This window comes from Centroberyx affinis, unplaced genomic scaffold, assembly GCF_046629955.1.
Source record: "Centroberyx affinis isolate AG114_WGS23_722 - 3 ecotype Tasmania unplaced genomic scaffold, CSIRO-AGI_Caff_v1 ptg001338l_1, whole genome shotgun sequence".
Taxonomy (NCBI): domain Eukaryota; kingdom Metazoa; phylum Chordata; class Actinopteri; order Beryciformes; family Berycidae; genus Centroberyx; species Centroberyx affinis.
In genome coordinates this window covers 1-117,666 of record NW_027279835.1, presented here as the reverse complement: position 1 = coordinate 117,666, position 117,666 = coordinate 1, and the positions used below count along the sequence as shown (strand labels likewise).

The following is a 117,666-nucleotide window of genomic DNA, read 5'->3' as shown; positions in this document are numbered from 1 at the left end:
CGTGTGTGTGTGTGTGTTTGTTGCGTGTGGGGAGGGAAGGGGGGGATATGACGAAGGGGAGTTCCACATTTTTTGGGGTTGATCTCCGGCAACAGCCCTAGCCCAGGGGCAGTTTGCATTATAATCCTCAGCTGTGCGCTCAGCGGAGGCTCAACTGTTAAGCCGGGACCACATGAAGAAAATGGCTTCGCTCGCATGTTATCACTTCATATTACACGCAGGGAAATGGGGGTTCTTCGGCGGTTCTTCGGTTAGGTGGTTTGGTGGTTCTGCAGTGCGAGTCAAACAAAGCCTCTGATGTGTTAAAGTGGTAATCCTCAAGATCCTGCTTTGTTTTGATTTGTTCTCTCTCCGTCTTTGGCGCTCATTGCTGTGGTGTTTCCGCACCTGTCAATCAAACAGTGTGTCCAGCACTGTGACTTTGTCTTTTTCCTTGGATTCTCTGGTGATGCAGTTTGAGTTTCTCTTTTCTTTGTCCGTTCAGCCATGGTGGCTATCGCTGCTCACGCTAACCACCCAGTTCCTTCTGCTGTTTAGTCTAAACAAAGTTGGTAGTTAGGCCTTGGAATTCCCTAAGGAACATAGGCCATCAACGAAAACCCCTCAGCCTTCATCTCCTGTTCTGTGCTTCTTCTCCAGGTGGTTCTAGGTCTTCCTCTATTTCTCCTGCCTTGTGGGTTCCATGTTAGTACCTGTTTAGTGATTGATTTATTGTGTCTTCTGAGCTCCACTTCCTTCTCCTGATTTGTAGTTCTAATGGTTCTTGCTTGGTGAGTTCCCACAGTTCTGGCATTGGTGATGGTGTCTGGCCAGTAGACTCCCAGGAGGTGTCGGAGGCAACGGTTGACGAATGTCTGTAGTTTATTGAGTATGTTGGTGGTAGTTTTCCATGTTTCTGATCCGTACAACAGGATGGATTTGACATTTGAATTAAAGATTTTCAGTTTGGTTTTAAGTGATAGGTTTTTAGTTTTCCAGATTTTGTTTAAACAAACCGGAAACGTAAAGGGCATCACTTCTGGAGGATTTTTCCCAGGAAAGAGCTACTAGACACTGGGTGTTTAGAAGCAGCAGATGGAAAAAGTTTCGTGAACTGGATATAAGTTGAATCACTATTGTGTTGTATCAGTCTGTGACAGAAAGTGGCAAAATTACATTTATTTCTATGAGAATGTCACAGATTATTCATTTAATATAACAATAAAAACTTGTAATAAATCAGAATAAATGCCTCACTGTGGAACATTTTGTGTGTTTTTTGGGTCGTATATAGAACCATGTGAGTATGATACCACGCAGAACCTTTGTAAAAGGGTTCTCTATGGCAGTGATTCTCAACCTTTTTCATATCAAGGACCCCTAAGTTAGTACACATTAGGGCCATGGACCCCCATTTGTCTCTCGGACCTGAATCTGAGAATATTTTTATTGTTAGATATGATTTTGTCCAGAATTCCATGACTATCTGTATTGTAGGTAGAGAGATAACAGTGAAACTATGATCAAAACAGTCATTCTTCTACATTCTGTAACAATTCATCAATTTGCTGGGGACCCCCTGGAACCTCCTTAAAGACCCGTGGTGGTCCCCGTTCCCCACGTTGAGAACCACTGCTCTATGGCACCAAAAAGAGTTCTGCTATTGTACAAATCTAAGGAACCATTTCCTAGTGCTGTATAGCAGTGGTTCTCAATGTGGGGTCCGGGGACCACCAGGGGTCATTGAGGGGGTTCCAGGGGGTCCCGCAGCAATGTGTACTAAATTAGGGTCCTTGATATGAAAAAGGTTGAGAATCACTGCTATACTGTATAGAACTCTTTTTGTTGAAAGTGTATAGGTGACCCAGTTAGTTGGGTATTAGTTGTCCAAGACATTTTATTGTAGTAGTAATTGTTTTTGTTGTTGTTTTATTTTCGCCTATTTATATCATTGGTATAGGCAACAGCAGATTGTTTCTCATACTTGTAGAAAGTATGATACACAGAGTTATAGCGAAAAGTTTATTCCTGCTGGCATGGTGTGATTAAATGATTGATTTTGCAGAGCTGTTTGCACCAGTAAGCCTTTTTCACACATCGACTATGGCTGGCCCAGTATCTGGTTCACAAACTGATTAATGTACAATAGCCTTTAGATCCTAAATTACTCTTACAAGTGACAAGCCGAGCCATCAGCTCATAAAGCATGCGAGCCGAGCCCCGCAGCCCGCACAAAGGAGAACACATCTATCTCTATTTCCGGTGATCTTTGCCGGCGTCTGAAAAATGTATTGCATTTGCATACGTTCGGCTCAGTAGATAATCTATTATTAAACCCCAAGTGAAATTACCTGGTTTTAATAAATGATAAGCCTCGCCACCTGTCATTCACATTCATCATATGAGAAAGATGGAGATCACAAGTCAGATATGAAAGTGTCAATCAAATTCATTATATTTCTATTAATATCTTTTTTTTTTTTTTTTAAAGGTTTTGTCCCAATGTATAAATTAGACAGATGCAGCCATTGGCCATGCACTAGATGCGTTCTCATTATTCTGCTCAGTGCTCTATTGCCATCTAGTGGAGTTTAGCAGTACTGATCTTTACTGGTTTTAAAAAATAAGCATATAAACTGTCTTAGAACACCAAAGTCACAACATTCATATTGTGATGTGATTGCAATCAGTAATTCCCTTCAGCGCAGGGCACCGCTATGAATGTAAATATCACCAATCCATCTTTTTTAAGACTTTAATCACATTCAGAAAAATTGGCATGTGTTTTACAAGGCAAGTCCTCTGTGTCACACTGCAGAAAGTGATTTTATCTTGTTTCCAGACCTATCAAGCTTATTTCATGATATTTTTAGTCAAATTATCTCACTGCACTGGCAGGTAATCTTGCTGGTTTCAATAGATTTCACTAGATTCATGCCAATATGACTTCTTTCAAGAAATCATCATGATAATCTGGAAACAAGAAACTTTCTCCAAGACAATTTCACTTTTACCAAGTAAATATCCTGAAACAAGTTACATTCTCCTGAAAAAAAAAAGTCAAATTTGTTGAAACTGGTAAAATGATCTGCCAGTGCAGTGAGATGATTTCATCTGATTTCATTATACAGCAGTATGTTATACAGTTTGAATAAAAGCTGAAAACATCAAATCGTGGCTCATTTGTTTCCCAGCCTGCCGTGAGAGAGACTCAGTTGCAGAGGTCGGTGCTGCAGCACTGAGCCGCCACGTTAGGCATGTTCATGTAGCCCTGGCACACCGCCATGTTCATGCACTGACGGAAGGAATTGTCTGGAGGAATGAAATACAAAGAACAGGGTAAGACATGTATAAGGCCTGTGGAAACATACAGTGTCTTGAAACTGTTGGCAGCATTGTTTAGATTCTATTTAATTGCTTTTATTGTTTTATTATTTCCATCAACAACCTTATTTCTCCGATGAATAAAGTTTCTTATTTTAAACTTAAAGGTGCAACGTGTAGCATTTTTACACATCAATATATCATTGTCAAATTACTTGTGATGCCTTTGTATAATTACAGTAAACAAATGAAACCATTCTGGAGATGATTGGTAGCCTCTATTTCACACCACTGGTATTGTTAGTGCTGCTATATAAGATAAGACCACATTTCCCATAAACCCTGCTGCTTCCTGTCACAAAGAAGATGTTACTTTCTTTGATTTTTCTGAAGAGGATAAACATGTTGGAAGTGATTTTTCCATCAGTCTTTCTCTCCTTCCACCATCGTTGTAACCAGAAGTTCTGAAAGCTTTAGCTCTGTTTGCTGTGGAAGAACAGAAGCTCTTCCTGTTTTGTGCCGTAAAGCAGTCCAGCAGATTTCCCGCCAAATCTGACCAGGTGGTTCACACTGTAAAAAACAGTGTAGAGGCAGGCAATCTTCTCAGCAATGGTCTTGTTTGTTAATGCTAATTATTCTAATGTCTCCTCATCATCTGATTTATTGATGTTAAAATGCTATACATAGCACCTTTAAATGAATGTAACAGTATATGTTACTGGGTTTAAACTCTGCAACTGTGAGTTAAAATTGTTTGAAAACTCAGTTAAAAACTTCAAACACAGAGCGTGTATAGTGTATTCTCAATTTTTTAAGTGAGCCCAGAACAAGTGATGAATGATGGCATGGTCGCATTAGCATCACATAGTCAATCCAAGTGATCAAAAGAGAAAAACAAACAGAGGGGTTGGGTGAAGTGCTTTAAACATGGCAGCGGGCCACACACACTCGACCTCTGCTCACTGGTTCCCATCCAAATGAAATATTTTTAGATCATAAGCGAACCAACTCCGAAAATCTGTTTAGTATTCATGTCAGCTTGTCGTGAAATTAGCATCTCACATTTTGGGCTGTCACCGCTGTCAGCAGAAAGGGAAATGGTAAGAAAGGCCTGTGTGTATATCCAATTTTATGCACTTTTAGACCAAAATCATTTAATTCAGCCCACGGAAACATCACAGGTCTTATTTTACCGGTTCTGACTTACATCTATATTAATTCATTACCATCACCCCTGCTGAAAAAAACAACACACCACTAAAAATATCAGTCTCCCTCCTCTCACCCACAATAAGAGCGTATTCCCACCTTTTATATGGTTAAAAAAAATGGTACACACCTGGGGCCGGATTCACAAAACCTTAAAACAAAATCTTCTCAAGTGACATTTTTTTCTTAACTAAAAAAAAATAGGAAAAAATGCTATTCTAAAAAACAGTTCTTATATGTATTCTTAACTTTCTTCTTATGTTTCTTCCTAAGAAAAAACCTACGAGTAAATGGTATTCCTGAAATGAAAGTTCTCAAATTTGTTCTTGATTTTTTTCTTAACTTTAAGACGGCCCTTCACCTGTCTTAAAACTCCTACAGTGAAAAGGTAAGCCTCTAATATCATATATTTAAACACATTTTAGACAAGTAGGTTATAGTTCAAAGTCTTCATAGGTTCCCCTACACCTAACATTAAGATGAACATTTATTGTAAAGCTTTATTTGGTGTAGGGACAGGTAGGCCTCTGTCTCATGTTTATTGAAAATAAGCTAGCAAATTTTACAGTTACCAACAGCAACCAATCTTTAAATCTTTGCTCTAGTTGCTCTTAATAGGTTTTTCCCCAATTGTTTTGTAGATGGAAGCAATTTGGGTTGCCTCCTAGCCTTGTCTCCTAGCCTCGTAGCCTTGTCTCCTAGCCTCAATGGTAGTAAGCCTAAAGTTTATTAACCAGAATTAATTCAGGCCCTATTTTGAGAAGTTCTTAAGTAGGAAAATTAAAGAAATTTGTCAGAAATGAGACTGTTACTACGAAAATATTGAGAAATTGCACTTAAGAGCCTTCTTAAGAACTTCCTAAATTTTCCTCTTATGTCATTTCTTAAGATCTATCTTAAGAACACATTGGTGAATCCGGCCCCTGGTCGCCCCCCCCCATACATATACATAGAGACACTGATAGAAAGGCTGATAGACTCACGCAGCGGGTACAGGAACAGGACGCTGGCACAGGCGTTATCGGTCCGCGAGCAGGTCTGGACGCTGGTGGGGCTGCAGAGGTCACCGCTCTTGGAGAAACAGTAGTTGCACTTCAGCGCCTCGCCTGGAAACAACACACACAGTAATATGACAGAGGTTAGATCACACTCCCACACGCGTCGTATGATAGGATAAGGTGAAACTTTAATGATACCCGTGGGATTTGTCTCGCTGCAGCAGCAAGCTGTAATAAGATAGAAAAATAGAGGAATATGGCAAATAGGGGGTAATAAATATAACGCGACTACACTGGAACGTGTTAAGTAGAAACTTTGAGTGTATGGAAAAATTAATGAGCCACGGCATTATGAGGATTTGTAAAACAACAGCGGTAGAATATACTGAGGCAAAGGAAAAAATGAATGAAAAATATGTACAATGTGAAAATATCGCAACGATATATTAGATAAGTGAAAAGTCATACAAAAAAATCAAGGTATATGCAACATATAACAATAATATTAAAATATGAAGAAAACAAATATGGGAATTTACAGACAGTCCTTAGTAACACCAGCAAATCATATCTAACACATAATACAACATATAATTAATCTATATTATAATAGTGTACCTGACTTGATTGATAGCTGTGTAAAATTCACACTGTTAGTACTATTGGGGTCAAATTGTTAAAATCTTGTTTGAGGTTTCTTTGGTGAACAACTTTCAAAGCTCATGTATAAGTTAAGGCACTAAGAGCCATGGTGCAAAAGTATAGTGAATGAAAGTTGGGTTAGGCTGATACAGTATATGGGGCTGATATTGGCATTTTATTAAATAGCAGATATCAGCCAGTCAGTGTTAGGTAAGGTTTATTCATTTGTTTAATTGTTCAATAATGCATTTTTTTGTGTAAATTATGGCTTCATTTACAGGCTTATTGTATCCCAGAGTTCCCCCTACCATTGAATCGGTGGGGTGGGTCACCCTGCTCCAAACAGCTGCTAACAAACCTAGAATTTCATTAGTATGGCTTTCAATGGAGAGTTTTAGTGTCCCATGATGGTCTAAATGCTGTTTCAGAGGCTTTTCCTCCATGACAAGAATACAATTCTGGTGGAAACATGGAATGATTTATGATTTATCTGGAATTTCGAAGCATGGAAATGGTCAAATTTAAATATTTAAAGTTGAATATCAGCACAAAATATTCGTTGTTGTCAGCTTCAATACGAAAATACTGGCTGTGGCCTTCAAAAACCCACATCGGTCAAACCCGAAGTGAAAGGCAGAGAAGCACACCCACCTTGACACAGAGTCAGCAGGACAAGGATGGCACAAGCGGCAGCTCTCATTATTCAGTCTGGAAATTAAACAATACAAGAAAGTGTGAGTTAAAGGAGTACTGTGATTTTTTGGGAGATTGTCCCATTGGTCAACTTAGCCATTAAGTGATGAGAACACTGATACCAAAATCATCCATGTGTTCAAAGTTCAAAGTATTTATCAAATGCACAGTATAACACAAGGTCATTCTGAACAGTGAAATTCTTAGGACAAGGCAAGCAACAACTACGTAGTAGGCATAAAAAAAAAAAAAAAAGCAAATATTAAATTGTTAAAAGAGTCACAAATAAGGGCAAGAATAGCAAAAATATACATAGTAGTAGAACATTAACAGCAGTTCCAGAGCCAATAATCTGGACAGTAAGAATAAGAGTAATAAATATTATGAATATAAAATGTAAGAGTGCCCATGGATATGTACAATAATTTTTGGTGTTGTACATTTAATGTACATAGGAAGTGTCTAGAGCATACATTGAGGTGATCATGTGATCAATGTGATCACTGAGATTAATGTTGCTGGTTGAGAAGCCTGATGGCCTGGGGGAAAAAACTGTTTGTGACTCTGGTAGTCCGTGCCTGGATGCTCCGGTAACCTCTACCAGACGGCAGCTGTTGTCTTTTATGATTTTCCGTGCTTTCCTGAGGCATTGTATATCATATATGCTTTGCACGGAGGGTAGGTGGCAGCCAATGATGTCCCTGGTAGATCATTGGCTCTGGTGCTCCATGCTAGCACTTTAGCATACACTACGTTGCGTGATAGTCGGCTCCATGCTAACACTTTTTAGTGTACACTACGTTGAGTGATAGTAGGCTACTAGCATTATCTCAAAAGTGAGGCTTAACAGGTAAGCACTGAAAAAACTTTTAAAATAGCCAGCCTGTTTCATATGAAGTACTGATAACTGAAAACACATTTCATAAGCTTGAAAACAACTGTAAATGTACAAGCTATACTGAATATTACATTTAAAAACTGCATTGGTAATAACTCATGTTACCTTTCGAGATGGTGTGTCCAAAATGTTTGTCTCTTCTTTCACCAAAGACGTGTTGGTTTTACCCTGCTGCCTCGCCTTTAATACTGTTGCTCCATCACCTCCAAGGACCTGGTTGCTTCAAGTGCTAAACAGTCATTGGTCAGGACCTGTTGCAACATAAGGTGCTTTCCTGCAGCGATTCAATACTGGAATCATTGCCTGCAGGGCCGTGTTGTTGAGAAATTTGCCTCTTTTGATTTTGCTTGATTTACCTATCATTCCATTGTTTTATGTACTATGGTTTTAATGGTGAATAAACAGGACAAAATAACAGCTTTCTCACAGTGTGCCTCGCTGTACAAATAAAGGTTGAAAGAATGCATAAATGTGACATCTCATTTGTTCCTTTTTTTGTTAGGTGTTGCTTCCTTGTTTTGTTCAAACAGTCATAACCGCAGTTCCCGTCTGAGTCTGAGCAGTAAGCTTTGAACGATGCTGACGCTGCTATTGGTGATGTTGCTGAATTTTGCCATGGCAGAAGAGATGTATGTTGTGTTCAGAAGTGTATAATAATCTGCGCCAAGCTAATTCATACAAGCAGTATTTGTGATGTGATGAGAAAGACAACCCTGTTTTCAATTGTAGGCCATGAGAGCAGAAATTGTAATGGCATGGATCAAACAGTATACTAACTCATTTGTTTTAAACTCCATAGAGCAGTGGTTCTCAACGTGGGGTCCGGGGACCACCAGGGGTCCTTGAGGGGGTTCCAGCGGGTCCCCAGCAAAATGATGAGGTGTTAAACTTCTCTGTTACTTCATTTATAAGAAGTGAACACAATTAGAGAATGTAGAAGAATGACTGTTTTGATCATAGTTTCACTGTTATCTCTCTACCTGCAATACAGATAGTCATGAAATTCTGGACAAAATCATATCTAACAGTAAAAATATTCTCAGATTTGGGTCAGAGACAAAATCAAATCAAATTGGGGGGTCCGTGGCTCTAATGTGGACTAAATGAGGGGAAACAAGGGGAAAAAGGTTGAGAATCACTGCCATAGAGTACCAAATGGGTGGGGTTTACTGCATCAGGACAATTCAGACAGTGTCAGAAGTTGTCAAGCACAGAGAGGTATCTCTCATCTCTTCTCTTCCACATCGAATATTAATATTTTTCTATGGATAATTCCATAGAGATCTCTCCTGCAACTTGAGTCAGCAGTAACACAATCTAGCACTGAGACAAGGTAGATGAGTGTAGACGTCTACCTAAAAGTCCAGGTGCAATGTACATGAATCATTCAGATTTTCATCAAAGTGACACACTTGATATACATGTACGGATACTCTAAAGATTTCAGAATTAGAGTCACTGCAAAAATGGCACCAAATGGAAGTGGTGGCCATTTTTATTTCTGCCATTACCAGTAAATGGCAAATTCAATGATATTTTGCAAAGGAACACAACAAACACTGCCATTTTACTATCCATGACAATCAAACAGCAGCAGATGGGGAGGGAACCTCATTTACTGGAAATGGCACAAAGATAAATGGCCGCCATTGAGTTGATCGGTGCCATTTTTGCGATGACTCAAATTCTGAAAATATAAACATTTTGAGGCCTTGTACAGGAGGCTCAGTGGTCACAGTCATTACATTAACACACTGGTGTTCCATACTTCCTCATTCACAGTGTCCAGACACACCACACACAACAAAAGTGAACTACCAAAGTCTACATTACTAGTCAGCACAATCACAACCGACATACTAACGCATACAGTTTCTCCTGTAGTACATATTGCACACCATAGCCTTAATTTCCCCCTCAACAAAAAAATTATGCTATTCTTTCTTCATCCTGTCGCCTGCAGAGATGGCTTGTCTGCTGGGATGTAGTCTCATATTGACAAAATGCTTTTGATGGTTTGTTGAATGACGGTATGGGGTAAATTTAGATGGACTAGATTTGTGTCCATGAGCAATCCCCTCTAAAAGCTAGAATAAAGAGAGTTAAGACTTGATTCTGCGATTCAAGCTAGCAGCACTTAACTATGGCTCTCTATTGACAATGAATAGGTGAGAAATACTGTGAATTAATTTCTTATTTTTGTCTTCAGAACATTTGAAATCTGTGTGGCCAGGCTAAATCTCTCCTCTGTGGATCTACGGTAGTAGATGCTACCTGGAGACTTGAGAGGCATATGCGTCTTGTCTAGAAGAATATGAGAATATATGATGAATAACACAAGGAAACTGAACCAATCAATGACTACTTTAATTGAATTGTTGAAAAGTAGAATGTACGCAAAAAAAGAGGCAGACCACTAGCAAAAATAACTCTGATGAAAGCACTATAGCTGAAACATCGGTTCATAAAATACATTTCCCAAAGGAGGAGTGTGAGACATTTTCTCTTATATACTTTATTTGAATTGCCAACCATGTAAATGAATTTTGATACAATTCACGGCATTATTTCCAAACACATTTTAATCACATTTACTCAGGTTACGGAGCTCCAGATCTTCATCTCAGTTGCAGAGGTCAAAGGAACAAGTGTAGACTTGAATGTTGGAGTTAGCGCGGAGAATGAAGGCATTCGATTCCTTCATACACCTCTTGAAATATGAGATAGCTGCAAAATGGAGGAGAAAAATGGAGGAGAAAAGTTGAAGAGAGATGCTGTGAAATGGATCTGATTAACAGTCTGACACACTCTTATTACTTTGGGTGTGAAATCAGACAGTGACTATGAGGTTAAAGCTCAGCGTGTCTGCTTTCATTTTACAGCATTTTCATTCCATTTGAATGATATGATTCACATATGACAATAGTGATTCAGTTCATGAAAGCTTTTGCATTTGCTTTCTAAACTCTTTCCTGGAAGAAATCCTCACTGTTTGATCACTGTTTGTTCCTAATATTAATCCTAACCCCAAACCCACATCATGACCCTAAACTAATCTTAACCTTAAAGCACTACACTGACTTTTTGGGAGTTTGGCCCATTGGTCACCTTACCCAATATCTGACAAAAGGATTGATACCAATCTCTGAGTCTCTGGTAGATAGTTCTGGTGTGCAGCTAACACTTTAGCATACAGTATGTTAAGTACTCATAGGTATACAGACAGTATGAAGATAAATCTTTTAGTATCCAAGTAATCCAAAGTTGGTATTGGCTTTTATTCTATGGTCTGTAGATTCATAACTTCTGAAAAATCTCAATCTCATTAGAGAAGTCCATTATGAATCAACAGCGCAAAAACTTAAACTGTCTGCTAACTTCACTCAAGTTAGCCAGTCTTGCGGGAATAGAGATCTGCCATTTAAAGTGCATTCTTTTTGTCAAATTTTATGTCTATTTTCCCCTGAACAAGCCTGGAAGGTTTAGACGTGTCAGTAAAATGAACTAACCATCCAGCATTAGAGCTGCTACAAGTTCTCATTTTCTCACTTTTAGCATAATGCTAGTCGCCTACGGTTACTTAACATACTGTATGCTAAACCGTTAGCATGCTCACAGGACTGGAGAATAAAAACCAATACCAACTCTGGATCACTAAAAGGTTTATCTTCATACTGTCTGTACACCTATGACTACTTAACATACTGTATGCTAAAGTGTTAGCTGCGCACCAGAACGATCTACTAGAGACACAGAGATTGGTCTGTTTATTTCGGAGCCACAAATCTTTCTAGCGATGGCATTGGCTCGTTAGAATGTAAACAACAACTTTAAAATGTCATTACAAAGTGTAAACAATATAATTTGGATGGTGAGCTTGTGAAATTGTGATGGACAAGCTGTCTCATTTGTGATTACTACAGCAGAATAAAATGGAGCTAATATCGCGATCCATTTTTCTGCCCCACGATACGTATTGTCACATTTTTTGAAATATATTGAATTGCGATATATCGATATATCTATCTATATATATAGATAGATATATATAAGGTATATATAATAAGGTATATAATACTAAGGTATTAATTTATACATTATTTAATAGTTTATAAAGATGACTATTAAATAATTTATAAATTAATACCTTAGTTAACATGAACACCATTAGTAAATGATTACCAGACACATTAGTTAATTGTTAATTAAGCATTAACTAACCCTTGTTAAGCATTAACTAACCCTTAATTAAAGTACCCTTATTGTAAAGTGTTACCCTATCATCTCTTGAAATCACACAATACCCTCTTGTTTGATAGTAGGCATTAGTAATGTAGGTTATCTTTTTTATACTGTAAATTAGCACTATGGCTTAGGTTTTGTACTGTCATTCTCAGCAGCTTAGGCAAGATATTTTAATTGTTGCATATTAGAGGTCAGTTATGTTATAGAAAATAGGGCTGAAAGGGGAAGAGGCAATGTCCACACATTTCAGACAAATTTCAATGCGTCTGTCAGTGACAAGTGACAGCCAATGATCAGTTGTTTGTGAATGTTTAGGCTAAATAAATAAGCATTTATGGTGAAAAAAACAGCCAGCTGACCAAAACTGGCAACCGTGCCTAAACCTAATCCTAATTCTAATTGTATCCCTAAATCCAAATCTTAACCCTAAACTAGTCCTTAAAAGGTGGTGACTGTGGATGATTTCCTTATCTTTTCCCATCTGTGTGATGGTCCTCACAAGGACAGAAGTACAAAGCCACACACAGACACAGACACACACACACACACACACATAGTTTGTGCTGTACATACGGAGGGGAGGTTTGAAGAGGACACTGGCACAGACTTCGTTGTCATTGCTACAGGTTTCCACAGATTTAGTGCAGCTGCCACCCGGCCTACTGGGAACACAGTTGTAGCACCTCAGAGCCTCTCCTGGAAAAAACCCCAAAAACAAATAAATCTACTGACACAACTACCGTTTGACCAATATGGGTTTTTCAAACTCTGGTATTTTTGGACTGAAGCTGCTGATAGCTGACATTTGGTGATGATATTCAAGATCTTTAAATTTGACCAAAAACTTCAATGTATTCAGTGTTTCCCCCAGAATGTTATTCTTGTGAGGGTGGAAAAGCCTCGGAAACAACATTTAGACAATCATGGAACACTAAAACTCTCCACTGAAACCCAGGAGAAAAAGAATATGAGAAAGAATAACAAGAAACATATTCATGCATACTTGTGGAATCTGATCAAAATGTCTCATTAGAATCAGTTCAGGTTAAGGGCAGCCCATAGACAACGAGTGTAGTATTGATCAATCCTACAATAAATATGTAATCAATCAAACTGCATCATATCAATCATATCAGAATTGATGATGATGAATGGCTGACATCTGATTTTTAAAAAAAGGTCAGTATCAGCCCAATACAGCATTAAGCCAATATATTGAGCTAACCCTAGATGCATCACAGCACCTCTTAAAGCTTTCCTATGCAGTTTTAGATTTCAACCATTAATTTAACTTTTGTCCTTTGAACACAAATCATACACATTCCTATGATCCGAGCCTAATGAATAGTTTTCAACATGAGCATCTCTCTCCCAAAAGCTAGAATGCAGAGAAGCAAGACAATCCTTATGGCAGACTCACCGCTGCTGATGCAGACGATCAGGAGGACAACAGCAAAATGTGAAGCCTTCATGTTTTCCTCTTTTCCTGGAGAACTGATCTGCAGTTTGAGAAATGCTGTGGGAAACTAGACTGGGATTGAGATGAAAAGATGAGTTAGTTAAAGTGCTGTCTGTAGAATACCAAGGTTCATATGAATTGAAAATATTACAATTAACTGTTGATCAGAACTCATCTATTGATTGTATCCACAAAGATCTGATGTTGACAGAGGATCTAGTAAACATTACTTTTTAAAGCTATTGGAAAGCAAAGGCAAAAATTCTATGAAATAGCACAGAAGAAAAAGTATAAAATAAAATAAAAAATAGTACTTAATCACCTGCTTGTGTTTCCTTTAGTACAAGTGAATCTCTGGTGGGTAGCAAGTGCTCTCACAGAATAATTTATAGTCCATTCACTGAAACGATATCCCAAAGTACCAAATAATGGAAATCCCATATTTACCAAAGCCAGCTGGGTCACTACTTCCTTGTGCAAGAGCTACCTCTGGTTGCACAAGAGATTGCACAATAACAAATAGTGATTGTGAAATTGAAGGAACGTTTGGCACTTAACTGCATCTGAATGTTGCCTCCAGGTGCATGACTACACCTTCTGGGTAATACAGATCAAATATAATTCCCCAAACAGTTTGGAAGTTCAGTGGGGCCTGTGGGACAGAGACAATATGAGTTGTCTCTGTTCTGATAAATTCTCCATTTTATGATTTCTTTTCTTGAAATACAGTGGGCTTAACTTCCTGACGTTAACGTAGAAAGGCTTGAACTCCCATGAATTTTAGTACATTGAAGGAAAAATCCACCCTAAAACGCATTAACACTGTTAAGAGCTATTGGTGATGTAGCTTGCATTTCTGAGCCGATTTTGTTGTTTGGTGGTGTATTTTCTATTTCCCGTAGATCAGTGGTTCTCAACGTGGGGTCCGGTGACCACCAGGGGTCCTTGAGGGGGTTCCAGGGAGTCCCCAGCAAATTGATTAATTGTTAAACTTCACCATTATTTAATTTACAAGAAGTTAACACAGTTAGAGAATGTAGGAGAATGACTGTTTTGATCATAGTTTCTCTGTTATCTCTCTACCTACAATACAGTCATGGAATTCTGGACAAAATCATATCTAGCAATAAAAATATTCTCAAATTTGGGTCCAAGAGACAAAATCTCATCAAATGGGGGTTCGTGGCCCTAATGTGAACTACATTAGGGGTCCTTGATATGAAAAAGGTTGAGAATCACTGGTCTAGAAGAATATGAGAATGTATATGATCAATAACACAAGCAAACCAAACCAATCAATGTGTTAAATGACTACTTTAACTGAATTATCAAAAAGTAGTAGAACATATAAAGATGGACAGACCCTGATGAAAGCACTATAGATGAAACGGTAACACTTTACAATAAGGGTACATTAATTAAGGGTTAGTTAATGCTTAATAAGCATTAACTAACCCTTAATTAACAGTTAACTTATGTGTCTGTAATCATTTACTAATGGTGTTCATGTTAACTAAGGTATTAATTTATGCATCATTTAACAGTGATCTTTATAAACTATTAAATAATGTATAAATTAATACCTTAGTTAACATGAACACCATTAGTAAATTACACAGTAGTTAACTAACCCTTACTAAGCATTAACTAACCCTTAACTTAGTGTACCCTTATTGTAAAGTGTTACCGAAGAAACATTGGTTTGTAAAGTAAACATCATGGCAAATGTAAGGAGGAGTGTGAGACATATACTGTGAGACTTTATTTGAATGGCAAACCATGTAAATTAATTTTGATAAGGGATTCATGGCATTATTTCCAAACACCTATTCATCACAGATACACAGATTATGGAGCTCCAGATCTTCATTTGCAGTTGCAGCGGTCAGAGGAACAAGCGTAGACATCAATGTAGGGGCTAGAGTTGAGAATGAGGACTTCTGATCTCGTCATACACCTCTTGAAATATGAAGATCCTGCAGTATTGGGACGAAAAGTATGGAAATACTGTGAAACACTTAACATATACACAATCTGATAAACAGACTCATAGAGCTGTCCACCGGACACACAGAAATGATTTTGGTGCCATTCCTCTCATCACATGTTACATAAGGTGACAAATGGGCCAACCTCTTAAAAAGTTGGTGTACGTTAACCTTTAACCTAATCAAAGCCTACTCCCAATTCTAATTGGGAGTAGGCTTTGATTTTGTAAATATGGATGATGCACAAAGATTGAGTTGGCTGTTCACTAATATGAAACATTTAGATTAGCTAGTTACCTGGAGAAAGCCTGGGAGATGAGAAAAAAAGCTCTTTATCAAGATAAACTGTAAGTTTGTAGCAGTTCTTTTCAGTGTATTGTTCATTTGAAACCTATCATTTCAAATATGTTATTTGAAAGAAAATAGTAGTACTTTATAATTTAGTAATTTATTTTATTTTTTGCTCTTATATGTATCACTGAAGATGTATGTTTTGTAAAATGGTGGTGTCCTGTAATCCCATGTGGGATGGGCCAGATGTTTGGCATGAATAAAATAAACTAACTAACTAACTCTAATATCAACCCTAAACTGCAATTCTAATCCTAAACTAGCGCCTAAAGAAGTGAGGGCCAGCAAGAGGTCCTCACTCTGGATGATTTCTTCATCTTTTGGGTCCTCACAAGGACAGAAGCACTGGAACACAGACAGAGACACACATACAAAGTTTGTGCTGTACATACTGTAGGAAGTTCTGATCACGCCGAAACCACAGACACTGTCGGGCCTATAACAGGTTTCCTCTGTTTCATAGCAGCGGCCGCCATAACGGGTAACACAGCGGCAGCATCTCAGAGCCTCTCCTGGAAAATAAATAAATCTACTGATGATAACAATAATAATAATAATAATAACCTTTATTTATATAGCACTTTTCAAAACAGAGATACAAAGTGCTTCACAAACAAGAGAAATAAAAGCACCTGACATAGATCAGTACAACTGAAAGACAGTGAGGTAAAGCAGTTAAACAGAATATTGACATAAAATAAAATAGCATAAATAAATGGTTCTGAACACAAAGATACAACAAATGGAGTAAATAACAGACTAGACCGATTTAGTCTTAAAACAGGGCCAAGCCATGCAGTCATCAGTAAAATGTTAAAATCAATTGTAAAACGAACAGGCAACCAGTGAAGTGACTAAAGATATGGTCCCATCTCCAGGGGTGTGTCTAGGGGGTGGCCAGGAGTGGCACTGGCCACCCCTGAAATCTGATTGGCCACCCCAGGTGCCACCCCAAAATCCTGAGTTATGACTGGCTGATGGCCATGTTAGAGGCGGGACCATCAAGCCAGTTAATTTCTTTTTCCAAAACTACGCTCCTTGAGTTCCAAGAAACACGCCAAGGGAAACAAAGAGAAGACCAAATTAGGGATCAATGTGAAAAAAACACTGTCTGGCCAAACAGAATGCAGCACACACCTGAAGATAAAGACCAACAAGTAATGTTAGTAGCATACATTTTTTTTTACATGCATACAGTTGACAGTGATGCCTGATAATTCTGGTTGTTTTCAACCTGGGCCTTGTATGGAAGAGGATTAGGGCCACATGTGAAAAATGTATTTAATTTCTGAGAATAAAGTCAGAATTCTGAGTTTAAATTCAGAATTCTGACTCGGAATTCAGAATTCTGACCTGGGACCTGCCTACATCCTTCCTAAATGCCGCATTCAGTGCCACCCTTGCTTGAGTCTGTGCCCCGCCTCAGCCACCCCAGTCAAAGTGGCCTGGACACGCCACTGCCCGTCTCTTAGTTTCAGTTGAAAGCCTTGCTGCATCATTCTGTGCACATTGGAGCCGTTCTAACACTTTTTGGGTTAAGGCGGGTAAACAGCATAGCAGTCAAGGTGAGATGAAATAAAAACATGTATAATCATCTCTGTATCACTGAAATTCAGGATGGATCAAATTTTTTAATGTTCCTGAGATAGAAAAAGCACAAGTGAAAAAGCATCAATATTTAGACTTTGGTCGAATATGACGAATATGAAGAAAGCATGCTCAGGACCTTTTTTGTCTGAGTTTAACTGAAAAAAAAATTGCCATCCAATCCTTTACATTTGACCATTTTCATGCTCAAAAAGTTATTCAGCGTTTCCCCCAGAATGTTATTTTTGTCAGGGTGGAAAAGCCTCTGAAACAACACTTAGACCATCATTGAACACTAAAACTAGACTGCATCACATCCATCATATCAGAGTTGGACAACACTAGCTGACTGGCTGACATCTGATTTTTAATAAAAGGTCAATATCAGCCCAATACAGCATTAAGCCAATATTGATCTAACCCTAGATGCAACACAACACCTCTTGCCACTCTTAAAGCTTTCCTATGCAGGTTTAGATTTCAACCACAGAAACTTTTTTATCCTTTGAACGAAATTCATATACATTCCTATGACCTGAACCAATTTAATGAATCATTTTCAACATGAGCAACACTCCCACAAAAAGCTAGAATGCAGAGAAGCAAGACAATCCTTATGGCAGACTCACCGCTGCTGATGCAGACGATCAGGAGGACAACAGCAAAATGTGAAGCCTTCATGTTTTCCTCTTTTCCTGGAGAACTGATCTGCAGTTTGAGAAACGCTGTGGGGAAACTAGACTGGGATTGAGATGAAAAGATGAGTTAGTTAAAGTGCTGTCTGCAGAATACCAATACCATCTAGTAAAGATATTGGAAATCAAAAGGCAAAAATGTTATGAAATAGCACTGAAAAACAAAAACAAAAGAAGTAGTACTTAAACTAACAATAATACTTGTGTTTCCTTTAGTAAAAGTGAAGCTCTGGTGCTTAGCGAGTGGTTTCAGAACAATTTATAGCCAGTTTATTGTAACTGTATTCCAGTTTGATTGTTAAGTATCAAACAATGGAAACCACAGCCAGATAGGTCACTACTTCCTTGTGCAAGTGCTACCTCTGGTTGCACATAAGAGTGCACAAAAATAAATATTCACGTTGAAATTGAAGTAACGTTTGGCACTGAACTGCATCCAAACCCTCTTTCCTGGTACAGCTTCAGGCTAACACCCTGGGAGATTTGGGATTTTGGAATATAATTACCCAAAAAAGTTCAGTGGGGTCTTTGGGACAGAGCAGGCAATTTCAGTTGTCCCTGTTCTGATAAATTGTCCACTTTAAGATTTCTTTTCTTATAATACAGTGGTCTTAACTAAAAAATCGTGGTTGGTGTGTAGGTGTCATGGGACCAGAACGCACTGGAACGGCAATCCGGGATCTGAAAAAATAAATACAGAGCAGTACCGGTTGTTATACAAGTTTTGGTGGCTTAAACAACCGGTTTGGTTAGTTTTTACACCAAGTTTGCCGGCTGGGCGGGGTTTGGACCTTCGGGCCAATCACAGTGCTTTAAAAAACGTAAACTCCACCCAACCCGGAAGCTGGGCCACGTTAAACAAACTCACATCAAATGACAGGCACAGTTAAATCTGAGCCGCGGAGCTGACAGGTTGTCTTGTGAAATCACCAGCAAGGACGGTTGGTAGTCCAGGTCCATCCCATTGTCTCAGTGTGCTGCTGCTTTCACCTTCTGCAGGTCCCACTGTCACATCACCTCACCTGAAGTGACTGCTTGCTACAGTCACTGGGCTTGCTTTATTTGGTGGTATGTGGGGCCTTGTCCGTGGTGCTGAAGTTGCATTAGATGTCTGTAATGATTTTTTTTTTTTTTTTTTATGATTTTTTTAGTCATGCTCTGTAATGGTTTGACATTTATTCTTCATTCAGGCCTTTGAAAATGTATGTTGGAAACAATGATTTTTAGCATGATGTCTTTGATGTGAGTTGTGTTCAAATACAAAAAGCCTAAAATGGCATTTGTAGTCAATCTATGATGTAAAGAAATTTGTTGGTTAGTACATTATCTTATATTTGTCTGTAGTATGTGTGTTGAGCCTGTATAGTTTAAAATAATGTAAATTTATGATCTTTATTGCCATAGTAGTGTGCACCCCTGGGCGCACACTACTATGGTATTAAAGATAAACACTTCCAACTAGGTAAACACTAGATAGACTTCCAACTAGATAAACACTTCCAACTAGGCCCCTTCTTTGACCTGTACTTTAAGAAACCAGGATGTAGACGTTTTCCCTATGGGACAGTACACTAGAATCTGTATTAGTCTAAGTCACCTACAGTACAGTCCTCATTCTACCAATCCCGGACCCTCAGGAGGAAAAATTAATAGCCAGGCTGGTGAGATGGCTTGTCTGCTGGGATGTAGTCTCAAATTGACAAATGATGATTTTGATGGTTTGTTCTTAATATTTAGAGCTAGTGCAGACAAACTCCACATTTCCCTGCTGGGGGAATAGTATATTCATCTTAGATAACATCTTGAAGGATCCTTGATTTCAGCTTCGGCTGCCAAAGCTGCAAAATATGTTTTGTAAATTAATTAAAGTCACGGGCAGTGGGATCATTTTCTGGTACAATAAAAAAAAAAAACAGTGAACCTTAAAATATAATTTTGTCATTGTGCTTTTGTTTCTCTTTCTTTTGTCACAGTCATGGCAACAAATGTTTTACTAAACATTAGCAAATGTTTAATGAATGTTATTTGCTGCAGATTCTTTAGATTGTGGGCTGCAAAACGTCTACAACTGTTTAACAGATTGTTAATAAATATACTAACAAATATTTTAAAATAAATGAATAAAACCTGTGTAAATTTGTCAAGCATGTGTTAATGATCAACAAATGATTTGTTCATCATTAATTAAGAATAATGAAGATATGATTGATAAATTATTGATAATAATGAATTGATCGTTAACTCAGCATTAATTCATCAATGATTCATTGTTTATTAAGGGCTTATAAACATTATTTTAAAGTGTTACCAAAAATGGTAGAATGTACACCCAAAGAGGCACAGACTACCAGCAAAAATAACCCTGATGAAAGCACTACAGCTGAAACATCAGTTTGTAAAATAAACGTCACAGAAGTGTGCATGCATGTATACTTTATTTGAATTGCCAACCATGTAAATTAATTTTGATATGGCATTATTGGCATTGGCATCATTTCCAAACACCTTTTCATCTCAGATACTCAGATCACGGAGTTCCAGATCTTCAGCTGCAGTTGCAGTAGCTATAGGTACAAAGGCGGTAGAGGTAAATGTAGGGGTGAGCGTTGATTTGGCGGACGTCTGTTGCCGTCATACACCTCTTGAAAAATGTGATAGCTGCAGAATAGAGAAGAAAAGTATGGAAATGCTGTGAAACACTTAATACATACAGAATGTGATAAACAGTCTGGTGTGAAATGAGACAATATTGTCTGCTTTCATTTTACAGCGTTCTCCTTCCATTTGAATGATATGATTCATATAACACAACAGTGATTCGACCTGTATCCAGTTCATAAAAGCTTTTCCATTTGCTGTTCTAAACACCCGGTGTCTGGTAGCTCTTTCCTGGGAAAAACACTTCCTGTATGATCACTGTTTGTTCTTAATATTAATCTTAACCCTAAACCCAAATCATGACCCTAAGCTAACCTTAACCTTAAAGCACCACACTGACCTTTTCAGAGTTTGGCCCAGGACTACATTTTTAAATGTTTTCTAACTCTTAGTGGGCCACTCACGCAATTCGTCTTGTTCACTTTTTTTTTACATTGCTACTTTTATTTAGATAAAATTTGCATATATAATAATAAAGTCACAAAAAGGATCTCTGGTGTCTGCAGGCTAAAGAAAATTAGAAGAGTAATGACCATTTGCACAAGGCACAATCTGTGAGGAAAGCAAGTTCTGCTCTACAAAGTTGATCTGTACGCTACCATGGAACTAACTAGGTAATGAGAATTATTCTTAATAATTCATGCATGTAACCTATGGTAGGCTGTACATCAGCAGCCTCATCAAGGTTAAATGGAAACACCTTGCTTTTGGAAATTCTAGGCTTGAACACTCTTTAGTCTACAGAGCAAACTATGGCTGCTATACAGTGTGTTGTTCAGATGCGCCAGAGACAGCGTTGTTTGCACAGTCCTCTGGTTCAGCTAAACCGCTTCATAAGGGAAAACCATGACCCCTTAGATATATTCAATGATGAAGCAATAGTGGACCGTTACAAGCTTCCCCGGGGTGAAATACATCGGTTACCGGACCTCATACCAAAACTAACCCGTGCAACAAGGTGACATTTTGCGTGAACACCTCAAGTCCAGCTACCGGCAGCGTTGAGGTTCTATGCGGCCGGGAGCTTCCTCCGAGTTCTAGGTGTTTCCTTGGTGCCAGCGGCTACCCACTCCGGTCAGACCTGTTGACCCCCAGTGGCAAATCCCTCAACCGACAGTGAGCTGGCTTACGATGTAGCTCACGCTCTTGCCAGGAGCTTTGTGGAACGCACCATGGGGAGGTGGAAGTTGCGTTTCAGATGTGTGCACAAGCCTAACGGTGGTCTACGCTTCATTCCATCGAAGTGCTGTGCAGTAGGGATGGGATGATATATCGAAATTCAATATATCGCAGTACAAAAATGTGATGATACGTATCGTGGGGCAGCAAAATTAATCATGATACAAGATCCATTTTATTCTGCTGTAGAAATCACCAATCAGATGGCTTCACAATTTCACAAGCTCTCCATCCAAATTATATCATTTGCACTTTCTAATTACATTTTTAAATTGTTTACATTCTAACCAACCAATGCCATCGCTAGAAAGATTTGTGGCTCAGAAATAAACATAATTCTGCACAGTCAGTCAATCGTATCGTGGTTGTATCGAATCGTGAACCGCATATCGCGTATTGAATCATCACTGTCAGGGTGAGGGCAACACCATGTGACAGAGAGGAGGAGGAGGAGGAGGAGGAGGAGGGAGAACATCATCCATTAGCCAAGGGATGCACAACACATGACTGGTTTCACTGCCAACAAGTTGTTGAATATTTCTTTTGAAAATTAATTATTCCCCTTTTTTTTCGTATAATTCAGTGTTGTCCTCTCCTGGGGCACATCACTCCATTTCATAAAGAGATCGTTATTGGGAAAAAATATAGGCCTAATAAAGAAATAAAATATGTGAGATGAAAATAAATTAGATAATATACGTCAATACGTCACAGTGCTGGACACACTGTTTGATTGAGCTGAGCACCAAAGATGGAGACAAAAAATAAAAAAAGAAATCAAGGATAACCATTTTAAGAACCATGTCTGTTCATTGCCTTCCCATATCAGTGTGCTGAAAATATAGTAGGTGGACAGAATGAGGTTGTTTTTAGTCATTTGTATTATGTAGTCAAAAAAAATAATACATAATGACTTGATTTAATTGATCTGCATTAGAGTGTAACTCGTCTTGACTCTAAACTACTCTGAAGTAATATGGATTACATGGATTACAGCTAAATGAGCCTGAGTAAACTGGGGTTTGAGTAATCAAACCAGTTTTGAATTCTCATGCTCCTGCTACTGAGCTCAGAGATAGTCATGAATAACAGACAAAATCTCAATTTTCATCATTCGTAAGGCATATTACGATACACAAATTACAGGGTAATGACTGTAATTACATAGAAATTATCAGAAAGTAATGACGCATTATAATTACAAATAATTACTCGTTATTAGGAATTACCAGCATTTAACTGAGAAATTACACATAATTACAAATAGTTACTTGTTATTACCAGAAATTACTCGTTACTTTCTGATAATTTCTATGTGATTACATACTTATTAGCCTGTAATTTGTGTACCATAATGTAAAGTGCTACTGTGAAATCTGTTATTATACAACAGCACAAAAACTTTAGCTGTCTGGCTAACTTCACTCACTTCCTGTGTAAACAAAACTTGTTACAAGTATCAAAACTATCTCTCCACTTCGTTGCATATTCCATATTACCTTGCAAGGTAGCTGGATTCGCAAGATCACGATCACAATCACGCGAGAATCCATCTTGCCAGGCTTCAAGTTATGCATTTGTGGCCGAACCACAGTGGTTCAGACCAATCAGCGTCCTATGAGGAACTACTGGCAGCTATGGGCGTGGTTTAGGTGTGACGATTGGTTGAAGTTCGCCCGTGATAGACGGTGATAGACAGATGGTTCATCCAATCACCTGCCAAGTATTTTTTGAAAGTGCCTGCCCTTTTCCAAACGGTTTCCAAGGACGACTTCCCAGATGGTTCTAACAAGCCATCTGGCGCGTCAGGTTATATTCCATATGTACAGGGATGAACCTAGGGTCGCTTGCCTCACTGAGTCCACCCCAGGCCCCTCCAGGGCTAGGGCAGGGCAAACTGAGCTTTGTAGCCTCCTCTCTGAAGAGGAGGAGGAGGCGGAGGTGGTAATGTTGTTTCCCCCCCGAGGAGGATGATGAGCTAACAGCAAGGCAGCAAGAAGAGGGCTTGGAACAGACAGGCCTGGTGGGGCCCGGGGGCCAGCGTGGAAAGAGGGAAAGATCTTGGGGGCCCCCTCTCCCAGTTTTGAGGATGACACCCAGCCACAACCCAAACCCACAGTGGTTCTCGTTTGTTGTTGTTATCAGCTGCACAGCACTGGTCTGGAATAGGCAGGCGACTGTTAATGTGCACAGCTGCGAGAACATGGTTTGTGGGCTGTATTGGTTTAGGCCATGACAGCGCTGGTCTCCCCCTCAAAGTCAGTTCCTGGGAGGGCCAGCTTTCTATTACTGAACATATTGTATGCTGAAGCATTAGCATGCGCAGGACAGAGCTATCTACCAGAGAAAAAGACATGATTTTGGTGCCATTCCTCTCATCACATGTTGCATAAGGGGACCAATGGGCCAAACTCCCAAAAAGTCGGTGTAGTTCTTTAATCTTTAACCTAACCTAAATCTAATCCTAATTCTAATCTTAGCCCTAAACCCAAATCCTCACCCTAAACTAGTCCTTAACAGAAGTGAGGGCCAGCAAAATGTCCTCACTGGATGATTTTGTCATCTTTTAGAAGTACAAGGACACACACACACACACACACACACACACATATAGTTTGTACTGTACATACGTAAGGGAGGTGTGACCACGCCACTGCCACAGTAATTGTAGCCATGTGAACAGTATTCGTATTGTCTGATGCAGCCGCGGCCCAGCGCAGCGGGAACACAGCGACAGCAAACCAGAGCCTCTCCTGGAAAACAACAATAATAATAATAATTATGATAATAATAATAACCCTTATTTATATAGCAAAAAGAGATACAAAGTGCTTCACAAACAAGTGAAATAGACTTGGCAGCTGACAGATCAGTACAACTGAAGGACAGTGAGGTATGGCAGTTATAATAAATATTGAAATAAAATGAAAAAGCATAAATAAATGGTTGTGGCCACAAAGATACAACAAATGGAGTAAATAACAGAGTAGGCTGATAGAATAGAATAAAATAACAGACAAGACAACAAGAATAAAAATTAATCAATAGATTCATTCAAAAGATTATATAAAGGCCTTATGATAAAAGTCTTTTTTAAGAAGAGATTAAAAAGATTATACGGACTCTGCAAAGCCTTAAAAGTAATCAGTAAAATCAATTCTACAACGAACAGGCAACCAATGAAGAGACACTAAAACGGGGGAGATATGGTCCCGTCCCTTAGTTTCAGTTGAAAGCCCTGCTGCATCATTCTGTGCACACTGGAGCCGTTGGAGCGAATTTTTCGTATTACATACAAAGTCAATGCAAAGACGCGAACAGACGCAATTTCGCGGCGGGCGATGCGTATGACGAGATGCGAATGACGCGAAATTCGAGCGGAAAATTTGTGTCGCGAAAGCCTATCGGCGTTGAGATTCTCCCAACGTCACTGACGTCCTGATGTTGAATCACAAAATGGACGATAAGCTAATAGTAGCCGTCTGTGGGCTGGAGCTGTATGACACAAGTCTCCTGGCATACAGAGACCGTAACAAAAAGGAGAGAGCTTGGAGAAAAGTCAGCGAGGAAGTTGGACTACCTGGTAAGTTCTGAAAATATGTGTCTGTTTATTCCAGCTATCGGTTGTACTTTACTATGAACCAAGTTAGCACAAGCATTAGCCCCAGTTAGCACAACCGTTACAGCTGGCGTTGAATATTCGCGGGTTGTGTACTGGCGATACTCGCGCGAGTACACACAAATGATCCCGCGGTCAAACTCGCGTGAGTACGCACGGTAACACTTTTTGGGTCAAGGCGGGTAAACAGGGCATAGCAGAAGTCAAAGTGAGTTGAAATAAAAGCATGTATCCTCTCTGTACCACTGAAATTTGGGCTGGATCAATGTTCCTGAGATGGAAAAAGCAAGACTAAAGCTTTTCAGCATGTTGCTCAAAACATTTAGGCTTCCTAAGTTCTTGGAGGCAGGTTTAATATGCTGATTCAGAGGACCAAGGACAGGTCGAATTTGGATGGAAACATGCTCAGGGCTGATAACGAGGACTTCATTTTTGTCTGAGTTTAATAGTAAAAAAGTTCTTGTTTATTCAATTCACATGGCTTGACTGAGAGGTACAGCTGGGTATCATCACTGTAACAACAGAAGGAGATACTATGCTGCCTAATTAAGTGACCCAGAGGAAGCATATACAAGTGATACTCGACCAATATGGGTCTTCCAAAGTCAGTTCCAAATACTGGTATATTTGGACTGAAGCTGCTGATAGCTGACATTTAGTGATAGTGTTCAAGATCTTTATATTTGACCAAAAACTTCAATGTATTCAGTGTTTCCCCCAGAATGTCATTCTTGTCAGGGTGGAAAAGCCTCTGAAACAACATTTAGACCATCATGGAACACTAAAACTCTCCACTGAAACCCAGGATAAAAAGAATATGAGAAAGAATAATATAACATATTCATGTGCACTTGTACTTGTACAAGTAGTAGAATTGATCAGAATTGAATTCTGAAGTATGTAATCAATCAAACTGCACCATATCCATCATATCAGAATTGATGATGATGACTGGCTGACATCTGATTTTTAATAAAAGGTCAGTATCAGTGCAATATAGCTTGCGAATATATTGATCTAACCCTAGATGCAACACAACACCTCTTGCCTCTCTTAAAGCTTTCCTATGCAGTTTTAGATTCAAACCATAGAGAATTTGTGTCCTTTGAACACAAATCATATTTCGTTCTTATGATCCGAGCCTAATGAATAGTTTTCAACATGAGCATCTCTCTCCCAAAAGCTAGAATGCAGAGAAGCAAGACAATCCTTATGGCAGACTCACCGCTGCTGATGCAGACGATCAGGAGGACAACAGCAAAATGTGAAGCCTTCATGTTTTCCTCTTTTCCTGGAGAACTGATCTGCAGTTTGAGAAACGCTGTGGGAAACTAGACTGGGATTGAGATGAAAAGATGAGTTAGTTAAAGTGCTGTCTGCAGAATACCAAGGTTCATATGAATTGAAAATATTACAATTAACTGTTGATCAGAACTCATCTATTGATTGTATCCACAAAGATCTGATGTTGAATCTGGCAGAGGATTTAATAAATATTACTTTTTAAAGCAATTGGAAAGCAAAGGCAAAAATTCTATGAAATAGCACTGAAAAATAAAAAGTATACAGAAAAAGGAAGAAGTAAAATAAGATAATAATACTTGTGTTTTCTTTAGTTTAAGTGAAGCTCTGGTGCTTAGCGCGTGGTCTCAGAACAATTTATAGCCAGTTTATTGTAACTGTATTCCAGTTTGATTGTTAAGTATCAAACAATGGAAACCACAGCCAGATAGGTCACTACTTCCTTGTGCAAGTGCTACCTCTGGTTGCACAAGAGATTGCACAAAATTAAATCATCACTTTGAAACTGAAGCAACGTTTGGCACCGAACTGCATCCGAACGCTCTTTCTTGATGCATGACTACACCTTCTGGCTAATATCCTGGGAGATTTTGATTCAGATCTAGTTCTCCAAAAAGTGTGAAAGTTCAATGGGGCCTTTGGGACAGAACCAGAAATATCAGTTGTCCCTGTTCTGGTAAATTCTCCATTTTAAGATTTCGTTTCCCGTAATACAGCGGTCTTAAGTTCCAGATGCTAACATAGACAGGCTTGAATTCACATGAACTTTCTCGGCTTGAAGGAAAAATCCACCCTAAAACACTAAAACACACAATAGCTGTTAAAAAGCTGTTAAAAAGCTATTTAACGATGTGATGTACGTACCTTGCATTTCTGGGTCCACTTTGTTGTTTGGTGGTGTATTTTTCTTATTCTATCTCGACATCATGTCGAGATATTTGCAGCACAGCTACAATGCAGTTTGATGATGAAATGTTTTGGCTATCTAAAACATAAATGGCAAACGTCAGGTTTTGGTATCAGAGCGTCTTTCTAGAACCACCATTTTTGCACAATAATCATACAGGGAGAAATCCATCGCAGAAGAGGCAGAGAGACCAATTTCAATGCAGTGCAATGCAGCCACAAGACATGTAGCTGCATTGCACTGCACTGAGCATCTGACATTGCTATGTCCCATGCAAGATGTTTCTAACCATGGCCGGTGTAGGAGTTTTCATTTTACATTCATTACTTTATAGGTAATTGTCAATTAATCATTTGCAATTTGCAATTCACTTTGTTTGCGTTTCTGTCTAAACAGCATTATTAAGCTAAAGTGAAAAAAAAAAATGTTGATGAATAATGTTTAATACGCCTAGGTATATGTTTTGCAACATTGCAAAGTTTATATACTATGCTAATGGATACAGAAAATACTGTTGACAAATGGTCATCGGCTCACTTCATTCTACTAGAGGTTAGCTTCATTACATACATACATTACATACTTCATTACAAAGAAACAATAGGAGGCACCTTGAAAGCAAAAGATATTTTTGATAAAACTTGATGAGTGCAAAAAAAATAAGTAAAGGCTATATTACATGCAGCTATGATTTTTTTTTACACTTTTTATTCGCGCTCATTAAGCTAAAAGTATTTTTTTGCTTTCGAGGTGGCACCTACTGTTTCTTTTTCCCACATCATGGAAACATCATCCCCTTACAAGGGAAATTCAGGTCAGGCAGTCAGTCATCTGTCGCTTCGTGAGATGATGCACTTTGTGAGAGGCAAAAATCCAAAGTTGGTCAATGTATAGAAATTGATCTAAATCGATCTCTGATGCGCACAACACATCATGTTGATGTCAATGTGATGTCAGATAGAAAAAAACTGACAAACAATTGTACGCCAAAGTGCTAGCTTTGAATCACCACTAGCAATATGTTTGTACTTACATGTACACTTCCTCTTCCTGGCTCCCACCATGTGTGGTTTGTTTACTTTTATTTAGACACTTCTGGCTTCCCCTATGCTAAGAACTAATTCCCTTAAGCAAACTCTGCAGGATTGTGGACTTGAGATTGGGCCGTTGCCTAGCTAGCTCTGTTTATTTGCCCATGCGCCCACCTTTGATTGAAAGCAATAAGTTCACGACCCTTCTCTGGACGCTATCGAAGGCATTCTGGGAAACATAGGAAGTCACTAACTGAAGTGGAAATAGATGAGGTAGGTTGAGGGAAAGTGCGTACACCAAACAAGCACAGATTCTGTACAAGCCCATGGCCCATTGACCAACTTCTGATTTTGCCTATGTATGGGAAACACAACCAAAGACACTCTCTAGAGGCCATCTCATTAAGTGTTGAGTGCCTGCCTGCCTGACCTGATAAGGGCTTGTGATGCCCTTGGCTGCGCAGTGGGAAAGTACAACACTTCACATCACACCATCATCACATAACTCCTGGGATGCACTGAACATCACAGATTGATTATATATAACAGTGTAGAAGTATCAGTGTTTTTTTTCCTTTAATGAAGCCACGTCGTTCACTAACCATTTCATCTCTGGTTTCTCAGGTCTTATGACAAGGGTTAGTATTCCCGGAGGTAACAATATCCAAGTATTTTACCCCAACAATACATTGGGTCAAGAGTCAGAGAAACTCTGCAGCAAAATTTTTCTGAGGAATGAGATGTAACCACAAGTTTTAGTTTAATTGCTGTGTAAAGTCCTGAGTCCTGAGCTACAACTGAAATTATCAAACATTCCAATAACATTTCAATTTCTTCAATCAGGATAAATAATGTTGAGTTGGCTTTGTTAGAGCGGATTTAGTCTTATTAACAAAGAAAAATAATGGCCTACTCTCCCATGACATGCAATAGCCTCTTGTTTCGTAACTGTATCTCAATGTGATTGTTAAAGTACCAAACAGTGGCGTTTCTAGATTTAACACAGCCAACAAAGTCACTGATCCTTGTCTATATTAACCTGAAATGCTACACTGGATTGAATGAGAGTTTGCACAAAACTCGGACGTTATTGAACCTTTTATCTGATGATACAGAGTATTATTACCTATGAATGTTTGTTGTTGTGTTAACACTAGAAAGGCCAAGGGATTTTGGGGTTTAAAGAGAAGACCAACAAGTTATCAACTGAAGAGGGTAAATATAATTATAACTAGATGGCACTCAGTAGAGTTCATATCTCTGCCAACACTATGCAATTGTCAAGATATGCCACTTTCACCAAAAGTTAATTTCTTCCATGGTCCATTACCAACTTGTTTCACATTAGGAGATGCACACATTTTCATGACTGGACCTGAAATGGGACGAGATATGCCTGTTCAAATTATTGCCACTTGTAAGCATTTGAGATAATTATTGCAATAGGGGGTCCTTCTACCACTGTACCAAGGTTTGGAAAAATTAGCATGGTTATGTCTAAACTGGAAAAGAGCTCTCCAGTTCCCCCATGGTGTTTGATTGGGCCAATAATTGATGGTTTGCCTCTGCTTAATTCTGCTGACAGGCCACAAAGTTTGATGGTGTTACAGTATGTGAATCCGTTCATACCTTATATGCCTTTTGGTGAGAAACCACGCCAACTGTTATGACAAGTTAAACACTTCTTCCTTGCCCTATGACCAATCTTTCCACAAAGTTTCGTGCAAATCCATTGAAAACTTTTTCAGATATCCTGCGAAAAGTCAAAGAAACATACAAACAGATGGAAGGGGGCGAAAACAAAACTAATTTATGTGATTTTGAAAATCTAACAACCCTGGTTTGCACAGGAATTAGGTGTAGGAAAATTCATGGAGGGACATTTTGAAAGCTGAGATGTTAAAGGATAACGCTGGTGTTTTTTACTGCATTTCTTATCGTCAACAAATCCCATGAAAATAACAAAATCAGCAATGATTTTGTTTTGCCAACAAGTCTCGTCGCTGATGCCCAATAAAGCAGCCATAGAACTCCATTGTATTAAAAAAACGGTTAAAAACACGTCAAAGACCCATGCTGCTGCTCTGCAACATATTTCATCATCACGATGCACCGGGCCGGACAACGTTTTCCTCAAACAACTTAATAAGCCGGCTGTAAACACATTTGCGTATTTCAAGGTTTTTAGCTTACAATTGGAGCCAATGACTTCCGGGTTGAAGGCTAAAAACGGTACATGGAAAGTCGGAAAGTAACGGAAGTAGAGCAAACGCATTGTTGATTTTGTTATTTTAACAAGATTTGTTGACGATAAGAAATGCATTAAAAAACACCAGCGTTATCCTTTAACTGATGTCAGCTTGGCCTTTCTACCGTTAAAATGTCCCTCCTTAATATTTAAGTTCAGCATTTGTAGTTTCTTGCACACATCTCTCTCTCTGTGTTTAGAGTTGTTACATTTGTTACATGGTCATATTTCTAACACGTGTATACCAAACTGTAATCGCTCTCAGAGCCTAGATAATATATCAAGGGTCTGGTAGCAGCGTATCCAGATCCTGTGCGGAGGGGGCATTGACATTGAAAACCACTGACATTGAAAAGCACGAATCATGGTCATCTCAGCGTGTACGCCGCCGTGCAGCTTGTAAATAGAAACATTCCACGAAGCATGTTTTGCGGAACTTTAAATAGGCCCTTTTCACACTGTCATGGTAACAGCTTCTGCATTGAGAAACAGGTGCATTCCAACTTCCTGTTGCCAGCTCTGGCCTTCACTAAATCGCTCCACAACATGGCCAAAATTAACACTGGTGAAGTACAAAGACTATTTTTGTTGACTCCTGGATCTAAACTGCAAGTTCTTTGCCTAAAGTTACCTCTTCTCAAAAATAAAATTGCCACAGGAAGTTGGAATGCACTGGTTTCTCACAATGTGAAAAGGGCCTATTAGTCAACATGGTTCATTTCCCTCCATGTTATGACCCAGTGGGGGTCATGTATGCTGGCATGTTCTGTAGTATGCATGTACAGTGTGTCGGCATATTCTGTTTTCTCTCTCTCTCTCTGTGCCCTCTCTGGAGTGTGGGTAATTGCTTGCAGGTGGGGGTTTTACTATTGGATGAACCTGGTGATTGGAGGGGTGTGTCCTGGGTGCTGATTGACCTGTGGATGACAGTTCCAAGGATATAAGGCCAGAGGACAACTGATAACGTGGGCTCTCTCTTCTTCCCTGCTCCCAACCAGCCAGACCATGTTGTGATGCAGCTGCTGACTTTGTAACTAAGCTCCAGTAACTTGTATGCGGTTGCAGTATTTAAGTTATCTGTAAATACCTATTCCAGTAGCAGCTCCAGGCCTGTAGGGGTGGGTAGCCTTTTTGGTACTCTGTTTGCTCATGTTTTGTTTAGGGAGTTAGGTTAGCTACCTATGTTCTTTTGTTTCCCTTTATTTTTGATTTGAAGTTAGACCGGGGGCCTATACTACGAAGCAAGTTCAACATACCCAGGATATCTTTTCGCTAGCTGGCTTCACTAAGCCTAACAACCGCAATCACGCATAAGCGGTGTCACAACGGTGGTTATCAACTCTTAAACCAACCCAGGTTTTCCCAATCTAGCTATGAGCGTGTTCGCGTAAAAGGGGCGGTGTTTGCACCACATGACCAATCGCAAACATGGACAAGTCTACCAGAGCTGCATATTTTACACAAGATGAGCAAACTATAATATTAAACAAATATGAAGAATTTGAAAATATAATCCAGGCTAAAAGCAACACAGTTGCTGCTGCCAAAGGCGGGAAGGAAAGCTGGCAAAAAATTGCTGACTGTGTGAATGCGTAAGTTAATAGGCTTATCAATATCACTGCCCCATCATTAAGGCACAAGTAGATCTGACTATAATTACAATTGTGTATTCCATTAAATTAAAGTGTTACTTTAGATTGTTACTTTTAATCTTATGGCGTGTAAGACAATTTTAGCCTTATTCTTTCAGCTGCAACCCCGGCAGTGTTAAACGGACTTGGGAGCAAATAAAGAACAAATATAAAAACACAATTCAAACCGGTAAGTAGGCTTACTTGCAAATCTTATAAGGTCAACAAGTACAAGGCTTTAGTGCTTTAATCAGTCTCTGTTTTAGGATGATATCTGTATACAAAGGCCTATAGAACAATGAAATGGCTTTGAAATTGCTTGCAGCCAACAGGAAATAAAAAATGAAGCGAGGAAGACTGGAGGGGGCCCTCCTCCACAGGACTACACTCCTGCTGAGGAGCGGGCCCTCTCCAATAATCAGGGTCGCCCCTTGATGGAAGGGGTGGAAGGGGGTGTATCATCAGACCCTGGTGGAACTGGCAGCTCCCAACAAGGAAAATTTGTACAGGGTATGTTTCAATGAGTCAATGTTAAAATAATGGGTTGCTATTAAAACATTATTATATAATATATGAATTATTGTGGGAGTAAGTAGTAAAATGTATTTACTTTCTCTACAGTTGATGGGGAGACATTGGTGTTGCTGCCACCACCCACTTACATACCACTGTCCCATACAGAGGTAACAGTGAAAGCAACCTGTCATATACACTGGCATGTCATCTGTGGTTGCTGATCATGGATTAAATAGACCATTTACATTTCTTATTTTCTCAGGTGGACCTAGATCAGTGGTTCTCAACCGTTTTCATATCAAGGACCCCTAATTTAGTCCACATTAGAGCCACGGACCCCCATTTGATGCGATTTTGTCCCTCGGACCCAAATCGGAGAATATTTTTATTGTAAGATATGATTTTGTCCAGAAATCCATGACTATCTGTATTGTAGGGAGAGAGATAACAGAGAAACTATGATCAATAGTAAGTCTCCTACATTCTATAACTGTTCTTGTAAATGAAATAATGAAGTTTAACGATTCATCAATTTGCTGGGGACCCCCTGGGATGCCCCCAAGGACCCCTGGTGGTCCCCGGACCCCACGTTGAGAACCACTGACCTAGATGACCAAGAGACAGTGTCTGTATGCTCAGAGAGAGCTTTGGGGGTACACTTTAGTCTTTTGTTACCAATTTTATCCAGTTTTCAATTTGCCCATCTTAACACAGATGGAGAGAGTGTGGACACTTGGCTGTAATTGATTTATCTTTAATTACTTGCTAATCGTGGTGGTCTGCACATGGGACAAATAACTGCTTCAAGTGCTCTCTATCCAAAAATGAATCAATTGCTTCCATTGCTATGATGTTAATTTTGCAGGAAGAGGGAAATCTTCCTCCCCCTGAGCCTATGGCCTCCACTTCTAGGCCAAGAGGATCACAAGTGGTAAAGAATGAACCTTAATTTAAACAGAGTAGTCAAAAATTTGTACCTTTCTTCAAGTGAGCCTTGCATAGGGACAATGCTTAAATGTTAAAGCAACTGTATAATTTGTTTTATTTGTTTCAGGTTGGAGCAGACAATGTGAGGTCTCTATTAAAGAGGACATCAGAACTCGAGATTGAGTACAAATTTTAATCAAAAAAGTGAAGCTTGAGGTGGAGAAACTAGAGTACGAAAAGAAGGTATTTGAGTAACGTAATTTATTTCCAGGCATGGGTAACAATTAAACTAAAATGTATTTTTCTTTGTTCCTAGGAACGGGAGAACAAAAGATAATTGAAAAATAAAGACTTGTAAATGGAAAAAAAAGGCCTGTTCTTTGTTTTTTTTATTTAGCCCCTCTCACAGCCCTGCCAGTAGGACGGTCTAGGGTGATGGGGTCCACAACATCAGGGGGTTGTTGGCTGACAGGAGGGGCTCTCTCCTTTTGTATGGTGGCTATATTGTGAAGGTCTTTAAAAAGGGCTGGCATGCGTACCCCCTGTCTCCTAGCAGCAATCCACTGAAAAGCCCTGAAGATAAAAAGCAATACTGCCATGATCAGTATCACACAATGCATTTTAAAAAACAAAACAAAAAAATTATATGTAACGTACAGTTGCCATACCTTGCTCAAATCTGTGGCACAGTGCAGACTCCCTAAAGATCCGGGAGTCATGGACTGACCCAGGCCACTTTGCCTCAAAGCTGGTGACCATGCAGTGATGGTCACAAGTCATCTGCAAAAGCATTTGGGGTTAACAATACTTCCACAAGATAACAGCATTAAAGTAAATGTAGCATCAAGGTGCATTTGAAAGGACTCCATGGTGGAGAGAAAGATAGTCCAACTGTGACACCTGTGCTGTGTGACTATTTCCATTTTTTTAATTATCCAGCCTACTGCATTTTCTGCAAACCCTTAGTGTCCATGCAGGCAATGTGCCAGTATGACCAAACAATGAGTATCCTTATTTATCCTTTACCTGAACGCTGATGCTGTGGAATGACTTGCGATTGACAAAATCACCTTCATTCTCACCTAGACATGCTGTGATGGGAATATGGGTGCAATCTATGGCACCGATCACTCTGGGGAACCCTATGAAAGGAGTAGGCTGCATTTAATATACAACAGTAAACGTCATAGGGTCTACATTATTTATAGATCAAGTAGTCAACTTAAGTTATTGTTTACCTGCTATTTCATAAAAGCCCTCTTTTATAGATTGTGTGGGCAAGTGGCCTGGGAACACAACAAACGCATCAAGTAGCTCTGTTAGAGCAAGAACCACCCAGGGGCGGTCTTACCACTAGGCAAAGATAGGCGACTGCCTTGGGCCCCACAGAAGACAAGAATAGAATTAATGTAAACCTATTTTTAATCAATTTGTTATTGAAAAACACTCTTCTTTTCGTTACAATAAATAATTTCAATCCTACTCCCTACTCTGTCAGATTATTGTAGGTTATACAACTTCTAGTGAGATTTTGCTACTTGACTTTAAGCTCATTTTCATTGACACTGCATAGTTGAGCTACTACTAAGTTAAAAATTTTTTTTATCAAAACTACCCAAGATTATATATAGAAAGGATGGATTAAAAAGCGAGAGAGTTGGGAGTCAGGGGGGGCCCATACTTGCCTTTGCCTAGAGCCCCCAAAACACTAAGTCCGCCCCTGGAACCACCTTGCGAATTGCGTGGCTGACCGTGTTTTTGCTTAGGTTCTCCGCATCACCCACAGCATACATAAAAGTACCTGTCGCAAAAAAAAAGGTCTATATCTTTCACATAGATACTCGTCAGGGAAAGCCAAAGGGTTTTGTCGGTCTCTAAAAACTCTTGCCTTCCTAAGAGACCCTCTCACTCTTCGCGCACAGAGGTCCACGGGATCTTCTAGGCATGGTGATGCCATTTTCCAAGAGAATTGATTGGTCAGTAGGCGGTGCTTTTATACGTGTTGATCTGTTATCTCGAACATAACCTGCTCCGGAGCAGGTTGGGTGTGCAGCATAAGTTACCATGGCGATGTACCCCGGTAAAAAGTGAACCACCGTCGTGACACTGAAAACCCAGGGTTAAACCTGAAGTTACCTCGCTAACCCCAAATCCTGCTTCGTAGTATAAATCTCTGGTTTTGTATTCCTTTTGATTATTGTTTTGGCTATGAAGCAAAAGGTGAACCGGAGAATAAACCTGCTACTTCTGACTGTTATCCCGTTTTTCTGGTCTTCCTTGGGAGTGGGGAAAAGTGGGGAGTCACACTCATTTCAGTTGTGTCCAGTTCCCCTAGGCTGGGCAAAACACTCCAACAAAAAAAAAGTTTACACACTGCAACAAAATAAAAAGTTGGTCAATGTATAGAGACTGATCTAAATCGTCTTCTGCTGCCCTACAAACTTACCTATAGGTAATGTTATTACCTTGTGGCATTTAAATAACGTTAGTGGAATTATGTAATTTAATCAATAAGCGTGTCACAGTGCTTCAATGCATTGCACTGAATTGAATTGAATAGCCTGTACGCACCGTTGGCCTGTACAGGATCTGTGCTTGTTACAATCCTCCTCACTTAGCTCTATCTCAACCTTGTTTAGTGGGTTTCTTGTTAGCGACTATTCACTGCAACAACAGCAGAAACATAGGGGCTTTTACTCTAAAACCTCCTCTTAGCCTCATTCTATTTCTTGTACAGGATTTCTATCCATTCCACCCAGAAGCTTGTTTGACGCTCTCGCTCTGCATCGTGAGAGCTTCTGGGGTTTCTCAGATTAAACAAAGTGTGGCAGCCGTTGTTTTTTTTTTTCCTCTTGGCAACTACAGATGAAGAGAGTCTCAGGGATCAGTCCTGTCCACTTTAACAGAGTATCTGGAGGTTTCAGAGAGCCAAATGTAACACTTTGTTAACCCTCATCCTACCAACATATTTAACATACAAGGACTACTGACTGGGGTCCCTGGGGACCCCGAGAATAGACTACTGTAAGAAACAACCATCATAGCAAAATGTTAACTTATTTCTTCTCAAAACATTATTAGTTATGTAATTAATGTCATCTGAAAAAAAAAAACAGATTATTATTTTAGGAAAGTTACAGTTAATTAAATGATGTATTGTATTTGTGACTTTGAACATCATCTGACCTTAGGAAGAGCAGTATTTAGGGTCGTGGACAGGGCACATGAGGAAATCTGTGTCTGCTGCATCTGTGTCTGTCTCCTTCAAAATGACTGACAGAGTGCCCCCCCCCTCCCCCAATAGTGTATGATACTTTAAATTAGGACCCATGGCAAACATGAACTCAATAAATAGTTCCATCTATTAAAACTGCATAGGCGGAATTGGGTGCTTTTGACTGGGGTTAGGGTTAGCCCCAATACATTGGTATTTTTAAAAAGCACTTATTAAAACAGAAACAGAAAACAATGATATGAATTCATTAGGAACAAATTGTTTGACAAAGTCATGAAAAATTGGAATCATAGGATAAAGCACCTGTGAGATATGACAAAAAGTATACCTCTGGGGTCTGCGGGTACCCCAGTCGGTAGGATGAGGGTTAATGCTACCTGAAATTGAATTTAAATACAATTGTGTTTGGTAAAGCAGATAGGATGCAGATTGTACTACTAACCCTGTTGTGTACTAATCTAAGAGAGGACATGCAGCATGCATCTGAGCAGAAACTGCACACAATTTAGCCTCCAACAAGGGAAGTAAAAGGTCCCTCATTTCTAGTGTTGCCAGCTGGAGAAATTGTGTTTTTTCTCTCTGTCCTGGTTCTGGGAAGCATCAGGCATCTGGGTCACAGCATCAAGCACTGTTAGGATCCAGATACTTCTGCAACCTACAACTTCAACAGAAAAGCATGCACTCTAGCTGTAGAATAACACAGAAAAAAGCTTTTATTCCAATTGCCCAAGATAGATAATCCCCCACAGTATTCATGAAGCCTTAATTTGGTTTTGGCAAAGTTTCTGTTTTATCCTTTTTTTTTTTACTACTGTGCCAGAGTTGAGTGTTGTCATATCAGTGCAGTATTACATTACACTCTGTTTACCGTCAGTCACCTGGCACTGAAGAAATGGAAGTCTCTGCCAGGAAATAATCCCTCAAAAACGTGTCGCCGTACAAACTTCACGGTCTCATCCATGTCTTTTTTTTTTTATCTTTGTTATCCTGGACCACAGTTCATCACAAGCTAGGTTTGACACTGTAAAGTTTATATTTTTAAAAATGCAAAAAACAAGTAAATGTTAAATCGAATTACATACGGCATGCACTGCAAAAAGGATTGGGGGAATGTAAACTAGACGAAGACAGTAGTAAATGGGCTAACTCTAATTGTCACTGGTCTTCTTTAAGTGGTCAGATACTGTTTGCTGGAACTCGGAATGGAGTGGAATGGAAAAAAAAGGATAGAAAAATGTGGAAAAATGATGACAGCCCCCCTCACTCTACTGGGAGTTCTTCTGTCTTGCCCTGTGCTGTCTTTTCCTCTGCGGTGTTTCTTTTTTGCACGATACAACACTCCTACAGCATGTTCTCCACCCAGCCATACACTTCATACACCACCTGCTTCCACTCATTTGGTTTAAAATAAATGTTTAATGCTGAAATCTTTTAACTAAAACAAAGAGACGGAAACATACTCCTATTTTACTCCTTACTCCTGTTTTAATAGCCCTACACTGGTTGCCTGTCTGTTTCAGGATTGATTTTAAGATTTTACTGATTACTTTTAAAGCTCTACATAGCCTGGCTCCTGATCACATTTTAGAGTTACTATCCCCGTACAGGCAGGAACCTGCTGGCTGTCCCTGACTCGAGTTTGAGGACAAAGGGTGACCGTGCATTTGCTGTCAGGGCCCCTCAGCTATGGCATGACCTGCCTGAGGAGCTCAGGCTTGCGAAATCAGTATCTTCTTTTAAATCGCTTCTTAAAACATTTCTTAGCCCTATTGAAATTGAAGGAATTATTATTATTATTATTACGATTTTTATTTTTATTGTTTGCTCGCATTTTTGAGGGGCTAAAGGTGCTCGAAAACTCACCAAACTGTGCACACACGTCAGAAGTGGTGAAAAAATATATTTATAGATATATTTTATGGGTCTTGGACATGGGCGTGGCAAAATGGCTCAATAGCGCCCCCTACAAAATTTCAAAACAAAAGCCCCCACCTTTCTGTTTCACCTAGACGTACGAAATTTGGTAGGCACATGTATCATGTCCAGACTTTTAAAAAAAGTCTCTTGGCGCCATGCCCTAAACCCAACAGGAAGTCGGCCATTTTGAATTTATTGTGTCATTTTTTGGCATATTTTGCCATTTGCAGGGGTCGTACTTTAACAAACTAGTTCATTTTAGTTTTCTTAAAGCTACACTAAGCGATTTTTTCTGACCACCAGAGGGTGACAGCAACCGCAACACATTTTGTAAACACACACAGCAAAGCTATTGGGCGACAGAAGCCCTTAAGGCAGTGTTTCTCAAAGTGTGTGGTATGACAGGGAGGGGTGAGTGTGACCGGGGGGGGGAAATGTAGTGCGGAATTAATGTTTTGATGTCGGAATCTTTTTCACGGTGGAACAATAAACAAACCGTGCTTTCACGTTAGCAATGGTGTTCATTCAGACAGAGAGTCTGTAGGTTTACAGAATGGAGAGATATTTGACAGGGATGAAAAAAAAAAAAAAACAAGACAAAGTGCGATGGTAATCAACCAAAAACCAAGACAAGAAAATAAAAAAGATATAAAGATATGCAGTGCAAAACAGGCTCATTGCAGCCACTAATGCAGTGATAAGACTTGAGCTCTCACAAACTGACTTGCTCATCTTTCTTGCCAAATATCTGCATTTGTTCTTTTTTTTTTTTTTTTTTGCACAGATTGAACTTTATTGTTATCGTTCTAGCAAAGCGATTGCAAATTTTATTCGATTTTTCTCTATTTTTGAAAAAGCACACAGACTGATGGAGCAATCTAGTGACAAAAAGTGGAAGTTGCTTTTTTTTTATTTGCACATAAATTACTGAAAGAAAGGTGAAAGGAATGTTCATGATCTTGATGTTATTGTAATTATTCTTCCTCCAAAGGGGGGCATGACAGAAAAAGTTTGAGAGCCACTGCCTTAAGGACAAACCGTGCATAAAGGCTAATAGCTAAAATAAACATACCTATGGAGAAATATCACTCGTTACCAGTTTCACTTTGCCAGATTTTTCTCCCGCTGAAGGTCACATGTCCGACAATGACAAATGAAGAGGCAGGTAGCAAGTTTACTAGTTGAAAACGTTTACTCACTCACTTCATCGATTCGCTATTACTCTAGCCGACTTTGACAACAAGCTTTAGGAAAGAGGTGAAAACAACAAGACAGCCGGTCCACGTGTGTGGCTGTTTGTTTATATCATCACGTCTCCACGTGGCACACGTTTCAGGATTGGTTACAGGGTCTGTAATCGCTTATTATTGTTTTATTCCCATATTGTTTTATTTTTCATTGCACTCATTTAAATTCATGTATACTGATTTTACTTTTGCTTTTTATGTGAAGCACTTTGTAACTCTGTTTTTGATAAGTGCTATACAAATAAACGTTATTATTATATCATTGTGTGGTCTCCATTTTTGTCCTTCCTCCATTTTTTTTCCAGCACTAATTGCCCTCAATCGAGTATAAGCTAATGGCATTGCAACATTAGCAGAATATTATATTTCCGATTATCAAGGCTATGTTTCAAACGGTCTCTCCATTCAGTTTGAGTTGGCTCAGACAAACCGGCAACTCCAAGTAGCACAGATGCGCTTTGTCAAAGATGCAATGAATGATGGTCATTGTGGTTCACTAATCGGCACTTGGCAGCATTACAGCTTGTTTGAAAACTACATCTGCACTACCAGCTTCATGCATCACAGCGCCCGAAATGAATCCAAAACACATTAACTCATGATGACTCAAGCCCTAGTTGTTCCCTTACTCATAGACTTGGATCAATATTGTTCTCTGTATAGCTACATTACTACGGAAGAGGATTAGGGCCACATGTGAAAAATGTATTTGAGTTCTGAGTTTGCATTACTAAGAGGGTAATGTACGGAAGAGGATTAGGGCCACATGTGAAACTCAGAATTCTGACTGAAGAACTGGATTCTGAAGAACTGAATTTGAATTGCAAGAACTGAATTTGAATTGTGAGAATTGAATACAGTTTCAGAGCAAATGAATTCAATTTCATAATATTACATTCAGTTTCAAGTTTATTGGAATTCAGTTTCAAACTAATAAATTCAATTTCAAATTATGCTATTCAGATTCATTTTTTAATGCAATTATTCAAGTTGAGCAATTCAAATTCAAGTATAAATAATTCAATTTCAGTTTCTAGTGACACATATTTCTGCCCATAGACTTGGCGGTTAACGTGGTTTACGTTAGCCATGAAGTTAAAGGGATTACTGAGATTTTTTTTAAAACTATCTGAGTCACTTAATCCAGAAACTCCTGAGTTTCCTAACAGTTGCACAAAACATTTAACTACAGAATACAGAGGGACTTTTGGTCCCATTGACTTTCATTAGCATCCCTAACAAATGATAAGTTCTGCTGGATCAGAGAGGTGTTATAGTTACTAATGTGTTATCTAGTAGTTAGATAACAGTAGCCCTCAGACAAAACATTACCTAATTCTATTCCTTCGGAGAGTATGGAGTTCCTGCCCTGTCCCACTCTATTTAACACTACCCAGTGCCCACACAGTGTCCCACTACAGTCAATTGGGTAATACTGCCTTGACCCTACGTGAACTGTAGCTGTTGTCCCTATGTCATGTGAGTCAGTATGAGCTGTGCTACGATGACTTCATTTCCACCTGGTGTTAAAAGTTGCAGATCAATATCTTGATCTACAACGGTCTGGTATTTATATGCATTCTCATTGTCTGCATTCTGTCCGCTGTGATCAGATCTCATTTTTGGCAAAGATGAACAGAAACTAAGACAGAGGCTGTTACTGTACAGCCTGGACTTCAAAAATGTGAAGTGTAAACGTGATCATGTCTAAATCTGCAATGTTATCACATAACTGCAAAGATACCGCTGAAATGGATGTTAATGAAAATTGTATCATATTTAAAATGTTTTGTGTTTCTAATGGCCATACTCTGACTGCCTGCCAGGAACTAGACTCTAAACCAAATAACCCTACTTGGCTTCATCACAATGTTAACTTTCTCTTGGATGTAATGCTCATCATTCCTACATTGACACTCAGTCTGGACCTAACCCCAGCTGGCAGTTGAAGTGGCTATTTACACCTAAAAATGACAAAAAAGGAAGTAATCTAAGTGAAGTTATGCTAATGGAGTATGTTATGGTTTATTACAGCAGTTTTTCCTTTGTTTTCCTTTCCTACATGACACGAGGTGAATGAGTAACAGAAAAACCAACTCTCTTTGGCATTAGATCAATATAAATAATGAGCAATGACAACAACTTGAACATGACTGAATAAGTCAGTGGAGGTTAGGGAGAGTAACATGTTGATCATGTCTTAAAGAAGATTTCAGGTTCTCAAATCCGTTTTGTTTGTTCTAGGGTTTGACCGTTAGATTTTTTTTAAGGCTGATAGCGATATTTTTCAGATTGAAGCTGCCAATAGCAGATACAGTATATTCTAGATCAGTGGTTCTCAACCTTTTTCATATCAAGGACCCCTAATTTAGTCCACATTAGGGCCACGGACCCCCATTTGATGCGATTTTGACCCTCGGACCCAAATCTGAGAATATTTTTGTCAGATATGATTTTGTCCAGAACTCCATGACTATCTGTATCGTAGGGAGAGAGATAACAGTGAAGGTATGATGAAAATAGTCAGTCTCCTACATTCTAGAATTGTTCTTGTAAATGAAATAATGAAGTTTAACGATTCATCAATTTGCTGGGGACCCCCTGGGATGCCCTCAAGGACCCCTGGTGGTCCCCGGACCCCACGTTGAGAACCAATGTTCTAGACTGTATTCTTGCCAGGGTGGAAAAGCCTCTGAAACAGCATGTAGACCATCATGGGACACTAAAACTCTTCACTGAACCCCAGGATAATAATTAAAAAAACAAGCATAATGCATATGTTATTTTTGTGGAATCCGATCAAAATGTTGCATTAGAATCAATTCAAGTTAAGGAGCTTCCCATAGACAACCAGAATTGATCAATTATATATCAGAGGTGGACGACACTGACTGGGCCATATCCCATTTTAATAAAAGACCCATATTGGCCTCATATGTCAGCAAACCGGTACACTGCTCTAACCCTAGTTTGTTTCTTCCTCTCTAATAGGAACTTGGTTAATTTTTCTTTATTCTTGCTTTCTTATTCTAAACTTATCTAAGTTTTGCTTGGACAAAATAACGGACAAACGAAAATCCATGCTTAAAGTTTTTTTATTGTGCTTTTGACTGGGCTCTAGCCACATCCATATTGTAGTACAAGTAGTAGAGGCAAAGTCTTATTTGTTGCAGCCGTCCCAGGTGCAGCAGCTGACCTTCAGACCCTGAGTAACTCCCAGCTTCAGGCACTCAATCATCTTGAAGCAGGACTTGTGGAAGGTGTTTTCTGCAGAGAGACAGATTACGGGGGTTCACAAAAGTGTTAACTGCATTTCATTCTTGCGTGAGTGTGTTTGTGTGTGTGTGTGTGTGTGTGTGTGCGCGCAATGACCTATAGAAGGGCAGCTTCTCAGCCCGAAAAAAACTCCTCCAGGCGCTTAAACAAAGACATCTCATATGGGGATAAAATAGGAATGGGCAACTTTGTTAGAGGGGACCCCAAAAAATGATTTTGGCACTGAGAACAGGGCAGAGTGTGTCTGCATTCTAGTCTGAAAAACACTTCTGAAATAGTACTAGTCTAGTAGTGCTGCCTATGAAATAATATGCCTGCAAAAGGGAGAATGAACTGAAGTTGGGACAAAATGGATATGTTTGGGAGACGAGTCACAAGATTTGGAAGATTCTCAACATCTTCTGTGTTAAAATGTCTGTCACATACTGTCGATCGCCATAATTTTATCATTCATGAGTAGCAAATGGTCGATTATTGGGCCAAATGAAGCATTATAACTGTGGAGGAGCTTCTGTACTTTTGGGTTGGCAAAGAAGGCCAGAAATATATCAATGCCACTTTTTGAATCCTTCAAATGAGGCTCCTAATTGTCCAAATCTTCAGTAATTGTTCAGCAAATCATCCTGAGCTGGGTAATAAGGAATGATTTGTGACTTTGGAAAACCCCCCAAAAAAAGAAATGTCCATGGGTTTTAAGGCTCGAACACGTGAATTGACGGACCCACTTCAACTTTCATCCCCTGGTTGATTATTTTTTTGCCTCTGATGCCAAGAATGGCCACAATAGACTCAAAAGAAGGACTAGAACTATTATCTAATACCAAACACATGCATACCTGTTCAGTAGGGAACCTGAAATCTTGAATTCTTGTTAGGATGGAAAAGCCTCTGAAACAGCATTTAAGCCATTGGACACTAAAATCCTCCATTGAAACCCATACTACTATTACTATTACTACTACTACTACTACTACTACTACTAATACAAATTCAAGATCTTTAAATATAAATATATTTTTGTGCCAAAAAAAATCCAAAAATGTGCAAGTATTCAGAGTATCCCCCCAGAATTGTATTCTTGGCAGGGTGGAAAAATATAAATATTCATGCGTACTTGTGTGGAATCCAATCAAAATGTTTCATTAGAATCAATTCGGGTTAAGGTCTTCCCATAGACAACCAGTGTAGTATTGATCGATTCTACAATTAATATGTAATCAGTCAAACTACATCATATCCATTATATCAGAGGTGGACCAGATTTGATCAGTATTGGCAAACTGATATATCGGTCTAACCCTACCATGCACTACCCTTTAAGGATGAGATGGTGTGTGTGTGTGTGTGTGTGTTGCACAGTTGGACAGGACTCACCATAAGGGGCAGGATAGCTGATCTTGGCACAGGCGTCCATCTCTGGAGGACAGGTCTCCGCAGTCTCTACACAATCTGCGCTATCGGGCGCCTCACGGACACAGTTCTGGCACTGCAGGGCCTCACCTAATGATGAGAGAGAAACAGAGTGTGTGTGAGAGAGGGAGAGAGATAAAGGAAGAAAGAAAAAGAGCGGCATGTAAAGCAGGTTGTGTATTGCAGACATGTTTGTCGCACTGATACCAAATATCAGGGAATAACCAACAGGAAGTTTCTAAAAGTTAAATTAATACATCACAGTATTTGGTAGATTGTCCCATTGGTCAAGTTATTAAGTGATGAGAACACAGACCTCAAAATCATCCATGTGTCCCTGGTAGATCATTGGTGTTGGATCGCAGGAGGCGCAATATTTGTTAAAGGTGAAATGTGTCAAAATAGCATTTTAAATGAAATATTGTGGTGCTGCAGAGATGTCCTGGCCTACACATCATATTCTACAGACTTAAGAAAACATCTTTGTTTGGTACAGATCCCCGCAAAAATCACACCATAATCATTTGAATACGTTTTTCAATGAAAATGAGAATAATGATGTAAAAATGATCATTCACCTCTAATATCGCAAATCATATCGCAATTGCAATATCAGTCAAAATAATCGCAATTAGATATTTTTTCAAAATCGTTCAGGCCTAAGTGATAGTAGGCGAAGCCAATGATCTACCAGGGACACATGGATGATTTTAGTGTCTATGTTCTCACAACTTAACGGGTAAGTTGACCACCAATCTCCCAAAATCTTGGTATATTCCTTTAATAATTTAATACTCACCATAGGTGACGGCCACCAGGAGCAGGAGAGCAAAAGCAAAGACCTTCATTTTCGTTTCCTTCTGACGTCTGCAGGGAAAATACATAAACACAAACACATCAGTCAGTTTTCCATACATTAATACAGTCCAATCATAGACTGAAAACTTCACATGGAAAAAACACAGCCTACATTAGGAAAGCAATAATGACAGCTACTGGAAAAAAAAACAGATTACACATAAGAATGGGAAACTGCTTGTCATATAATTCAAGAAGTTTGAAAGCAAAGGATTTTAGCGGTTTTGGAGATGGCATTTGGAAAGTAGCCTTCCCAAGCCTGTCAGTTGTCTTCTATTTGCTGTAAATTCAGCTGTTTCTGGTCAGGCTTTGAACGTTCAAAAAAGGAGAAGAAGGACTTAAGGCCCCGAAGAGCAGCCTTTATAGTCCATATCTAACTATAAATGTTACCTACCTTCTGACCCTGTGCAGGTTGCTGTGTGCCCGTCCTCTCCCTCCTCTCTCCTTTTATACCACTTCATCGGCCTGGCGGATTACTGATAATGGGCATGAGTGTGGGAGAAGGTCCAGATTGCAGAACTTTTTGTACCCATCGTGGATAAAGTAGGGGTGTACGTGGGAAAAAAATACGCTTCCCTGCAGCTCTTCAACATGTTGGAATTATTTCAAGTAGTTTGTGTCTACTGAATGGTGACCTTAGTGTAGGACGATTAAATTAAAGCAACAAACTGTAATTCTTCTTCTAAGTCTCAGCTGAAAACTTGATATTGCTCTCATTTGTGCTGTTATACTGTATTTTTTTTATGTAAATGTATATTGATAATACTGATGATAATATTGCTACATTGCCTTGTGTTTCTTTTCTGTGTCATGTATTTCTATTCTGCTGAGCAGGCCTTAATAGAGCCAGCCAGTCTTATTATAGACTTTATTATAGCTGATTGTTTATAGTAATGGTGGTGGTAGAAGTATTATTATTAGTAGTAGTAGTAGTAGTAATAGCAGTAGTAGTGGTAGTAGTAGTAAATAATCAATCTATTAACTGAATAAACTACTAATAATGATAATAATGATAATAGAGTTTTATAGTATTTTCCTGAGACTCAAAGATGAGTCACTGGGCCATTTGTACAAAACTGTAATGTAATTATGCTGATTATGCCTTATTAATATTAACATAATATGAACATAACCACCATATTCAAGGTTCCTACCATGGTCCTGATGCAAAATGCCATGACTTTTCCCATGACTTCTACATAACCACACTACATAATTAGGTTGGAATGCTTCCACGACCTCAAAATGTTCCTGTTTTGTTAATGTTTTTCTAAATGGGTGAACACCCTGGTTTCCACTACAGTTGGGCTGAAACCCACCAGCTAATGTAATGAAGTTGTAAAATACATTCTGCTATATTCCTGTAAAATGACCCAGGTGTAAAATTCCCTGACTTCCCTTGAGATTTGATCAAATTACTTGGTTTTCCCCTGTCTCAAAATTCCATGATTTTACAAGAATTCCATTACCAGTGGGAACCAGTGGGATTGTATTTGTGATAAGGTGGGATGGGAAAGTATTAAGACACCAGGTTGCAAGCCGCATTACTATGGCCTGTCTGCTATTTCAGCTAGAAGTCAAAACCACGGATGGCTGGAGGAAATGATGCAACCGCTAATAAGACGGAGGCTGTCAAGGGGCCCGAGCAAATGATCGAACCCTCACAGTGCGATCACTTCTCAGCAAGTATATAGTAGCAGTATAGCAGCAATACAGGGACGCGATACTGTGGGCAAGAACGCTGTCTCAGCAGCTCTCGCCAAGGCTGTGAATGGCAGCAGGTGCTGTCGGCGCGTGGCGTTGGCAGGTTCACCGCCAAAAAAAACTCATGGATTACTCATTAAATATGATCTGAACATCAAACTTCATTCATATCGCAACATTTCTCTCTCGAGATACAACTAAGGTGACAGGCATCGTCTGAAGGCCGAGCAAACTGTCAGTGTCACAGCATACTCGGTAATCAGTGGTAAGTGAAGGTGGCAGGCTGTACACTGACGCCTGAGGCTTGCCAGACTGCTGTCTCAGCAGGTTCTGCCAAGCCTGTGAGTGGCAGCAGCTGCTCTGACTAGGTGACAGCATTGGCATTGGGGCAGTTACTTTGAAACACTGATAATTACTTGTTACACTCTGCCTGGAAATCAAAGGATTATGGTTTTACAGCAAGGTGCTATTTTTGATTTTGTATTATTTTGATTTATTTTGATTTTACTTTTTAATTTGATATACTGCATTGATTCCACGAGGCCATTTTGCCACCACAATATTACCAGCTATATCAGTTTTGAGCTACTTTTAGATCACCATCAATATGGAGAGCTGAGTGATGTAATAGTTGCCATTTGCAGGGTTCCTACACATTTTCAATTAAAAAATTCCATACTTTTTCCAGACCTTGATTTGTTTTGAAGATTTTGTCTGGTGTTCAATATGATTTACGCAGATAGACATCTTGCCCCTAGGTCATATCACTGTATAGATAAAATATCAGAATATGTGAGATGATTGGCAGAGTTCCTACATGGTTTCCATTTTAAAATTCCATATTTTTCCCAGACCCTATGTTCTTGACTGGATTTGATTTTGGTCTGTATTTGATATAATGCATGCTGACAGCGGCTGGGTAATAAGAGCGTCCCTCTATCTGAACATTATTCTTCACATCAACAAAAACTGTGGACTCAAAGTGGCTCTACAACAACATAAAAGCTAGAATTATGTGTGTATCGGACCTGAACCACAACATTATCCATAATTTTCCAGACATTTTTTCAAATTCCCAAACTATTCAAGACCTGGAAATGATCAAATTCATTTTTAATACTTTTCCAGACTTTCCAGACCTGCGTAGGACCCCTGCATTTCCTATAATTTGCACTTTCAGGCAAATAATTAGGCTTAGTTACAGCATAAAATGTGTGTGTATTTAAGTAAACTCAATCTTAATACAGGGATTGATGTTACTCTTGGTGCAAAATGTTTTAAAGGGCAAAAGTACCAATTTCCCCCCTAACAAACGGGTCTAATGTCTCTACCACCTCAGACGGGTCAGAAGACTCCTGGCAAGAGGAAGTGCTAGCAAACAGTTAATTCCAAAAATGAAATGTCTTCACAAAGATAAAAATAGTTTCTGATAATCCAAACGCACAGCCTGGAAGAGATGCGAAGAGAGAGCACAGGACTGGACTGGCATATGCCGATGGGGACGTGAACACGGTAGGTCGGGTTCAGGAATAGCAAGTGTAAGTCATACTAATGACCACAAGGTGGCAGGCTATACATTTACTTGGGATACTTTTCAACCCTACAAATTCCATTTCTTCAGACTAGTGTTTGGATATATTGTATTAAAAGTATCAGTCTGCCAACTTAAAGTAGCTGATGAAAACTTTTCACTTCTTGCTCTCTTTATTTCATTTATAGAACACCATGCCATGAGTACTCTGACTCTGCTTAAATTAATTACAGCTGCTGGGGAAGATTCTCTGAGCCGTTATCTCGTTCTTCAAGTGGACCCCCTCCATTTTATTTCATAGGCATGCATTTTATTTCATAGCAGTCCGATTAACATGAACTACATGTTTACCTCTAGCTCTTGGCTGGAGGTAACCAGAAAATTGCATTTACCCTAAGATAATACCTGTCATTCAAAATGTGCAGATGAATTATCCAGTGCAATGTTCATCTCACTGTAAACTTTCTTTCACCTGATTAGATAGATGCAACGTATCACAGCAATATCGGCAACTTTTTTTTTGTGCCGATATTCAATATCTCTACATTGACCATTTTCATGCCCAAAAATTCCCCCCAAAAATTACTATTCAATGCTTTCCCCAACATTTTCTTCTTGCCAGGTCGAAAAGCCTCTGAGACAGCATTTAGACCAATAATACTGATCATAATAATCATACTAATAATGATCTATTCATGCGTACGTGTGTGGAATCGGATCAAAATGTCAAATCAAATAAACAAAATACTGTAGTATAGATCAATTCTTTCAATAAATATGTAGCCTAATCAATCAAACTGCATATATCCATCATTTCAGAAGTGGACAACACTGACGATTACACAATTTTTAATAAAAGGCCAACATAGGCCCAATATGTTGGCAAACTGATATATCATTCTAACCCTAAATAAACATTTCCTGCCATCTACAGGTTTGTACGATTTAAAAAACTAATTTTAGAGTTACCAGCCTGGGGAGATTTTCTTCAAAAATGACCTCATTCACCACTTTCCTGATTCTTCATAACTTTTGACAACTGAAATATATTTGTACATCTTAGGAAATGATGAAGGATTGGAAGTTGATCATGTGCTTTGGCATTATGGGATATCCCTGTACAAGTCAACGTCACTACTACTATGCTTTTATCCAACACTGACATATGATATGTCAGTTTCACCTAAAGGAATAGTTCACCCAAAAATCTAATCAATTGTTATCTATTCACTCATGTCAGACGAAACACTGGTGAAGATTGTATCTCCATATGAGACACAGAGTCATTTTGAGAGTGAGTAGCAAGAGTGAACATTCATTTTGGGGTGAACTGTTCCATAAGTAAATAAGTACTTTATATTTTGAGATATTTTGATTCTTTCTACTTATTAACTGTCACTGCCTGAACATATCAGCTGATACGAATGTCAACTGTAGGGGTATTTCACAAAGCAGCATTAGCAAGTTAGCCAGATAACTTTAAAAACGTTATGTGTAATATCATCTGAAATTGTATTATCAGCAACCATCAACATGCATGACTGAATCATATTGTTAAACCTAATATTCAGGTTTTGTTTTACAGATTCAAATCGGTATCACCAGGATAAAGCGTAATTCTTTTTTCAGTTATCTGGCTAACTTTCTAATCCTGCTTTGTGAAATGCCCCTTTGGAGTACAAGTGTAACAACAAAGTATATCTTACCCAATGGTTAAGTAACTGGCCTATGCTGAGGCTGATCTCGTTTAGTTGTGTGATGAACAGTGCTGCCACGCCTTCATAAAGGGCCGTTCCATCCATGTTGATCATGACGCCCATTGGCAACATGAAGCGGGTGATTCTCCGGTCTATCTTGTTGACCATCTCACAACACTGGAAGGTCAACGGCAGCATTGCAGAGCTTCAAGAGAGATTGTTTGGTTTGTTAGCTCACACAATAAAAGTAAATTCTAGTTATATTGCATGGAGCTGAGGTGGCATTAACAAGGGTATTTACCTGGATGAGACGAAAATAGCAGTCTCCAAGGCAGGAGCCATTCCCCATATGTAGTGATATGGGTTAGTTTTTAGAAAAAAAATAATAGATTCCTGGGAGGACCATTGTGGCATGAATGAATAGCCTAAAATTTAAGGAAAAATTTCTAGATTAGGTTATTTTTAGAAATTGCAATCATACTGCATAGTGTGAAAAAATAAATAACTTTAGGACTTTATAAGACTAAGATCAAGAACACTGAGTAAGGAAATGAAGAATTTACCCAATCAGAACCGTCAGCATAAACAGCCCAAGTTTTTCAATAATATGCCAGTCACCAATCTCTATGACCTTTCCAGCGATCAGGAATAATATTCCCAATGGCATGTAGCTGGAAAATAAACATTAGAAGGATATTTTTGATTGTACCAAAAGATTATTAGAGCAAGGTTATTCCAAAACAAAGCGCATGTTAAATTGTCCATGGTCCATGGTTTCATCTTACGCCAGAACAAGGTCAACCAATCTCTTAGTAGCTTTGTTGAGAGAGATGAACACGTCCAGAAGGGCTTTCCCTTCCTCTCCTAGCTCTCCAAGGATCACACCAAATATGATACAGAAGTTGATCAGGCCCACGATATTCATTCCTGCGACAGTCTCTCCCACAACTCGGATATCGTAGGTGACGTTCTGAAAAAACAAATCATGTGAATTGTGCATTTGCACAATTCGGTGCACAATTTGGTGACCAGAAATGTATCCTGAAACTGTAAACTTACCTACTAATAATCGTGCTGTAAAAAATAGACAATTTCTTATGTGATTTATGTTTGAATAGAGAAAGGGGCATTTTCTTTTATGTGATTTATGTGTGAAAAGAGATCATACACATGGTAATATCCCTCTGCAAGTAACTTAAAAGGTGGAATAATAAGATTTGCCTATATATCACCTCTTCACTATATTTTTCTGTTGGATCTCTGCTCTAATTGGCTAGTTTACTCCTCTCTATTGTGAAAATGACTTGACTGTTTGTGTCAATTACAGGCCACCGTAATGCCAGAGTACTTGTGTAGGAGGAGAGAAGTTATATGATGTTGTTGCATTGAAATGGCCCTTTGAATAATGGTTAATCATAGCTGAAGAGAAAACTGCTTTTTTCCCCATTAATCTTCCTTGCCACATGCACAGGTACATTAATATAAATTCATAAAATTCACTAAATCCTAGGATATGGCAAAGTTCTTGCATCTAAAACCATTTCCCAAACTAATATATTACAGACTGTGTTTTTGGGGGACAAAGTGGCGCCATAACTGATAACAGACAAGAAAATTAGCACTTTTTGGAATACAGGCTAATTCCCATAAATTCCATTGTTTCCGTTATTGAATATGCTAAGGTGTAATTGCTAATTGGTTACTTTTGATAGAAACATTGTTTTTCAATTAGACCCTCTATCATTTAACGTGTTTTACTGACATTTGAATGAAATAAGGAATATGTAACTTAGTTAGCTAACGTTAAGTGGACACTAGCTAGGTTAACGTTAGCTAACATACATTTGCTGTGAATTTAAGACTTCCCTCCTGAAGTTTTTGAGTAAGTTAGCACTTATCGACAATTACAGCCACAACAACGGCAATAAGGAATTTGTTTTGTAACAGTTGTTTTTTTCAGAGATGTCCTAACTAGGGCTGCAACTAGCGATTATTTTCATTGTTGATTAATCTGTCGATTATTTTCTCGATTGATCGATTAGTTGTTCGGTCTATAAAATGTCAGAAAATGGTGAAAAATGTGGATCAGTGTTTCCCAAAGCTCAAGATGACGTCCTCAAATGTCTTATTTTGTCCACAACCCAAAGATATTCAGTTTACTGTCATAGAGGAGTAAAGAAACCAGAAAATATTCACATTTAAGAAGCTGGAATCAGAGAATTTTGCCTTATTTTTCTTAAAAAATTACTCAAACCGATGAATCGATTATCAAAATAGTTGGCGATTAATTTAATAGTTGACAACTAATCGATTAATCGATTAATCGATTAATCATTGCAGCTCTAGTCCTAACGATGACCGTGGATGAAGCGACCGGAATCTTGAAGGTTTGGCGAACGGCGTCCATGTTGTCACTTGGCAAATTGACTGTTCGCCAACCTAGTAATTACGATTAAGCATTAATAATTATGAACTGGAAATCTAGGTTGAGGTTTGCATGAGCATTTGAAAAACTTGAAGAAACTTTATATTGAAATACTAATGAGAAACATCACTTTACTATTTGAAAAACTACTGGCTTGCTGGTTGCTAAGAGACTGTGCGTGCGACCTTTCTTGCTTCACCGCTGCCGCCGCATTCAGGTCCCATGGGAAACATGGTACATACAAGTCTTGGGATATATTCACGTCGAATAAACAAAATGAATGGTTTTCATCATGTCATTTTGTTATTGCATCTCATAATACCATGGCCACTGGTTGCTGGATTTTCAAGTGCATATGTGTTAAGTGTTAGAATATAAGTAACATGCCAAATGACATTAAACACGGCAAGAGAAAGATGAAGATAAAGATCAAGACTGCAAATCTTAATTCTGTAATCTTGATCCCAGATACCAGATTTTATTGGACTTGAATATGCGTAACCCACAGAAGTGCACAAAACACACCACGATCCACAAAGTTCCACATATTCCACTATCCACAAACATATACTTTTTCACTTGTGTTTTGGATGATTTGCGACAATGCATAACTATCCCTGAATAAATGTATTGTCATTAAATAATCGTAAATTTATCCAGAAAGCTGAACCAACCAAGAAGCTCTATCCATGGTGCTGAAATGTAACTGAATAGCAATTGTGTCCCTTTGATATACTGAACATGTAAGGTCTCTAACTAATCTCAGTGAAGGCTGTGTAGTATTGATCAATTCTACAATAAATGGACTGGATCTGATTTTTAATAAAAGGCCGTTGACCCCATATATTGGTCTAACCCTAGTTCAAACAGTCTTATTTTGACCCCTATCAATCCATAAAATAATAACACTATAGCTTTGAAAGGCAGTAGTCGCAGCAGTGCAGCGACTGCTCAGTACACCGTGGAATTGAAGCCAAAAGCACAGCTGATATTTCTGGCAAACAGATCAGTTTTTGAACTTTAATTTAAACTTGAAGCCAAAAGAGTTCAGTTAATGTTTTTCTGACCAAAGGTGAAATGATATTTGGTTCGTAAACAGAAGTTTGACCGTCATTTCCAGCTGGCTGATGCACTAAAATCCACTAGATGGCCACCTTGCTGCTCAGCAGAGGGAAAGAAGAGCCTGAATAATCATTGTGATTAGTGTGAGACTGTAAAAGAAAGTAAATCTGCTCAGCTCTTCATATCAACCAGCAGGTGGCAGTCTGTCCACACAAATTCAAATGAGCTATACCAGACAGACCCATACATGGTATTACTATAAAGGGAGGTATATGCCACACACCTTTCTCCAAATACACACACTTGAGTCCATTTCTTCTATTTATTCTATCATTATCATAGACTGACTTAACCTGACTTAAAGTAACAGTTGTGATGAACAAGGAATGCACTCGTGTTTACATTATGTAGAAGCCTTTGGGTCAGGATAGGAGGCATGCCGACCTCTAAAAATTGTATTTAAGAAATTTCAGTACTTTTCAAGGCCTTGAATTTTCCAAGGACCCGTGGATACCCAGTATTTAGTCCAAGAGAAGTATATGATATTAATGCTGAGTATGGATTAGATTTTAGATGATGGATTATTAGATTTCTTGATATTAAGAGATCATTTATTAAACTGGAACCAAGTACAATGATCAAGCAGGCCACGGTTTGCTATGTGGAACTGCATATTGGTGCTTACATATGGCTGAATAAGAGCTTACTCCGTGGTCAAATAGTCTTTCTCTTCTACAATAGTGTGTTGGTTGACCTAAATTAGGCCTTAGGAACAAGTAACTTGACAGGATGTACCTCCTCAGGGCAATTGGTCTCTGGGTTATTAGTCTTAAGGTCAATCATTCAGTCATGTTGTGTCATGGAGACACAACATCTGCCATGACGTAAAAGTTGTTTATTGTTAAACTTCTGTACCAGCTGATCAGATCGACTCCTGTCTGTTCCTGTGCTCCGGTATTACCGTACAACAATTCGTGACCTGGATTCATCACCCTGCATGCTGGCTTGGCGACCCAAACAGAGACCTGAAGTGTTCGCTAAAGGCTGTGTGCAATTAGGTTCTATAGGATTTAGGGATATACAAGAGAGATGCAAAAAATGGTTTAAGATTGTGTAGGTTTGGGAGAGAGAGAGTTATTGGTGTTTATTAGTGTACAAGATTGAGACAGTCTAGCAGAGGATGTGTAGGTTGGCTGTGGAGCTGTGTTGACATTCCAGAGATTCCAACGGACTCCTGCTGGAGTTGTGACAGACACAGACTCGCTGTAATGTATGCTTGATTTGACAATTACATCATGTTTAAGCGAAAGAATAATCAAAGCAAGAGGGTAGAGCTAATTAGTAGAGCCAAACGACATACTCCAAGAACTGGAGTGTGAGAAAAGTTTCAACATGGACGAAGTTTCTAGGCAGATGACAGAGACATGGGGTGAAGACATTTGGCCTAATCGGGGAACCGCGGGTCCCAACCAGATTCAAAAAGCAATGCAGAAATGTTCAGGGAAGTTCACGTCGAAAGCTAGCAGAATCTTACAGTTGGCTAGAGACAAAATTGTCTTGTAGTGATTGTAGAGGCAACAGTTGAAGTCAAAGCCGCATCCCAAAACAAGATGATTGCTACAAGACCTAAATCTGTGATTGAAAATGGGGCAAATGCCTCCCAATTGCCATTCTACAATGATGAGGAAGATTTTGATTTAGAATATAACCTAAATTACAGATTAAGAAGGCAAGATCAGGAGCAGGTAGAACAAGCAGCCGCCTCTCACATAGTGTCCTTAGGTCACAGTGTTAAGACAGAGCATGTGCAGCCGGGACCCAAAACATCTACAGCGCAGTACGAATTGGAATTTTTGACTACTGGGCTAAGTCTGCATTATCAGATTCTAGATGGAGTGTGACAAAGACGAAAGAAGAAAGATTTACAAACAGTGCTTTCTCTGTCACTTGTCAGAACCAAATTCAAGAAGTGGGAACATGATGCTGATCTTGATTATAGTGTTGGGGAAGACAAACGCCTTGAAGAGTTTGAGAAAGTTATAGCTGCCAGAAGCTTTACCAACCAGAAGCAAATTGGTCCAAAATTCGTGGCAACAGTGCTCAAAAAAACATGAAACGTGCTGAGTTTGTGTCTCGATTTCACGATGTATGGGTAACAGGGGCTGACATATCTGAAGTGGCTGCAGAGGGTTGGAATAAATTTAAAGTCCAACAATGCCTGGAAGGCCTGGATTCACACTTTGTCATGTTCTGTAAATTGCAACACAAAGATCTGCCAAAAAAGAAATGGGAATGAGTTTGTGTTGTGATGGTTCTGGCTTCAGGTAAACAAAAAAAAAAAAGGAAGCATAGACTGGACAAGCCAGGACAGTTTAGAAACTCGCCACGTTCAGGCAACTGCTGCAGGTGTGGGACACCGGGGCACTGGGCTAGGGTGTGTACGAAGTGACCACAGGGCAGCTTCAATCAGGGTTATCCTCAATACCCACAGCAGGGATATGCTCCAAACCCAAACCCCACGTTCCAGGCCAGGGGGACTGTTCCAGACTCTCCCTGCACCTAAGGATGCATGTTAGGGGGTGCCCTAGGGGGAAAGCTGCTGGGATTCGAGACATGTTATCTGTTGCGTGTGCTGCTGTTACTTTTAACTGGGAGGACAGACTTTACGTTATCGGGGAGATATCGGGGGTCCGAGTTGAGTTTTCAGTAGACATTGGTGTGTTTCACGTTACTGTTAAAGAGTTCTTGCAATCTTGGTATGTCTACGCTTGGAACCAGTCCTGCTCAGTGGTGTGTACATGGAAACCCTGAACAAGCTGTGTATATGCCAGATATACATACATGCCAGAATAAGGATCCACAATGCTAGAAACAGGATTTGTCCTGTTTCTATCGTTGTGGGTCCTTATTCTAGCATTCACACCGTTTGGGTAGGAAATTCAATCCCTCTTTGTCTATTGGGCCTAGATGTCCTTTCTGCTATGAATGCTCAGATTGTTTTTTCACCTACTCTGTACATTCCCGATTTAGCAGAATTTAAAGGAAAGGTTAGAGCTTTGCTGCCTGCTGATGACGCTGTGCTGAACCCTCTTCATGTTCCTGCTTGTGGGCTACTCATTCAAAGGATGTAGGGCATATGGATGTACATCACCTAAGAATTCGGCTGGTAATTCAATCTTTTCTCAGTCGGGGAGTGCTGGTAAAAACCCAGAGCCCTTGCAACACGCCTATCTGGCCAGTGAGGAAGGAAGATAAACATAGTTGGCGCTTTACGCAGGATTTCTGCAGCGCCAATCGCTGTGTTATCGCTTCTGCCGCTGTTGTGGCTAACCTCGCTACGATCTGCTCCTGCATTCTTGCCTAAGGGCTGCTGGTTCAGCTCATTTTTGTGGTCACATATGAGGGAGAATGGTACAAGTGGACTAGATTGCTTCAGGGATTAGCCCCCCCCCCCCCTCTTTCACATGTGTGTGAAGCGTGATTTGATTTTTCATGTTCCTCATTCCGTGCGCACTGTTGTAACGCAGGGGAAGTCCCAGCAGGTTATAGGAGCACGTTGGGACTTGGTGGGATGCAGTGCTGATGGCTAGTGGGATTGAAATTCTCCAATGCAATGTGTTAAACCCAGCCACACTTCTGCCTCTGATAAAGGTGAACCTCATGAACATGGTTATTTAGCAGTAATTGAACACTCCTCTATTCTATTGCTTGATTCTATACACCGATGGCTCTTCCTTTGTGAACCACAAAACACAGATTAGACACTCTGGTTATCATGTTCTTCAGAGTGTTGCTTTGCCTTCCTATTATTCTGCACAAATTACTGAATTGCTTTGGTACATGCCTGTGAATTAGCTTCTGGGCGCTCTGCCAATATTTAGATAGTTGTTATTCTTATGGGGCAGTGCATGATTTTGGTATGCTGTGGGGAAAAAAAGGATTTTTCTCTGCTGCTGGCTCTCTTAAACATTCTGCGTTTACTGATGAATTGTTGCATTTTTGTCTCCTACCCACCTCCCTTGCCATCATGACACGTAAGGCTCACACTTCTGCTAAGGAAACTGCACTGCGGCCTCTTCCCCAGGGTATCTCTACCGGAGCTGTTGCTTTGTACTCAGCTACAGACAAATATGTACTGGTGGTAACTGATCATTTCTCTAGATGGGTTGAAGCATATCCATGTAGGGCCAAAACAGCAAAAGACTGTGGTGAAGCATTTGCTCCAGGATGTCATTCCTCATTGGGGAGTAGAGCAACGAGTTCATTCTGAGCAGGGGGAAGAATTCACTGGGAAGGAAGTCTGCAGAGTATTTTGGCATTGAGTGGTGTTATCACTGTGCTTATCATCCGCAGCCATCTGGAAAGGTAGAAACTGACTGAAAAACGGACCGGTTAAAACTTGTGTACAGACAGGACTCAAGTGGGTGGATGCACTGCCTATTGATGAATAGTACTGGATCACAGGACGGCACTATGCACTCTTTTGCCTCTCCATGCATTGACTTGAAAGCTGCTGATGTGCTGTCAGAGTAACTATGGCCGTGAGTTCTACGCACTCACAGGTTAAGGCCCACCAGAGAACTCCTGGGACTGAGACACAACACAGGCCTACAGCCTGTGCAAGTCGGACGGACCTTTTCCTGTGCTGCTTGTGCTGTCAAGGTGAAGGGGAAGGATTCCTGGATACACATCAACCATGTATGCCGTGTTTCTGCTCCGACTGATGGTGTTCATCCACCTCCATGCGGGACAGACAGGGGAAAAACGACCGTGGAAACTAAGGCCTCTCAGAAGAACAACGGACCTTCAACCCTTTTGGGAAAGACCCGTCCGCAGATAAGTACAATGATAAGAGTAGTCATATATCACCATTGTATGAACATTACTTTGAAATGTCCTGTGAAGGATAGTAACTGTGGCCTTGTTATATGGTTTTTCTCCAGGCAATGCCGGGGCTTCACCACCATTGACGGTTCAGGACATTATGAAGGGTCCAGTTGCCTACTCTGCAGAAATCTCCCCCCACAGCAATGGTTCCACCCAGGCTGTCTTCAACCTCACCCAAGGCTCCTCCACTCCTCTGTGCTACTTCAATTCCACCTCACAGGAATTGACCATTACTGCCAATAAGCACAATCTGCAGGAGGGAACACTATGACGTGCGAAACCCAATTACTACCCTAGGTTGGAGTGCTTGCCTAAGGTGTCGGCATGTGCTGTGATCCGTTCCCCACACGAGAGCAGACACTAAGGTCATTTAACAATTTCCGTGTAAATTTGACTTGACTACACACTATATCATATCATGGGGTGCAGACTGTAGGTTTTACTGGTCCTGGTGGTGGGACGCGCCCTATGTAATGCCTGTTATTACAACACATCACACATGCAACGTCTTTTTGTGAGGCAACCGGTGTCGCATAGATGTCCGAAACTCTCGCCTCCGCCTGCCCTGGGTCTGGTCCAACAGGCCAACGTAAAACGCTCTCTACACATTTTATCAAGGTTCCTGTCCAGGTGATTGCCCAGCTGAACATGACCGACTGGGTGGGCATTCAAAGTTACTTATTTTGGGTGAAATTTCTACTGAGTCGACTGAGCATGAGTAAATTGGCTCTACCTGATTCACAATGCAGGGCTAAGAAGGTTAGGAGTAATGTTAGACCTAAAAGAAGTTTCAGTCTATCTGAAACACTGAACTCATTAGGGAACACTGTATCTTTTGCGGGTTAAATGGTACTCAAGGCAAACACAAGTTCAAGACCTAGGTAAGGCTGTTTACAAAAATGGTGTAGGTGGGTCAGCACTTTCTGATTCTATGTTAATCAATCATTCATGAAAATATGATCAAAGCTAACCTGGATTTGACAACCAAAGTCATGCAGACCCTATTATGCGGTCTGAACAAATCTAGAATGTTTTTTATTCTAAATTGCAGATATGTTTAACTTTGTGGATAATGGGTAAACCATGTCCTCATGTTTCTGTTACAGTCACAGCTGTATCTTTGTTGAAAGACGCATTTCCTGATGTTGATGAGGTTGATTTCCAATCCTGTCATAACAGGACTATTTCTCTGAATTTGTTAGTGCCTAAGGGGATCAATAGAGGTAATGGTTGGCATAGTGTTCTGCCTGTGTCGGTTGACAATGTCACTCTGGTCTCAACTGTCAGCTACTCTAATGGTATGCACTCTTTGAATGTCTCCAGCGCTGACACACTTAATTCTGTCTACTGTTCTGTTAATGAGAGTGGGATATTATTGCTTGACAATTTGGATTTTTCAACACCATACTACTATAAATCAGAGTCCAGAGCTATTGTTTCATTCCTTTGGTCGGTCAGGCAAAAGGTAATTTTCCTGAAGCTGAAGTGAATGGGGGAAAAGGTTACTGGTATTGCTAGGGAGAGTTGATGGGATTCCTCATTCTGTCGGGGCGATGGTGCTTTTGTAAATGGGTTCAAAATTGGTGTGAGGTTACCTGTTCGATACCAATCCTCTGGCTGATGAGTGTTTTCATGTGCTGTCAGCTGAAATGGAAGGTGAAGTACCTTTTGTCACCACACAGTGTTAGTCCTACAGCTCCCCCTTTTGCCCTCTTGTTGCCTGGCACTGATAGCATTGGTCTCAGGACCAAAGGGGGATCTGAACTTCATCCACCCTCTTATCATTCTGTGGAACTAGATGAAGCGGCTAATAGGCTGTTTGACTTTGACTAATCTAATAAGTCTACTCTACTGATTGTTTATTTTAACTAATCCAATAATGACAGAAATTTGCTCCATTCCCTCTGGGTGTGTTGGTCACAAGTTCTGGGTCACATCGGATGACCTGTACGGTGGGGAGCATAGTTTGTCCTTTACAGCAGTGGTTCTCAACGTGGGGTCCGGGGACCACCAGGGGTTCTTGAGGGCGTTCCAGGGGGTCCCCAGCAAACTGATGAATTGTTAAACTTCACCATTATTTCATTTACAAGAAGTTAACACAATTAGAGCATGCAGAAGAATGACTGTTTTGATCATAGTTTCACTGTTATCTTTCTACCTACAGTACAGAATACATAATTCTGGACAAAATCATATCTAACAGTAAAAATGTTATCAGATTTGGGTCTGAGAGAAAACATGTCACCAAATGGGGGTCCGTGGCTCTAATGTGGACTAAATTAAGGGTCCTTGATATGAAAAAGGTTGAGAATCACTGCTTTACAGGACAATAGGGAGGAATGGGGGATGTGAAGGCATTGAGTGATTGTATTCCTTTTATTCATTGATTCTGTACTCTAACCATCAATTTAAAATGACTATTCATCTTATCATTGATTATTCATTTCGTCATACTGAATTACTATTGAAGGTGATCATTTATGTTGTCTTTATTTGCGATTCTGTTTTTTTTTTACATAATAAGGTCAAGTACTGTAGGGGGTGATTCTTTATTGTGTTTGTTTGATTGCTTGTAGATTGTATTGCCTCATTTAGGATTTTGGTTTGATTATACTAACCATACACTACAGTTGTGTCTTTTACTCAACTGTGACCTCCGCCTGAGCAGGCATGAGACTTTTTTTTTTTTTTTTTTTTAATTTGAGCAACCAGTCTTTTGACTGATGGATGGAACTCACAGGACATACTGGGTAGCTTAGTCAAATGGTATTCCCTCCTACTGTACGCAATGGGTATAATACTAATACTCTTGTGTGTTGTTATATTGTTATGCATGTGTATATCTATTCACCACATCGACCACTTGTGTATGACTGAATGAATTAACATATTTGTGTTGAAAATTTTGAATTAGCGGGGATTGTGGAATTGTATATGGGTACTTACATGTGGTGGAATAAGAGTTCACACATTGGTCAAATGTGTAGAACTATGTTGTTGTTCCTCTCCAATGATGCATCATTAAACTTCTACTCTACCAATTGATCAGATCAACTCCTGTCTGTTCCTGTCCTGTATATAGTATCACCATGCAACAGCTATAGGAACAGGTTGGTATCATCTGCAAATAAAAGGAGAACGGTAGAGAATTGGTTAATATGTAATGTGATGCTTTCCTGCGTGTATTCATGGAAAATCATGGAGTGTGGTGTGAAGTTCAGTAAAAACCCAAGCTTTTATTCACCATTTGTTTATTGGTTGCACACATTGATATTATTTCACCATTATATCATACAGATAAGACTAATATCCACAACATATCAAAAGTAAAAGATGAAAACCAGTTAAGAAAATAAGATCACTACATGTTGCAATAAAACAGCTTGGAAACCAAATCGTTTCTCCCACAGAGAAACGATGTTCACTGTCACCATGGAAACAGTTACAGTATAAAGATCCATAGATTATAACGGGCTGTAATCGATCACCAGAGTTGAGGAGCAACAGGATTACAGTAATCGGATTGGCAAAAATGGAAACTTATTAGTTCAAATGAGTGTAAAAACTGTAAATGTAAGATACATTTGAACAAAATGACTGACTGAAATGGCTTGTCGGATTCCAAAGTATATGAAGGTAAAAGAGCATTTACATTGTGAGATAATGGCTGACACTGGTTGTATATGATGATAATAATTCAAATAAGTCTGTAAAACTGGAAAAATTGTTTAAGTGGATATTGTAAGAATTTTGAAAGCAAAAGTAACCTAAAAATTAACTGTGACATTACTGCGATTCAGTGTCTCAGTCAATTACATTACTGATCAGGTGATCAGTAATCTGTAATGGATTCCATGTGGAGGTTCAATTTCCCAACCCTGTCGATCGCCGATTACAGCTGAGCTGCGTTCAACAGCGGAACCGCTTTGTTGAACGCACCTCGGGTTGATTTTAATCTATGGCAGAATGGGCACACTGGCACTTTTGATAGCTACTCACACGATCACTTAGGGGACACAATAAGGCACGCGCACACACGCACGCACACACACACACACACACCTCAACTACTTTGACTCATTTTCAGTTCAAAAGCCAAAGTCAGCCCTTTTTGTGAACCTAAATCATTTTTTTTTACTTTATATTCGAACCCCAACAATTAGACAAATTTGGTCCAATTCAAATCTGCTGGGTCCAACTGAGTTAAGCTCTAACACACACACACACTCGCACACACCAATAGCATGTCAATGGCAACGGCATTGACATGACTGGGAGTTACAACAGTAAACATTACATGATGTTTCTTTTTTTTGTTTTTGTTGCTTTCAGCTTCAGTCAAACGTTTAAACTCTGTGATCTTTTGGTGCATTTCAGTCACATCATATCGATAATCAGAACAATAACACAACGATTTTGGCCATCAACGGTACACAATACAACTGATTCTACAGCACTGTTTGGCCAGGAGTCGTTTAGCAAAAGGCTGCATGACCACAGGAAGGCAGGAATCTGACGCTGAAACCCCCTTACGCTCCAGATCTGTTCCTGTGGGGATCCAGCTTAAAAGTCACGCCGACAGATTTGGATAACAACTTTGGGTGAAAAATATACTGCTGGGATGAATTATTTCACTTTCAAATACAACACAACTCTTTGGATGGGTTGGATTTGGAACTGGATGACAGGGGGAAAAAAAAGAAAGAAGAGAAAATTAAGTTGATCAAATTAAGGCTTCGGATGCTGAGCGACAACGGAAAGTAAAGCTTTACGGATTCACAACAGAGAAATGACAATGGCTTAACAATGAGAACAGAACAGCGGAAATGCTAGCATTTGGCCTTGGAGTTACAATGATCATATTGAACAGTAAATGAATGAAAAAAAACAGCATTCCTCTGATAGCTGATGACATAAAAAGACAAATCAAAGACAAATCACACTGCACCGGTTTAGACCTGTGATCGAATCCTCAACCCAGATCAACGCTGATTATTTACTGCACTGTCCTGCCATAAAAATCATAACCCAGAATACACTAAACAAGTATGGTATAAGCTGCTTCTGTTCATACAGCGCTTCCAACTTCATTTAAACCCCAGTTCAACACATTTAAACGCAAGCGTAAATAAGGATTACAGGCTGATTTTCCTAAACCAGTCACGGGCGGGAGTTTGGAAAATCGGATTCCAATCTTTCCTCTGAGTTACAGTAACTTGAAAGTTGTCGAACTAGTAGAAATATATTCGCCAGACTGGTACAGCATCATCAAACAAGGCCCTTCAGACCTTCACACAACTTGGGCAAACTCCATCAGTGGCACCGCATCAGCCCAAAATTCAAGGCAACCAAAGGAATACAACGGAATGAGAGTCACATATCACTACAGCGTCACTACTGGCTGCGGACTTAAAGGGATATTCTGTAGTCTATTTAGAGGAGTAAACATAAATTACAAAAAACAAAACAAAAAAAAAAACAAAAAAATGGGTTGCTTTCACCCGCACCATTTTGCATCCCAAACGGAGTAATCCAGGAAAGAGGAAAGCGAGGCAAAACGGCCACATATGGGGGGCTATAACATCGAATGACAACAAAAGGATAAAAGGCGTTATGAACAACCAACCAACAATTACATAGAAATTCAAAACAACAATAACGCTTAGTATCATATTAGTGCTTTCAGGTCGACAGGCCCTGCGAGCCTTTCTTAAGTCTCTTCATACAAATGCACACCCGGGACTGTTAAAGCTGCACTAGGCAACCGTGCACGCTGGCAGCTCCAAAATAGCAGCAACAGGTAAGAAGGATTTGAACTTCAATACCCAGAAATCCTGTAATGTGACGTCATGCTTTATACCAAAGATAACCAAAGAGACGAGAGAGGAAAAGATCCAACATTTAGGAGACAGTTTGGATTTCACTATTAAGTTCTGATTTCCCACCAGTGACCATACAGACACCGGAATTTCATTTGGTCAAATAGAGCAAATCTACAAGGTCTCACTTTGTGATTTAGGCTGATAAGACGGATGCCTTTTTTCATAAAAACCTTACCTAGTGCAGCTTTAAATAAGGTGCATGTCACTAAACCCACATACCATATTCATTCTGAAGTGGCGCACCGAATTATTTTTTGCGTTTACTAAAATCTAGAGCGATTTCTCCCTATAACATAACCATGTATTAGTATTCCAAATAACGTTTTAGTGCTACAACCTGTATTAAACCCAAACTGGGGTGGATGTGGAATCGAAACCAAAAATCGCCCCCCCCCAAACCACAGCTGCTACAAAAAAGTCAAACTAGTCGATTATGAGTAAGACGACTGATATTCTACTCAGTATCATTAGGAGTAATATGAGGTCTCCTGCACACAGCTAATTTCGAGCTACAGCGGAGCTAACATGGCCAATAGACACGTACAGTGAGGCTAGGTAAAGTGGGAGAAAGGTCAGCTATAGGCCTACTTTTAGTTTTCAGCTGGTATATCACTGGGCTTTGTCTTAACGCTCATACTGCCTACTATTTTCAAGTTTGATATCGGTGAAAAACGAAAAGGTTTTTGTTCTCCGTTCGATTTTCCAGACCAAATTCAATGTAGAAAAATGCCGCTTTTTCACAGCACTGTATCTTAATTGCTACCATTTAATAGGCAGCATTGGGTATGAACAGCGAAGACATAGCTAGTATGTTCACGATGTTGACCAATGCTGAATATTGACAGAAGCATATGACACATGAGTCAGTCTTACTAGCTGTTAGCAATCAAAAATGACCAATTTTTCATATTTTATGGTCAGTATACAGCAAAATCGACCAGCTACAGTGATACCAGTGGACAAACTGAAACACTAAGCCACTGTTTAGTTCAAGTGTAACACACCAATGATCTAAAAATTCAAGTATGTTGGCCCTCTACCTGACTTTCCCCCTGCTTGAATATCACACTTCACTGTATGCGGCTATACGCTATGTCAGCTGTTTTTCCCGTACCATAAAAAAAAAAAAAAAAAATGAACCAGCTACTTGGATGAGATGGACTGATACATGCCAAAATCACAGCTACAATAACAACAAGAACAATAATGACAATGGAGTTTGGTCAATATAACGTTTTTAGGGATGGGACGATATATCGAAATTCCAATATATCGCGATACAAAAATGTGACGATACGTATCGTGAGGCAGAAAAATTAGCCAATGCCACCGCTAGAAACATCTGTGGCTCAGAAATTCTGCACAGTTAGACTTTGCTGCTAATGAACTTTCATTTATCACATCCTATCGTGGTTGTATTGAATCGTGAATATCGATGTGAGTATCGCGTATCGAATCGTATCGCGAGATAAGCGTACCGTCCCATCCCGGAGACATAAATTATGCTGACCAAATACAGAAATCCCAAGATAACAGTAATACTAAAAATGAGGATGAAGCCAAATAGAGGAAGGGGAGGAGCCATATAGAATCGTAGTTAAACTGATATAAGGTAGTAGAGTATATTAGAGCTGATATTATCTAGACCAGCGGTAATCAGCCTGTGACCCAAACAGGAGTCCATTAAAACAGACTAGTACTCATTTCATGGGAGACCCACGACCAATTCTGGGTTCCGACACATCGTTTAAGAACCACTGGTATAATCAAACGGCTAATATTCTAACTAGCTGGTTGAATTACAGCATTTTTCAAAGATTGTCCTGGACGTTTGGTACCAAGTTTATCCTGTTTAAGTTAACCTGAGTCTTTCATGGAGATGCCAACATACACCTCTACTTTTCTGTTCTCTCCTCCATTTAGATCAGAGGAAATAATCTAAACTACCCTATCTGTATCGATGACTTTCACCCGTCCGTCTCTAGCAATCTTTATCGATATTTGTTACCCATCACCGCCCTTCTCTCTCCTTGTCTGTCTGTGAAAGCTGGAGGCCAGTTATGTATTTGGCACTACATAGACAACACCAGAGAGACAGATTAACAACAGCACACCACAGATATACAGAGAAAGACTTGGGGGGTGGGGTGGGGGGGGATGGAGGGTCTAGACCACGATTCCAACTGCTGCGAAACTCCCAATATAGTTACAAGATGTAAGCCAGATTGTGTCCAGACAGGGCCCCCGAGACACATTTCGATACAGGACTGGAATCAGATAACTCTTCAGTTACTTGGGTAATAGAGATAGGGGTCGGGTTAAGGGTCATGGGGGTTAAAGAGGAAGGGTAGGAGATGTTTTGGCAGGGCTCCAGGTCGCCTACACTGCAGCCAGGCAGCCTATGTGTGTGTGTGAAACTAACCGTGCGCTCAGACTGCGAGCAACGCCATCACAAAGTCACCAGAAGTCCATTCATTTCCTATAAAGCTGAGCCACCGGGGAAACTTGGCCGAAGTCTGTCCAAGTTGGCCACAGCTGAACTTTTTGCGGCAATCAGGCAATCAGATTTACGCGCTTCTTCGTTTCCGTAGCGATTTTGTAGCACAAAATGGACGCGAAGTTGATTCCAGCCATTCAAAGCTTCCCAGTTCTCTACAACTTTTATTTGAAAGAAGATAGGAAAAAAAGTTTCAGTAAGGATGGTTGGAGAACGGCTGCATCCATGATCATCTTATTGATTTTTTTTTCTGTTTATTTTTTCATCACATCATTTTGATGATGATTAGCTAGCTAACAAGTGCTAATTACCTAGCTTTGATTTAAATAAGTGTTTTTCTTTCAATCCTCGTCATTAGGACCCAGAGGACTGCTGGTTTTCTATCCTACCAGCTAGTTAATTGCAGTTAATTGCATTCACCTGGTGTCCCAGGTGTGAAATAGCCCCTGATTAGATGGCTAGAATGAGAACCAGCAGGACTCTGGGTCCCGCGGACCAGGACTGAAAACCACTGATTTTATTGACTGCTAGGTCATTAGTGTTTGCTAGCTAGCTATTTTAACTCAAAATGATGCAACGTTGTGAGAGGCAAAACCAAAGCAGCAAAAAATGCCTGTTCAAATCATTGTAGCGGCAGACTACTACATAGATGCAATCGGAGTCTCTTGCACCGCCCACAATCAACCAAGTTGCTCGAAGTCTGAACTCACAGTAAGTCAACAACTGAGTAGCTTTTGGATTTGGGGCTGTAGGCCATTGGCATGGGGTTATTTGGCTGCAGTTTATATACCATTTCCATCAATCCCCATTCAAAACCTGGCAAGAGGGGGTAATTTGGCACTAACCTGGACTGAAAATGGCTAGCCACAGGGAAGTGAGGTCTGGAATCTGGCTGCAGTCAAAACCACTTGGAACCACAAACTAATGCTCCAATCAGAATACAAGACTAGGGGAAAAACTGAATGATACTGGACCAGAGGGTCTTCTGAAGTGGTCGATATGGTAATAGGTAGGGCAAGGAGAGGGGGTAGGTATAGTCTAAGCGCTGTTGGTCGACAAGTACCCTGATGAGGCTCCCGATTGGTTAAGAGCCGGGGGTTTAGGTAAAGACTAAATGCTATTGGAAGAGAGGTTCTCCATGGTAGGTGCTGATTGGAAGAGAAAATGCAGGGCGAGGAGGCGGGGCTTAGGTGAAGACCAGATGCTGTTGGTCCAACAAGGTTCTGGTGAAGTTGTTGATTGGCCCGATGGCGCTGAGCGACATGGCGTTGTCCCGCCCCCACAGCAGATTAGGACCGAACACCACGGCCAGGTTACTGTTGGTCATCTTGTTCACTTCACTGTAGGAAGACACCTAAAAACACACACACAGCTTACTGTTGGTCCACTTACTACACAGACAGACAGATTTTTACTTCATGAAACCCCAGAAAGTGGACAAAAAGAGAAAAGGGATGAATACTTTAACAAACCAGATTTTTAGATTTTTAATGTTGTGTGAAATTTACGCTGAATCACTGATAAATGCATTTCAAAAACATTATCTTAAAATATTCAACAAGATGAATCCTAAACATGATGAAGCCATTAAGTGTATTATGCATTCATTAATATATTCAAATACATATTTGTCTTCATATAACAGATGGGTGGTATTAATATAAACTCATTAATATGCAAATTTACGCAGCAAGGTCCTCCAAAATCTAATCGGATCATCTACTCTATAGGGGGAACCTGTGGTGTTATGATGAAGTTTCTAGCATGTATTGTTCTTGAGTTATTGTGTTGAAAAGAAAGTGCTGACATCATGTCCTGCATACCATGGACCAATAGAATAAAGGCTTTTTAACAGATTTTTGGAGTGCCGTGGAATTGTATACTGTACTTACACAATGGTCTAGCGAGAGTTCACTCAGTGGTCAAGCGTGTAAAAATAGATACTGTACATGGACTCCTTGGGACCAATCTGATGATCCAGGGCGACAATGGTACATGTGTCAGCTGACCTAAGTCTCTGGATGTGCCTGATGTTCCTGCTACAAGGCTATTTGTCTCGGGGCAGCAGCTATCAGGCATGTGGAGTCATGTGAAAGCCATATCTTGTCATGTGAAGGACATACTAGCTGTCATGACATAACTGACCACTGTATACAGTAGACAGCAAGTCTCCCTCATAAGAGCGAGACTAACGGTAATATCATTAAACAATTATTTTAACATGAAACTGCGCTAGCAAGTGAAGCCTACTGTGTGTTTGTATCTCAGGGAGAGGCTATGTGTGTTCATGTTATGTGAGTACTGTATGTTCCAGTAGTTGTGTGTTAGCTGTACCTGTGCCAGGAATGTGATGAGGTATCTTATGGAGGCGTAGTTTTCCTCTGGAAGCGACTCTAACAGCGTCTTCATAGCCATCACCTGGCTGTCACTGGACACAGCTAGAGCACAAAAAACACACATTTTGTATAGAAACACATGGTTCAGGTTGTAGTAATACTACTACTACTGCTACTACTACTAGGGCTGGGCGATATGGTTGAAATCAATATCATGCTAATCATAAGGATTTTTCTCGATATCAACATATATATCCCGATATGGTTCATGTATGCAAAATCACGTTAAATAATCAAATGAATGTTCATCTCATTGAACCGAATGGTAATGTTAGGTGTGATGTCAAACAAAACTGAAATTTTCAAATAATATTCCTACCATACCTCCTTTTATCAAGTAAAATTTTAAGTAAAATTTGCTTGTCATCATCAATTTAGACAGCAGAAATGTGTGTCACGATATCAAAATTTCTTCATATCAAATGATAATATTGAATTATCGCCCAGCCCTAACTACTACTACTACTAATAAGAATAAGAATAATAATAGCTTACAGCTGAAGTTGACTATGTCGTTGTAGAGCTGGTAGGTCAGCAGAGGCTCAGGTAATTCCCTCAGGAATGTCTTCAGAATCACTGCAGCCAAGTGGATGTCTTCCATCTCTTTGAAACTCACCGTCTCACCTACAACACACACACACACACACGAGATTAGAAAAAAATAATTGGATTTTGCCTAGTTTGTCTAATTCCACAGCAACCACCAGTCCAAAGAAGAGGCCTTTAAAGAACCTAGAAGATGCAAGCTGCAATGTCAAAAACTGCCATATCATATGTTGTTTCTTTGTTCCATCTCTACTGAAGGGAAGGTTTAAGCATGTTAACTCCTCCACTGAGGTTAAAGTTAGGCTGACTGCCACATTTGAGGTGAAAAGCATGACAAGCTCCACCTTTGCAGCTTGGTTAGAAACCAGCAGGCGGGTTGATCCTACCTGAGTTGTATCTGAGCTGGACCTCTTTCACCAGGGTGACATTGGCAGAACGTCTGAAGATGCCCTCTATCTCCATACCTGACACACACACACACACACACACACACACACACACACACACACACAATTTTGACCATTTAAAAAATAAAATACTGTTTTAATTGACTGTTTTCCCCTGAATTTTATTCTTGGAAAAGCATGTAGACCAAGCAGCACTAAAACTCAAACCCAGGCTACTATTACAACTACTACTTATATTAATAATAATAATGATAACAATAATAATGATAATCAAATTATCACATCAGAATCAATTCAGGTTAAAGGCTTCCCATAGACAACCACTGTATTGATCAATCAAACTGCATCCAGAGATGGACAACACAGACTGGCTGATATCTGATATTTAATAAAATATCTGTCCATATATTGACAAACCAATATATCGGTCTAACCTTTGTGTCTTATAATAATAGAAATGCCAATAACAATTCTAGTTTTCTGAAGAATTTGGTTAATGACGATAATAACAACGCAATTAGTCACCTTGCTCTGACAGGAAGCCAATGGTGTCTCTCATCACCACAGGAACTAGATCACCATCTGGACTCCTCTGTCTCAGCCTGACACACACACACACGCACACACACACACACACACACACACAGCAAGGGGTTAGAGAAGCAAGCCAGGAGCTAGCAAGGCTCCAAATCTAGGCGTTGATTGCAGAAATATCTTGTCAGTACCATTAAAGGAACACACCCAGTTCTTGGGGAATTGTCCACTTGGTCAACTTAACCGTTAAGTGATGAGAGCATAGACACTGTCACTGCATATCATTTCATATCATATCATATCATAGCATTTAGCTTTACAGCTGCTACAAGTTCTCATTTTCTCACTTTTGAGATAACGCTAGTGGACTATCACTCAGCATAGTGTATGCTAATGTGTTAGCATGGAGCCTACTATCACTCAACATAGTGTATGCCAAGTGTTTGCATGGAGCCTACTGTCACTCAACATAGTGTATGCTAAAGTGTTAGCATGGAGCCTATGTTCACTCAACATAGTGTATGCCAAGAGTTAGCATGGAGCCTACTGTCACTCAACATAGAGTATACTAAAGTGTTAGCATGAAGCCGCTATCACTCAACATAGTGTATGCTAAAGTGTTAGCATGGAGCCGCTATCAATCAACATAGTGTATGCTAAGAGTTAGCATGGAGCATCAGAGCCAATGACAACATTTCTATTAGCGCTGGTTTGTGGAATCTGTGGAGGGCAGCAGCTGACAGACAGAAAGACCCACAGACAGACAGACAGGTCAGTAGACTGGTAGAGACTTACAGTGTGAGTGGAACCCCAAAGACCTGGTTGGGGAGGGGGGGGCTGCGAGGAGGAGACATGGGAGGCTGGGCTGTCGGTTTCAGGGAGGCTCTCAGCTTATTATCATACCTGGACATAGAGATTTAGTTAGATGATGATAAACAGCCATAAGTCATAAGTTGCCTGTATATCACAAGTTATTAACAAGCTTGTTGTGCACTAGCTATGACTGAAAATAGTGAAATTGAGTGGTTGTAGCAGCAAATAGTAATAGTAAATAATAAAGAAAAAAAAGACCATGTGCAGTGTGCAAAATGACAGCAGTTCAACATACTGAGACAAAGAAAATGAATACAAAATCTGGAAAAAAAATATGCACAATATGGAAATATATGGAAATCTATGCCGTTTGAAACCGAAGGAAAATATAATTAGACTATAATTTGTGCAGAATTTATCAATAGAATCAAATCACGTGTCAGTTCTTACTCTCTAACGCGGGCAGGGATGACCAGCTGCTCACACTTGACCACATCTTCCAACTCGCTGAGATAGCTCACGTAGTTGAGCTTCCTGCCAAACTTGAAACTGCACACACACACACACACACACACACACACACAATCTGGTTTACAACCTACAGTGGGGATATTTTTTTTTAAATGCAAAATATGACCTATTCTGAAATGAAATACTGACTAACAGTCACACAACACTGTTTTTACTGTTATCAGTGCATTGAATGGCTGAACCTCAATGAGTAGGAAGTTTGTTTTTGTGGTTGACTGACATTCTGTGACCCAGACAGTCTGGCTTTTTGCACGACACAATGTGAACGCAGCATTTCTTTTTTCTTTCCCAGGAAGAGTGTATTTGCTGGGTGTTGCTCCTAAGCTATGGTGAAACCAGCCTGTTGGTAGCATTCCTCACTGAACACACAGCATACTGCTTGCTTCAAGGCTAAAAGCTACCGTGTGGCTAATGGTACTAGGGCTGAACAATTAATCAAAATTTTATCAAAATCGCAATATGGCCTACTGCAATTTTCAAATCGCAGGAGGCGCAATATTTGGGCAAAATATGTGTCAAAATAGCATTTTAAATTAAATATTGTGGTGCTGCAGAGATGTCCTGGCCTACACATCATATTCTACAGACTTAAGAAAACATCTTTGTTTGGTACAGATCCCGGCAAAAATCACACCATAATCATTTTAATACGTTTGTAAAAATGATCATTCCCTTCAATATCGCAAATCATATCGCAATTGCAATATCAGTCAAAATAATCGCAATTAGATATTTTTTCAAAATTGCTCAGCCCTAAATGGTACCTATTAATCGCTTTAAAGTGTTAAATGTTGAAGTGCCAATAAAAAACAGTTTTACCACAATGTGTTTGGTAAAGAAAAATGGACTACAATTAAAAATGAGACGAAAAAAGTCAATTGCTAGTATTGCACTTGTATGTATAGTTAGTATCAGACAGTATAATTCATTCATTTTTCCTTTGAAACCACAGAACTACTGAGCTTACAGTCAGCAGTCCTGTTGCTTTCCATGAGGAATGCTGACAAGGCAAACTGCCATTTATTGCTGTGCAGAAGGATTTGTTTTTTCAACAATGTAAGCATGTGGCATAGAAAATAACTAGACTACAGAGAAAAATGTCTATGCATTTCTTAATGTTGCATCTGTTACCACAACAGGAACAGGAGGTGGTTACAAATTGCATTCTATGTCATTTAGCATCCCAACAACAGGAAGTAACAAAAAAACATATGATGCTAACAAGACTGTTAATAAATATACTGATGATAACTGAAATCATAACTCTATTACTACTAATAGCAAATAATATAAAGTTATATAGTGCTTTTTTTTGCTTTGTAAAACATAAAACAATAATAAATGAAAGCCTATAAGTAATCAGTAAATTCTGCAATTGTGTGTAGAGAAGCTGCATTAGGGGTAACATGATCCTGCAACATGGATTTAGTAATAATACTCATAATAATAATAACCTGATGAGTGGTTTGAAGAGGATCAGCAGAGTCTTAATGAACATGGTGGGATGGACGATATACAGAGCCTTGATGTTCTTCTTGTACCTGAAAACAGACAGAGACATCTAAAAAAAACACATAATATAAGACTGCTGACATGTGCGGGAGAACCTGACAACACACCAACTGACAAACAGAACATAGGAAAAAAAACGAATCCTCCGAAAAGGGAATCTCAGGCCAGACTGAGGCTTAGATCAGTGCCTGTGTGTGAACTTACTTCCTGTCAAACTCCCTGTACGCATCTCGGAGCCAGCTGAGAGACGGTTTGTTGTCACTGGTCAGCCCGTGATGGAAATAGATCAGCGTGTAGTCACTTTCAACATACTGATCCAATGTCCCTTTGAGATACCTGCAAAACGACAACAACATGCAGAACATAAACATTGAATTTTACTTGGACATGGGTCTCAAATGTAAGGGACATTAGATCAGTGCTTGGTTCTAGTCATGGCTATAATATAAGAGAGAGACAGCTGAAAGAGATATTTTGTGCAAGGAGACTTTATCAATGTACTTGGATGAGCAAATGACAAACTGCAGTACTCAATGCAAAGTACTTCATGGATACAGATGGATGTGTCTATGAACTATAATTGATCACCATTGTTTCCCCCTCACTATGTGTCAAAAGGGCTTCCATAATACACTAACACAGTGATTCTCAACCTTTCTCATATCAAGGCCCCCAAATTTAGCGCCATGGACCCCCATTTGATGAGATTTTGTCTCCCGGACCCAAATCTGACAATATTGTATGATTTTGTCCAGAATTCCATGACTATCTGTATTGTAGGTAGAGAGATAACAGTGAAACTATGATAATAGTCATTCTTTCACACTCTCTAATTGTGTTAACCTCTTATAAATGAGATAATGGTGAAGTTTAACATTTCATCAATTTGCTGGGGACCCTCCCCTATCCCCTCAAGGACCCCTGGTGGTCCCCGGACCCCACGTTGAGAACCGCTACATTAACATACAGGGTTAATAAAACAATCTAAGTTTAATAGTCTCTCTCCAAGGTCTTTTCTGGTATAAAAGTAGCCTTTGGAGGCCTCAGCTCTCCCATTGGCTCCTAATTAGACCATCGGTTTTCTATGGAAAACTGCTTGTACCGCACAAGAATAACAAAGTCATGGAATCATCATCTAAAAAATGCTTTGCAGTTACACTAACCGCCTCCACATGCCTCTAAAGGACCAGCTTCAGTTCCCAGCAGATCGCTTTTTATCTAATTAGGGACATTTCTACAGCATATAGAGCCAAAACCAATGAGTATGATTATTAAATTTACTCCTTCACCCTGAGATCTGAGTATACATTGCTCTGGATTATGAATGCACTCAGTGTTATGAGTTATTACACAGAGAGAGAGCTGAGTGTGGCAGTGGATAAGAGGCTATTGAGTTGCATGTGAGCCAGCGCTGGGCCCGGACTGGCACTTACATCAACAGTTTATGGTGGTCCAGCTCGTGGTGCGGGGGCATCCTGCAGGCGTTGAACACTATCACCTTTCTGCCAAAGTTATCATCGCCTAGAGACACCAGACAGACAGAGAGAGAGAGAGAGAGAGAGAGAGAGAGAGAGAGAGAGAGAGAGAGAGAGAGAGAGAGAGAGAGAGAGAGAGAGACAGGCATTAAACACTACCAACATTAAACTAATTAGTATTAAGCCACACCAATTTCTACAAATGAAGAGTTTTTGTTCCAAAGTGATTGAAAAAACAGATGCATACTCTTACAAAAATTGCCTAGCATGAATTTAAAGTCCAATATGGGTTACTATTACATCTTCATCTTCACACATTCACCTAGAAAACAGTTATGTGTATTTTTGGAAACTTGATTGATGGATTTCGCATAGACAGATTTTTTAGAAAATGGATGGATAGTGTTTTGGACTGGATCTAGGGCTGGGCGATGTGGTTGAAATCAATATCATGATAATCATAAGGATTTTTCTCGATATCAATATATATCATGATATGGTTCATGTATGCAAAATCACATTAAATAATCAAATGAATGTTCATCTCATTGAACCGAATGGTAATGTTAGGTGTGATGTCAAACAAAACAGAAATTTTCAAATAATATTCCTACCATACCTCATTTTATCAAGTAAAATTTTAAGTAAAATTTGCTTTTTAAGTAAAATTTGCTTGTCATCATCAATTTAGACAGCAGCAATGTGTGTCACGATATTAAAATATCTTCATATCATCACGATATGATTCCACTGAAAGACGATAAACGATAATATTGAATTGATCACCCAGCCCTAACTTGAACCCTTTAAATCGTCACAATTTTATCCCTGATCAAAGCAGCATTCAACAAGCACATCTTCACAACTGGGAATCCAAGTCAACCATATACTTTTACCAGAAATAACACTACAAAAGTATTTCTTTTTAAAGAAATCCCTCAGAGAAGCCACAAAATCAAGAGTTTTGCTTGCAATAATTACAGCAAAACTCCCAAAAAAGAAATCCTGCAAAATCCTGGAGAGAAGAACCAACAAAACAAGAAAATAAAAATCAAATACCATGGTAGCTGTTCCTCCTAACTCATAAGGTCTCAAAACTCAAAAAATTTGGGGGAAACTGTATTAGTTAATTTGGGGTTTTTACCTTGAAAATCTATTATAATCTATACACACACACACAGGATAAAATCAAAGAGATAGGGGCGGTCCCAGGAGAGAAACATGAGAAAATCATCACAAGGCTTTCGATTGGTGGACTGACCTGCCACTTCGATGATCTGGTGCCTGGCTATGTCATAGAAGGGATGGTCCCAGGACAGATGGGGGGAGCCGGCAGCTAGACGCTGGGAGATGTCCGTCTCTGGAACACACACACACACACACACACACACACACAGATTCAGAAATACATCCACACAGGAATAACACGATATATCATAGTGCTGCACTGCTAGGAAATGATGGAATTTCATAAAACACATATTCACGGCTTCCTTTCAGCAAAGTGGGGGTGATGATGACTTACTTCCGTGAGTCATTAGCCGGCTTTCATCCAGCTGTCAAGTGAGTTTCACGCAAACGTTTGAAGTGACGCGAAAAATAAAATGGTAATTAGGTTGGTTCCATCAGCTGGGTTGAATTAATTAATAAACCGGCTTCCTGAATGTCAGAAAACACATCCAGACTCCAAGAATTGATCAGTATTGGTCAAGTCTGAAGATGAAAACAAAGACATACACTTGGCAAAACTCTCATATATGGAGCTTCTAGTGTGCCAACCTTATTATTTATCGTAATTATACATCATATTACCATCATTATGGATGTTAATTAGCCTAATGTTAGCTGAAACAATGCTATTTAATGTAGAGGGTCACTTCATGATGAATTACAAACTTGATCCATTTTATAAATGATTGAGAAAGTTTGAAATTAAAACTGCTCTTGTCTCATTGGCTTGCTAGAATGTAAACAACAATTTAAAAATGTCATTAAAAAGTGTAAATAGATAAATTTTTGTATTACGATATACTGAATTTCAATACATTTTTCCATCCCTATTCTGTATAGGAGCTAGCATTGAAAATGGGTAGGGTGGTATATTTCAATGAAAAATGTATAGTATATAGTAATTATTTTGGCCGGTAATAATGGTAAATATTAGTTTACCAGCCCTTAGTGTCTATTACAATGTATTGAAATGAATCGAATCAAGCTATAGTCAATATGTTGGATTTTATGATGCATGTAATCTTTGCCTTAAACATCTTGAATTTGTCTTGGTCCTGTGTGTGTGTGTGTGTGTGTGTGTGTGTGTGTGTGTGTGTGTGTGTGTGTGTGTGTGTGAATCCTTCTTACCCGACTTGCTGATGGTAGACAGGTCAGGAGGCCACTGCTGGTCCTCTAGCGGGGACAGTTTGAGGTGGTCTAACTGCGGGGTGGGAGGGTCCTCGCCCAAATCCACTAACAGGTCGGAAGACATCACACACGCTGCACAGCGATGCTACAGGAGCGCGCGCACACACACACACACACACGCACTCTGCCACACACACAGAGATGAGGTCTCCACAGAGTAGCAGCCAGAGTCCTGTAAGAGACAGAGATTTGGGAATCAAACAAAGAGCAAAATCAAGAGACAGAAAGAAAATCAACTACTTGCAACTGATGGAAAAGCTCTTGAGGAAATTAAATATGACTGATAAGCATAAACACAGCTCATTGCTTTTGCTGACATATTGCGGTTTTCAAAAATTGTGCAAAAAAAACCCATCTATGACTTTTCCCAGACCCACTTTCTGTAGAAACCGGTGTTGAAGTGAAGCACTCTGTGTCTGACTCATTCTAGTCAGAAATGAGTATGTGTGACCTGTCAGTGTTTAGTCACGGTTCAAAATAGCAAATTAATCCAATGAAGCAAACACTCTCAAAAGGCTCGGTTAAGAAAGGAGTGAAATGAAATCACTCTCTCTGAAATTAAAAACAGCAAAGACACAGGCAACTAAAGAGCGGATGGGCTCTCTATTAAAAAAAAAAAAAAAAAGTATCAAGTGGCACGCAAGCATAAATAACCAGTTAGGGCTGGACCCGAATATTCGACTATTCGGATATTCGTTCGTTGGGTAGGTATTCGGTTTTCAATTTTGGGATTCGGATATTCGTTTTTTTAAATTTAATTGTATATGTAATCCGTAAACCGGTTGCCATTGACGCTACGAAGCAGTTTCTTTTTTTTTTACTTTCATTCAAACATCAGTCACATTTGCTGATCGCCATGGTGGCACAGAGAAAAAAGTACGACCTGAAATTCAAGCGATCAGTTTCAAATTTGCTGAACAAAACTCAGGAGAAGCAGCAGCAAGACGTTTCTCCATTGATCTTTTTTTTTTTTTAATCTTTTTTCTAAGGTAGGCTACCGGTATTTTGATACGGGGCTCTCTCTCTCTCTCTCTCTCTCTGCGCTTTAGAACGTAACCGCTGTGAAACAATCACAAAATAACGTTTTAATTCTCTGATTCAACGGCTTTCTCGCCATTACCGCTCCCTCTCTTCATTCACTTTCTAGCTCGCTCGACCATCTCTCTCTCTCTCTCTCTCTCTCTCTCTAGCTCGCTCGACCATCTCTCTCTCTCTCTCTCTAGCTCGCTCGACCATCTCTCTCTCTCTCTCTAGCTCGCTCGACCATCTCTCTCTCTCTAGCTCGCTCGACCATCTCTCTCTCTCTCAACCATTGTTGACCTGTGTAGAATGTCTACTGGCCTATTATAATTAGCCCCCCCCGATTGATCGGCGCATGCCTCGTTTTACATGAACACAGAAGATCGCCCAGTGTGACTCCTTCCCGCCGCTCCATGAGAAGCTGCATGCACACTACATGACGGTCAGGGCGGCTCCATGCCCTCCAGACTCCACACCAACTGCTGAGAAAGCCGACTTCTGACACCGAAAACGTATCGGTGTCTAATTTCCTGGCATTTGAAAACGGAACATTTTTCAGTTATTTCAGCACAAACGAGAATACTTACTCTTTTATTTCCTTGCATATTTAATATAAAATGATCATAAATGCTCAAATTCAGCTCTGTTATTGCCATTTCTTTTTCATTTAGCCTAAGTAGAGGCAGTCTGGCCATGGCACAATTCGCCCTTTTCAACCTTCTTTTTTAATTGGTAAAAAATGGAAATCTACAAAGACGACAAATTCGTTTATGCAGGCTATTTGCACCATTAGTTATAAAAGCATCATTTATATATTTACTTTATGCGGAGAGTGAACAATAAATGTTTGCACAGCTGTTGCCAGCTGTCGCCAAGAGTAAACTGGCGGCTTGTTGACCTTCGGTTACATCCTCCTTATCCATTGACCTTTCTAACTCACACACACACAGTCCCATTTCCCATTTAAATTATGCTAACATTTTTCAAAGATTTCAAATCCATCTACAAGGGATGTACAGTCATGCTATGTTGTCATTGAACTTTTATTTTTACTTTTATTACATTGTATAGTTGTTGTATTAAATCCTGAATGTATTGAATTGTATTGTGAGATAAGCATATCGTCCCATCCCTACCATCTACCTGATGTGATCACTAATGAAGCAGAGCCTCATGGTTTTCAATCTAGATGATTATTTGCTGTGTTGTCTGCTTATACCAAGCTGGCTTTCTGCTTTATCTCCCTATTGGGGGTAGGAACTGGGCCCTAATGTGACAATCTTGCCTTTCTGCCATAAAACATTATGTAGGAAAGAATTACAATATTCTCCCTCCCTCCCAGGGCTGCAGCATCAAACAGAGCAGGGAAAAAAAGCACAACAGCTGCAAAACATGACTCATAGAGCCAGAGAGAAACAAGGAGGTTAAATTCCTTCATTTCGCAGATGATTTCATTCCCCTCTTGACTTCTAAAGACGGTTCTCAGGAGAGCTTAAACATCCTGCACAACTTCAGTCAGACCCCAAGCTCTATCGTTACCTTTGGCAAGAAAGAAAAGAAGACAAAAAGGTAGTAATACTCCAAAAAAGGTCTAAATCTCAGGGACAGGGGACAGAATTCTTCAGCACGATAACAGCTCAACATTTAGTTAAGGATGTGAAAGAGCTGAAAGACGTCACTAGAGGAGATTTTATTGAATAGAAAAACTAGATTCCAAACACCAAAACACACCTGGCTCAGCATTCCCATCTCACTCATGAAAGGATTACATTATATAGCAGTGAAGTCACTAACAAGATCTTCTAAGTTGGGACAAACACGCACACAAACATCCATACATGCATTCTTGGGGTACTAACAGATATTCCAAATAATGCATATCCATTAATACTAAATATCCACAAATGCAGCATCAAATTTCACCTCAATAATGTGTTGTAAATACGTGAGAACTCTAATGCAACAGCAGGGCAAACCAAGCACAACTTGAGGAAGAGGAGCGCAAAGAAAACATCAAGTAAGAGAAAGAAGGAGGTGAACAGAACAGCTGGAATTATGCTAAATTGGACTATGCTGAATAAGCGGGTTAAAAGCTAATCATTACCATATTTGGTCATAAACAGGCATGACACAAAGGCAGTGCCCATAGTGAGTGATCCTAATCTGAGGAGATCCTTGCAGTTAGAGTCAGCAGCTGGGTTTCCATCCAAAGCATTTTTTGTTTGTGAATTATGATGAATCGAATGAGAAATGCTGAATGGAAACTGGAAATGGAAACAACAAAATGTCACAACGGGTCAGTTTTTTTTAACAATAAGTGAGCACTATGCATTGGTTGTAGTCTTTTCTTAGGAGTAGCTGTGTTCCTACCATGTGGGATTTTGAATGCAACTATTTTCAAAGGCAAAGGTATCTGCTGTCCCACCAAAAGCTGTTTCTGTTGCACTGGCACAGCATTTGTTCAAATTTACTCTGTTTTTTGCTGATAAAGAAGCGACAAATAGCAATGGAAACACATTTGTCAAGTAAATAATGAGGCACTGACATTTGCCGCCAAGGACTATCTGTACAATATCTGTCTGCGTCTTTCGTCTTTCTATTTACGCTTGGTAGAAGTGCCAGTATCTCTGCTGATGTGTCTAAGAGGCTGTAGGATTTTCATTAGGTCCTTGTTGAAGTGCCATATCTGAAATGCCTGTGGTAGTAACCGTTATAGTAAGTTCACTGCAGTTGATTTTTCCATTTATCATTTCTCTACAATTCAGATTGCTTATGGAAGCGTTTGGCTAGCTAGAAGTAGTTCATTTCAAGTTCCCCGATTTTCCTGAGAAGTCGTGTCAACATTACATTGTTTGATTGTATTGTTTGTTGGATTTATCTGTTGTTAGTAGGCTTAACCCTTTGTTGATCGTATGTTAGCAGGAACATTACTTGTTAAGTTGTAGGCTAGTAGTGAGCTATTATTGATTCGTTTTTACATTTAAGCTAGCTTTCACTTGTCTTCTGATGGAAGTGTTTTTCTTGACGTAGCTAAGTTTTACGAATCGGAAGCCTGTTTATTCACTTCAAGCCAGCTGATGGAAGCATCGCATTTCATTTTTTCAGACGTTTTCATCATTTTTTATAAGACGAGCTTGTTCACTCTGCTTCCTGGTGGAGGTGGAGACAGAGCTACACTTCCTCCTGAACTGCACTAATAGTAAAAACATCACAACAATTTTTTGAGTCATTTTCAGAAACAAAATTAGATTATATCCTGGCGAAAAAGTAATTGTTCTTGACCTACCATACATGTTGTAGTTTTTGATACATGCTTCATCTTGTGATTAATGCATTGTTTGGTTTATTCATTGCCTATTGTTCACTTATCTCTACTTGTTAATGTTGTACTATTTATTGGGAAGACTTTGACACCACTTGCTTTGGCAACAGATGCTGAATTATTACATAACGACAAAGCTGAGAGAGACACAGTCAGAGAGAGAGAGAGAGAGAGAGAGAGAGAGAGAGAGAGAGAGAGAGAGAGAGAGAGAGAGAGAGAGAGAGAGAGAGAGAAGCTGACATTAAAAGCACCAGGATGCAACCACAAGGTCATTGCATATTTATGAGGTTAATGAGCTGAATGGATAAGTGCAGTGAAGAAAGCAATACTCTCTCACCCACACAGAAAAACTAACATACAGGATGTACACATACTACAATTCCATATACAACCCATAAAACCATGTTAAAGCTGCACTAGGCAACTCTGCACCTTTTTTTCCCCCGCAAAAATGTTTTAAACAAGAATCTCAAGGATTACCACTTTTTAGGGCTGAACGATTTTGAAAAAAATATCGAATTGCGATTATTTTGACTGATATTGCAATTGCGATATGATTTGCGATATTAGAGGGAATGATCATTTTTACATCATTATTCTCATTTTCATTGAAAAACGCATTAAAATGATTACGGTGTGATTTTTGCGGGGATCTGTACCAAACAAAGATGTTTTCTTAAGTCTGTAGAATACGATGTGTAGGCCAGGACATCTCTGCAGCACCACAATATTTCATTTAAAATGGTATTTCCCCTTTAACAAATATTGCGCCTCCTGCGATTTTGAAAATTGCAGTAGGCCATATTGCGATTTCGATAAAATTGCGATTAATTGTTCAGCCCTACCACTTTTAATTCCCCGTTTCGATTCGTCACTTCCTGTGCACCGAGAATATTTCCCACCAGTGTCTGCACCCGACACCGGAATATAATTTGGGCGAACGGGGGTGAAGCTCCAGCATGTAAATGAGGGAGGATGGGCAGCCCTACTTTGCGGTGTGGGCTGTGAAGACGGGTGTGTTTTACATAAAAAAATATTGCCTAGAGAGGCTTCAAGAATAGCAAAACGTAGAGTGCAGCGAGCCGGTGGCGTAATCTAATTGCTTCAAGTTAATGATTCCCCCCCCCCCCCGTGCCTCGCTTCCTCTTCTCTCGCCTCTCTCACACATTAACTTTCTCCCCCGCCCCTCCTTCCCTGCTCTCGCACTTCCTCTTTTTCCTTCTACTCTCTCTCTCTCTCTCGTATACCCCCACCCCCACTGTGTCTCTGCGCTCTCCCCACTATGTGATGTTATGCTGGGTGACAGCATGTTGCTTTAAATAAATATCGCTACTAACCAACAGACACAGTCGGCCTATTGCTGCTGCCCAGCCGAACGCACAGATACTGGGAAACAACTGTTAGCGCACAGTCAGCAACCACAACGCTATCAAGAATGTCATTTTACAGGATTCTGGATGTTGTGGACACATGACTCCCACTCATCCCTAATGGGGGATTCCTATTTCCTAGCTTCTTGTGTTCCTGGTCACATCCCTGCTTTGTTCACACAGCAGGTTAGTCGGTTTAGGTCGATGTGGAGGTAAAGCAGAGGGACACACTACATGACTTTTAGGCCATGGTGTAGCCTAATGATGACAGATAGAGCTGCAACGATTAATCGGTTAGTTGTCAACTATTAAATTAATCGGCAACTATTTTGATAATCGATTAATCGGTTTGAGTAATTTTTTTAAAGAAAAATAAGTCAAAATTCTCTGATTCCAGCTTCTTAAATGTGAATATTTTCTGGTTTCTTTCCTCCTCTATGACAGTAAACTGAATATCTTTGGGTTGTGGACAAAACAAGACATTTGAGGACGTCATCTTGGGCTTTGGGAAACACTGATCCACATTTTTCACCATTTTCTGACATTTTATAGACCAAACAACTAATCAATTAATCGAGAAAATAATCGACAGATTCATCGACAATGAAAATAATCGTTAGTTGCAGCCCTAATGACAGATGATCTTGTAGTGTGTGTGAGAGTGTTCCGGAGTTTGATCTCTTGCCTCCTGATTCAGTCAGGACCATCACCGTTATTTCAAACATGTTTAATCTTTTCAAACTCGATTCTGGACAAGTCTTGACGTTGTCCTGTAGTGTGAGCTGGTCAACCGCTCAAGTCTGTCTGAATGGAGGCAAGGCAACAGCCAATGAGAGTTGAGCACCAGGGAGGAAGTGCAGAAAGCAAAATGCTCCGGTTGTGTGTTGAGAGGTCGGTGTTCTCGCGAGATTTGGATGTCGCGTGGCGTTCGAACTCGGGTAGTGTGTGTTCCCCAAATCCTACTTGTCGTCGAGTGTGTGATCCTCAAATCAAACTGGTCGTCAAGTGTGTGTGTGTGTGTGTGTGTGTTCCTCAAATCCAACTGTCTGTCAAATGTGCATGCTGCCCAACTGTGACTGCCAGTCTCTCAGTGTGTGATGTCCAATTCTTTCACAGTCTCTTCAGTAGCGCAGTGTGTGCCCAGGCTTAGCCATCTGTGTTCCAACTAGGGGCTTGGTATGAGGAGACACTCTTCTTCTACATTAAAAACCACAAGGCTGCCATTCATTAACAATCAATCCATCCAAGCCATTTCTGAAACTTTTAAAATCGGAATTTGTGATGGAAGTCGGAGAATTCTGCTGAATGTGACTTCAGTTAACTGGAACCAAGATCAGCGTTTCTCATACGCAGCGTTATTTATAGCAGCCCGACACAAATGGACGCCTTATGGGTCTTTCACACAGGACATGGTATGCTCAGCTCTCGACTAGATGCTTGGGGAAGTTGGAGTAGCATGAAAAAAACGGGCAGAATTTATATAGAAGCAGGTAGAGGAGCGACTCTTAGCTTGTTATCTTGTTAGTGTTGTGTATATATATCTGATATAACATCTAAAATATCACATCCAAAGGTCATATATCACTGATCTCCACTGTATTTTTAAACACACATACTTGGTTAGAAACATATGGTGTGAGCAGAACCATCTGCAGCTCAACGTGACAAAGACTAAGGAGCTGGTTGTGGATCTGAGGAGGGCCAAGACACCGGTGACCCCTGTTTCCATCGAGGGGGTCAGTGTGGACATTGTGGAGGACTACAAGTACCTGGGAGTGTACATTGACCATAAACTGAACTGGGCTAAGAACACTGAAGCTCTCTACAAGAAGGGCCAGAGCCGTCTCTACTTTCTGAGGAGGCTGAGGTCCTTCAACATCTGCCGGACAATGCTGAGGATGTTTTATGAGTCTGTGGTGGCCAGTGCTCTCCTGTTTGCTGTGGTGTGCTGGGGCAGCAGGTTGAGGGCAGCAGACGCCAACAGACTCAACAAACTGATCCGAAAGGCCAGTGACGTTGTGGGGGTGGAGCTGGACTCTCTGGTGGCAGTGTCACAGAGGAGGATGCTGTCCAAGTTACATGGCATCTTGGACAATGTCTCCCACCCGCTCCATGACTTGCTGGTCAAGCACAGGAGCACATTCAGTGCAAGACTCATTCCACCGAGATGCACCACAGAGCGCCACAGGAACTCATTCCTGCCTGTGGCCATCAAACTTTTCAACTCCTCCCTCAGAGTGTCAGACACTCTGAGTCAGTAGACTAGCTCTTGAACTTATTTCACCCGGTCAGCAGTTATAACCCATAACTTATAACTTATATCTAACTGTGCAATACCAATTTTTTGTGCAATAATTCAACTGCAATAATTCAACTGTGCAATACTTACTAATTATTTAATTATTAACACTGGTGTATGTATATATTGGAGTATGATGCATATTGTACAGAATTCTTATTTCTCTTATTTCTATATTATTATTATTATTTTTATTCTCATTGTTATATATTGTAGTATAATGCACATATTTTACATATTTCTTACTTTCGTATTTCTATTTTTCTTATAATTTCTTATAATTTCTCTACGCTTGTATATATTCACTTCTACAATGTGAGCAGCTGCAATGTAACCCAATTTCCCCTCGGGGATCAATAAAGTATTTCTGATTCTGATTCTGATTCTGATTCTGAAGCCAATTTCTGCCAGTGTGAGGAAAAAAACCCGTAAGTCAGTAAGTAATGACTTAGTATACTAAGTCATTATTTTGAGATACCAAGTCATTATTTTGAGATACTAAGTCATTATTTTGAGAAAGTTTCTCATTATTTTGAGATACTAAGTCATTATTTTGAGATACTAAGTCATTATTTTGAGAAAATTTCTCATTATTTTGAGATACAAAGTCATTATTTTGAGATACTAAGTCATTATTTTGAGATACTAAGTCATTATTTTGAGATACTAAGTCATTATTTTGAGAAAGTTTCTCATTATTTTGAGAAAGTTTCTCATTATAATGACTTACAGGATCTTTTTTTTTTCATCACACTGGAGGAAATGGGCTTCCATAGAAACATGCTTCCAGGAGAGAGCTTTTCTACCAAGGTTCCTGTACAACTTCAGAATTGTGTTGAATAATTTGGAAAATTCTGACACTGTCCCTATCAACTTTTCCTCCATTTTCTTTTCCTTCCTGGCTGGCTACTTCTCTTGTTTCTATTGGATGGATGAGTGTTCCATCACAGCATTTGGCGCACGAGTTCAACTAGGCTGAACTTTGGGCTCAAAGGCGACGCAACACCTTGGAAGTCTGTTGACATGCGGTGCCGGCCAATGGAAACAATGGGTTTTAGAGCGCAGGGGTAGAGTTATCATGCTACATGTTACAGCATTTCTTGTCATGTGTGAACAGTCCTTTTCACTGTTCAGCTGTGTTATGTCGGCCCTGGCCTGCCACCACCACAAATAACTTCCAAACCTGAGGGAAACATCACTGACGTTATTCGGTCAGTCAGCCGGTACAGCAGTCAGAAAGTCAGTCAGTCAGTCAGCATATTGCTGCTGCCCAAGGAAATGCAGAGCTGTAGCCTGTACAAAAGAAACACCGATTCACATCTAGAGACACTCGGCCAGTTAGCCAGACAGTCAGATAGTCTGCAGATGCCCCATATCTCCAATTTGACATTTTTCCAACTATAATTTACAGCTAAGATTGTCTTGTGTCCCTGAAACCAAACCACATGACTGAAGATACAATTCAAATTTTCCAGCAAGTACCGATTGTGTACCGTTTCCGTGCCGGTCCACGTGTCCTGGAAGATTTCAATGTCCCGGACAAATGGGAGAAATTCCGGTCAAATATTATCTGTGTTTATTGAGCTTAAAAACAATTGATAGGCAGGCTATATAAAGAATTACATCATCAAGGCATGTAGATTTATAATATTTTTTATTGAAAAGTAGGCTACTTTTGCTTATACATTATATTCCAAATAAAATAAGTCCCGTCAATAGACTCACGTGCATAACGCTATCTCTCTCAAACACACACACATTACCATGCAAAATAGAAAAATTGCACCATCTACTATGAAGATTTGCACTTTACTTCGTTCCTGACATGTATTTTGTTGCCAAATAGCCATATGCTTTCACCATTACGCAATGCCAAATGCGGAACGTGCATGTCCCGATAACCATCATCACACATTGGCAATTGCTAAATATGCAACCGACAACCAAGAAAAACAAGACAGTAAATATGTAAAAAGCACAGCCCAGCAAAAAGTCATGAAAATAAACTGCAAAGGCATCTGACCTTCACCTGACGCACAACATAGGCCTACCACACACACACACATCGCCCTTGATTGGTTAATACATTACGCTACATTCAAAACAATTTAGTAAATCCTCCCCAGTTTTGTCTCATGTCACTTAAATCAACTCATGTGGAGTAATTTTTAGTATTACTTTACTGAAAGAGACTTAAAGCTACTCAAAGCTACTCGTCGGAGCAGGTCAGGAGATAGACTGGGAGTAGAACTCAACCTGCTGCTGTAACTCAGTCTCAGTAAAACAAGGAGCACAATGTTCCAATAATTGTGCTTGGAGGGAATTATTTTCACCAGACGGATTTAAATATTTCAGACGTCAACAGATTTTCCCGGTAAAAAAAAAACGGTAATTACCGGATAATGGAAACCCAGGTCCCATGGCACATTTGTGGCAATGACAGATACAAATAATTAATGATCAGTTTATTAGAATGTGATCTCAGCTCTCTAGCTCCCTAGTTGATCAGCTGCCTTCATCTCTTCTACAGAATACAGTAACAAACAGTTAGCAAACATCGCTTATAGCTCACTACACACGTCACAGTATGGCAGCAGTCCATGTAAACTAACTGATGAAGAACCCAGAAGTACTGTATATTCTCCAGCTGCGTGTGATGTCATCTACAAGAAAAGGATTCTGGAAGTTGTGAGAAAAATCGTAGCTAAGATGCGAAGGTTTATAGTTACAGTACTACAACTTTTACTTGATTTTAATAAGCAAAGATTGGTGTATGGTGTATGTGTATTGGTGTACTGTGGTATGTGTATTGTGGTATGTGTATTTTATTGTATTTCCATATCTGTAGTGTATTGTGGTTTTATGATACTGAAAGCTGAATATTTTAATTACACTGAACATGTAAAAGCCCAACTAGGGACAAGAGTTGACAATTAGCAATAGCTATAAACTCTCTGTGCAGCACATCAGTTTCATGCTCTGTATTGGAACTATGTTAAATTGCATCGTCCCTATCAAATAAAATTCAAAAAAAATAAATAAATAAAGGCTGCTCATTAAAAAAACCCACTTAATTTGTTGAAAATTAATGTCAACACACCACAATGATGATTTTGTCAGCCAGTCATTCACTTAGCCTGCCAGCCAGTCAGAAGTCTGCTAGCTAACCATGCAGTCACTCTGTCAGCCATCTATCCCTGTAGTCAATGAGCCAATCAGTCAACTCACCAGCCGGGCCAATAAGCCAGTTCCAGATTACTTTTACAGCAGTGGTGCAGTGCAGCATCCGCCCACCCTGCCCGACCCCACCCGGCCACAGCACCTGTCTATAGGTGTGTATGTTTGAGTATTGTCAATAAAACACGCTGTGCTGCTTTTGGACGCGGTGCGGCCCCGCTACTGTGTCTGCATAATGTGTGGGGGGGGAAACGCTTTACTGCGGAATCCAGTGGTATAACACCCTGCCCCCCCCCCCCCCTTCCTCCCCTCTATCAGAGCAGAGCAGACAGAGGAGAAAAGAAGCTTAGTGATTTTTTTTTTTCCTCCAGGGGGTTGGGCATCGGCTCCTCAGAAAACTACACTGCAGAAAAACCCTGGAAATCATTCTAATCCTGTTACCACAGAGCTAAACAAGCAGGGGTGAAGGCTGGCCATGGACAACACACACTATGATCACTAGCTTTTCCATAACATCATACATACTGCTACGCACATTTCACTTCCCCACTATTCTCTTTATGGCATTTCTGCTTTAATAGACAGTATGCCACTGGATGCTGTAGGGTTCAAACTGAAGGTCACGAGTCCACACTCTGTGCCATAGCCCAGTGAGCTACCTGGACACACCAGATGTAACACCATGTTTTGTCTATAACTTCACATCCAGCCTTCTAAAAAATAACCCACGTTTGATATATCCGTGTGTGAAGTGGCTGTTGTTAAAGGTCAAGCAAGTCTTATGAATCCTTCATAAACAAGGCAACAGTAAACATGTCATCCCAGAAGAATGATGCAATCCCCCTCTGGGCCAGTCCATGACAAATATGTCACCTTGTTTTGACCTGTAACTGTAGCACCACCCTTGGGCCAATCAGTGTAATCTTGAAAATGCTGGAACGCAGGGGTGGGATGCATCATTCACCTAAGTTTTATCAAAAATAGATCAGTGCTGTATAAGATACAGTGTGTGACAAAAGGGAACAATCCAAAGATCTCATAATCAATGAGACATATCACAGCATACCATTTTGTTTTGCACTTAGGCCTAAGTAGCTTTGATTCAGTGCAGGAGCATATTGACTATTCATTTATAAAACATGAACTAGTATCATGTACAATAAGCTGAGCTCTAGTTCAAAATTGGTGCCACCAACTGAAAATGTTAAAGCCACACTGATAGTTCCGGTTGAAACAGGATGTTAGGGCAGGACGTAATGCGGGGAGGGACTGTTCCAAAGTGGGCAGGTTCAGCCATAATAAACATTAGGACTGTGGTGAACCATGGTGTCTTTGGAAAAGGAAACAGGGTGTTTGGGTGTGAACACCCCAAAATACACCGGCTCTCCTCTGGAACTTACACAGAGTGTCTTTTTGTTCTCCACCAGCAAGTTAGGATCTTGTCAACAGCTTGTCTGTAACGGACCTTTCATACAGTTCAGTGGTTACTATAGTCTACAGGGAAATTTTATGCAAAGCAGTGAGATTGATACCAAATAGCAACAAGGCACAGAACTACTGTTCAGCAGCATGAGTGGTATTAGCCATTATCAATGCCAATAACATCAGCATACCCTGATCTGATGCCTTTTTCTCTGCATTTAGTGGTAGCCCTAAATTTGACTCTTCAGAAACAAAATAAACTAACTGTATTGAGTGCATATTAAACATAAATGGCGGAGATATACGGATTAGTTGTGCACGTTATTTACTTAGGTAAGCTTATTCCTCTGCTGTATAACCATTATTTCACAAGACATGAGGGTCTTTTGATAAATTCGGCATACATCTCATTCACTAAGCAGATATTATTTCAATTAAATTTCCACTTTTAAAATTACTTCATACTGTGCGCCACCACCCACCACGGTGTGTTTTGGTGGAAAAATATTTACAAAAAAAAATATATACCAACTGCTCGGTGGGTGCCGATTTTATCAGTTGAACCTACTGAGTGTAAAAATGCATTACAACATGTTTTACAACGTATACATGTTTGACGATAAGCAAGGACACATTAATCTGTTGGATTTTTGAATGGAGTTCGCGTGACATTCTCTCCATACAAGAGGGAACGTCACGGTTTGTGGCTAACAAGTGGCTAGCTACAGTTACAAACTAACATTACATTAGTTGAGCAACAGCAACAAGTGAGCAGCTTGCCAACTAGTTTACAGTTAGCTATCAGCAGACCAAACTGAGACAAAACAGTTAAGCTAGTTGATAAAATCCAAAGAGGCCACCTGAACTGACAAACTGTTGCAAAGCTATGCGTTAGCAAGCTGGATCAGCCAACTGGGTATGGTTCACTTGGCGTTATGCCTGGGTGCAATTACCAACACTAGTCTTAAATGTAATTTTAAACGTGTTTTTGCTATTCTGCGTTGAAATTCACCCTTGAACCATATCGCCGCAGTATAACTAATCAATGTTAGCACCGAAAATTAGCCTCATGACACCGTGCGATAAAAGTGCAATTCTCGCTCGAACGCCGCGCTTCAGAGTTGATTGTGCGTTCCATATTATAGTAGTAAAGTTATAGTATAGATATGGTTATTTACCGTGGTGCAATATCTTTGAAATCAGCCGAGGACGTTTTGGGTGTCTGTTACCGTCGTTGACTTGATCAGTGTTGTTGACAGCAACATGAATCTGCGTCAAATACCACTTCCGGTTATTGCTTTTCAAAATAAAAGCATGCATTATGCCGTACACATGTATCTGTCAAAATAAGGGCACTATTAAAGGAAAAATCCACCTAAAACACTGTAACACTATTTAAAAACAGCTATTGGAGATGCCTTGCATTTCTGGCTCCTTTTTGGTGTTTGGTGGCGTATTGTTCTTATTCATGTGTAGATAAATGACCAAATATAGACAATGTGACGTCAAGATGTTTCCAGCACAGCTAAACCTTTGCTAGCAGAAAAATTGTCAGCTATCTAAAATATCAATGGTAATATCAGTCCCTCAGAATCAAAGAGCAAGGTTTCTAGAGCCACCATTTCACACGGAGGTTCAATAATCACACATAGAGAGAAGGTGCTATTTTTCTCTTTTTTATGCTCGTAAGGGGAAAAACCTGTCTATTTTGGCTTTTATATTCCCTTGTTTCGCCCTTTCCCCTTGTACACTGTGGACGCCAGGAAGTGAGTACAAAAAAACTACACTGACGGCACACCCCGAGGGACTATATAATCGGAATGCGGAAGTGCACCTGGCCTACGACCTTAACGTCAAAATAGTTACGCTGGCTATTGCCAGTGGTCAACACTGAAGTTGTACTGTGCAGAGATTAGCGCACGAGAACCTACGTATTTGAAGTGAGGAACCGGCCGAAAGTAACTTTCCCGTGAGTTAAACTGCAGCGGAATGCCAAGGAGTGCAGTGACAGATACGGACGTTTTCGGTGAAAGTGTCGGTCGGTTATCGTCGACAGAGGGCGTGGAGCATGCGGCGACTGTTTCTTTGAGAACGGGGATCAATGTCGCTTCAGGAGAGGGACCCGGTATGACTCGCGGGCAGCGGTTTGACCACCGCAACGGCTCCAAACCGTGGCCCGTCCTCGTGCTGTCAACACTCGGCTCCGCGCTCGCTCTGGCCGCCGTTGGTGCTTTCTGCGCCCTCCTCTACCCGCTCCTGAAAGGTGTGTGTGTGTGTGTGTGTGTGTGTGTGTGTGTGTGTGTGTGCACGCGCGTGTGGCGCATGCAGTGTTGTCTTGTGGAAACTACTCTGAACAAGTTTAGCTACTGTACTTAAAGTTGTCATTGAGGTGCTAACTAAAAATACATGATTTAAAAATAAATTGCGTACAAATAAGATAAGATGGAAGTTTAATGCTCATCTGGGTAATTTGGGTCGTTGCAGCAGCCGGTAACAGGATACAACAAGGAAAATATAGAGTATAAATAAGAGTAGAGCGCGTGGGTGCTATTAAACATAACGCACCATTAGAATGTATTGGGTAGAAGTATGGAATATTTGAATTACAGCATATGCAGGGCTGCAAAATAACAGGAATATGCCATACTCATAGAGAGAAAAACTGAATATGTATGATGTGAAAATATACCATGAATATGAACTATATTCAGTATGAAAATAGATGAAATATAAAAATGTTAAGATAAGTGCAATAACAGATGAGAAAACTATGGGTTAAGAATGTGTTTGGCTCCATTGTTAACTATCCTAAAAAAATTACATTGCCTTGAAGTACAAATAATCAATCATTTATGGTTGCCACGTTTATTTATGTGGCAACCATATAGCAACCAGAAACAAGCCTGCAATATTTTGGGGCACCGGCTGATAGCTTGAAAAATGCTGATCTGCATGATTTTTGCATTTACCAGTACACAGGATGTGATGTTGCCATCCTTTGTGCCAAATGCCAATATTAGTATTGATTAATGATGAGATGATAATCGCTGTCCTTCAGAACTGCGGGCTGAGAGAGTGAGAGCAGAGGATGGGACTGAAGTCAGGATGCTTGGTGAGTATCATATGTACTTAATTTTGTCCCTATTCCAACCTTTTTCATATCAAGGACCCCTAATGTAGTCTATTGCTAGATATGATTTTGTCCAGAATTCCATGTATATCTGTATTATAGGTAGAGAGATAACAGTGAAACTATGATCAAAACAGTCATTTTTCTACATTCTCTAATTGTGTTAACTTCCTGTAGATTAAATAATGCTGAAGTTTAACAATTCATCAATTTTCTGGGGACCCCTGGAAGCCCCTCGAGGACCCCGGTGGTCCCCGGACCCCACGTTGAGAACCACTGTTCTATACAACCTAGTTGAAAATTACTGTTTATTTTTAGAGTAAGTAAGTAATAATACCTCTCTCATGGTTAAAGAGTAACTAAACCCCAAACCCAAATCTGTGTAAAGCCTGCCAGGCGGTGACATCACCTGGCACCAAAGATCAGCCAATAACAGATGGCAATTTCAGTAGCATGGTTTGTACCATTAAATGTAAGGCTTTACACAGATCTGGGTTGGGGGTTTAGTTACTCTTCAAGAACTTTCTTCAACAAAAAAATCCAAACGACTATGAGTCCGTCAGCCTTGGATTAAAAAGACTAGAGTGTGAGAAGGACTTGACTGTGTCTGTCTGTCTGTGAGCAGGTTTCTGGAGTATCCTGGTGTTGTCAGTGTCAGCTGGATTCATCTGCTGCGCCTTCTCATGGACGCTCACCTACCTCGACTCATACAAACCCGGCATGGTGTTCCCAACACCCCTGGCACTGTCCCAGCTCAGGTAATGCACACATTTGCCCTTTAGTAAAAATCTGATATATTGGCCAGTCAGTGACGTCCACCTCTGACATGATGGACGTGCCTCCCTGACCACAGCTAGTCAATATGTTTGTATGTCCCTCCACCATGGTACATATGTCATCCGAAATTATTAGTATCTGTATTGGACCTCAAAAATCCATAACTATCGAACCTTTATTTCAATGTATGATGATAACTGTAACGTAGGGCTGGGCGATAATTCAATATTATCGTTTATCGTCTTTCAGTGGAATCATATCGTGATGATATGAAGATATTTTAATATCATGACACATTTCTGCTGTCTGAATTGATGATGACAAGCAAATTTTACTTAAAAACTCTCATAAAATGAGGTATGGTAGGAATATTATTTGAATATTTCTGTTTTGTTTGACATCACGCCTAACATTATCATTTGGTTCAATGAGATGAACATTAATTTGATTATTTAACATGATTTTGCATACAAGAACCATATCGTGATATATACTGATATCGAGAAAAATCCTTATGATTATCATGATATTGATTTCAACCATATTGCCCAGCCCTACTGTAACATTGTTTTTGCCATCATATTCTTGGTGAATGATTGAATCTGAATAACACTGACAAAAGTGTGTGTGTGTATTTACTACTTGTAAGGTTAAAGTTAAAGTTCTCACAAGCCTATTTGTCATAATCACATAGTACGATTTTGGCAGTCCTTACATGGAAAACCTTTTTCTTGAGGCCAAACAGAGTGCCGGGCTGTGATGAAGACAACACAGTAAAAACAGGAAATCATGTCTCTTTACATGTGTGTGTGTGTGTGTGTGTTTATCCAGACATGCACCAGGCCAGGGCTTCCATGTGGGCTACACTGTTGCTGTCCTGAACGGCATCATGGCAACGCTCACCGTCATCTGGAGCCTCATCTGACACACACACAAACAGTCGGGACGCTCTGATAGCTACACTGGTATCTGATGCTGGGTAGGTACCAGGCTCAAACAGGGTAATGGGATCCGAGAATTTCTCCAGTTCCTCTAAAGAAACAGCTCACCCCAAAATGAAAATTCTGTCATCTACTCACCACCATGTCATCGGAAACTCCAGTGAAATGAAACATTGAAAACACAGCGAGTTAGCTACTGCAGGTCTATCTCAGCCTTAGTCTAAACAGTTGAAGTGAATGGGGTCTGGCTGTTTAGAGGTCAGCAGCATAAAATGTCCATTCCATTTCTCTAAATAGCTCATGCAGCATAATCCAAGTGTTTTGCATCCAAAAAATTGCACTTTCCAACAGGCCTATATTTGGATTATTATGTAGTATTATTGTAGGTAGAGGAAATGGTAACTTTTTAGAAGCAAGGAAATGGCTGATCCTGTTTACAGGCTTTGGTGGTCATCCAAACTTCAATGGAGTTATGAGGGTGAGTTGATCATGACAGGATTTTCATTTTGGGGTGACCGTTCCTTTAAAATCCATTAAAGAACCACTAAGAACCACATACAACATGCCTGATTAAATCAAAGCAACGCCACTTGATTTTCTGCCTTCTTTCACAAGTAGAAGTATATCCGATTTCTCAAATGGTGGGAAATTATATTTCAATCATTCTTGTCCAGTGACCCCAAAATATGTATATATTGTTCAGTTAAAGTAAAAGATTGGATTGGTACTTGGTACCGATACTTTAAATTTAGCACTCAGTTTTGGGATTAGCTGTCAAAAAAGGTATTGGTTCATCCCTAATGTTCTGCATTACTGGGCTGATGAGTAAACCTGACAAAGCAGCATTGTGAAATGTGTTTATTTTTTCATGCATTTTGAAAAATTAGAGCGATAAATCATTGAAACAAGTTTGTCTGTGAGCACTTAAGTGTGTGGCAAACCTACAGTTTTTATGGATATTGTTTGCCTGAACTTTGCCAGCATCTCTACCTTAGTTGAACAATATACACTCATTTTCTCACTGGACATAAATGATTGAGATGTACATTCACATGCTGTATTCCTGTAATATGGGGCAGTTCAGTATATAGTCCACAGATTAAAGCCTTTCTCTGGTTCCCTGGTTTCTGGCTTTGGGAATAATTTTTTACCTTCACAAATACCGAACTTCCCAATATCACAGGAATAATGAATAACATAAATTCTGGTTAAGGATGAATTTTTACCTTACCTTTTACCTGAAACTTTGATTCATCATAAAACACTGATTTTTCTCTGGGGTCTGCGATGTACTGTCTGCCTCTACTGGTAGTGAAAGCTGGGAATGTCTGGTACACTGTCTTATAATGAGTTGAAACAATTTTGGGTCTTCACAACTCCTTAGTTATGTTTTAAATGGTGATTATCAGTAGCCTGCTACTTGTTGGAAGAACTAACTTTGTAAAAAAAAGGATCACACTGTAAATATTACTTAAAATTTTTTCCATGGGTTTATGTGAAATTAAATAGATAGAAGCCATATCGCCTACTGAACAGTTTGTATTGTTTGTGTTGTTTGTATTGTCATTGTATTTAACTGTAATATTTCAAGAGAACAGTATTCTTAGAAGAATTTACAGGTATAGTGCTCTGGATAACAGCTCATATCCTTACTATGGTCTTACTCAACATAAGCTGTTTAGTGTCTATATATCACATGGACAAAGAGCCCTATAAAAACGAATAAACAGAATATACTGAATCTTGCCATGGAGATTAAACTTGCATGAAAACCAACAATAAACAGAGTAACTTCTACACATACAGCAGTGTTTCTCCTATGTTTGTTTTTTCTAACTGTAGTGGTAGGAAGCACAAAAGCAGATCATGTAGTGGGGTCTGGGGTTATCCACCCCCGGGAAGAACATTTTCATTAAATAGAAAAGATTTCACCTTGAAACCAGTGTTATGAAATCAGAAAATAACTGCTGGGAAATATGACTCAGACTCAATCAGGGGTGTTGTTAGGATTTCAGAACATTCGGGGCTCAGCAGAGACAGTTAACAGAAACATAGCGGGGGAGGTCCGGGGGAAGATTTTTAAAAATTTCAAAAGCAAAATGCATAAATCTGGTGCACATTGACATGAACATTGTAGCCCAAGGTTGATCATTTGTTAATTCGGTTATAAATCTTTGAAATCATATGATGAACAAAGGGAGACAAAGGGTTAATATTTTCATTTTTAATAAGCTTGATAAAGAGCCAATTAACCTAGATTGCACAATAGTTTAACCAATCAGATGGTTCAGCCTCCTCTGGCTGTCCAACGATTGCATAGTGCCATTGTAGAGGCTGCATTCTTGGCAAGAGCAGAGCTTTGTTGCCTAAATTGTAAGAAATGTAACCAAACTTTGAAATCAAATCAAATGCATTCAAAGTTATATTCTTTAATATCACTGACTCATACTTTGTGATAACTCAAAGAACAGCATGGATAGAGGCCAAACACCACTTCTTTTCAGAGAGCACCGAGGCCAAACACCGTTATTCAAGCAAGAGAACCCTGAATTCCCTGCATTGGTGAGTTGAAGCTTCCAGAAGCTACACCGACGGAAAAAGAGCCGTTAATTCCCGCAATGTTAAATTCCACTTACTTATGCTAAGTATTAGCTAGTATTAGCTAGTATTAGCGCTCCAAAAACTTGATATATTGGGTTTGAGATATAATGCTTATGTATAGACATGTTCTGTGATGTTAGTGTATTTAATGTCCCTTGTTTTGTTGCACTTATTTCTATGTTTTTTTAATAATTGTTGCTCTTATCGCCATGCTGCTAGCAAAAATGCTTTGCCTAGTGTTTAGTGCATTATCTTGCTAGCCACCTAAGCCAAGAGGGTGCAAAGAGGTAAGCATGGTTTACAAGCTACAACCTGAGTTTATTAAGACCTTCCAATGTGTTAATACTTATGCGCACATTATTATAATTAGATTACTAATGTAACCAAGGTTATATGAATCTAAATTACATTTAGGTTACTAATGTAACCATTATTTTGGTTTCCTGAAGGTTATGAATGTAACAACGGTTATTTGAAAACTGAATTGAGATATATATGTTGTACAAGAGAGAATATGATATTGATTGCAGTCAAACTTTAACTTATGGTCAGCAGAGTTCATAGTGGTAGCATGTCATTTCTGGCCTTATCCATAGGTCAGTTTTTTTCCTTAGATTTGGAATCCGTTTAGAAGATCAAGAGCCCATCAGAGGAGTTCAGCTTATTAACAGTAACTGGATGGAGAGCCACACCCAAAGGATACAGAACCTATTGCTTACAGATGGAAGACCGACACTTAGAAGACACACATTCACCTATTCCTCTCCAAGTGCGGTAGGACTGAACTGTACACTTCACAGCCCAGTGCAGCAAAGGTTCCAGGCCGATTTTGAATCGATTTTGAATCGGCCTGGAACGTCATAAAAAGACGTTGTATGTATGTTGTAGGTGCCTCAGCCAGCTGAACCACAGGACAGTCCATTAGTTGACCTTTTTTGAGAATTTTGCCCCTGCTCCTTTCTGTGCACACTGGTTGACGTAGTAGACAATATTATAATACCCCATGTGGACATATTGTTAGCAGCAAGAGGCCTAGTAATGGAGCTCGCCTTTTCAGCTGACAGCCAACTCGGGAGTCAGTATTGTCTTCGGGTCCTACAGGTATGCAAGAGACAAATTAGGTATAGGTCCAAAATCGCCCAACTTATCCTTTAAAGAGTAATTCTGCACCCAGTTTGAGCTTCTCTCGGCCTACTGCATGATTTGAAAAAATGCAAGACACTGAGTGTGAAGAGTGGGGGAAGGAGGGGGGTTTGGGGTTGGTGACAAGAGGAACAGAGTGGAGTGTTCATGGTAATGTGCACACCAAACTCCATTCGATCCGCAGAGTCCCTCTCAATCTTTAAGAAAAGGCTAAAGACCCAGCTTAGTGAACACCTTCTCACCTGATGGACTGTGTAATCTATTAAAAAAAAAATCTTTATCTGCCTCTATGCTCTGCCTTGTAGCACCTATGTCCTGTTGGACCAGAACTTAGCTTTATGGCACTTACTCTCGTTATTCTCTCCTGGGAAATTGTAATTGTAACATGGCTGAATCTCCAACTGAACTGCAACTGCTCATTTTAACCACTGGAGGGCAAACTAAGCCAGGTTTAATGAGACAAATACTGAGTCAGGTTCAGTGAGATAAATATGGCACCAGCACATTGGTGCTCAAATATTGACAGAATGACTGCCGTTGTTGTATTTAATAACTAGATAGTAGGCTACTAAATACCAGTTTACAACTCAAAAAAAGTTTTTTAATGTGGAAGCCGTTTCCCTAACTTCATGAAAATGCAGTGCCCAGTGCATTAACATTTTGTTGGTCTACTGACCTGTCAGTCATTCTCTGAAGGTGGGACTTTGAGAAGAAGAAAAGAAATTCTCCAAAATGATTGGACAGTGAAAGGATTCAGTATGGTATATATATACAATATGCAAGCAGTTTTCTTCACCCAGTTGCTACACTGCTACTGTTACTACAGGAAGACCTTTTTTCAGACCTTTGGAAGTTCAAGATCTCTACTTTCTGTAGCAAACCAACTTTCTCTACCCCTTGCAGCAAGGGGTGGAGAAAGTACCACTTTTTGTCCACTATTTGCCACTCTTCCTTCATTTACCGGTAAGTAATGACAATTTTGTGATAATTTTCTTCTTTTTAGCAGAGCAACTTGTATTTAAAGCAATATTCCACTTAGTTTTAACATGGGGGTTATTCGGCACAGATCCTACTACTGTGATTTTCAATTCACATTTGGTCTTGGTTTGGGAGACCGGATCTAGTTTTATTTTTAAATACTACTTTTAGTGTAAAGCAAGGATAGAAATGCAAAATGAGGAAGGACCCACTGTTTTGTTGTCTTAAAAGCAGGATCTGTTGTTGAATCTGTTCACAAATGTGTTAAATGACAGTTTTCAGGATATTTCCGTGGCCTCATTCAAATGAATGGGAAGTAAAAATCTGAACACTACAAACTCCATTGAATACATTATTGAGGTATCCTGATTTTGGTGAGTTGGGCAAGCAGCTAGCTGGATATCTAAAACGTTTTTCAAACAGTTATCAATAATTTGGGTAAATTTACATTAAAAATGTCTTCTGTTAACCAATATCATGTGATTGAGAAATGTGACTCTCTTTGTACTGGACCTTTAAGAATTTATTGGAGAACTTTAACAGCTAGTGTTGTAGCTTTTGAGATCACCTGACTAACTCATCTGTATATCTGCTTTTTCATTTCCTCCTCCATAGATCACTAAATTCTTCATCAAAATGCTTGCTGGATGATCATTATAAATTATTATATTATAAAATGGTAATGTTTTTTGTTTTTTTTTAAACCTATATGCTAGTCTTGTCATAAAATAACACCATTAGTGAGACTCACAGGGTGAAAAAAGAACTGAGAGAAAAGATAATGGTTAGGCGCGTTGAAATAGGGTGGAGCAGGAAATGTAATGTCTGCTTTAGTCGTGGTCTTTGTTCCCCAACCTTAGTTATAATAATAATAACTTCATTTATAAATATCACACTGTTTTTAGAATATTGTTTTACATATGAATTAAATAAATTCTCATATTTCTATTTTTCAAGGAAACGGAGAAGCTGAAGGAGGATCAACTATTTGGCCCTATAATTTTGAAACAGATGCGACATGAATTTTGGCACATTTTCAATATCCGTCGGAATATTAAACAATTTAAAGATTATTGGGAAACAATAAACTCTATTAACAAAGTAGAACTTTATAATGATATAATGAATGTGTCTTCAAATGGAGTAGTGGACGGTGATGCAGTTCACTCAGATATTTGCCAATTCTACATGATTCATCAGCCTGTGAAAGAACTGGAGAGGGACAAGCAATATGCATATGCTAGTGTAGTCATGGAAAACAATCATGAAGCGTTTTTTCCAATCGTTTGCCCAGATTTTGATAACAAAAAACATAGTGAAGAAATTTTAATTGAAAAAATTGAAGCATATTTACATCACGCCAAAAAGGGCAAAGTAAATACCCCAAAATATGTCTTGATTTTTACAAATAATAGCCCATGTTTAAAAAGAAAAGCAAACATTGTCCCTTGTATGTTTAAACTTTTAGATAGTGCCCATGAATGGAACATTAATTATGGGCTTCGCACGTGTGTATTTTACAAAAAGTTTTGGGGATTTACTGGCCCAAAATGTTTTAACAGTCTAACTTTTGATAGTGTTTCCAGCCCCAGCAGTGGTTTTTATCCATATTTTGAAGAATGCATGAAGATCCCTTTCAAATTAGACGGTACCAAATTAAAAGAAATTTTTAAGAAGAGTACTGTATTTCACACACACAGAGATATGTCAGAAAGTAGTAAACAAAATAAACAAGAATTACATGAAAATATAACAACTGCTCGCAGGAACCTTGTGTCTTTGGCAGAGAGTTCAGACGGACTGTATGAAGAACATTTAGATTTGGCAAAGCAGATCATCGCTACTTTTAATTTTTTCCCAGAAGTGCATGATAAAATCTGTAGAATATTGCAAAAGGAGTGGATTGAAATGTTAAAGAACAGTTTGATGATACCCATTCGAGAAAAAATAACTTCAGAATTCAACAGAGAATCAGTTATACATTTTGAAAATTCCCATATGTCATTTCTAGGAAACAGCAGCCCCCTCTCGCTTTACTATATTCCTCATGCCCGATGAAGACAGAATCATCGTTTAATTATAAGCACCATTTTCCAGGGGCATGCCTGATCGTCTTTTTTAATAAAGAGGTCGGGGAAGAATTTTCCTGCACTCCTATATTGGCCTAGGATGCAGGTTTTTTGCTTCCCTCTGGAAAACTACTACTATTAATAAAACTATTAATAAAAAAATTGATATATTTTAAATCATAAGTATTGTTTGTCGTCATTGCTTGAGCTTTTGTGCTGGTCTACTCCATATCAATGTTTTTTTTTCTTTTTTCTTTTTTTATCTTATGGGCTTAGTCGTCCAAACAAAAATAGAAAAATAGAAAAAAGTCTGTCAAACCAAAAGCCAGACAGGTGCATTCTTCAGTGGCAGTCCTCTGTTAGGTGTTTGAGGCTTAACCACACATGGAAAGATGTGAACAATCATCAGCTCCCCAAAACTTAATAATTTTATGCCCCATCACCTCTATTAATTTAGCAAAAAGTGCTTGAAAAGCTATAAAGGCAGCAACTTAAATTGGCAGCATGCAGCAGCCTTTTTCATCATTATTTGGTTTAATTTGTGCAATAGGCAACAAATTACAGTTTTATTTTCCTTTATTAGTAGCTAGTATCCATTACTGGTACATGACCACGTTATATAGGCCTACCACTATCCCAGTACACAAACTTGTTCTCCTTTATTTCAGTGGAGTGTTGATAACTGGCACAACTCTGTCTGACTAAAGGCCTACCAGCCTTGTGGCTGGTTTATGGTCTCAACCCTGTCTACCTTTAATCCAACTGATTAAAGGTAGAGACTCAGGCAAAAAATACAAGTTTTATATTTTTATAAATAAGACAAATATGTAAAACTTGTATCTTATGTTTTATATAAAAAAATTGTATTATGTGATACAAATGGTGTCTAAGGTAAATGTCATTGTCATATAAAGCAAAGTATGACCTTATTCACGTGGTGGCCATTTTGAATAATCTCTTATCGCTAGCTACCAGAGACTAGCGTAGGTGGCTAGCTAGTAGCTTACTAACCAGCTAGTAAGCTAACTATCTTCCCTGCTGAATTCAAAAAGTAGTTCTCAAGATTGCTAGCTAATTTGGTAACTGTAGGTTTATCTGTATTTTGTACTCACTTGTGTTGAAGTAATGCTACATTTATATAGGCTACTGTATATATTCCAGTCTTCTGGATGGAGTTTCCCACCACAAGTGTTCAAAATGGCAGATGAGGGGATGAATCGAGGGGTCGGATGAGTTCGAGTCGATGTCAGCTCAAGGAACCCAGGGAATTGCGACTCCGGGTGGGGGCACTGTCTCGCCGACTTCATCATTGCCATCATCTTCCGGCTCCATCATTGCCCCTGTGGTTCCTGTAGTGAGAGAAGAGTGCAAAAGACAGAGAAAAAAAGGGGTTTGTGTGGGAGGGGTGCGAGAACTGAGACCTACAAAAGAGGAAGGGTAAATGGTTAGGCACGTTTAAATAGGGTGGAACAGAAATCTTAGACATAATTATATGACATAATAATATGTCTAAGAAAAAACAAAAGATTCACCAGCCATTTAAAGTTGATTAGAAGGCATTTATGGAATGGCATAATGAAGCTGTGGCCAGGGACAGAAAAAGTGAGGCAGGGAAAGGTCAGACTAAACGGTCTCAGTGTCTGAAGTATGCAGATCCCGACCTCGACCCAGCTCCACCGCGGACCCAGCCACCACTGCCACCGCCTGAGGAACCAGAGCCAGAAGAAAACCAAGGGGCGACAGGAGGTGTTGAACCAACTCCGAAGAAGGTGTATCCAAACCTGAACCCTTTCCACAGTGACCAAGGAAAGATTCAACCCCCTCCATATAACTCTCCCCCAGGAGAGTTCCATAGAGTTCCCCTGGGGCCCTGACGATGGACCCAGCAGACCTAACCTGCCTCCCCCCATCTCGGATGGAGCAGCCATGTTGGTCTACAGGCCATGGACAATGTCAGAAATGAAGGTCGAGACCATGTTCGCACACATTGTGTGAACTGTGACACCGGGCGACTGAAAACCATGCAGTCCATGCTGAAAAACACAAAAGATCAACAACGTCTCCAAATGGCCCAAATAGCACTCCTGGAGGGAGCAGCAGACAGAGGCTATGGAAGAGGCAGAGGAAAGCCTGGCAACGATGGAATCTACTTCCAAAGAAAAAAAGTCAGTTCCCGCACACACTTATCACCTCTGCATTGATTTATTTAAAAAGAGTCAACGTTTTGGTCACAAGGACCTTTTTCAAGACATATCAATTGTAAAGTGACATTAGTGCTTAAATACAGCCCATGATTGCATAACAGTCCACAGCTGTGTTGGAGGCGTGTCCATGATCCCATACAACACCTCACTCATTTAAGATTCCCTGTCAAAACACACAACATCCACAATCGTACACATCCAAAATCCTTCTGACACTGCTAAAGAGCAAAACATCCTTTTCTCTGGTTAGTAGTATATATATATATATATAAAACATAGCCCAAGTTCACGTATACAAAAAAATCCCATGGGGTCCTACAACTTGAAAATCAATCATGTACAAATGTGCAAAACATGTACTCCAAAACAACGATGGAACGATGGAATCTACTTCATCTGTGGTTCCAAGCACCATTGGGCCAAGAACTGGCCAAAGAAAAAGGGAAGAAAGAAGGGCAATGGTGGAGATTGACGGGACGTGGAGTCGGGGACGGGTCGGGAGGAATCTGCAGAAACCGAGACACATGAGAACACCCAAACACAAACAGAATGTGACTTAATTCAATTGGCAATTGAACATTTAGAACAAAAACAAAATAGTGAGGCTGGTCAGGGAACGTTCACTTATTTGACAAACACAGTTTACGAGGTTATGCCCAAAGTGACACTAATGGTCTCAGGTCAAATGGTATCATTTCTGGTGGACTCAGGCACCACCGAATCTGTAATTCAAGAAAATCAATTGTTTCCAAAACCCAAACTCAGTGGACAAACCATGAGAACAATTGGGGCTAATGGGGACGGGGTAACAGAAAAATACACCACACCACTAACTGTGGAAGATGAATTTGTGGGACGCTTAAAGCATTCCTTTTTGCTGTCCACAAGTTGCCCCATCAATTTGATGGGATGAGACTTAATGTGTCAGTTGGGAATAGTCTTGATAGCAACTGAATCAGGGATTCAAATTTCTAGAGTAGGACAAACTTGGTCAAACTTGGACAAATGGTAAAATACGACTCCAGACCGTTATTGCACGCCTATGAGTGGCAGCTGATAGATAACGCACACTTGCACTGTTACAACACCTAGCCAAAACAGGAAACAAAGCAAGCTTGAGTAAATCACAGTGGGTGCAACCCAAGGTAAAGTTCCTGGGACATGACATAAGCGGGGAGGGCAAATCCTTATCCCCTGATCGAGTCCAGGCCAGAGTTTCTTGGGAATGACATCATACTGCAGACAGTGGGTTCCAAATTATGCTGAAATAGAAGCACCATTAGCAGGAATAGCCCACGGTAAAGGACTGACCCCGACTCAGACAGTGACTTGGACACTGGAGGCGGGAAAAAGCCTTTGTAGACCTTAAAGTGGCGTTGCAAATGACGCCCACCCTAGGTTTACCTGACATGACTAGACTGTTCATACAGACTGTGGATGAAAGACAAGGGTTTATGACATCAGTACTGTTACAAGAGCGTGGGGGTAAAATGAGACCAGTAGCGTACTTCTCATCCAAACTTGATACTGTAGCTGCAGGGCTACCAAAATGCCTTAGAGCAGTAGCTGCAGCAGAGACAGCAGTCACAGCATCCAGGGATCTGGTGGGTTATAATGATCTTACTCTTCTAGTTCCTCACGCTGTGTCCATCATACTGCTTGAACAAAGGCCGCACATCTGTCTGCTGCCAGGTGGTTGAAGTATAACACAATACTGCTTGAGATGCCTAACATAACTGTTAAAAGATGTACTGTGCTTAACCCTGCTACTCTTCTCCCAACTTCAGAGGATGGCGAGCCTCACGACTCACACTAACCGAACAGACTCTGATTCACAGGGAAACACAAGGGCAGATGCAGCTGCCAAGGCAGCGGCCACACAGAAGATAACAAACATTTGCTTATCTGAGTCAGAGCTGCCTGTAACACCAGCCGCTGACTTACAGGAACTGCAAAGCAAAGCATCAAAAGAGGAAGTCGCTCTGTAGAAGAAGAATGGGTGTGCACAGAGAGAAAGGGTATGGTACAGCACTGATGAAAAACCATGTCTGCCTAAATACTTATTCCCCTTCTATGCTAAGTTGACACATGGAAAGGATCATGTGTCAAAAGCGGGGATGTATCAGGAAATAAGTAAATACTGGTACACAAAAGGCTTCACAAATTACTCACAAAAATTTTGTAAACAATGACGATGGGGAATTCCAGTAAAAATAAGTAGCGACAACGGGACACATTTTGTGAACAGGGCCTTAAGGGAGGTGGGAGAGTATTTGGGCATTGACATGAAACAACACTGTGCATACGACCCACAGAGTGGTGGCACAGTAGAACGAGAGAATGATACCCTCAAAAACAAATTGGCAAAATGTTGCGAGGAAACAGGTTTGAATTGGACAAAGGCACTACCCCTAGTGTTAATGCAAATGAGAGCTAGACAGCGCATCAGGAGTGGGCTAAGTCCCTTCGAAATCCTGTTCGCTCGACCTCTCAACACGGGGATAGGGCCCCAGGGAAGACAACTGCCCACAACTGACCTATGTGAAGATGAAATGTTACGTTATTGTGCAAACCTCTCCTCTATGCTTTCTACTATCCATAGACAGGTCAAGGACGCCCTACCACAGCACACCACTACACCTCTACATGACCTGAAGCCAGGAGACTGGGTCGTGATGAAGACCTCCAAGCGGAAGAATTGGAGGGCCCCGAGGTGGAACGGACCATTCCAGGTGTTGCTCACTCAGTGGGACCACTGAAGTGTGAAAGGATTTCTTATCTATTAAGAGGGCAATATTGTTTATTTTTAATCATTCTAATACTGTTTGTTTATTAATATGTCTGTATCTATATGTATATATCATGTATATTATTATTTATTAATTGTTATTATTATTTTTTATAATATTTGATATTTGTAGGTATGCCTACATAATGTTTTATTATGTTATATTTATTTTTGTTTTGTGTTGTTTTTTACCTTTTAAAATGTTGAAAACTCAATAAACATATTGTTGAAAAGAAAAAAAAAAAGAGGGCAATATTGTTTGTGCTCCAAGGGAAATATTTTTTATTGGAATCATGTGTTCATGCACTCTGGGAAAATTTTAACCATACGTTTAAATGATGATGTGTTATGGTGCTCTCATACAGAGCTAAGAAGAGCTGGAGTCACACTTCCGCCATTGAAGCACTTGCTCAAACTCAGTTAACAACAAAAACAGCATTTATGCATTATTGTGTGTGTTAACATACCAGACACTAGTCTGAGGAGGGTTTCTTAACACCCAGATATTTTAATGCCAGATTTTTATATATCTGAGGAGGTTTCTTAGAACCTGAGGTTTCTTAACACCCTGTTACTTTTATATAATACATTTGTATTTTTATAATTGTGTGAGCATTTATATGCTCAAAGCAGGGAGTTGTGCTGGAAAAATACAACTTAGACTGTGTATTGTACTGTAAGAGTGGAAAACTACTAAGTGTCTGTATAATCACTTGTGTGACAAGGCCACAACAAGGCCAAGACAGGTCACATCGTGTCCGCATGAGCAGGACCAGTTTGAACGAGATCACCGCTCCCCAAGTGTCAGCGTGTCTGCTGTCTACTCATTTGCAAATGCTAAAATAAAAGCCAGAAAAACAAGTTTGTTGTCGCTCTCCTGCCCCATTACTCAAACTTGTGGTTTTTGTATTTAGTATTTTGTATTTCCGGTGATTGCCCACAGCAGGGGATTTTCAGTGCACATTAGGGCGCCCTTAACCACCCACATATGTTGTTTCCTGTTGCAGTTATAACTGCAGTTAGTACTGTATTACTGTAAACATGTATAGTTTGGAGTTTGAAACACTGTGTGAAGTTTATTTTATGTTAAGAGTGATTTGATTTTCAATACATTACAAATATTGGTAACACTACAATAAGGGTCACTAAGTTAAGGGTTAGTTAATGCTTAATAAGCATTAACTAACCCTTAATTAACAGTTAACTAATGTGTCTGGTAATCATTTACTAATGGTGTTCATGTTAACTAAGGTATTAATTTATACATTATTTAATAGTCATCTTTATAAACTATTAAATAATGTATAAATGTATTATATATAATAATGTAATATAATGTAATATAATAAATATAATGTGTTATTAAGCATTAACTAACCCTTAACTTAGTACCCCTTATTGTAAAGTGTTACCCAAATATTTTAATTCTATAAACCTGTGTGGTCCATAATTGCTTCTATGTACAATTTAAAATATATGCTTATGCGTGTCATTTATATGAGACAGTAAAGACTAACCTTTACACAATACTTATTTTCATTACGTGGTTCAACGCTCTCATAACAAATCAAAGCATTTAAAATGTTCAAATTTCCCAGGTATGACAGAGACAGTGGTGGTTTACATCATTTAATTATAAAAACGTATAACAGTCTTTAATTACAAAATGGTAAGTTATTACGATGCATAGCTTACATTGGAAAGTTTTATTTTTCTGTCATCTTGGCAAATCCCCCTTCACCGTTTGGGAAGACTGGACTGTGGACTCCTGAATGTGATGAATTGTGGGATAAGTGTTGTGCTCACTGTCTTCTAATGCAAGTCCAACAGCAGCAGCTCCCTCTAGTGGCAATAAGCAAGTCTGGCCGTGCAGTCTCTCACCCACCAGCCTGAAACATTCCACACATGCCAGATACTCAACTCCAGGTGTTAAGAGCCAGTTCAAATGTTCAGCAATTACCATGGGCCAATCAGTGTCATTTTGAGAATATAGGAACGCAGTGGTGAGATGCATCATTCCCCCAAGTTTCATCAAAATCCAGTCACTGGTGTCTGAGATCTCACATGTGATGGACAGACTGAAGGAATCTTAGCGATAGTCGTATCCAATCCAAAGACATCAACTTTATTTAAATACAAGAAACAACATAAAAATACAAGAACAAAAGGTATAAGATGGTTGCATTTTGTTTGTCATTCCTCTAAACAGGCTTTCGAGGGAGGAAGTTCAGCATCTTCAGTTTCCACTTTCCACCCTGGCTTTGTCTTTCTTCCTCCTCTGTGGTGGAGGTTGTCGTCTCTTTCTCCTCCATCCCTCCTTCTCAGCACATCCCTAGGTGAAAAGTTAGATGAGACTACATGAAACTTTATCGAAATTGAACCTGAAGTATGAAAGTCCTAAATTATCTAAATTTAAGGTCTGAAAAAGTCTTAAACTGTCTCAGATTCTATTTTTGGATGTCTATGAACCACTAATCCCTTAAAATAACCTCACATTTCCATTATTTCACCCCTTAATTCATGCAAAATCCCCTTAAAATCAGCAAGTAATTATTTGAGGATACCCCATCAAAACCTCCTTAAACACCCCTTAAGCTTGACTGCTTACTTTCTAATTTAATGTAAATTCAGGGAGACAGGAACTTTCCCTTAATAACTCATTAATAACCCGTAAACCTGCACAAAAGGCATAAAAAATACCTTAATTTCTAGTGTCTCCGTGAATGAACCCATAAATCCCTTATAAACCCATGATACTAACCTTACTTTTTTAAAGCTATGTTAATTTTAGTTGATAATGAATGTTTATGTAATGAGAAATTAAGGACATTTCAGGGATAAAATTGAGGGGTTTACTTTTTGTAGTGATAAAAGGTGTATTTAATCAAGTTTCATTTTGATGCACAGGATTATAAAATCTAAAATTTCAATCTTTTACAGCACATATCTGATCTTTCCATAGCTGTCATAACCAGTGGTGGAAAGTAACTAAGTACATTTACTTAAGTACAATTTTGAGATACTTGTACTTTACTTGAGTATTTCCATTTGATGCTACTTTATACTTCCACTCCACTACATTTCAGAGGGAAATATTGTACTTTCTACTCCACTACATTTATTTGACAGCTTTAGTTACTTTTCAGATGGAGATTTGACACAATGGATAATATAACAAGCTTTTAAAATACAACACATTGTTAAAGATGAAACCAGTGGTTTCCAACCTCTTTGGCTTTTGACGTCTTACAAAAAGCAGTGTGTAGTCGGGTCACATTTCAGATGTCTATGAGTTGTTAACAGCTCCACCAAATAGTGATTTTTCCCTCTAAACCTCACATGGTTTCATTTCAATAAATGTTCAAATGATCCAATATTTCAGCAAAAATCAAAGATTAGAGAAAAAGTCCAAAAACTGAAAACAGATTTGTGTATCAGAACTTTGTTTTTTCTTCTTTCCTCTCCCATTAATCATCTCACGACCCCTCAGATTTATCCGGGGACCCTTTGGAGGGGCCCGACCCCTAGGTTGGGAACCACTGGACTAAACTAGCTAACTGTATATAAACTAGTTCAAACTAGCTCCACCTCCAGCAGCTACAACAGTAACATGCTGCTTACACACTGATGCTTCAGTATTAATAATCTAATGATGTCATATATAATAAAATATCAGTCAGAGGGACCAAACCACTACTTTTACTTTAATACTTTAACTACATTTTGCTGCTAATACTTATGTACTTTTACTTTTTAGGATTTTTCATGCAGGACTTTTACCTGTAATGGAGTATTTTTACATTGCTGTATTGGTACTTTAGGATCAGAGTACTTCTTCCACCACTGGTCATAACAGGAAAAAAGTCAGATTACATCCCTGTTTAAACAATGAGATTCATACAGAAGCAGAAAATGGGTTTATGTATCCAAATGTTATGAAGTGCTGTTTGAAACCACTGACCTCCAAAAATGTTCAGCCGTCATGTTTCTTATCTCCGCTCAGCAGGCCATGAGCAGCTTTAGACTACACCGCTTTCAGACTGGAGAGGGACTTTTCTACTGCAAACTCAACTCTAATGCAAAAGGATTTAATCCAGCATGCCCATCTACTGTTTCAGTGATGCAGTGTTCAATAAAAAGGTGAGTAAACTGTGATCTCCAGTGATCAGCATAAGGCAAACAACCACAAATATTAATAAAAATTCTACTTTCATAAAAGCATTAGGTTATGCTGCCTTTCCCCCTTAAACGCCCCTATCTTTATATCATTTACATAAGTTTGATAGTATTTATTATGATGTTTACTATGAATTTACATCATAAAGATTTATATCAGGTGGGTACATTTAGTTGAGAAGGGTTTAACACCCACTGCAGCTATGATACAATATATAATTTATAAACAAATGATTTTATATTACACAAACAAATGATAAAATAACATAAGTTATAGCATTACTAATAATTAGTAAACATTATTAATGATCATTTCATTGTTTAACAGTAAAATAACTATTAACTAAAGTTTAATTAACTATCAATTTACCATTTATTAATGATGGTTATTATAAAGTGTTACCAGAACAATTAAGAGGAACAAGTTATCAGTTCATTCATGTGATGTTTTGTCTTGTGAAAACTGTGGTTATCATTTGTCCAGTAATGTAAGGAGCAAAGATGATCTTAGGCCTGGATTTACAGACACACAAAAAACAGATTTTTAACCCCCCCTACCCAAATCCTATAGTTTTTAATATGATGCTGGGCATTTCTGCTTTAGTAAAACAGGAGAAAGAACCCACAACGTGAGAATATGGTAAGTGGTTTGGTCCACTGAATCACAATGAAGGTTTTCCAAGTGAAATCGCAATTAAAGCTCAATTAGTTAAGTTAAAAATCAGATATTCAGCTCCAATGTTTCTTTTGGGAAATAATACAGATGACTTGTGACACTTTTCCGTATGCAAAAACAAACAATATACAATGCTTTAAGAATTCAACACAACAAATACAGAAAACTCACACTGGAGTAAAGACATAATTTTGTAGGATTTTATTCATATTTCATAAGTTTCTCAGCTTTTTTCAACAAAGCTTGTTCTCTCCCTCGCACTCGGGAGTGAAAAAGATTAACTGTGTACAACAAGCAGCAAGGACAACTTTAAATTAAGGAGAGACACCACTGTGTGTGTGTGTGTGTGTATGTGTGTGTGTAGGTGTACTTTGTATATGTTCACAGAAATGTGTGTGTCAGTTGGTGATGGAGTTGTCGGGTGTTCAGCAAATGGAGGGCTCGTCGATGGCGTCGGCTCCCTCTGTGATGGCCTTGACGCATTTGGCCATGGTCTGGGAAGCCCTGCTGATAGAGTCTAGAGACAGAAAGAGAGAAAGAAAGAGGCAGGAGGGGAGAAACATATAGGAAGATGGTCAATTTAGGGCAAAAACTGACAAAATTGTGTGCCATCTTACACGCCTTCTCCTTCTCTCTATCACACACTTAGAACAGAGACAGAGACTTTACACTCACCTGTCATGTAGAAGTCCTTTGCTGTGAGTTGAGGTGGCACTAGAGGAGCTGCTAGGAGCGTCTGATCCACTGCCTGAGACACAAACAGAGAGAGAGAGAGAGAGAGAGAGAGAGAGAGCCAGGTGAGATTCTCCTGAGAAAAAAGACGATCTCTTGGTTCAACAGCATATTATGGATGGTATGCAACTCGCATTTCTAACAATTTAAGAACATATTAAGTGGCAATGTATGATGACAAGTACAAGTTGCACCATTATGAGAATGTGTAAAGTAACAGCAGTACAACATACTGAAACAAAGAAAAAAGAATGAAAAATATATGCAATACAAAAATATGCCAAAATATTGAGAATATTTGCAGTATTAATTAAGTGAAAAATTTTAAGATTATCACAATATCTTATAGTTAGAAAGAATACAGGAATATGAAGAAAATAAATCTGTGAATTTACACCTTATATACTGTACATGACGTGCAGAATGTGCATTGCATTTGCATTACAGGTCTACAGAAGACCACAATAGTACAGCAAGTGCCTAGGTGTGCAGATTGTAATTTGTGTTTTTGCAACTTTTGGAGTTAAAACCAGAACTTAGTTCTATAGCACTTACTCTCGTTGTTCTCTCCTATCTAGAAACTTGCTTGTGTTGTATCCAAATCTCATGTGTAAGTCGCTTTGGATAAAAGCGTCTGCCAAATGTGAAATTGTAAATTGTAAATTAAAATCCCATCTCATGCTTTACTGTTGTACTTTGTTAACTGTATATGTGTGTGTGTGTGTGTGTGTGTGTGTTTGAGTGTGTGTGTGTACGTACCATGGCGAGCTCGTTGGCCTGTTTGAAGTAGTTTGCCTCCTCCACATCGTCGTAGCGGACCAGGTTAGGAGAGACCTCCGCTAGTCTGGATCGCACCTCGTCCACGGAGTCATAGGGCAGCGTCACACCAGCCAGCTACACACACACACACACACACACACACACACACACACACACACACACACACACACGAGCATTTGTGTTAACTACAATTTTACTGGACATTCCTTTAATTAACCTGTACAAGTCTTACAGTTATACACCGAGGTTTTGGGAGATCAGTCAACTTGAGAACATAGACACTAAGATCATCCATGTGTCCTAGATCATTGGCTTCAGTGCTTCTTGCTTCTCACTTTTGAGGTAATGTTAGTGGTCTACTATCACTCAACATAGTGTATGCTAACGTGAGTGAGGAGGGGACTTCCTCTTCACCTCAGATACAGCCCTGATGATCTTCCAGTCGTCCCTGGCCAGTCCGGGAGGAGTGACGGCCACCCGGGTCTGCTGGCTCCTCCCCTCTGTGTTCACGTAGGTGGCGTTCTTCTCCGTGTACGCCGCGCTGGGCAGGATGATGTCCGCCATCGGTGCTCCCACGTCGCCGTGGTGACCTGGAGAAACCGGGAAGACAAGATTGAAGGCACACATGCAAACAAAACAAGTCATTTGACTGGGTTTCTCATTTTAGGCCTCGGGGCAACAACTAGAAAATCTGAAAGGGTGTGTAGAGTGTTTTGGTATCCACGGTACTGTATGTGTGTATTCTGCATCTGCGTGTGTGTGTGTGTGTGTGTGTGTGTGTGTGTGTGTGTGTACCCTGGTAGATGATGAGGCTGCCTTTGGGCAGGTCAGCTCTGGTGATGCACCCGGCGTCGGCTCCCAGCAGGAACAGGACTTTGGGCGGGTTCTTCCGGATGGCCTCCACCCCGGCCTTGTAGCCCAGGTCCAGCGCTGCCACCTGACTGGCCACCCTGGTGACGGACACACACACACGTTGACCAATCAGAGCGGGAGACGTCAGCATATAGGAATAATCGATTATTCCTATATGACATAACTATATCCCTCCGACTGTACCTGTGCAGGACGTTGAGGACTTTCCACCCCTCCTCCACTCCGCTGCTGGTCCTGGCGTTCTGGGCGATGGAGGAGACGGCGCTCATAATGGCCGCTCTGTCTTCCCTCTGCAGGGCGCTGCTGCCCACCACCACTACTGGACGCTTGGCAGATGAAAGGGTCTAGAGACAGGAACAAGGATTGGGGGACAGCTTATATAAAAAGAGACGCTGAAGGTAGGATCCCCTCAGGATTTTTAGGAGAGCAAAGATCAAGCACAAATTGCCAGAAAGTCATTTGGAAACGAACAAAAAAAATCACATCAGTGGAGCATTTAACACCAATGTTCCCTCTAAGCTGATAGTTTGATGTTAGTGTGTGTGTGTGTGTGTGTGTGTGTGTGTCCATTACCTGACAGAAGGGGTGTGTGCCATTAGCCAGCTCCTGCAGTACGGAGGCCTCCTCTCCCAGATGGTCGTATGTGTAGCTCAGGTCAACGCTGCGACCCACCAAGGCGACACGCAGCTCATTATGGAGCCAGCTGATGGAGAGGGGATAGAGGAGAGGAAGGAGGGGGGAGGAGGAGGAGAGAGAGATGGAAGTGGAGGTAGGTTAAACACACCAAAAATGACTGAGTGACAAAGGAAGACTGTGCCTGTGTGGGGTTCTAACGCGTTCAAGTAATATTATCATTTTCCCATTAATGAGTAATGTAATTTCTAACTTTTGTTGTCACCACCTCTAAATATCAGATCGAAGATGAATTATCCACAAACTAGATCTATCCATTTGTTTTCCTTGTAAACAATGTCCTCACACACTGAGCTAGCTTACATGAGAAATGGAAGAAAAGTTGAGGTAACACTTTATAATAACCATCATTAATAAATGGTAAATTAATAGTTAATTAAACTTTAGTTAATAGTTATTTTACTGTTAACAAACAATGAAATGATCATTAATAATGTTTACTAATTATTAGTAATGCTATAATTTGTTATTTTATCATTCGTTTGTGTAATATAAAATCATTTGTTTATAAATTATATATTGTATCATAGCTTTTTACCCTTTTTACCATCTCTTATCAGCTATGATACAATATATAATTTATAAACAAATGATTTTACAAACTAATGATAAAAAAACATAAATTATAGCATTACTAATAATTAGTAAACATTATTAATGATTATTTCATTGTTTGTTAACAGTAAAATAACTATTAACTAAAGTTTAATTAACTATCAATTTACCATTTATTAATGATGGTTATTATAAAGTGTTACCAAAGTTGACTTTCTCTGGGTGGAAGTATTCCCACTACTTTGATTTTTATCCAATAAGAAGACAACAAAAACATTGGATATGGACATCGTTTGGGTTCCTGATCATACAGATTAGGATAAGTAACTGACATCCTACTTTTTGAAGGTGAGAGAAAATGTAATAACCGACTTTAGGAGTGTAATGTAAAAGGAATATAATACGTAGTGTTGTGATTTACTGCTCCCAGAGAGTAATAACTAAAGTAACAATATACAGTACTGTGCAAAATGTTTAGGCATCCTAGATTTTTTTATATAAATTTCTTAGAAGTCTTAGATGTTTGTTTGTTTTCTGCATTAGTGTGTCAGTAGACTGCTGTTTATTGTAAATTTTTGATATTCAGAAACTATTTCATTTCATTAGTTTTGAAAGCTTCTTGATCACGCTGGTCACTTTTTCAAGAACCAGACATCGCAAACGTAGGAAATTTGTTCCGAATAAATGGAAAGTGCCGTGCGTGAGTTTACCTCTTGCGGACCCGGGCGTTGAAGAGCGGGGCTTCGTAGCGTGGGTTGGTTCCTATGAGCAGCAGCAGGTCACAGTCCTCAATGCCAGCTATGCGGGAGTTCAGCAGGTAGTTGGAGCGTAGGTCAGTGCTAATGAGAGCAAGACAATACACTGTTAGCTACTAAGGCTGTGGACACACTAGAACTGTGTGTGTTCTTCCACACATCTTCCACATTTGCTTTGCTCAGGATAGCTGGACACTGCGGGGATTTCACTGATTTTACATTGTTTGGTGCATCAGCGCTGTCTCACACACACCAACACACACACACACACACACACTCTTACCCTGCCCCAGCCATAGGGAACAGCTCTTCGGTGCAGAGGTTGTCTGAGTCGAGTCTGTTGAGGAGGTCTTTGAGGGAGACCAGAGCTTCAGCGTCCACCATGCCTCCTGCTATGGCTGCTACCTCGCTGCCCTGCACCCCCTGCAGCTACACACACAACCACAACACACACACACACACACATATTACATAGGTGCACTCCTGCATACACACTTACAAGTATAATGCACACCAAGGTTATTATCGTTAACGAAAACTAATGAAATAATGAAAACTAGGTGGGGAAAAACATTTTCGTTAACTGAAATAAAAATAAAAACGAGGCTTTACAAAAAAACCGATAACTAACTGAAACTGTGTTGTGTGTTTACAAAACGAACTAAAATAAACTAAAATTATAGAGAAAATGTATTTGTCAATTTATTTCATACAGCCTAGTATTTTGGGTGGATATGAAATCTATCTTACAATTTTTTTTTTTTTTTTACCTTTTTGAATCTTGCCCCTGACAAATACCCATATTACAAAAAAAAGACTAAAACTAACACTGAAACTAA

General features: G+C 39.6%; 5 protein-coding genes, 2 long non-coding RNA genes and 2 pseudogenes across 7 annotated transcripts; 2 read left to right on the top strand and 7 right to left on the bottom strand.

Moving 5' to 3' along the window:
* Positions 1–2,720: 2,720 nt before the first annotated feature.
* On the bottom strand, positions 2,721–8,178 carry LOC139649414 (lymphocyte antigen 6D-like). The gene is made up of 4 exons (XM_071525805.1): positions 7,849–8,178; positions 6,804–6,860; positions 5,496–5,618; positions 2,721–3,291 (listed from the first exon to the last, which is right to left on the bottom strand). The coding sequence occupies exons 2-4, from the start codon at positions 6,850–6,852 to the stop codon at positions 3,191–3,193; spliced, it is 273 nt and encodes a 90-aa protein (XP_071381906.1). The 5' UTR covers positions 6,853–6,860; positions 7,849–8,178; the 3' UTR covers positions 2,721–3,190.
* A 7,065-nt stretch (positions 8,179–15,243) lies between these two features.
* On the bottom strand, positions 15,244–18,293 carry LOC139649403 (uncharacterized). The gene is made up of 4 exons (XR_011695607.1): positions 18,262–18,293; positions 18,003–18,114; positions 16,179–16,298; positions 15,244–15,423 (listed from the first exon to the last, which is right to left on the bottom strand). It is a non-coding gene; the product is annotated as an uncharacterized lncRNA (long non-coding RNA).
* A 2,320-nt stretch (positions 18,294–20,613) lies between these two features.
* On the bottom strand, positions 20,614–36,043 carry LOC139649406 (putative nuclease HARBI1; annotated as a pseudogene).
* A 7,588-nt stretch (positions 36,044–43,631) lies between these two features.
* On the bottom strand, positions 43,632–46,034 carry LOC139649402 (CD59B glycoprotein-like). The gene is made up of 3 exons (XM_071525795.1): positions 45,971–46,034; positions 45,136–45,261; positions 43,632–43,752 (listed from the first exon to the last, which is right to left on the bottom strand). The coding sequence occupies exons 1-3, from the start codon at positions 46,017–46,019 to the stop codon at positions 43,646–43,648; spliced, it is 282 nt and encodes a 93-aa protein (XP_071381896.1). The 5' UTR covers positions 46,020–46,034; the 3' UTR covers positions 43,632–43,645.
* Positions 46,035–50,500: 4,466 nt separating this feature from the next.
* LOC139649404 (excitatory amino acid transporter 3-like) lies at positions 50,501–53,368 on the bottom strand (annotated as a pseudogene).
* Positions 53,369–62,581: 9,213 nt separating this feature from the next.
* Positions 62,582–92,208, bottom strand: arhgap1 (Rho GTPase activating protein 1). Its single transcript, XM_071525800.1, has 13 exons — positions 92,135–92,208; positions 78,287–78,518; positions 77,190–77,288; positions 75,887–75,974; positions 74,658–74,789; positions 74,396–74,482; positions 72,861–72,959; positions 72,393–72,500; positions 71,589–71,665; positions 71,043–71,120; positions 70,606–70,734; positions 70,049–70,152; positions 62,582–69,068 (listed from the first exon to the last, which is right to left on the bottom strand). Exons 2-13 carry the CDS (start codon positions 78,408–78,410, stop codon positions 68,901–68,903), a joined length of 1,293 nt encoding a protein of 430 aa, XP_071381901.1. The 5' UTR covers positions 78,411–78,518; positions 92,135–92,208; the 3' UTR covers positions 62,582–68,900.
* Positions 92,209–92,918: 710 nt separating this feature from the next.
* arl6ip6 (ADP-ribosylation factor-like 6 interacting protein 6) lies at positions 92,919–97,601 on the top strand. The gene is made up of 4 exons (XM_071525803.1): positions 92,919–93,219; positions 94,015–94,068; positions 94,712–94,844; positions 95,695–97,601. The coding sequence occupies exons 1-4, from the start codon at positions 92,946–92,948 to the stop codon at positions 95,786–95,788; spliced, it is 555 nt and encodes a 184-aa protein (XP_071381904.1). The 5' UTR covers positions 92,919–92,945; the 3' UTR covers positions 95,789–97,601.
* Positions 97,602–100,357: 2,756 nt separating this feature from the next.
* Positions 100,358–102,778, top strand: LOC139649415 (uncharacterized). Its single transcript, XR_011695608.1, has 2 exons — positions 100,358–101,205; positions 101,484–102,778. It is a non-coding gene; the product is annotated as an uncharacterized lncRNA (long non-coding RNA).
* A 9,859-nt stretch (positions 102,779–112,637) lies between these two features.
* LOC139649401 (NADH-ubiquinone oxidoreductase 75 kDa subunit, mitochondrial-like) lies at positions 112,638–117,256 on the bottom strand (the record flags this gene model as incomplete). The annotated part of the gene is made up of 9 exons (XM_071525794.1): positions 112,638–112,956; positions 113,115–113,187; positions 113,931–114,065; positions 114,366–114,541; positions 114,747–114,901; positions 115,008–115,168; positions 115,398–115,527; positions 116,783–116,911; positions 117,111–117,256. Coding segments are annotated over 9 exons (1,197 nt in total), but the record flags the coding sequence as incomplete, so codon positions are not given.
* Positions 117,257–117,666: the final 410 nt, after the last annotated feature.

What these genes read in the sequence shown, in the direction of transcription:
- LOC139649414 (XM_071525805.1), bottom strand. Translation starts at nt 6,852, where the DNA reads ATGAGAGCTGCCGCTTGTGCCATCCTTGTCCTGCTGACTCTGTGTCAA. An exon ending in CCTGCTGACTCTGTGTCAAG is followed by an intron (nt 5,619 to 6,803) that starts GTGGGTGTGCTT and finishes TGTTGTTTCCAG; the next exon opens with GCGAGGCGCTGAAGTGCAAC. An exon ending in CCTGTTCCTGTACCCGCTGC is followed by an intron (nt 3,292 to 5,495) that starts GTGAGTCTATCA and finishes TCATTCCTCCAG; the next exon opens with ACAATTCCTTCCGTCAGTGC.
- LOC139649402 (XM_071525795.1), bottom strand. Translation starts at nt 46,019, where the DNA reads ATGAAGGTCTTTGCTTTTGCTCTCCTGCTCCTGGTGGCCGTCACCTAT. An exon ending in CCTGGTGGCCGTCACCTATG is followed by an intron (nt 45,262 to 45,970) that starts GTGAGTATTAAA and finishes TCTCATCATTAG; the next exon opens with GTGAGGCCCTGCAGTGCCAG. An exon ending in CAGCTATCCTGCCCCTTATG is followed by an intron (nt 43,753 to 45,135) that starts GTGAGTCCTGTC and finishes GTCTCTCTGCAG; the next exon opens with AAAACACCTTCCACAAGTCC.
- arhgap1 (XM_071525800.1), bottom strand. Translation starts at nt 78,410, where the DNA reads ATGTCTTCCGACCTGTTAGTGGATTTGGGCGAGGACCCTCCCACCCCG. An exon ending in GACCACCATAAACTGTTGAT is followed by an intron (nt 74,790 to 75,886) that starts GTAAGTGCCAGT and finishes GTCGTTTTGCAG; the next exon opens with GTATCTCAAAGGGACATTGG. An exon ending in TGGCTTCCTGTCAGAGCAAG is followed by an intron (nt 71,121 to 71,588) that starts GTGACTAATTGC and finishes TGTGTGTGTCAG; the next exon opens with GTATGGAGATAGAGGGCATC.
- arl6ip6 (XM_071525803.1), top strand. Translation starts at nt 92,946, where the DNA reads ATGCCAAGGAGTGCAGTGACAGATACGGACGTTTTCGGTGAAAGTGTC. An exon ending in CCTCTACCCGCTCCTGAAAG is followed by an intron (nt 93,220 to 94,014) that starts GTGTGTGTGTGT and finishes GCTGTCCTTCAG; the next exon opens with AACTGCGGGCTGAGAGAGTG. An exon ending in CTGGCACTGTCCCAGCTCAG is followed by an intron (nt 94,845 to 95,694) that starts GTAATGCACACA and finishes GTGTTTATCCAG; the next exon opens with ACATGCACCAGGCCAGGGCT.